The sequence below is a fragment of the Triturus cristatus genome, chromosome 9 (genome assembly GCF_964204655.1).
Source record: "Triturus cristatus chromosome 9, aTriCri1.1, whole genome shotgun sequence".
NCBI classification, from domain to species: Eukaryota; Metazoa; Chordata; class Amphibia; order Caudata; family Salamandridae; genus Triturus; species Triturus cristatus.
The window spans coordinates 959088019-959232197 of record NC_140592.1 but is presented as its reverse complement, the minus strand read 5'-3'; positions in this window follow the sequence as shown (position 1 = coordinate 959232197).

Here is a 144179-nt window from a genome sequence, read left to right as displayed (position 1 = left end):
TTTCCTACCTTTCTTTTTCAATGTATATCTTTTTATTTTTGTTACACTATACATATAGGGGCAGATTTATAATAACTGGCGCATCCCTGCATATCAGCAGGGATGCGCCAGTTATTTTGCGCCCCAGCTCCGCCATCATGAATGCGCCGCATTTATAATGCGGCGCACCATGGGGCAAAAACGGCACAGATGCGTCACGCATCTGTGCCGTAAAAGTGGCGCATTGCTGGAGTTGCGTCGCAAGCGCGACGCAGCTTCAGCAATGCTCTGGGGTGCCCTATCTGTACAATGCTGCGTCAATCCTTACGCCTGCTTCAAGCAGGCGCAGGGTTTTGACGCAGCATGGGCCTAAAAGTGACTGAGTGAAATCTTGTAGATTTCACTCAGCCACTTTTAGGAGGCGTTCCTGCGCCGGAACGCCCCCACTTGCCCTGGAACGCCTACATGTGGCGCAGGGCTTTACAACGTGATGCATCTCCCAGATGCGTCACGTTGTAAATACCCCGCACCATGGCGCAGGATTTGCGCCGCTGCTGCGTCACAAAAGTGACGCAACGGCGGCGCAAAAGTGGCGCAAGTGTAACATAAATCTGCCCCTTTATGTCTGCGTGTAATTACGGCAACTACAAGAGACAAGCACTCACCAGTGGGAGTACAGCTACTAAACATGGACTCGCTAGAAGTGAAGTCAGGGTCAATGGGTCAATGAAGGTGACTCTGACACTGTCTCTCTAACATCTAATAGTGAATCCGACGATGGTCAACCCAGCACGTCGGGGGCCTCAGTATTAGGGCCGAATAACTTCACACCAGGAGAGGAACTACATTTTCTCAGCGAGGACCAGCGGTATAACTTGCACCCCCGCAAACCTCAGCAGTTGCAAGGGGAACTGTTAATCAGTGCAGGAGGGAGAGGTGGACAAAGCACCGCAAAAACTATCTCGAGAGGGAATACACGAAGGAATTAGAAAAAATAAAAAGTGATAATTACAACACAGTCATCAACCTTACGGACATTGTTTTATCTAAGGCTGAAACCCAACTTTTAGCGCTGGGTCTCTCTTATTGTGCAAAAAATCGTTTTTCATACAACCTGACTAGGATTGATGTTTTTACATTTATTAGGAAAATAAAACTAAAAAAACATTTCCAACTCAATAAATTCCCCGGAGTAGCAACAGTAGACTCTCCCAATACAAGTAACACAGATGGGGCTCTTCAAGTTAAAGATATACCTAACTTGCAAATACTATACGACCTACCAAAGGAGGCAAACTGAGATGACTCTTCTTCATTAGATGTGGATATTGGTTCTAATAAGTCAGCTCCTAGTCCCTTTAGTCCTGTTTCCACCTTCCTTCCTTTAATGCCAAAAGATGCGGTTGACGTGTTTAGCGACAGAGTAATAGCCAAACTAAAGGTTTTGAACAGAACTGTGACAACCATCCAATGTTATAGACACTATAAAAAAATACAATATCACGCTCTGATTACAAAACTTCAAAAGAATCAAGACCTTCTCATTAAAAAGTCAGATAAGGGAGGCAATACTGTTTTGTGGTCTCGAACAAAATATTTGGCAGAAGCTGATCGCCACTTGTCAGACACAACATGTTATAAAAAATAATCTGAATTTGAAATGCGATCAGCTCAAGAAAAGACACGCAAACGTATCCACCATTGGAAAAGAAATGGTTTAGTGACTAGAGAAGATATGAATTTCATAAATGTGGAACATCCGGTCAATCCAATGCTTTACTTTCTGCCGAAAGTTCACAAAAAGACCACGCCTATACCAGGATGTCCAATCATTTCTGCCCAGAGAAGCATGAATGAAAATCTTTCTAAATACGTGGACTATTTTTTGCAACCACATGTAGTCTCTTTACCATCATATATAAGAGATACGACTGATTTTCTAAATAAGATCAAAGACGTGATATGGCATCCCAGTTGTTAGTGGTCATGGACATTGAATCTCTTTACACAAGTATCAATCATGTGAATGGTTAAACGCAACCAAACATTTTTTAGAGAATAGAGACATCAATATGAAAGAACATAATTGTATGCTATTGGAAATGATTGAATTATGCTTATTGAACAACTATTTTTAATTTCAAAATGAAGTGTACCAACAGGTGAGAGGAGTGGCGATGGGGGCATGTTTACATGTTGGCTGGTGGGAGAAGCATGTCCTCAAGACTGAGCACCAACATTGGTATAAGCATGTAGTTCATTATTGGTGTTATATTGACGATATCTGTCTGATTTGGAATGGTATAAGAGAGGCGGCTATAGATTTTGTAGGACCTATTAACTCCAACAAATTGAATTTGAAGTTCACTGCCACTATTCATAATTCCAGTGTAGAGTTTCTAGATGTTTTACTGTATATCAATGAAGGGAAATTACACACTAGCCTTCATAGAAAAACCATGGCTTCAATCTCTATATTACATGCAGACAGTTTGCATCCACTCAATTTGATCAATAGCATACCATATGGCGAATGTATCCAGATTCGCAGAATCTGTAGTTCAGAGGCAGTCTCTATTGAATGTCAACAGGAGGCACTATGCCGGTTCTTGGACCTTGGTCATAAAAAATCACATCTGATCCAAGCTTTAACTAAAGCGAATAGTCTGTCCAGAGAAACCCTATTAATGCCCAAAGTAAACACCGTTAGGGACACAGGATGTAGGTCTAACAATGAAGTGCATACAATTGGACTGATTACGACTTTCAGTCAACAGGAAGAAAAAATACGCAGGATTATATACTCAGAATGGCCAATTGTACTTACCGATATCACTTTAGGTCCCATTTTACCTACTTTGCCGGCAATCACCTTCAGAAGAGCACCCTCGATGAGGGATGCCCTAGTTAAGCATATGCCGGAGGTTAGATCTAAAAGCACATGGCTTACGAAAACAGGCTTTTTTTGGTGCAATTCTTGTCACGCTTGTACGTTTGCCAAGAATGCGACCCACTACAAAACAGCTTTTAGTGAGAGGGAGATAGATATTGAAGAATATCTCACATGCCATACTGAGTATGCTATATATAAACTAAGATGCACCTGTGGCCTAGAGTTAATTGGCAGCACCAAACTCCCAGTACACAAACATATCCTTCAACATGTAAGGGCCATTGTAAACTCCGACCCAAACTATCCGGTTGCCAGGCATTTTAAATCAGTGCATAACAACAAGCTGAAAGACCTGGAATATACAGTTTTAGGGGCAGTTCCCATACCCGGACTGGGAGGGAACCGTGAGAGGCTATTACGTCAAAGTGAATCCCATTTTATTTTAGCCCTCGACACTAGAATCCCCAATGGTCTTAACATTTGCGAGGACTTGCATAATTTTCTCTGATTTTGTTTTGTCTGACCTGCTCATGATGTACGTACCTAATGAGTCAGCCATGATTAGTTTCCAAATATATGGTTTAGAAGGATATTATAATCATTATATGACTACAGTGGTACAGTTGTTTATATAGATATAGGTTTTTTTAAACACTAAATATCTGTGCTCTTGTATGATATTTTGAACAATTTTGGATTTTATATTTTTCTGTGAACTATACATTGACATCTGCACTTGCACTTTATGATCATTTAGGCATAAATGATATAATTTTTTCCAAGCTGCTAATGAATTTGTAAGTTGCACAGCACTATTTTGCACTTTAATGTTTACACCTTGCACTTTTTATAGTTGTTATTAGTACAAACAGACATGATGATTTTTTAAGGCATTGTTGATAATATTTATTTTTTAATTCAGAATGGACTTAAGCAGCCGGAAATGCTGACTTTTGACTTGATGAGTATAATTATTATTGCACTTGCACTTTATGTCTTTAGGAATATTCAATCAATGACTCATTCTTATGCATCTGAGGTAGTACCTCTTGTTGAATTTAATCACTTTCAGCTTTTAACAACTAATGATGACAATTTATTGTTTAAACTGATGTTTTTTGCTGCTATTATGAACTAGTGAGTTTTTAATTATGTCCATTCTGTTTTTTGATATAGTGAGTAACCTAGTATATGGTTAATATACTTTGTCTATTCTTCACATTAAGTTCATGATTTATTGTGCCTTTTTCAGAATCAGAGTATTGATGTGCTATTCTCTTTTCCAACCAGTAGAGGCACTTGCCTCTTGTGTTACGTTAGCAACAATGACTGTTATAATGTTGATTTAAACAAAATCCCATTCAAAGTCGTTTTATTGTACATTACTATTTTTAATGTTACTATTTGAACAGTATTATTTCAAATTAAATCATCAGCTCGTTTTGAAATTTGCACATGATTTATAGAGAAACTACAACCTACTGGAGTACAATGTAGTCTGTTGTTTATGCACATGAACTGGGTGAGCTTGTTTTTACAGGCAGTTGTGCACATTTGTGATTTTTAAATGAGTTCCCGGAAAGGAGACGCATCATGTGACCAAGCTCGCTGTGTCGAGTGAAACGCGTCATGGCAGGCGTTATGCCTGTTTAATTTTGTGGACTATTTATTAATAAATTCACAGCTCGATTTATCAACATTGCGTTGTAAATCGCAAATTCTCTGGGAGTGCCTGAGTTTTTGTGTGATATATATATATATATATATTGTTGTTTTATGCACGCAGCTGCAACCTTGTGAAAACCTTCAATAAATGGTATTGAAGCACGAAGTGTGAGGCGCCTCAATGCTGGGAGCAGCTTTTTCTTTTGGATGTATTGCGGTTAGCTCTGACCGCGAGGTGCCCCGCGGCGGAAGAGCCGATCCACAGCGTGAAAGAATAAGAGATGCTGTTGGAACTTCGTGTCCAGTTGGCGATTTGAAATTTCAAGGCGGCAAGTGTGGTGCCTAAACAACTGTCCATTGTGGATTTTATTTTGATAAGGGAAATGACGGCGTAATCACTATGAATTTACTAACGTAGAACTCTGTCTACCAGAATGCATCTGTTGCCCACGCCCATTAGGGCCGAACATAAAACCTGCGCAGCTGTACGGAGAACATTGTTGCTGCTTCCCAAATATGCCTGTACCAGTGAGAAAGGGAGGTGAACTCCCGAAACGCGTATGGTTTTGAAGGTTCAAGAGTTTGTTGTTTTATGCACGCAGCTGCAACCTTGTGAAAATCTTCAATAAACGGTATTGAAGCACGAAGTGTGAGGCGCCGCAATGCTGGGAGCAGCTTTTTCTTTTGGATATATATATATATTTATATATATATATATATATATATATTATCTACTGGCGGTCGCCAGTAGATAGTTATAGTTAGGACCGTGTTTCCATAGGAAATCCGCAACATTCTATTTGGAATAACTTTGGCGCTGATTGACGAATCCTCGCGAAATTCTCAAAATAGGTGGGGCGCTCCGTTCCGCTCCTACCCTGAAAGTCTCGGGGGAATTCGTCAAGCGGGGGCTGAGAAAAAGAGGGGTCCCAAAACACGTTTTCCCCATGCCTTTTTCCATAGGACCTTTAGTCCGAGCTACAGCCCGAACGGCTGAACAGAATTACTTGAAATTTGGCAGAGAGGTAGCCCTCAGGTCAGGGATGTGCCTTTTGAAGGTCTTGTGTAAATCTGTTCAGTATTTCCTGAGAAAATAGCATTTAAATCAATATATATATCTATAGGCGCGCTCCGAGCGCGTACCGTAAGCTTACCGTATGCGCACGCCGCCGTGCACGAGCGCGATTCTGATTGGTTGTTAGATCTCAGTAAATATTCGAATCGGTCGAAACCAGGAAGTGTCGGCCGCCATTTTGTCTCTCGCAGTCTGAGGGGGTGAAAAACAAAGGTGGAGAACGTGAAAAGGGGGCAGGGTGGACAGTTCCTGACCCCCTAGCCTTTGTCAGGGGGTCCCAGAAGGACCCCCAAGGGCAAAAATGAATTGTAATTTTTTTTAGAAAAATCGCCGAATGGGCGTAGCGTACGCGCACGGCGTAAACGGAAAAATTCCGCAAGAAAAATTCCGCGAACTTCGCTTAACTATTATGCGTACCGTACGCGCACGGCAACATTTTTTTTTCAAAAAGGAAAGCTTAAAAAAAAATAAAAAAAATTGTGAGGTAAGGTTGGCTCTTAAAAGAGCCGTTGGGTTAATACAGGGATAGAGGAAAGAAAGAATGGGAATATTATGAGCGTCTACAAACGTGCTGGTCTATCTTATTGTTAATAAGGGAAACACTGGTCTCCCCAAAAACAATAAGACCACAACACGTTGTACACCTCATTGAAACCCTCCGAAATCGAGGGTTAATGTCCAGAGGAGCAGAAGAAGGTGATGCTCCCACCTCAGAGGAAGGGCTCAGCTGAGCTGCCGATGATGTACTCGGCTGAGCTTCTGAGGTTGGGCTCTGGTGACTTACTGAAGAGTTTTCTTCAGTATGTCGAGCAAAGGTCCTGGGATGTTTATCCCTAAGGTGTCTCATCATAGAGTGATTTCCAAAGGAATACTTCTTCCTTGGATCTCCTCTAGATAAAACACAGTCACAAAGTGTGCAAGTGACCAATGGAGCATTGACCTTTTTCTGCCCCTCTGGAAAAGTAAAATACTCCCACACAAAAGAATCCTTTTGTTTCCTCCTTCTCTGTCTGATGATGGTGCTGCTAGGCTCACTCTCAGAAGAGGTCTGCTGCTCTGCCATTGTATCTCAATGTCAATTCAGCTCCTTCTCCTAGGGGATCTCAAGCAGTAATGAGGGGAATGGGTGTGGTGTGGGAAGTTTCTGGAACTGAAAGTAGTTTCAACCAATGAAAAGTGTTCTTTGTGGATCACATGACCTACCGTGCACGCTCCGTAAGCTTACGGTACGCGCTCGTAAAGAAGTACGCATGCGCGAACGTGACGCTTACGGAGCGCGTACGTAAGACGCACTCGCGCATGCGCATTACATGCCCCTGCGTAACCGCGATGTTGCTTCCGCGCAACGCGCATGCGTGTACGCGTACGACACGTACGTATCACATAAGCGCACTGTACTTATGACGTACGGAGCGTGTAGCATCAGCTTACCGTACGCGCATCGTATCACGTAAGCGCACCGTACTTATGACGTACGGAGCGCGTAGCGTCAGCTTACCGTACGCGCACGGCAAAAAATGCATTAAAAAAAAAATACAAGTTTCAAGAGTTGTAGAAGATAACTGTGATGTACAACTGTATGTAAACATTATTTTTTTTAAATTAACCATTCCATAATGCAGGATATAGTACATATATTATTTTATACATAGGTTGGATATTATTTTTTACCAAAAATCTCCCAAAAAAATTTGCATTTAAAAAACCGTACAAATTCACTGAAAAACCATAGGTTTCACACATGTTATAGTTAGGAATTAGCATTTAAAAAACCTTGCAAATTCACTGAAAAAACCATAGGTTTCACACACGTTATAGTTAGAAGGACATTTCACTCGTGAAAAACCAATGAAATTCCCCCGTTATAGTTAGTGCAGGCAACTATAACTCACGCGACCGCAATCCTCTGCTGATGACGTTAAATATTACATCACTGATGACATATGTGTCTTTCTGAAAAAAAATATTTGTAATATATGTATAGCTGAAAATTAATGGAAGAAGACATGGGTAAATAAGTGTCTAAATACAGTGATGTAATATTTGACGTCATCAGCAGAGGATTGCGGTCGCGTGAGTTATAGTTGCCTGCACTAACTATAACGGGGGAATTTCATTGGTTTTTCACGAGTGAAATGTCCTGCTAACTATAACGTGTGTGAAACCTATGGTTTTTTCAGTGAATATATATATAAATACATACATACATTTATATATATAATATATATACATACCTATATATAATGTATATATAATATATATATTTATATATATTTATATTCACTTAAAAAACCATAGGTTTCACACATGTTATAGTTAGCTGGACATTTCACTCGTAAAAAACCAATGAAATTCCCCCGTTATAGTTAGTGCAGGCAACTATAACTCACGCGACCGCAATCCTGTGCTGATGACGTCAGATAATACATCACTGTATTTAGACACTTATTTACCCATGTCTTCTTCCATTAATCTTTAGCTATACATATATTACAAATATTTATTTTTCAGAAAGACACATATGTCATCGGTGATGTAATATCTGACGTCATCAGCAGAGGATTGCGGTCGCGTGAGTTATAGTTGCCTGCACTAACTATAACGGGGGAATTTCATTGGTTTTTTACGAGTGAAATGTCCAGCTAACTATAACATGTGTGAAACCTATGGTTTTTTTAAGTGAATTTGCAAGGTTTTTTAAATGCTAATTCGTAACTATAACGTGTGTGAAACCTATGGTTTTTTTAGTGAATTTGTACGGTTTTTTAAATGCTAAGTTATGTATTTATAAATGTATTTTTTTTCAGGTTTTTCAACGTGGGCGCAGTGCATGCCGTGCGCGCACGGTGCGCGGACCCCGCGATAAAAAAAAAAAAAAGTGTTTTTTTCCCTTGGGGGTCCTTCTGTGACCCCCTGACCAAGGCTAGGGGGTCAGGAACTGTCCACCCTGCCCCCTTTTCACGTTCTCCACCTTTGTTTTTCACCCCCTCAGACTGCGAGAGACAAAATGGCGGCCGACACTTCCTGGTTTCGAACGATTCGAATGTTTACCGACATCTAACAACCAATCAGAATTGCGCTCGCGCACGGCAGGGTGCGCGCACGTTGAGCGCGTATAGATATGGATATGGTTTTAAATGCTATTTTCTCAGGAAATACTGAACAGATTTACAGGAGACCTTCAAAAGGCACTTCCTTGACCTTATGGCTACCTCTTTGCCAAATTTCATGTAATTCTGTTCAGCCGTTCGGACTGTACCTTTGACTAAAGGTCCTATGGAAAAATGCATGGGGAAAACGTGTTTTGGGACCCCCCCTTTTTCTCGGCCCCTGCTTGACGAATCACCCCGAGACTTTCAGGATAGGAGCTGAACAGAGCGCCCCATTTGTTTTGAAGATTGCGCGAGGATTCGTCAACCGGCGCCAAAGTTATTCAAAATAGAATTTTGAGATTTCCTATGGAAACTAGGTTGTAACTATAACTATCTACTGGCGACCGCCAGTAGATAATATTATATATATACATATGTGTATTTCTATATATTGTAATGTAGCAATGTTTTTTATTGTGTTGACATTGTTTACTAAATGAATAACACTTGTATTCATATATGTAATGATTTTGAAGCTAAACACTTTCCCTACTGTTGCTTAGACTGGAGTGGAGATAGTAAGGGCCAGACTCACAGTGGTGTGGTGGTCTTCCAGTGTGGGGCGACAGTCTGTGGGCCGCAATATGCTTGGTGGTGCCCTGAGACACCGGCAAGCATATTACGACTTTCCTCACCGCCAGCTGTCTCAATGATGTCCTTCCTTCATGAAACTGCTGGCGGAAAGGAAATAAAGGGGGCCAAACATGTTGTGCCCCCATGTAGTTTTATACTCCCAGCTCCTGCACGGGAAGGAATGCACGACATGGTGCATTCCTTCCGGTACAGGAACATGCACTGGCGGTCAAGCAGTGGTGCAGTTTAAGGCTCACTATGAGCCTTTAACCTGTACCACTGCTGGACAACAAAGCCACCGGCCCACCAGACCACAAAAGTACTTGTAATCCGGTGGGCGACCAGTGGCGAGTTTTGGCTGTGCGGGAGCATGGTGGTGGCATGCAGCCCACTCCAGCACTGCCAAAACTCATAATCAGGCCCTAAGTTTAACACCTCTGAAGTCCAACACATTCCGCTACTGTTGCTTGGACTGGAGCGGAAATAGTAAATTTATGCCCTCCAAATTCTTCCACTTTCCCACTGTTGCTTGGATTGGAATGGAAATAGTAAATCTCAACTCTATGAAATCCAGCGCTTTCACGACTGTTGCTTAGACTGCAAAGAGATTAGTAAATGTAACCCCTCAAAAGTCAAGCACTCTCCATACTATTGATTAGACTGGAGTAGGAATAGTAAATCTAACCCCTCGAGGTCCTACTGGTGTTTAGGTTGGAGTGGGAATAATAAATGCAACTCGTCCAATGTCAACGCTTTACCCCCTGTTGCTTATACTGGATTGGGAATAGTAAATCTAAACCCTTGGAAATCCAATACTTTCTCTACTATTGCTTTTACTGGAGTGGGAATAATAAATATAACCTCTTCGAATTCCAACACTTTCCCTACCGTTGCTTAAACTAGGATGAAGATAGTATAGTTAATGCTTTCAGAGTTGAACACTCCTCCTAATATGGGTAAAACAGAATTTATAATATTATTCTTTTAGTTGTTATAATATATATTGTATTTTTTTAATGTTTATATTATTTTTAGTAAGTGTGCTTTTTGAGCTTTTAATATTTAAGTAGTTTATATCGGTGAAATTAATTAATAAATAAATATTTTCAATATAGAATTGTTTACATTTTTTATAGTGATTTTTATTTTTTATGCATTTGGTATAACCATCTTTCTATCTATCTATCTATCTATCTATCTATCTATCTATCTATCTATCTATCTATCTATCTATCTATCTATCTATCTATCTATCTATCTATCTATCTATCTATCTATCTATCTATCTATCTATCTATCTATCTATCTATCTATCTATCTATCTATCTATCTATCTATCTATCTGTCCAGAGTAACATATATGCAGAGTAACCCAAAAGTAATGAGAGAAAACTTAACTAGTTCAGATAGCATTAAACATAATTCACATAATAATTGTCTACTGTCCAATATCCACCTATAATCCCCATGGTGGTGTTAACATGCATCTGTAACAGAAATGTACACATTATACAGCTTGTATGTTTCTTCTGTGTCCACTCCTGATTGTTTATTTGTAGAGTTGTGGTATGTGTTGTTAGGGGGTAAATTTTGCATGTTCCGCATGGGTAATGCCCTTTGACTTTTGGGAGGTCCCACAGTGTCCTTTGATTGTCCAGTTGTTTACCCTGTGGCCTTGTGTGCACGACCATGTCTTTAATATTCTGTGTACATCTGAAGGCGAATCTTGGGCGCTCCAGTTGCATCCTTCCTACGTGCAGGATGTTCTAGTGTTTTAGTAGGATTTTCTTTACTTCATTTGATTGTGGTGTGTAGGTTTTCACACATGTATTTGTCTCATGCTTTGGTTTTTCAAGAGTTTCTAGTAATGCTTCCCGGTGATTGTTGCCTTTCTGCGCATTCTTTTTGATTCTCCGCGGATAGTTCCTCTGTTTCAGGTTGTTGCCTAGTTCTGCAGCTTGTGTTTCTTAATCCGTGGTATTGCTGCAGTTTCTTCTGAGCCTCAGAAATTGTACAAATGGAAGATTCTGTCTTAAGGCTTTTGTGTGATGGCTGTCATAGGTTAGTAAACTGTTTTGGTCTGTAGGTTTTTTGTATGTTTTGGTAAAACGTTTTCCATCTTGTTGGAAGATTAATAGGTCCAGAAAGGGGATCTCTTCACTTGAGGTGGTCAGTGTAAAGTTTAGGAAAGGATCCTGTTTGTTAATCCGGGTGTGGAATTCCATGCAGCGATCTTTTGTGCCTGTACATAACATGAGTATGTCGTCTATATAACGTTTCCACTCTTTTATTTCTGGTTTGAAGGGGTTGGAAGCTGGTAGGATGTGTTCTGCCTCAAAATGGGCCATGTATCGGCATGCTAAGCACGGCGCGAAAGTGCTGCCCATACAAGTTCAGTAGATTTGTTGGTAGTGTTGATCTTGGTACTTGAAAAAGTTATTCTTTAGGGCTAGTTCTGCGCATTCCAGGATAAAATTTACTGGTTGCGGTGTAGCCAAGTCATGGTTCCTTAGACTTTCTTCAACTACTCTCAGTGTAGCTTCTTGTGGGATGTTGGTATATAATGCTTCCACGTCGAGGGTTACTAGCAGGGTGATTTCCTCCGGTCCCCTTATTTGCTCAGTTAGGTTGATGGTTTCTACTGTGTCTTTGAGGTAAGACGGTGTTGCTTGTACTAATGGTCGTAGGAAGTGGTCACAGTATTGTCTGAGTGGTTCAAGGATAGAGTTAATCCCAGACACTATTAGTCTTCCAGGTGAAGGCATGATGTTTTTGTGGATTTTTGGCAAGATATAGAAGTATGGGGCTGTAGGTTTGGAGTTCACTAGGAATTCTGCTTCATTCTTGCTAATCCATCCATTCGTTTGTGCTTCAATTACTGAGATAGTGATTCTTCTCGTGAGGGAATCTGAGTATTTTTTTTTATTATAGTATCTGTCGTGTGCCAGTTGTCTGTGGCATTCATTGTTGTAGTCGTCAGTGTTGATAATGACAATTGCTCCGCCTTTGCCTGCAGGTTTTATTGTAATCGTCTGATCACTGTTGAGGTCTCCAAGGGCTTTCCTCTCTCTTGTAGGTAGGTTGTTATAAACTTTTTTTGATTGTAAGCCGTTTATGTCTTGTAGTACCGCCTTTTCATAGGTCAGTATCTTGGTGCTAGTCATTGCTGTGGTAGGCGTGAATTTTGATGGGCTATATAGGCTTGTATCTGCTGTGGTTGTGTCCATCTTGTTCATGTCCAGCGTCTGGAAAAAGGATCTCAGACGTAATTGCCGGAAAAATGCGTGTAGTTCACCAATGAGTCTAAACGGGTCCTCTCTGGGAGTGGGGACAAAGCCTAGTCCTCTCTGTAGGACTGATTCTTCTGTTGGTGTTAGGGTCCTGTTAGACAGGTTAACCACTAATTTTTCTTGGTTTGGCTCCTTGTCCTGTGTTGTTCCTCATCCTCCGACCATTTCACTTGTTTTTGCTCGTTTTTTCGCCTGCCTCTTCCTCTGCCCCAGCCTCTGTTCCAAAAAGGAGGGCGTTGTTGTTGTTGGTAAAAAGGGTGAGGTGGTGGTGGACCATGGTAGCGTGGATACCATGGTGGTGGTGCTACTGGGTAGCCTGGCATTGGGTAATTGAACATCGGTGAAGTTAATATTAAAGGGTGAGAAACATGATGTATTTTTTAAAAAACAAGACAACAGTGTCTAGAGGTTTGCTATCAATGGTGGGGCCTACTTTGCGGTATTATCTACCTAGATAGCTATGGTTCATATACTTACCTTATGAATTTGCCTTTTTATAGAGTCACATCAACCTGGGTACTTTACCTAGCGGGACTGTATGAACAACAGAGTAAACGTATGGATATGGAGCTACACTGGCAAAATCTAATCATTGATCTTATACCTATTTATGTATATCTGTCACAAAGCTGAGAAAAATAATTGTAATTATTCACATCACTGTTATTATACATGCACTTATGCCAACCTATAGCGATAATACTTACGCTAAGGGTAATGCGCACCAGGCCCTCCAATGGATGACCCGGACAACCTATCATGACAAGATATTAGCCATACTATACTTTTGTATTACACTTTCTCTCTTTTCAGAAACGCTACTCCCTTCTACAAACTTGGTGGCACTGGTTAGTTCAGGCCGCCACTGATACTAAAATTGACCTTCCTTTGGTCCTGAAGAAGCACTTTGGATCTCCTTCTGAGGCTACATACAGAGCGAAACATGTTGACCGTTATATATGTCCATTAGGGACATATACCCAGCTACAGAGGGACATATTATCCCCTAGAGCAGCACTACACACTTTAGGGCATATTCTCAAGAACGTGTGATACCCCTCGCAAATTTAGCCTGATGCAACTTTGCATATCGCAGTCTATCGCGGGAAAACAACGTGTTAATGTAGTATTCTCAACCTGGCTGCACCATGCGATAGTCCCACGATAATGTGTCAAATGACCGTGTTACAATTAATGCGACGCCGCAAAAATGCGAAACGCAAATAAAGTTGCGATGAGGCCAACCGTGATACAAAAATCAGCAATAACCAGCGACAGGCCTGCAATTCCCACGCGTCATGCAGGAAAATGCACTATAAAAGCAGAACAAGAAAAACACACCAAAAACAAAATAAACTGCGTAGCAACATGGATTCACCCGGAACGAGTGCCCAGGTCAAGGCGAACCCCACAAGCCCCACAGACCACCTGCAAGGAACCTTGGGATCGGGGAAGGCCAAGGAGAAGAGGAAGCGAAGACGGGGTACAGTCCGCATGACAACCGGATCGTCATCACAGAGGTGACAGAACACTAACAACAACGGTCCGTCACCTCCACTGTGTCATTAGCAACACAGATGGAAAAATGGCATTCCATTGTGAATGCAGTCGGAGTGTGGAGGAGGCCAAGATGCGCTGGCACGATGTGATAAGCCAAACCAGGCAGAACCCACTGCCAACAGGAAGGCAGCAACGGCGATTGGAGGTGGGAGTCCTGTGCCACAGGAGGAGCTGGAGCAAATGGTGGTCACAGTCATCAGTGTGGAGACGGTGCAAGGAGTCGGGAGTCCGAACACTGCTTGACGTGACGTGACACAAGATCAACAGGGTGAGTAACAAACAGGGACTAGAGGGACGGGGGGTGACGGGCACAATGGCACACATGCGCAATGAAGTGTAGCACACCGCACAACGACAATGACCCTGGGTCATGTCCCTGATCCCCGTGGCACACGGCAGCACACATACAAACATCAAGTAGGCCCCCGTCCACCATGTGCCCAAAGGGGTCCCTCCCCACGCATCAACAATTCCACAACACACACATACACCCCTGCGAAACACAGCAAAGATGTGTATTGGTGAGCCACACTGACAATGCAAGTGACGCCACATGATGAGCAGCATGGCTGGAGTACAATCACCATGACATTGTGCCCGCCACGAGACTGAGGTGGCTGAGTGTGGACCACATCCAGAAAGGAGCAGGTCACACTCTGACACATCTATGTGCACAAACAACCACTAACATCAACAATTCATCTGCAGACAAACAATGCACAAGAGTACAAAAACCGTCCAAGAGCACAAATGACCCAAGTCGCCAACATCACAGCACCTTAAAAGCACAAAAGTCAAAGGCACACCGCCTCCAAGGGATAAGGGGCAGCAAAATCACAGCTGCAAGTCGACTCTCCCACAATGCACACATAGTAATGACAGCACATCCACGTGGATGACAATGTGGTACACAGTGCAACACTTACACTGCAAAACAGAGGACACAACTGGGTCCGCTTTTGAGTAGAAAATGGCCAATCACATCTGACATAGCAGGAAACTGTGAGATGAAAATGTACGTGTACAACCTCACCTACGTCATGTAGTCCAAATGTTCACTGTCCCGCATTAAATAGTCCGCTCCTCCCAAACAGGCACAATGTACATTGTCATGCCTTCTGCATGTAAACTTGAACAATGCGTCAACATACATGTCAACACAATGTCAACAAGCATCTTTCCTTCACATTGCAGAGGGACAAATAACACCTCCAGCAGAGCAGACCAGACAACTCTACAGTGATGTTGAAGAGGACCTCCACACTTCCGACACCAATGCCCTACAACAGTCCATGGACATCTTAGGCAATCGACCTCCAGGAACAGGGCAGCCCAGCTGCATCGAGGATACCCCACCCCCTGCACAGACAAAACAGCTGGCCGCACCCACCACCATGGCTGGCTCCCAGCTGCCCACTAAAGCACACATCGCATTCCAAGGCCAGGTGTCAGACTGCCAGAAGGGGGTGGCCGAACAGGTGCGGGTTTGGGTTCTACCTCATGGAAGCCGAACTAGATCACATATGTGGGTGTCTAAGTCCCATCAGGGACCACCTACACTCCCCAACAAAGACCCACACTGCGACAGAGACACATGCCGTTGCACATTTCCAGTACTGAACCACACCGTGAGCCACGGGATAATCATCCACATCCCCATGCTGGACTGGCTTACGCCGGCCCAGTTCACTCCTCTTACGTATTGAATGGGGGACGACAAAGCTACATGTGCAAGATCTCACCCGCTGCCTGCGGTGACATGGCTGCGTCCGCTGTACACGGCACAATGTAATTTGGTATGGCCCGGGGCCCTAATGCATACATTATGAGCACACAAACACACTCAGATATTTCGTTGAACTGGCTACGGGCACGTCTGCTCGACAACTTTATTGCCAGGGTCACATGTACAGTGACACATCTGCTGGATGTGTGTGGTGTCAGTTTAATTCAGCCCACATGGAGTCACTGGTGCTGGCAACAACTTGAACAGTGATCACAATTAAAGCGGAAAAAGAAAACACCAGCATAACAGAAACAACTGTGAAGCATCATGGTGGTAGCCGTTGAAAGTACAGTGTTCCCCCAATATGCAACCAGAATGGTCCATGAGATGTGGTGCACTGAGTTAGTGGCACCTGAAGAGCAGAGCAGGGTATCAAGCTGATGATGGCACCCACGACAGGTGTGGGCAACTCTGAATGTCTGGCAGTAAGGCACTTCCGACTCTGGCACATGTTGTTTGGAGTTGGTCCTGGCGGTGGTGGGGTGTGCATCCTACGGTGATGCGACGTCCGCGCAGGTCAGGACTCTATTTGATGTGTGAGCCCTGGTGGACCGCAGTTGAGGCCGGAAGCAGTGGACAGCGCAGGGCCACAGACACATGGCCTTGATGACCCCCAGTCCATCGACCCAGAGGCCATCCAATATGCTATCAGACAGGGTTCAGGACTTGAGCTGCACAGAGTTAGTGGCCCTGGATGCACTGCAGCCGGCACAGGCACACTGCCACGGGACGATGACTTGCGGTGCAGTAAGATAGGTCCACGTGAGCTGAGTGGGTGCTCGTTGATGTCAAAGGTGAATGTAGTGGAGGTTTGCGGGGGACGGTGGAAGGTGTCGTCCAGGGCATGATGCAAAGGGCAGAAGCCGGCCGGAAGCGGCAAATGGAGGAGTGGAATGATACAGCCTCTTTTTTGCCACAAAGTCAGTATCACCGACATGATGATGAATACAAACCCCAGTCCATAGACTCAGTTGCCACCAAAGTTCAACCAGAAAGTGTCCATGGATGTCGGGGAACAGACTTTGTGGCACCGGAGTGGAAAGGGGATGCAGTCTGCGATAAGGCCAGTACAATGATATTAAATCTGCCATTAATAAATCATGACTGAGTTCCCAATGTGTGACCTACTCGACAACAGTGTAGGCCAGAGGCATCGGTCAGCAGGGGCCCACAGCCACGTGTCGTTGGATCGCGATGCACAGAGTTAGTGACACCAGAGCAGTTGTTTGCAGTGTTCGATCACCTCCGTAACGATGATCCTTTTTTCCTCCGGACTGAACCACGTCTTCCTCTTACTTGTCTCCTTGCGTACAATGATATGAACTCCACCATGCAGAAATCAAGACTCAGTCCCAAATGTGGGACCTACTCAACCGCAGTGTAGGCCAAAGGCAGTAGTTATCAAGGGACCACAGACAGGTGTCGGTTGAATGCTATGCACAGAGTTGGTGGCACCACATCGAAGGGAGTACAGTGATATAAACTCAGCCATAAAGTGTGCACTCTGCCATAGCATAATCAAGACTCAGGGGCATATTTACAAAGTCTGGCGCATCTCTGCAAATCAGCAGGGATGCGTCAGAACGCTTGCGACAGGCAAAACCACCCGTGCGCCACCACTGATGTGCCGCATTTACAATGCGACATGCCATGGCGCACGGATGGGCAGATGCGTGTCACATCCCCGTCATAAAGGTGGCGCATTGCTGGAGTTGTGTCGCAAGCGCGACGCGGCTCCAGCAAGGCTCGGGGGCGCCCCATGCCTATCATGCTGCGTCACTCCTTGCGCCTGCTTCATGCAGGCGCAGGGTTTTGACGCAGCATGGCCATAAAAGTGACTCAGTGAAATCTTATAGATTTCACTGCATCATGTTTACGAGGCGTACCTGCGAGGAAACACCCACCTGCGCCGTAAAGCCCACATGAAACCTGACGCAGGTTTCATGTGGCGCAGGGCTTTACAACGTGATGCATCTCCCTAGATGCGTCATGTTGTAAATAGGGCTCAACGTGGCACAAGGTTTACTCTGCTGCTGCGTCACTGAAGTGACAAAACGGTGGCGCAAATGAGGCGCAAGGGGCTTGTAAATCTGCTCCTTAGTTCCTAATGTGTGACCTACTTGACTGTAATGTAGGCCGGAGGCAGCGGTAGAGTGCGTCAATGAGAAAGGAGTACAGCGGGCCTGTGTCGCGGAGGCCGTGATGGTCTGAGGAGGCTGCCAAGGTCGCGGGCCTCGGCATTGGAGCTTGTGCCTGCACGTGGTGGGCCCTCTTTGACACACGCCAGTGTCCGCAGGTGGACAGTGAGGCCTGGCTGCGCAGGGGTGGGCATGACACGTTCAGGGACCAGCAGCCCAGGGTGCAGCAGATGCACAGGATCGCAGGCAACACCGCTCACTGCGATGGCGTCGTCCTCGTGGCAGGGTGGGAGGCGCCGCCCTGGCAGACACGTTGGCCATTCCGGAAGAGAACCACACCCAGAGCTATGTGCTTTTTATTCACACCCCTATGCTGGCCTGGCGAACGCCGGGCCAGCCCACTCCGCACACGCTTATGGGGGGGACATCACAAGCTACATTTCCGCGATCTTCCCCACTGGCTGGGGTGATATGGTTGCGCCCACTGTCCACTATACTCCAAACACCAGCAGTGCACGTAGACATGGATATGTCTGTGGCCTGCATACACATCTCCGCCACACTTGCCATTGTGTACATTCTCATTCATGGGTCACTTGCCTCCTGCGCACATGCCTGGTTCCCACCTCTCCCCACATTCCACAATTGTGTGGCTGAGGTGCCATGCCTTTGATGGCTCATGTACATGGCTAGCCCAGGTTGCCACAGTAAGTTGTGCTGTCGTGTCTGGTGGGTGGGCATGTTGTTTGGCATGTTGTATGTGATTTTGTAACGTGCAAATTGCCAGAGTTGTGAGTTGCATGATTGTGGAGTTGAGGTGTGTGGTGTGTTCATTTGGTACTTACCAACGAGCAGTGCATTCCCATAGGTGCTATCCATGAAGCACTGGTTGATGATGGACTGTCGGAAGATGAAGGAATCATGCACACTGCCTGGGTAGTTGGCGACGACTTTGGTGAAGAGTCCCCGGTGGTCCACTATTGCCTGCACATTGATGGAATGCTTGTGCTTTCTGTTGCGGTAATGGCGTGCAGTGTCGGCAGGGGGCAAAAGTAGGAAATGTGTGCAGTCGATTGCCCCCAACACGTGCGGGAATCCAGCTATGGCGTATAGTCCTTGCTTGGTCTCCAGCTGTTCCTGCACAATGTGGGGGACGTATAGGTACTGGGGTACCAAGGTGATGATGGCATCCAGGACAGGTGTGAGGAACATGGATGGGACTGACTGTGAGACTCCTCCGACTCTGGCGGTTGTTGGTTGGGAGGTAGCAGAGACCAGCAGGTGCAGCACAGCCAGCAGCTTTGTCTGAGGTGGGATGTTGATTGTCCTCTGTGTTGGTACCATCAGCCTGTGGGCAATGATGGTCAGGATGCAGAGGATGGTTGTCCTTTTGAGCCTGTAGTGGGCATTGACATTGTCTGGTGTTAGATCTGTGAGGCTGATGTGTTTCCTGAAGGTCCTCTGCCTTTGTCTGCACTGCCTCTGTGGTGGTCCGGGGGGTTGCGGGGGAGGTCTGGGGAGTAGGTGGCAGTCCTGGGGGTGGTGGCAGTGGGTGTTGTTGCCCTCTCGGGGCTCCGGGATGAATGGTCGGTGGCTCCATTGATCTATTGTTCATCATGTGTGGCTCTGGACTTGGCTCCCTTTGATGGTGCAGGTTGTCATCCGACTTTACACCAGGTCAGAGCAGGTGTAAATTTCCTGCTACTAAAGCGCCTTATTGCCTGTTTTGTGGTCTTATCGCCGATCTGACTAGTCATTGAGAATGTTGAGGTGTGGTGTTGTCGCAGCTTTTTGCTTGGGAACGCCTACTCTGCATCTCATTAGCGATAGTTACAGGGGTCATCTGTGGCAATGTTTTTTGTGGATGCTATCGCAGGTAAACTGGTGGTATCGGCTGTTTGCACCAACTTGTGAATGGGGCGATACATTTATCGTGACTTTGGCTGCGATAAAGTGCCATTAACTCGGCGATAGATCCTTGAGAATATGCCCCTTTGTTTTAACAATGACAGAGGGATCACCCTAATAAATAGTACCCACTCTCCCTCCAGTAATTTTTTAACACACCACTTTAGACTTCACTACCACTTACACCCACACACCCAAACGGCTTCTCATCAGAAAATCTCCGATAAAGAGACTCTTCGGGGGACCCGTAGGCCATTGCAGCGCGAGCCCAACAAGGAGCAAGGCCTGAATGATGAAGCATGACATCCTTCAGGGTGTGTGAGGGCATTATGATGAGAACACACAGGCCCCCACAGATAGAGTAGCACATGAAAAAAAGTTTCTTCTTCTTTCATCCTCTACAAGGAACAGTGACTCCCTTTGTGTACTAGCCTATGCTATGGTACCGGCCTGTATGGACCTTATGCATCAGGTCAATGGGCCTGGCTGTAAAGGTGTCTGTACAGTCATGCACAAGTAGATTAACCTTCAGAAGGTCATATTGGTGTGTTGTGTTGCATAGTAGTTAACATCACAGTTCATGTAAGATGGCCCTGGGCTACATGATCGTAGTGGGCTGGCTTAGTCAGTGTAGGTCATGACCAGGGCTGATGATAGTCAGCAGATCATTACAAAAGTGTGTATTCATGTCTTTGTAGTGCTTAGCATGTGAGAATGACACATGAAATGTGTTAACTATTGTTTAATTCTTGTGCTAGGTGTCTACAAAATGTGTGTCAACTAAAAAGATATCCTAAAACTTGCAGTTATAATCTGTGTATTCATCTATTGTATCCATACATGTCAACGCCTCTCAGAAGCAGCCCATTTTGAAAGCCTGCGGCCGGAAGATGCAGATCTTTGGGGTCTTTTGCCAGTGCAGAGTCCATTGACGTAAGATGTGAGAGGACCTGAGGCGCTGGCCCCAAAGATCATGGAGGTCCAGCTGGGGATGTTTTCCCAATGTGGGCGGGGACCACACCGGACCCTGAACCCCCTAATTGCCCGCATACTGGTAGTTGCCTACCCGGAGCTTTGTGGGCCGTTGTGGGCCCAACAGCAGCGAGAAGGAGGTGAGCCCTGGCCAGAGTCATACATGGTACATTGCCAACATTGTGTGTTACACACAGGCATTTACCCATCATTTTTAGGGGTGGCCCATGTGCACACCTCTCCCCATCACATCATCCCACAGCACAGAAAACACCACAAGTGCATGAACACACCACACACCACCACATCCCCATCCAGCACAGACACCTTCACACCCACATGCACCACCACAACCACCATCACATCCATACAAACAACACAGAAATCCACACCCACAGTCATCACCTTATCAGCAGTCACAACACACACTCTGCACTTCCACTGCACCAACAGCCACAAACACATCACTCCCACTATACACACCTAAGAAACTCAGACAGAAACAATTACGCACCCAACAGACACATGAGAAAGAAGACACTCCCATACTTGCAGCATATACACCTGACACACACGCACCTGCACCTGCACCTGCAATAGTCCCAACCACATCAGCAACTGACAGTCCCTCTACCTCCAAGACTCCACTTCCTCTCAAAGTCCTTCCCAGGTGCCCCACTGAGGATCCAACCTTTCACTTGGTTCTATGCCATCCCAACCCACCTATCACCCTTTCCACAAATTTTCCTACACCTGCACCCCCAAACCCACCCCCAAATTCACACCTAGTACAGACCCATCCACCCCTTCCAAGGTCCCCCTTCAAATTGTCATTCCAATGCTTCAAACTCCCAACCTCCCCCTCCTAAACATCAGTTACCCCTTCCTCTCCCAAACACCCACGTTCCAAACCCAAGGACACCCCTCCCAAACTCAAATGTCCCCCTCCCAAGAAAACTTTTCGAGGTACTTGCCATGCCCAATAGATGCCCCTTTGTGAGGAGGTTCCCTGGCAGTGTAATTAAGGGCAAGCTTAGTGGTACAGCAGTGTGCTGTACCACACTATGTGAAAATGGACTGGCCATTGGCCTTTGGTTTACTAGTTGCAATTGTTTTTCAAAATAAAACATTTGCTTTGTTTATTACACATAAGTCTATTTCCAGTGGTTAGTATGATCTGACCTTGGAACAGGTGCTGGAGTCACACAGGACAAGGGGAATTATTCAATGGATGGATATGTGGGATGAACTCTGATTGGTGCTGACATTGCACTGGGTTGTATTTCATATGGTAAGTATTTCAGCTTGGCTTGGTCAATGTTAACGTCATTTACAGTTCTCCCTATGATATAGGTTGGATATGTGTTTGATATGTGCAAGTTAGTCCAGCCACACATGTTAAATTATCATACCTTATTAGGAATTTGAATTGACATGTGTCCATTTGTGCATGTATACCTCACATCTACTTTATAATAATGTGACAAATGCTGTTAGTGCTGTGTTTGCTTTCTTGACTTGCACTTACAAAACATCCCCATATGCATGAAGCTTGGTTATGCTATTGGTTGTCCCTGATACACTTCAAGCCACGGGTTCTTTGCACATAGAGGTATTGACTTTTGAGGCATGTGCAAAGTGGACTATGGCCCAGGGCCCCCTGCCTTCCATGGGTCCTCTGGTAGAGGAAAACCTATTCTGCAGAGAGTCTTTACATTGTGCCCTTTGAATGCTTCTCACACTGATTATTTGAAATCCCATTTACCTGACATTACCTTTTGACATAGGTGATGTGTAAGAGTCCATTACAGAGATTTATGGGAGAAGGTGTGTTTGAGTTCCATGACATATCCATACAGATGTATCTTTGAAATCACAATAGGACATAGCATGTGCGCAATGTGAGGGTGTCACAGAGATCAATAGGTGTGATCTTGAGGAGGAGGTGCTGTTGTGTGACACATTTTAATGCAGATGTCATTATCCCTGATTAGAAGATGTGAAAACATGTTGACTTTTATAGTGTGTGCCTGTACAGTGTCAGTTACCTGGTCAAAGAGGGCATCATAGAGGTGTAATTGGATCATATATTGAGAACAATTTCAACAGAGGCCCACAAAATATGTTTGGCCCAGGGATCCCAAACGCCTTGCCAGGTCCATGGCAGGGCATCTATTTGCCGAGAAATCTATGGGAACGGGTCAGAGTGTGGCTAACCATCAGTTGCATCCACAACAGTGTGGGTTTTGGACGTCATCAAGCAGGAGCAGCAGGGGCAGTACATGTATGATCACCTCCATGGCGGCGCAGGATGTGGGAAGCTGAGTACAGGTGAGTTTCAGCCTTAAATACCTCCCTTTCTGTCAGCTCAGATGTGGTGGTTGGACCGCCACAGTCACGCCGTTGGAAAGGCACATCGTAATTGGGCCGGTGGTAACGCTGGTGGTTCCCCCTCCGACAGAGACATTGGTCTTATCCCGTCAAGGCCAAGAAGTCCTGTCGGAAGGATGACTATGGAGGTCTTTCGTCTATGAAACTGCATGCATTGTAATAGGGCAGTCGGATCACCTAGTCAGCAGCGGTGAATCCTATGCGATGGCAGAGGTGGAACCGCCAAACTCATAATCAGGCCCTAAAACTTAAATACCTAAAAAAAAAACTAAAAGTTAAAAATCGGCTATCAATTAAACGCCCATAAAACTAACATAACTCATGTTTTAAATGTTAAACTAAAAACAACTTTCTCTATCTAATAAAAATAAGCCACCACCTGAGCGACAACTTGATGAAACACAGTAAGAAACCCAGCAGCAAGGTAAAAACACAGCAGTCATGCAAATATTACATGTAAATTGATAAATGCATTTAAAACTTTTATTTGTAAATTGCAAGCATTTTAAACATTAAGTAATAAATACATATTTATAACATTTGCAGATACGTCAGAAATATCAACATTCATCATTTCCCAGAAAGGCAAAATATTCTGATCATACATGGGATACCCATTCAGACAAGAGAGCACAACCACCTAAAAGTATACCTTGCATATGTACTGACTCCTATGCTAATGCTTGATAGGGCGGTGCTACAACTAGAAATTATGTCATAATTAATCCTAAATATAACAGCGATAGATAGATAAATGTAAGAAATGTTTTTCAAGACCTGAGAGTAGCAAGCACTAGCGCCCGGAGTTCCACAGCAAGAATCTTCAAAAATATACTCCCCAACATTCCTGAGCACACAGCAGGACAAATGATAGGCATTGCCAATTAAAAAGATAAATGGCATGTGCTAAAAAATGCCCAAGAGTAACCCCTGCAACCACCAGAAGATATCAGAGTATAGACATTCCTGAAAATTGAACTCATAAACATAGTGAAGGAGAATAATAATATGTTCATCAGACATAACCTCCTCAGACTTGGTCAGACCCAAACGTGCATGATGCACGTCACTTTTAAAGCGTACCCTCACTATTCACACAGATATACACAATATATGGTGAATTTCATACCAGTAACTAGGACTTGAAGGAATGTTTAATTCTGCTGATGGAATCGCAGGAATTTGGTAATTCCACATTACACTTGTATTTCAGAATTACTTATAAATTCTGCCACTCCACTGATGGAATTAACCTGCAGTAAATTTAAATTTCTAAAGATGGCTGGAAGAGGGAGCAAACCCTCTATGTTTAAAAAATAGTTTCAGATTTAACTTTAATTTGCAGTGATTTTTAAACATAGAGGGACTGTTCCCCTCCAAGCCCTGCTTAAAAATCACTGCACAGCGGTGCATACCCCTCAGCACCCTTACATACTCCTCAATGTTACTGAAGAGTATGTAAGGGTGCAGAGTGGCATGAACTGTGGAGTGATATGCAGTGGTCTCTAAGATTTGGAAGCCACTCCATACCACTCGGCGATGGCGCCCTTGCAAACTCTGTAGCAATCACTGAAGAGTATGTAAGAGTGGTAATGGGTACTTAGTTACACTACTTTCTTAGAGCAAAATGCATCCTAGCATCCATTTTTGGACACAAAAATAGCGCCAAATGCCACAATTCCACAACATCAAATTCCATCAATTTCTCCCACTCCTAACAGTAACATAACACAAATTCAAGCTCTGCTTCCCAACAAGCAAATGGCTATTTACTACACACTACATAGCCAAATTAAAACAAGGAATAACAACTACTACCCACAAAAAAATCTTAACAGACTTTGAGCAAGGAACGATAATAACAATTCTAAAAATCTACCAAACACAGCCATACAAGGCTGCTATTACTATTACAATCAAAGCATTTGGAGACACCCTAAGTATACAATATGCAACAACCAGCCTATTAGCTTTTGAAAGTTAAAGATGAGTAGCCTCAGCATATGTATCAGTCGCAGAAGTAGCTAACCCTGCAACCTCCTTATAGATGCCCCTACAACCAAACCCATTAGGAAATACTAGGCCCCCATATAAATTATTTTGAAGACACTTGTGTTGGCAGACGTCCCCACTCTGGGCACAGGTGGCAACTAAATTCTAAAGTATCAAGGCAGAATTTCTATGACAGTACCATAGCCCAAGAAGCCAAACAAAAGCAGTGAAAGAATGCGCCCTTGACTTAGCCGTAGGGATGGTTGCAGTGTTTGATTAGCCCTTCACTCGGACTAGCGATTGATGTGAGGGAGTTATTTCTTTAACGCGCATGTGCCTGACAGAGACACGAGCCATCTACACCTGCGCGACTTGCTTTATGCAGCGCGCATGCTCCGAGGCGGGTGTTTCGACTATGCGCCTGCTCTATTTGTTCGACGGTTCCCGGGCGAACACAGACATACCCGCACCTGATCCCCATTGAACCCTTTATCCTGATTAAACCGGATATATAAGGACCCCCCTCCTGTCTGCCGCTACCTCCCAGACAGCTCGTTGGCCAGTCTGAAGTACCGACGGACAGGTAAGGAAGGAGGGATCCTTTTAGGTGTCATGTAGTGGCTGTCTACTGCAAGTAACAAGAGGGTCCTGCTGGGCAGCTTAGAACTTGTAGCAATTTCAGATCATACTCCCTTGGTCTCAACTTTGTGTTTCCTATAATTTAGGTTACCTATATGTTTGGGCACCAGACAGTTGTATGTTATATTTTTTCCGAACTCCACACAAATTTGTCACGCTACAGTTCCCATTCTAATCATGTCACACTTGATGAAGACAGTTTTTATAAACACATTTCTTGACTTACCTGCAATAGCGCTGTCATGGGTTTTTAGAGGTCTTTGACGTTTTTAGGTTTACCAATATTGTTTAAAGGTTTGTGTGAAGAGTCTGAACAAGATGAGTATCAACATGCAACTTGTCTGTTTCCCTCCACTTTTAAACAGAGCGGTGCCTCTATCTCCGAGCAGTCAGCCGGGTGAGGTGAGGCGTTTCTCCCACAAAATGTTGGGTGAGTTTCCAATATGGTTCATATACTATTGTGTTGGTAATATCACTGTAGGTTTTGGTAAGAATAGCAGTGCAGAGTAGGCACTGCTGAATGGCGGCCACTAATACTGTGTTTTCTCTGTGAAAAATGTCCTTTCCTGATGGTTGACTCTTTGGATTCTCCCTCTAGGAAAGAAGACATAATTCCTACGTCCAAGCACGAGATTGCTTGTCTGGTAGGTTGGCTATTGCCACTATCATATCTGACGTTTACACTTTTATTGTATGTGTTTTTCACTTTTCACATTTCACAAGAAATTCTTTTCCTGCAGTAGCATCTTTCTTATCTTTTGGTCCTGAAGAAAGCCGGGTCAGGTGACCATCTCGGCTGAAACATGTCGACCATTTCGTAATTGAATCAGGAAATAGTCTATTTTTTCAAAGACTATAGGTTTTTAGATATGAAACTTGGGTAATTCTCAATAAACATATTTTTTGCCCTGGTATTCATTTTTAAATTCACATTCACACCTGAGCACTGCACATCACCTGAGTCCCCAGGTTTTGAGTACAAACCCTGGCAGGAGTATCTTCTTTCGGGAATTATCAGGCTGCGCATCCAGCAGAGCCTTCTTGGCCCGTGACTTTGGGCTCAGACTGTTATTCCCTAGAGTTTCAGATGACGATGCTCCGCCAGTAAGGGTGGGCTGATGAACTCTTAACTCCTGCTCGGTGTTGTCCCGATTACCTGAGGGTTTTCATGCACCCCTTCACAGCGGTTAGTGGTTCGCTATTCCTTTTCTCAATGGACTTGACACCTTCTGTTAGTTTTTCGTAGTTTCTGAAGGGATTGGAGGTGTAGTAGTCCCTAAACTTAGAGTCCCTTTTTGACCCCTTTATAAATTGAGTTTTAGGTAACCCCTGCAACCACCAGAAGATATCAGAGTATAGACATTCCTGAAAATTGAACTCATAAACATAGTGAAGGAGAATAATAATATGTTCATCAGACATAACCTCCTCAGACTTGGTCAGACCCAAAGGTGCATGATGCACGTCACTTTTAAAGCGTACCCTCACTATTCACACAGATATACACAATATATGGTGAATTTCATACCAGTAATTAGGACTTGAAGGAATGTTTAATTCTGCTGATGGAATCGCAGGAATTTGGTAATTCCACATTACACTTGTATTTCAGAATTACTTATAAATTCTGCCACTCCACTGATGGAATTAACCTGCAGTAAATTTAAATTTCTAAAGATGGCTAGAAGAGGGAGCAAACCCTCTATGTTTAAAAAATAGTTTCAGATTTAACTTTAATTTGCAGTGATTTTTAAACATAGAGGGACTGTTCCCCTCCAAGCCCTGCTTAAAAATCACTGCACAGCGGTGCATACCCCTCAGCACCCTTACATACTCCTCAATGTTACTGAAGAGTATGTAAGGGTGCAGAGTGGCATGAACTGTGGAGTGATATGCAGTGGTCTCTAAGATTTGGAAGCCACTCCATACCACTCGGCGATGGCGCCCTTGCAAACTCTGTAGCAATCACTGAAGAGTATGTAAGAGTGGTAATGGGTACTTAGTTACACTACTTTCTTAGAGCAAAATGCATCCTAGCATCCATTTTTGGACACAAAAATAGCGCCAAATGCCACAATTCCACAACATCAAATTCCATCAATTTCTCCCACTCCTAACAGTAACATAACACAAATTCAAGCTCTGCTTCCCAACAAGCAAATGGCTATTTACTACACACTACATAGCCAAATTAAAACAAAGAATAACAACTACTACCCACAAAAAAATCTTAACAGACTTTGAGCAAGGAATGATAATAACAATTCTAAAAATCTACCCAACACAGCCATACAAGGCTGCTATTACTATTACAATCAAAGCATTTGGAGACACCCTAAGTATACAATATGCAACAACCAGCCTATTAGCTTTTGAAAGTTAAAGATGAGTAGCCTCAGCATATGTATCAGTCGCAGAAGTAGCTAACCCTGCAACCTCCTTATAGATGCCCCTACAACCAAACCCATTAGGAAATACTAGGCCCCCATATAAATTATTTTGAAGACACTTGTGTTGGCAGACGTCCCCACTCTGGGCACAGGTGGCAACTAAATTCTAAAGTATCAAGGCAGAATTTCTATGACAGTACCATAGCCCAAGAAGCCAAACAAAAGCAGTGAAAGAATGGCACAACAAATTCCAAGCCACAATAGCCCAAAGACATCCTCCCTATACCAATTCATAGAAATCCTAAAAAAAGAACAAAAACACCAAGGACACAGGCCCAAATTTAACAACAGATGTTAGTAGAGATTTACAAAGCAATGCAAGGACCAATCTGAATCACCACACATGGCTTTGTAAAAAAAAAAAGTAACGCATTGCATTACAGTTCGTCGGGTAGGCATACCATGGGGAATATTGGCTTTACCAAAAAGCAGTAAACGTGGGTTTGCTGAATGTTGGGTACAACCACCCAAGAGAGGTGTAACGGGGAGAAATGTGTTCAGTTTTCCTCATTACATGTGTAAATGTAATCTAAACATGATTTGGCTTTAAATATCAAGGAATCTATTAAAATATACAATAAATAACCAGCATCAAATTATCCATATACATAATAAAATGAATTAAAAAATAATAAAGACAATTTATCGCTGTGTGTGTGTGTGTGCATAATTATATATATATTCAGCATACGGTTCAAGTTGTTTTCGGCAAAAACCACACTGCACTCCCAGGGGGATTGTTTCATTCGGCTCTTTATTGATGAGTTCACATCAACGCGTTTCGATGGCCTCTCGCCACCTTTATTTTATTTTTATTTTAGCGATTTCTAAAGCGCCTGGTGACCCAAGGGCATCCCCGCGCTATGTAACTTGAAATCCTAGTGAGGGGGAGAGAGGGGGGAAGGCGACCGAAGGGTGTTATTTAGGAAACAGATGGGTCTTTAGTTTTTTGCGAAAAGCAAGGTAGTTGGATTCTAGTCTGAGGGCGCGAGGGAGTGCGTTCCAGCCCTTAGCCGCTTGAACGGAGAATTGTCGACCTCCTGTGCGGGTTCTTTTGAATCTGGGGGTGCTGACTAAATTCTCATTTTGAGATCGTAGGGATCTGGTTGCTGTGTAAGGTGTGATCATTTTACTAAGGATCGCTGGACCAGATCCGTTGTAAAGCTTGTGTGTAGTACACATTGCTTTAAAGTGCACCCTTTGGCGCACGGGGAGCCAGTGCAGGGCTTTGAGGGCTGGCTTGACGGACATTCTGGAGGGAGTGTTAGTAATCATGCGTGCTGCCGCGTTCTGTGTCCGCTGGAGTTTCGTGATAGTAGACTCGGGGGCTCCCAAGTAAACCAGGTTGCTGTAGTCCAGGCGGGACAGCACTAGTCCCTGGATGAGGAGCTTCCTGGACATAGGTGGGAGTAAGGGCAGGATTTTACGGGTCGTGCGCATGAGCCCGAAGCATGTGCCCGAGGTTTTGGTTGCTTGGGTTTTCATCGTGAGCTGTGGCTCAAGCCACACCCCGAGTGTCTTGATTTCGCGTTTTGGGGGGGGAATTTCTCCGAACACATCGGGCCATAGTGTAGGAGGGATAGTTGTCCATTGCTTGCCAAGTAGCATTACTTCTGTCTTTGTCCCATTCAATTTTAGTGATGAGTCATTCATCCAGTTGTGGATACCTATGAGGCAGTTAGTCAGATTTTCAGGATGGTCGATCAACTGGGACAAGGAGACGACTAGTTGGGTGTCGTCAGCGTAACTCACCATTTTTATGTTAAATGGTGTTACCACGTCCTCGAGGGGGGCCATATAGACATTAAAAAGCGTCGGGCTCAGGGAAGAGCCCTGGGGGACGCCGCTGGTGAGTGGGAGGGTGGATGAGTGATGGTTATCGTCCCACACTTGAAAAGTGCGTCCTGTAAGAAAGGATTCGATCCATTTGATTGCTGTCCCGGTAAGTCCTGCATTCGCCAGTCTATGCAGAAGGACACGGTGGTTGACCGTGTCAAAGGCTGCACTTAGATCCAGGAGGATCACTGCCACTGATCCTCCTGAATCCAGTAAGCCCCTTGCCTCTTCAATGACTGCGAGGAGTGCGGTGTCCGTTCCATGGCCCGGGAGAAATCCGGTTTGGGATTGTCGGAGCAGGTTATTAGTTTCAAGGAACTGGGATAGTTGGATGTTTACCAGTTTCTCAGTGACTTTGCTGATGCCAGGGAGTAGGGATATTGGTCTGTAGTTGGACAGGTCCGATGGATCTAGCTGAGGTTTTTTTAAGAGTGCTTTGACCACAGCACTCTTCCAGCTGTCGGGAACAGTTCCGTGGGCGAACGAGCAGTTGATGAGATCCGTGATGGTAGGTACAATTACTGAGGCTACGGTCTTGAGGAACCTGATAGGGGCTGGGTCCAAGGGTGATCCACTTTTCATTTTTGTTAGGGTTCGCTCAACCTCTAGGGGGGTGACAGGTCGGAATGTCTGTAGCGTGGGGCGACAGATGCTTTCAATCTGTTCGAGGGGAGTACGGCTTTCCGTGAGGCTGGGGGAGCTGGGGGGTGGGAGGGAGGCCAGGATGCGGGTGATTTTATCGTTGAAGAAGTTCGCTAGCTCATTACTTCTGTCAACTTTGGGGGTGTTGGAGGGGGAGGTGGTGGGGACCTTGATCAGCTCTTTGACGATTAAAAAGGATTCTCGGGCTGAATTAGATGCTTCTTGTATTCGCGTATCATAGTATGAAGCTTTAGCTGATTTAATGGCCTCTTTGTAGAGTTTGACCATAGACTGGTAGGCTTCTTTGTTGGCATGTTGCCAATAATTTCTCCAGAGTCGTTCAGCTTTTTTGCAGTTTTTACGAAGTATTCTTAGATCTGCGGAATACCATGGTGCTGAGCCATGTTTGCCGTTTTTGTCTTCCCTATTTCTGAGTGGGAGTACTAGGTCTAGGGAGGCGGTAATCCAGTCCCTGAATCTTCTGTCTGCCGTAGTTGGATCTCCAGCGTGAGCAGGGATGTTTTTTTCAAGGGTCTTAGCCCATTCATCCGTGGGGAGTCTGGACCAGGTTCACGATGTTCACGATAATGAAAAAAACATTTGTTCCTCTTTTTAAACAGACATGTGACATACCAAACATAAAAGAGGGGCTATCAGATTCTTTTATCAACCATGGTAAACGGTAGGTCAAAAGCTCCCGCCATTTTGGAACGTCTTTCCATTTCAATGCCTTGTACTCAATCAATACAATGACATTATGAATAGTTATTCCAACATAACATTTTCATTGGCTTAAATTATTTGCAATTATTTCTACATGCAATTTCTTAATCCTTTATGGATTTATATATACAAAAATCAAAACCCTGAAATGTTCCGATTTCTCAACCTTTTTTTTAAAAAGACTAATCGCAAGTACTGACGATTATCTTCATTTGTTTATAAAGTGCTAGTGCTTGTTGATGTAAACATTTACACTTGATTTCAAATAAAGTGCCAGTGCATATGTATTCTCTGTTTACAAAGTGCTAGTGCTTTCCATGTAAACAAATTATCTTTATTAATCTATTTTAATAAAGTGCTAGTGCTTCAAGTAAATCAGTATAAACTTTTTTTAAAAGGTTAAAAAAGCAACGGTTTTTAATGTATATACAATTGCCTACCTGACTACCTTAAAATTTGTATAGCATCCTCTAAAAAACGAATAATTCATTGAATAAACGGCATCTCTTATTTTGATGTTAATTCAAGTGGGAGTTTCATTGAACTTTTACAGTTACTTTGACTATACATTTTTATTAGCAACTATTTCATTTCTTAATACAGACACGTGTGTAGATCTTCGTCCACATTCAAACCCTGTGGTTCCCTGCAATCGAACTCCAAAATATAATAAGTTTCTAATTTACGGAGTTCCTTCTCTCGATCCCCTCCTCGTTTTTTCTTTGGGATTTCTGCAATACAACTGTATTGTAGGCCTATTGGATCACTCTGATGGCACTTTTCAAAATGTCTTGCGATTGGATATGTTCTATCCTTATTTACAATCGCTCTTCTGTGTTGCAGTACTCGTTGGAACACTGGTAAGGTGGTAGTCCCTATGTACATCTTTTGGCAGGGGCACTGTAAGGCATAAACCACAAAACTGGATCTACACGTTAAAAAGCCTCTGATTTTAATAGTTTTATTAAAAGATGTTTTAAAATGCGTCCGATTCACTCCATGCTGGCACGCCTTACATTTAAAACATTTCCTAAAACCCATTTTCCGTGTCAACCAAGTAGGCGGTCCCAATTTCTTACTTTCAATGTATTCACTGTTTACAATTCGATCCTTCAATGATTTAGATTTGCGAAAGGTAATCTCAGGATGCTTTTTCATATTAGGACCTAGTATTGGATCGTTCTTCACAAGATGCCAGTGTTTGTTTAAAATCATTCTGACATCTTTGTGATTCCTATTGAATGTAGTGATGAATCTACAATCACTTTGTCCTTGTCCCAGATTCCTCTTTTTCTTTTTCTGTTCAGTTTTCGAGGGTTCAAATAAAACCTTTTTCCTATCTAGTTTTCTTGCTTTTGAGGCCGCCCCTTCTATTATATCCTGTGGGTAGCCTCTCTGTAGGAATCTTTCGCTCATTTCCTCTTCAATTCTTATGTATTCTTCAAGGCTGCTACATGTTCTCCTGGCTCTATAAAACTCACCAAAGGGAATACTTCTAATTAACGGGGCTGGATGAGCGCTCTCCGCATGTAAAATTGTATTCCCTGAGGTGGGCTTCCTAAAAACAGTAGTTTCTAGTTTACCCTCAGCAGCCTTTACTCTTATATCCAAAAAATCTATACAGGATTTACTGTATTGTCCAGTGAATTTCAAATTGAGGGTGTTACAATTTATCTCATTAATAAATACCTCAATTGATGCTTCCGTGCCCTCCCACAGCACAAAAACATCATCGATAAATCGCACCCACAAGAGTATGTTATCATTCCAATGTTCTAAGTGTGGGCCTCTGAGCACCTGCTCCTCCCACCAGCCCAGATGTAGACTGGCATAGCTGGGAGCGAAGCAGGTGCCCATCGCCGTTCCTTGTTCCTGTTGGAACATTTCTTCCCCAAACAAGAACATATTTTTGGTTAAACACCATTGCATCATTTCCAAAATCATTTCATTTTGTTTAAAAAACCTCAGAGGCCTCCTGTTTAAATAAAATTCAGTTGCTTTCAAACCCTCAGTATGCCGTATACTCGTATACAGAGTAGCAATATCAAGCGTTAATAAAACCATACTGTTCTCATTCCATCTTATATCATAAATACATTTTAAAAAATCAGTAGAATCCTTAATATAAGAGGTCAAGGTCTTAACTATAGGGTTTAAAAAGTAATCTATATATTTTGAGGTATTTTCAAAGAGGCTTCCACAAGAGGAAATGATGGGTCTTCCCGGTGGAGAAGCCACATTCTTGTGGACTTTGGGGAGCATATAAAAAACTGGGAGAATTGGATTATTTTGTTTTATAAATTTGTACTCATCCCAGTTCAATAAATCCTCTGCCTTCCAAACATCTAGTCTAGCATGGTATTTTTCTTTCACCAAAGTAAACTCTCGCATGTCAATCCTTTTATAACATTCAGTATTATTTAATTGAGTAAGGGCTTCCTTCTTATATAATTCTCGTCCCCATAATACAACATTTCCTCCTTTATCGGAGGGTTTCACCAACACACCATCATCTTTAATTAATTTCTCCACCGTTTGTTGTATGATTTCTTTTTGAGGATCTCTTTTCTTTTTCTGATCCGCTAAGTTACTATACAGTAATTTCAGATCCCTTGTCACGTTTTCAGAGAAAATGTCCAAATTATCTCGCGCTGTTTTTGGCAAGAATTTAGACCGTGGTCGAAACGGTGTGTGGTCACTAATCAATAGTCCAAATGTGTCTCCTTCATTTAAAGTTTCCATCTGCGAAGAGTCTATGGAAGGACAGTCATTTTCATTACACAGTTCCATTAAATCGCCAAGAATTGCAGCATCCAAGGTATTTAAGCCACTTGAATTCGTAGTTTGAATAGTTTGTGACTGATCTGTAGGGGTTCTGTCAGGTCGTTTATTCGAAAACATTTTGGCAAGTTTTAATTTTCGCACGTACTGGTACAAGTCCATTCTACTATGGGGATAATTGAATTCATTATCGTCACAGTATGATAACCCCAATTCTAACACAGATTGCTCTTCTGTTGTCAGATTAATGGTGCTCAGATTTATAATGGTCTTGTTTAAGGTTACTTTGTTGATTTTTTCATGTTCGAGCGCATTGAGCGTTTTGCTTGCCAATCGGGTGCTCCTCCTGTATCCTTCTCCTCCCCTTCTCTGTTTCCTCTTCCTGTACCTCTTCCCCTTCCGCGGCCCCTCGAAGGTCGGTGGTCTGTCTGCAGTTCCATTTGTAAAAAACGGAATTCATCTGTCACCGCCAGACGAATATCACTTTGCCCCTTCCTTCTATCAGGTTCCTGCTCCTGTTCCGAGCCTGTATCGGAGCTCAATTCACTGCACGAGGCCTCTTGTAGTGTTGCCGTCCCACTTTGAATTTGTTTACGTCTAGTGGAATCAAATTTTTTGGCAAAAGTGTATATTCTTCCTGCCTCATAATCGAGTCGGTCACGCGTGAATTTTGTGGCTTTTCTATCCTTGATGCGCTTCTCATATTTTTCTAGCCGTATTTTCAGATCTGTTTTGAATTTCTCTATTTTTACTTTCTCAACATGCTTCCCAAAGATATCATTTAATTCCTTGATCTTCTCCACCACTTCCCCATGCTCTTTGTCAGCATACTTCAACAGTATGCGCATCATGTTGGTCGAGCTGTTCGCACTGTTCTCTGCCCATTCGCTCAACATATCCACATGGGGATTCTCATACGTTGGCGTAATCATTATTCGTAGTCCTCTTGGGACTCTTCCTACTTGTAAGTACTGCCTTAGGGAGGCCACCTCCCACCACCGAGATATTTCTCTTTTTTTTAATTTCTCAAAGTCATGTAACTGTTTCGTCAAATCATTAACTCCTCCCACATTTGGGACATTACTGTTTTTCTCTTGCGTTCTTGGCATGTTTTCAAAAAGCTTTTTAGCTTCTTCTTCGCGTGCCGCATATTCCTCATCACACATTTTATCGCCGATGTATCCCTCTAGTTTCTTCACACTGCTCTTATAGCCACGGAAAGCCTTCTCGTGACAGTTCAGTGTGTATATATATATTCATAACGAAATCCAAGAGTTAAAACCATCCACAGGAACGGGGCAATACAGGATACAGACTCCAAAGGCAAATTCAATCAAGAGTGTAGTTTATTCACACATCAGGGGTCCAGATGACGCGTTTCGGCCGCTAGACATGCGGCCTTGTTCACATGGCGTTCTGAAGGCAAATGGTGCATTTAAATACAAGTGGCATCGATAGTATTTTTTCCTTGCTAGTCAACATGACTAGGCATTTTACATTATGTACTGACGGTTGGTAAATCCTTACTTTACTGCTGACAGGCAACATGACATCACAGATGCTGAAATACATTAACATGGTGAACAGACTATGTTCAACACTCGTGTGCTCCAAAATTAGTTGCTGTGTGTGCTGTGTCAGCATGTCCAATAAAACAGTAAGTGTACGTAACAACTGGTGTACAGGTTGTTATACAGCAGATTGCGCATTGAAAACAAGGACAATCCGATAAATTGAACTCAATTCAATTCATAAAGCTTTATTCGGAGCTTGACAAAAGTCCATAAAAGCAGATCGTACATAATAAAACATCAATAATATACATAGACAGATAGCAGGAATAAGTCATAAAAAGCTTCATCTAAATGGTTAAAACAAACAAGTGATAAAAACAGCAGTAACAATTTAAAAAATAATACTAGGCCTTGCCTTGATAGCTTTTAGAAGAAATGTGGCAGTAAAAAAGCAAACATCGGGTTGGGGGTTAAATATCAATTTCATGACATCTTTAACAGTTCTAACACCAAATTTCTTGTACATAGGTTTTAAAAGATCAATACGGTAATTACCATATAATGGGCAGAACAATAAAAAGTGCATAGTGCTTTGAGCTGTAGTGCCATCACAGGGGCAAGGACCGATTGGGTATTTTTTGATATTGGGAAACGCCACTAAATGGTGAGCAATTCCAAAGCGCAGTCTAGTTAAAACGAACCTGTGAGAGGGTCTAGTAACAAAGCTCAAATATGGTTGGTAACCTGACAACTCACAGCAGCTGTCATAGAGCGTACAGGTGGATAGATTGCTACTGGCCTTCAAGTGTTGCTCGTACTTTAGAGACAACCAAACAGATTTCAGTTCGCTTTTGGTCAAACTGTTGGCAGCATAACAGTCCTCATATAAGTTTAGACCATATATGTCCTTGAAACTGCTCATAACAAAATTCACCCAAGGGATCTTTAAATAATTATCTAGAGACAGACAGTCCTTAATAATGGCTCTATTCATGGAAGTCTCCTCCTTAGCCCAAATAGCACACCACAGCATTAGAGGTCTGTGGGCAATGGAATCCGAAAGATGGTGTATTCCAAGTTCCCTATGCACAAAATGCGTGGATGCTGAAATAGGCAAACAAAGTAGCCTTTTTAAAAACAGGTTTTCCTCCACTTGTAGACTCCCGGCCGAAACATGCCCCCAGACACCTGCTCCGTAGAGGGCAATTGAGAGGCACCTCATCTGGTAGATTTTCAGCATATCCCCAATCCGCCTATCCCCGATCTTAGAGGCGAACGTAAAAACCCCGTGAGCACATTTCGCCATTCTTGCTCTAACGTGGGTGACTTCGCTGGACCAGCTACCTGTCTTGGAAAAGGTGATACCCAGATAGTTAAAAGTATCGACCGTCTGAACCCTATGCCCTTCGATAAAGAAGGGATGGGGTTTTTTACGGCCCTTGCCGCATTCCATGACAAATGTCTTTGATTTGTTAATGACCAGCTTCCTTTCCCCAATAAACAGGGAAAACCTGTCCATGAGGCTTTGGAGGCCGACGGGGGTCCTAGAGAGAAGAACCGCGTCGTCCGCATATAGTAGGACTGGGATGTGGGAGTCAAGTATAATTGGGGCATCTGCCCCCACAGTCCTTAAAACAGAGTCAACCTCATTAATAAAAAGTGTGAAAAGCAGGGGAGCTAGCACACACCCCTGCCTAATACCACGCTTAACAGAAAACTTTGGTGTACACTCCCCACCTGGTCCATATCGAACACTAGAACTAAGATTAGCGTAGAGTCTGGCCAAGAAGTAAACAATGCCCTCCGGTGCCCCCATTTCAAGTAGTGTCTCCCAAAGAATCTTATGGTTAACCATATCGAAGGCACTACTAAGGTCGGCAAAACAGAGGAAGAGGGAACCTTTCTTGGCCAAAGTATATTTCCCTATAAGTAGTTCTAGGTTGAGACACTGTTCTACTGTGCCTCTGCCCTTCTTAAATCCGTATTGGGAATTAACCAGGATGTTATTTGTTTCTGCCCATTCTTCTAATCTAACAAGAAGCACCCGGCTCATAATTTTCACGGAGGAATCTAAGAGGGAGATAGGGCGATAGTTCTTAGCATCCCCCTTCTCCCCCTTCTTATAAATAGGAATAATAATAGATTCCTTCCATGTAGGCGGGGCACCATGTCTTACAGCAGCATTAAATACTTTTGTCAATAGCGGGCCCCAGATCTCCGGTTCTTTTTTATAAACGTCAACCGGCACCCCATCAGGCCCCTGAGCCTTCCCACCTTTGCTTGCAATGATACATTTCTTGACCTTGGTTGGGGAGATATCTAGGGGAATAATTGGCCAGACCCCACCTCCAATGTCCATATGTTTATCTGAATCGAAAATCAAAGAAAAGTGAGAGACCCAGCTTCCCGCACTAACGTTAGCCGACAAAACAGGTGTAACCTCGTCCCTTAAAAAAGGGCTGTTGACAGTAGCCCAACATAGAGAGGAATCAGAGGTTTCGGCGGCCTGGTCTAACTTGTCCCAGGCCTCTCGCTTAAGTTCTGCCTTTCTTTCTAATACTGCTGCCCGGTAAATAGCCCTAAGATGCCTGATAAGGTTTGTATCCCTCTGTTTAACTGCCAAAGCCACTTTGAGGCTCTTAAGGGCAACTGTACTGGCATGATCAAACCACCCCCTTTGCCGGTTTGAATTGCCCTTGAAATGCTTAGTGAATTTTGCTTCTATGCAGTGATTAATATCAACAAATTTGTACAAAATTACATCTGTCAGCTCTTCACTCGCTAAAATAGTATCGATTTCCTTTGAACAGTTAACAATAATAGAATTAGACAAAAGGTCTGCCTTCTCCCCCTTCCACCTGATTCTAGTTCCATTGGGTCTATGTGGTTCAATGTTATCAACAATACATGGTTTAGGACCTAAATAGGCCTTCCAAAAAACCGTCTCCATGGTCAGGCAGTTGTGGTCACTGATTAAATTGTCTACTACCAAGGGGGCTGAACACCATGGATTAAGGCTGGAAGAGGTACAAATAAAGTCAATAACAGAGTTAGCGTTTCTACCCTTGAAGGTGGGGAGAATTTCACCAAGAGCACCCCTCACATTCCCCATGATCTCCATATCGTATGTCGTCAGGATTTTATTTAATGAGTCCCCGTATGGGTTATGGGGAAAATGGGCGACTCCCTCACCTCGACAGTTGAAGAAACCACAGACCCTATGGGCAGAGGATGAACAAGCAGAAGTATTAAAGTCCCCCATCCAAATAAAATCAAAAGCAATGTCATTACCTGTTACAATTTTAGCCAAAGCTGCCTCCAAGGCAAATGCTATCTGTTGCCTAGTGTTATCAAAAACATTGTTATAAAAATTAATTAAAATGATATTCCTATCCTGCTCCTTGCAAAGCCATAGGATCTGGGAATGGGCCCCCACCAGGACATGTTTCTTTACAGTAAGTGGAACATCAACAGAAATCAATGTCAGAAGGCCACCCTTGGCTCTTCCTGAGTTCGAAGCCACAGCTGGTAATTGATATGAAACAAAGCCGTTATAATTAATGGGGTCCAGACTCCAGGTTTCCTGAAAACATAAAATATTAAAAAGATTGATAAAATCAAACCAACCTAAACATTCATCCTTATGGGAAAGTCCCGCAACATTCCAACAGGCTATAAAACACGAACCAGAGTTAGCTGGACGGACGAGAGAATTCAATGAAGACCTATCCCTTCTTGCATTAACTGGACTATCGTGGTCACAGGCCACAATAGAGTCTAGATGGCTTACACCAATATCAGTAGTAATGTTTGTTAATATCCTAGGGGCCGTACTAGAGCTCTCTTTACTCAAGGCCAGGTCCTCCAACCTTACACCATCTATAGCGGGCTCCAGTCAATCATTGTTATCAAGCCCACTTAAAGGTTGGAATCTATTAAACGTAGGGATAGTAGGGGCAGCACACAAGTTCTGAACTCTAGGCCTACGTCAGTGGTGCTCATCAGCAGGTTGGATAACAGGTTGAGTAGCAAAGTCTCTATAAAAATACCCAAGTGGCCGCAAAGAAATGCCATGGTCACTCGCAGGGAGAGATGCGGCTTTAATTAAAACTGTAGAGGTAAGTTGGGGGTTGCGAAAGTTAATGACTATACAGTCACCTTCGCAGGTCTTACGGGATTTACCAACCCAATTGGTTCTCCTGGTGCTTAGTATATCCCTAGATAGGGCTACAGGGAAATCACACTGTCGGTGGAGCCAGTCCACAGTCTTATTCTTTAGTGACGAGTGGGATTCTCCGTTTACAGGATTGCTATCATGCCTCTTAACAGGGGGGACATTCATCAGGACTGCTACAAAGGGAGCGCACGTAGGTGGCAGGTCCGGTTGGGGGTTTCTATGGCTGAGGGTATTTACGTTATGGCCCATCGATTCCCCTGGTACTAAACAAGAGGGTGATTTAGTGGAGTCCTGCCGTTGAGATGATATATTAGGAACTCCAGGAGGCTTTCCAGGGACATTCTCAGTTCTGCAATCAGGACTTCTGCACACGGCCGTCGGTGAGGCTGTATTAGATGAAATTAAAGATATCTCATCGGGCACCTGGATACTAGCGATAGTGTTTGTAGCTGGTCTAACCTTGAGAAGAGAATCCAGGATGCCTCCCAATCTGACTACTTCGTCGGTAATTGTGGTAAGTTTGGTCAATAGGGGTTTAACCAATATGTCAAACTTGGCATCTATAGCATGAATTATAAAATCCAGCTGCTCTTTATCAAGGATGACCTTAGCTCCATCCGTTGACACAGATTGAACTGGGAGATTTTTCTGCGGGGGGGATCGTTTTTGTTAACATGGCGATTCCCTCCTCGCTTAGACTGGATGGATTTGCTAGTGTTCCTACAAGTGCGTGTTAATTTTTGGCGTCTGGATACAGGCTGACTGGGGGTTGGTGCATCAAGAATAGTTGCTTGGCCTGGTTCGGGGTCGTTTGTGGACTCAGAGGTACCACTTTCCAAACTTATAGTGTCCGTTAAAGCTCCCTCAGTTATACTTTCTGTGGGTAATAAGGATGTATTAAGATCCTGATCAGAAGAAGGCTCGGAGGCCAGGCAGTTAGGCGGGGGGGACAACGAACTCTGTAACCCCGGGCGGCCTAAAGATTTCCTACGTTCTTGATTAATTTTATCGACCATCTTAACCAAGTAGTTATCCATGGTTGTGGTCGAGGCTGCTGTCTTGGCTTTAGGCATAATAGGTAAGACCGGGACCCACACCCCACTACAGTTTCTACTAGTACGAACAAGAAACTATATACCAATCTTTCCCAGGTAGATTAACACATATGGTCTCCGAACACCTTGGAAGATTAGATGATACACAACAATAGCTAGCCAGACCACCCACAAAGGAGAAAATTAATAAATCAAATAACACGGATTTCAATAACCCGGTCTGCTGCCCCCTCCTACCCCTCCTGTCTCAGACTGTCCGCCCTTTGTCCGGGCTTAGTCCTGGGCGTCCCGCGTCGCGTCCCGCTCAGCGGGAACTGATGTTATTTGGGCGGGACAAGAGCCAATAGGTGATTAGGGCGGGCCGCTACACAGCTGCGGACCTCACCGGCTCACGGGCTCCTGGGACCTGCAGTCCCGTCCGGCGGCTCCTCTCCAAGCACAGCAACACAGCAAATCGTCAGCGCTGCCCCTCCAGGGACAACAAGCTCAGCAGGTAAAAAGCCTCCACCAGCGATGCGGGACCCGCGCCAGCGGGTTCCGCGAGGTATTTTATATGGTTTGTGGGCGGGAGGGCGGGCCGCTACACAGCTGCGGACCTCACCGGCTCACGGGCTCCTGGGACCTGCAGTCCCGTCCGGCGGCTCCTCTCCAAGCACAGCAACACAGCAAATCGTCAGCGCTGCCCCTCCAGGGACAACAAGCTCAGCAGGTAAAAAGCCTCCACCAGCGATGCGGGACCCGCGCCAGCGGGTTCCGCGAGGTATTTTATATGGTTTGTGGGCGGGAGGGCGGGCCGCTACACAGCTGCGGACCTCTCCGGCTCACGGGCTCCTGGGACCTGCAGTCCCGTCCGGCGGCTCCTCTCCAAGCACAGCAACACAGCAAATCGTCAGCGCTGCCCCTCCAGGGACAACAAGCTCAGCAGGTAGAAAGCCTCCACCAGCGATGCGGGACCCGCGCCAGCGGGTTCCGCGAGGTATTTTATATGGTTTGTGGGCGGGAGGGTGGGCCGCTACACAGCTGCGGACCTCACCGGCTCACGGGCTCCTGGGACCTGCAGTCCCGTCCGGCGGCTCCTCTCCAAGCACAGCAACACAGCAAATCGTCAGCGCTGCCCCTCCAGGGACAACAAGCTCAGCAGGTAAAAAGCCTCCACCAGCGATGCGGGACCCGCGCCAGCGGGTTCCGCGAGGTATTTTATATGGTTTGTGGGCGGGAGGGCGGGCCGCTACACAGCTGCGGACCTCACCGGCTCACGGGCTCCTGGGACCTGCAGTCCCGTCCGGCGGCTCCTCTCCAAGCACAGCAACACAGCAAATCGTCAGCGCTGCCCCTCCAGGGACAACAAGCTCAGCAGGTAAAAAGCCTCCACCAGCGATGCGGGACCCGCGCCAGCGGGTTCCGCGAGGTATTTTATATGGTTTGTGGGCGGGAGGGCGGGCCGCTACACAGCTGCGGACCTCACCGGCTCACGGGCTCCTGGGACCTGCAGTCCCGTCCGGCGGCTCCTCTCCAAGCACAGCAACACAGCAAATCGTCAGCGCTGCCCCTCCAGGGACAACAAGCTCAGCAGGTAGAAAGCCTCCACCAGCGAAGCGCGAAAATATCACCATAGCTTCTGAGACCGCAGTACATGCTCTAACGCATAGCGGCGCCGAAATGTGCATGTATTGTGAAAAATATATTGACCATGTGTGTGTGATGGGCATAGATCAAATAAATGTTGATCAGCGGTGAACCCCGGATAGATACGGTTGCGCAGGCTGTAATAGGTATGACATTGTCACGCGGAACTGTATGAGGACTATTAAGATGCAGACATGATAACCGAAGGAAATTAAAATGCTTAAATGCAAGTTAGCTCGCCACTAGGAAAATAAGAGTGAGTGAGGGTAAGGCTTAAAGTACGGGGTGTATATGTACAACTTGAGGCAGACATGTGTGTATGGTGCATAAATATACAGTGTTCGATCGTGTAGTGATAGTGTACCCTCAAGAACAAGAAAAAATGACATATGTTGTTAAATGACATATATGCGGACATAATGCATAAATGTTAATGTACCTAAACAAAAATAACATGCAATTGCAAACAAACTAAATGAGTTCAATTGTGCTCATAGTTAGTTATCGGAAGGATCAATCGTGTAGGGGAAACAAAAATAAACGCGGAGTAGCTACATTTCGCAAACTAAAATTACGCTTTGATACAAATGTCACAAAACAAGAAACCACATAGTCAGTGAATAGCTAAAATACAAGAATGTTACAAAGCATGGTGCTGGAGCACACCAAAGATGTGAATATAACCAAAGTCTATACTGAAGAGCTCTACACCTAAAACAAAATATGATTAAGATAGAGCCAACTCAAACTACGTGTAGTGGCGAGATGTATCAGAGATACCTATGTGAGACTAAATACACAGGAATTACAGAGTTTGGCAGACATATCATTCTCCTAAGAAATGGTGTAAATCTTCACTGGTATTAAGGCCGACCGGCGCCTTTGTGTTAAATTGTAGGATGTATTTGCTCTCCAACTGCCTCAGAAGCCTTACTCTATTACCACCCCACCTCAGTACTGGGACACAGTCAATGACTGAGTATTGGACGTGCTCTAAGTTGTTATTGTGCACCTCCTTGAAATGCCTGGCTACGGGGTACGTCGGATCGCTGTTCACGATCGCCTTTAGATACTGGAGGATCTGTAGGTGTACCTGTAATTTCATACTCCCGATGTAACGTAACTAGGCCTGGGCGAAGCACTACGCTACGCTCGCGTAGTTTGCGAAGTTCGCGCTACTTCGCGCTACGCGAACTGCACGTAGCACAGTGCGAACACGCGTAGCGTAGTGTTGCGTAGTGCTGCGGTCATTTTTTGCTTGCTCGCGGTCCTCAACGTCAAGTTGGCGACCGCGAGCAAGCAAAATGACATCCTGGCGAGACTTTTTCCTTGTTCGCGATCGCGAGCATGGAAAATAAACCTCCTGGCGAGATTCCCAACGCGAGAAGGTCAGGTTTCTCATTGCGAGGGGTCGCGTATGCTCGCGACCGCTCGCGATGAGAAACTACCAGTTCGCGTTGAGAAAGCTGCAGCTCGAGGAAAAATCTACTCGAGCAGCAGAAAACTACAGCTCGCACTGTGCAAGATGCCATTTTCAATGATTGCACAGTGCCGGTTGCTTGTCCGCACTGTGCAATCATTGAAAACAACAACTTGCACAGTGCGAACATGTTACTTCGCAGTTCGCGAAGTGCTACGCGTAGCTCGCGTAGTGCGAACTTCACTTTGCGTAGCTTCGCGAAGTGCTACTTCGCGAACTACGCCCACCCTTAAACGTAACCCACATTTGCATTCAAGAATGTACACAGCAAACTCAGTTCTGCAAGTTAACCTGTACTTGATTAGAAGTGGAGCATGCCTGAAGGCGGAGTCTAGCTGCGTGATATTTTTGCCAAATTTGCACGCCCTACAACTGTGACATTTGACAAAACCTTTTATATCCGCCAACCAATTCTGGGTGGTAGAGATTTCAGGACTGTTCCCGACAAGGTTGTTTAGCCGCTAATGGTCCCAGCGTTGGGTCTGATTTTATGATGCCCCAGTGTTGGTTTATGGCAGCCCTGATTGCTTTTTCTTCAGTGTTGTGGCTTATAATGAGTCTAGTGGTGACTGTGTTGTTGGGCTCAGCTAGAATGTTGGTTGCACTCATAGTGATCTCAGGAATGGGTTTGACCACCAGCAGGTCCTCTCTGGGGAGGGCATTAGCTCTGTCCATGGCTTTACGTATGGCAGCTGCAGAGGAACCCCGTGCACTAAATCTTTCGGCCGCCTCACTTTGGCAATCATGAAGGTCATCTTGACTGCTACAAATCCTACTAGCCGCAGCATTTCCCAATACGGAATGCTGGCAATGAGGTGCCTTTAGGTGAAAGCTTGAGGCGTGCAGTGTTGTGTTGCCCGCAGTGGGATATCTATGGAGTTTAGAATGCAAAGTACCATTGGCGCTATACAATTGGACGTTGAGAAATTCGACAGAGATGGCACTGATGTTGGCATTGAATTCTAAGTTGAGATAGTTGGTGTTGATCTCATCAATGAATGCTTTTGCACTATTCACATCACCTCGCCAAATTAAAAAAACGTCATCAATGTAACGCAGCCAGGACACTATGTTGTTGTTGAATGTCCTTGAGTGTTTGACCATGAGGACCCGCTCCTCCCACCAGCCAACATGTAAACATGCATAGCTAGGCGAGAAGCAGGCCTCCATGGCTACACCCCTGAGTTGCTGGTAGACTTTCTTGTCAAACATGAGGAAATTGTGCCTAAGACACCAGTCAATTAGAAAAAGAATGAGATCATAGTGTCTATGGTGATTAATCGGTCTTTTCCCCAGGAAATACTTGCATGCAGACAAACCATCCTGGTGACAAATACTTGTGTACAACGATGTGATGTCAAGGGAAATTAGCAGGTAGTTCTATGCCATGGAATGTCCTTCACTTTGAGCAAGAAGTCACTGGGGTCTCTCAGGTAGGATTTTTAACTGGAGACCAAGTCTTGGAGAAAATAATCGATGTATTTGGAAATGTTCTTCCTGGCCGAGATGATGGGTTGACCAGGGATCGGGGTTACATTTTTATGCACCTTGGGCAGAAAATACAGGATGGGCAGCACTGGTGACTCATTATTGAGAAATGCAACTGCATATTTGTTCAGCAAGCCCTGCGACCTGAAAGTGTTAAGGTGTTTTCTGAGGTCTTTATTACTAGTGGCCACTTCCTTATGGCTGGAAAGTTTGTAGCAACTGGTGTTGTTCAGATGCCTATTGGCTTCTCGAGATACAAGTTCCTAGGGCACAGCACAATGTTCCCACCCTTGTCAGCTTTGTTGATAATCACATTGTTACTTTTAAGCTTCTTCATGAGGTCGTTATAATTGTGATTACGCTGCCACCTGTTGGTCGATTGTTTGACAGTTTTTAGCTGAAGCGATTTAAGTTCGTCAGTGATAACATCGCTGTAGATGTCTATTGCATCCCTAGGCATGATGGGTGTGAAAGTGGAGTGAGGCTTAAAGGGGCTAGGTATTCTACACAAACTTTCGATACCTTCATCCTGTGATAGCAACTGTGTTGGTTTGGTGAGCCCGGTGCAGCTAATTCTCCCATGGTGCGAAGTAATGGAATATCAGCCACAGTCAGGATTTGTTCATCAGGTGGCAACGGTGTCGGTGTGCTAGAGAGATTGGCATTGTTCTGTCTTAATTTGAAGAATTTGATTAACTTCAGATTCCTTATGAATTTGTAAACATCGATCCTTGTGTTGCTGTACTCAAAGGTGCTCTCAGGGCAGAACGTGAGCCCTAGCGCGAGGAGCTTTTTTTCGCCTCAGAAAGGCCGACAGTGCTGAGATTAATAATTGTTTTAGTGTCAGATTTTACTTTTTCCTCCAATTTCCTCTTTTTCTGTTCCTTTGGTTTTGCCTTTCGGCGTTTCCTTCTCTCCCACCTCCTTCTGTTACGCCAGCATTTTGTGTCCGGGTCGGTCGCGGCCTCAGGGCTTGGCGCCTGGCGTAGACTAAAAAATCCATCTCTTCACCAGGGCTGGGATTCACAATCCCGGGCATGTTTCTGTTGCGTCATCTGCCTCCGTCGTCCGAATCGGTTCCACTTTCAGCTATGGAGCTGATGTCAGATATAGCTGTGGAGTCGGCATTATTAGTGGGCGGCTTGGCTTGTGATGTTTGACCTTCTTTGCTCATCCGTTGCGATCTTATGGTATCATATTTTCTAGCGAATGTGAAAATCTGTCCACATTCGTAGTCCGTTTTGTCACGTGCAAACTTAAAAACTTTTCTCGCCTTGATGGTATCCTCATGTTTTTTTAGACGCATTTGAATTTTATCTCTGCCTTTGGCGATGGCATCTTTTTGGTCAAGGGCGTCTAATTCCTCATTAAGACGATCAATGTCATTTTGAATTTTAGCTCTGTCAATCTCTGCATATTTGATGAGTATAATGACCAAACGCATTGAGGCCTCCAGATTACTCATGGCCCATTCTTTCAACATATCAGGGTTAGGCTGTTCAAAACTTGGTGCCGGCATTATTCTCAGGCCACGTGGGACGCTGTCTGCCTCCCGATATTTTTGTAAAGATTTAGCTTCCCACCACTTTGTGATTTCTGTGCGCATGAGTTTTTCAAGGGTTTTAACTTAGTTTTGTAATTGTCATTGCTAATGCTTGCATGCATATCCACACTTCTTGCTTGACTTGGTACATTAGGAAGATTGCCAAATAATGCCTCCGCGGATGCTTCCAGCTCTTGCAGCACTTCGTTGGACATGATGTGGTGCAATCAGTACAATTGAAATCCACCCAGAACTACAGCAGTCTGGTCTAACTGGAGGATTTTAAAATGCTCCTCTTCTAACCCTGACATCCGCTAAATGCTGCTTGTACTCACCTGCGGGTGATTGGAGATGCTCAGACGGATCCTCCGACATGACCTGCTCCTCCAACGTGATGGGTATTGTAAGGCTGCCCGGGGGGGGGTTGCGCAGCGGCCCGCCCCTTTGAGGGCGGCCGCCTTAGTGCCACAGGAAGGCACAGGGGTGGGAGGTCGTGTCCCTGGGATGGCCCAAGGGAGACCCCAGCAGATAGCTGCTTCCGGCGGGGAGGAGCCAGGGGGGTACATATTCTGTCTCCGCCCCCTCCTCGCCCTCTTGTCCGCTCGTTCGCCTTGCCGGTCGCCCGAGCCCCTCGCCGCCGTCTGCGTTGGGGACAGCGAGGTTACTGTGAATTGTATCGCGCCAAGCGCCTGGATGACGTACTCCGGCGCTGCGCTGTGGCATCGGGCTGCACTAGTGGATGCGGGAGCCAGTGTTGGTGCCTCGGGGGCGCGTCCTCATCGGTGAGTCTGTTCGCGACTTGTGTAGCACCCCCTACAAATGTATTTGTCTCGCGCTGCTCGGTGGTCATATGCGAAGGGGTGTAGCTCAGTTGGTAGAGCTCTTCGATTGCGTGTGGGAGGCCCCGGCAGGGCCGGATTGAAGGTCATCGCACCGAGTGCTGGCTTCTTGGGGGCTCCGAGTTTGTAAGTTATTATGCCTTTTGAAGCACCGGATGCTGCGTTTCTTTCCTTCCGCGGCAATTAGCCAATTGTCAAGATATCTGGTGTGAGTAATTATCTTCCTGGAGAACGAGCAGGAATTTTGTATAGTGCATTGTGCTCTGGTCGTGGGCTCGATTCCCACCTTCGTTGGTGTCTTTTCGATTGGTGCAGTGTTGGGGAGGGGGGGGGGCGAGATGATTGCCCGGCGGGGTTTCTCCCCTCCCCCAGTCTCGTGGTGTGATAGGCCTTGCGTCTTTAAGGCAGATTGCGTGAGGCGGCTTGTACTGCATGCATGGGACAGTGCTGCTCTTCAGGGATGGGGCGCTAGCTTCAAAGGTGTCTTCAACTGCCGCTTGTCTCGCCCTGGTTGTCTGGCGTCGGATTCATCGCCGTGTATCAGACATCGTCGCGTTGGTGGGTGCCGGCTTGGTTTTCGCGGTGAGTCCCCCCGCAATATTTTGCCTCTCTGCCAGTTTGCGCAAGTTCAATTGACCCCCTTTCGGCCCCTTGGGGCACGCCATCCAGCAAGCTGAAGCCGCGTGTCGTTTTCATGGCGGTGGGTGCACAGTAGGCGTGAGGGTGCAGGTCGAAGACAGTGGGGGGAGTCTTCCTGGAATGTCGGTGCCATTACCGATCATAGGTGCGGGGTGTCGCTTTCATTGGGAGCTTCGGAGAGAAAGGGGACGCGTTGTGGGAGCATAGCGTGATGCCTATGGCGTTGTATGGGGTGTAGCACTGCAATCTATGGCGATTTTAGTGCAGACAAGAAGGGTGTCGAAACAAAACAACTTTTGATGCTTGCATTTAGTGACCATGATGTGTGGGTGCGATCGGCGCTTGTGTGCCGCAGGAGGTAGTGTACAGCAAATCTTTAGTAATAGAGGCATTACCTCATTCGTTGAAACTGATTTTTCTTGCAACTTCGTTCATATAACGAATTACTCCAATGGTTTAGCGCACGGCACGGAAGTCTCGCCGCTGGGGTATGGTATTCAGTCCCCCATTGGGTCAGGCACGCTTAACGTCACGGGGTAGCACCAGCCCTGTAGGCGGGGGTAGCGGTATTGGCGGCACGGATTGCTGGCATGTTGCGATCAATGAGGTGTGTGGGTGTGCTATCCGCGCGGAAGTACCCTGAGAGGATTTATTTCAACGGCTTCGCGCCCAGCTAATTGAGGCCGCTCCAGCAGGCGTGTGCAGCGATTTAGATTGTAGGCATTCTGAGGACGCCCCCCTAGATGGGGGTCCGCGGCAATGGCAGTTAGTTTTGGTTTTCAGGCAGTTATACGGTCATAGGGCCACGCTGAAATGAATCCGCTTTAGTATGAGGGGGGAGTATGCAATTAGAACTTCCGGCATTAGGAGGCCGCTCCCATAGGTGGGTACGACAGGCATGGGGCACGGTCGGGGTTAATGTTGGCTCCACCGTCGGCCTAGCAACTGAGTGCTTATGATAAAGCAGGAATGTTTGGTTAATGTAGTACACGCCGAGATGGGGTAGCACGATCCGGTGAAGTCAGCCGGCGTTTCCGGAGTGGGGAGCTGGCCAGACCGTAGCGGGAGGCATGGCGACGTCTTCAAGACACCAACCCCAGTAGCAGCAGACCTGGTGCAAGGCCCCTGTGTTACCTCTGGTGTAGGTTGGGTCTGAGCCAGCACGTGCACATTGTGTTACATGCTTCCTTTCTATCTCCTATTTATAGGTCAGGGTGATACTGCAGACCTCGCTCGGTAAGAGAACGAGTACAGCGGGAGATTGAAGAATGGATAGGGCATTAGGGAATACCCACGATTATACAAAGCGCTCCGTTGTCATCCCTGCTTAGTGATACGGTTATTACGGCTAGCCGGTACGGGGATCGATCTGTGTGTTTTGCACATCTCATGGGTTGGCAGCGCCTAAGCTAGGGTTTTAGGGCTAGTACGTGACAAGGGTGCCACATTATGCGTGCTTCAATTTATACTTGCTCCGCCTTACTAAGCCAAAGATAATGGAGTAATTGCCCAACTATATCTAGGAGTGTAGTGCTGCTGGGCGGTGCTGGAGTTTCCTCTTGGGTGGCACACTGTTTGGGGGGAAATTCGCCAGTTGCCACAGCATATGAGGCAATCTTTCTATAGACCCTGGACTCTGAAGGCTCTTGTCTTTAATAGGTTTGCCCTTGATACAAATTAGGTAGGCCGCCAGGGAAAGGGTGTGGCATAACGGCCCGGCTGCTAATTTCATGGCTAGGGGTATCATGTTTGGCCGTGCGTGCATCCGGTGAGCTGCCCACCATTCCCCACCCCACACGCCACGTTGTTTACTTCGTGGTGCAGGGCGTGGCCCTGAGGGAGGCATGCTGGTGGCGGCCGCGGCTCGCTGTCCACCACGCGGGCGGGGGCCTCCCGCGACCAGGAGCGGCGGCCCGGGGGTCAGAGTCAGGCCAGCACCTGAATCAACCCCGGGCCTGCATTATATTTTTTAAAAAAAAGAAAAAAAAAAAAAAAAGATAGCGTGTGCCAAGCAGTAGAAAGCCCTGCAAAGCTGCACTGGTCTCCTTTCTATAGATTATTGCGCTTTTTAGGTATTATGATGGTACTATTGAAGTGCAACCGATGCCCAGAAAGTATACCAAGTTTTTTAATAATATGTGGAAATAATGAAGTATACCATTACTAGATGGCCGTATTGTGCCACATTGTTTGCCTTTTCTTGGTGCGGTTTTACTCGACCCAGCTGCATTATTGTCCCTCACAGCCACATCCTCCAGGGGTAGCAGAGGGCCTGAAGCAAACAAATAATTATGTAAGCACATGCTAGCACCGGGCGACTAGGACTGGGGATTGAACGTGCGAAGATGTGGGGCGGGCAGCGAGGTTGCGCCGCTCTCCTCTCGTGCAAAGGTGAGGAGGTATGTTCGATAGACCTTACATCTTCAGTTTCCGAATACATTGGTCCGAGTCCCCTGTTGTCACTTAGTTTCAGCTAGGAATTCTTTTGCAGCTGCTCATGTTTAAACGAGGCTCTACGCACTTGGGGTAACACAATCGTGCAGTGGCAAGTGTTGTTCCCATACCCCCCTGGGTGATGGCAGTGGGGGGTCGGCGTGCCACTGTAATTACAGAATGGTTACTGCTTGAAAAGTGCTGCGAGGGGAATACCAGGCGTGCAGTGAAGGACTGGTGATTTGGTTCTTAGGCCCCTCTGTTATGTTTTCGTAAGCAGGGAGGTAGCATCGGTTCTAATATCGGTGTAATTTTCAGGCACAGCACTGGTTCAGGTGCAGTGCTTTCAGGCTCCTCCTGTGTCTTGGTAGTTAATTGGTCTTCTGACGGCCCGCCCGGCAACTCTGGGTAGCTGTATTGCTGTGGCCGCACATCCAGTTTGGGCCGGGTCCCATTGAAGAGAGAGAGAGAGAGAGACTCAGAGGAGTCCACTAACACTCCGAGCATTAGTAAGTAATGTAAGTTTGCCTATGTAAGCGCGGCGCTCGGACGTGGTAAGCCCGCTAGAGCTATTATGGTTTAATTACATGGCGTGTCGAGCTCTAGCTCGCGGAGTCGCCCTCCCTCGCCATGATCCTTCAGCACATGAACAGCACTATTTCTGTCTCCTTTCCCGTGGGTCGAGCATAGGACTGGTGCCATAGGTTGTAGGTCACCGAGAGGTAGCGCTGCTCTATCTGGCTGTTATTAACTGCAGGTTGTGGAGCACTGGCAACATTATTTATGATTGGCCTTCGAGTGCTCCTCTGGGTAGTGTCCTTTGGTAGTACGTAGCTTGAGGCAGTGAGAGGCAGCATTTGGCCGCACATAGGCATTATTATAGGAGTAGGATGTACGGCAAGGGACAGCTAGGGTGGTTTGTGTGTGCTTCAGCGATCATGGAGAAAGTATGCATCACAGGCCCTGGCTTACACGGAAGTGGGCAAAGATCACAGACACCACGGGGGCCGAGGCCTGCACTGATGCCTGGCATTGGGGTCCCAGTTTACTTCTGAAATGGCTAGCCCTTCAGATGCTGAAAGAATGTCCGTTGTTAGTTACGCGATTGTTAACCGATTGGTTACTTCCTGGGTCATCCGCGGGTGTAGAGCGTTAGGCTCTTGTTGTCGTTCCAGCGGGTCGGTTTGATGCAGGATGGTGTTTTTGGGCACAGCAGACACGTGGTGGGTCTTTCTGTGTCTGTCTGGGCTTAGCCTTCCTTAATCTCCCTGCTGTTCGAAGTCGGGGGGCAACTTGAGTTGTTACTACTTTATTAGTACTAAACGCGTCAGGTACTAGTGGTACTCTCATTTCACCCTAACAATAGGTACTCCAGGACGCATGTCCTCCTTTACTCACATCTCCAGTCAGGACTGCCCGTCCTCCCCCTCCAATCCTTGGAGCTTAGGGGTCCATATACGGCTCCCACATCATTCGGTAGGAGGATTTCGTAGAGTTGTGGGGCAGGTCACAGGCTGCTTCCTCTCGCTGTGTTTGTTCTTCTAGGTGTGGTCGGGTCAGTGACGGAGGAGAGCAATCATCGCATGGTATATCTGGGCATGAAGGAACGCCAGGCAAGTTTGTAGCGTAGGCAGATAGTGGTACTTAGCGGGGACTGGATGTTGGTCTCAATGGCATGCCGCCATGCAAGGGGACCATGTTCCTAGGTCACGTACATCAGGCAGTGACAGGTGAACAGGGAACATTGTACTAGAATATACAGGAGTGGTTCCCACCACGGTCGGTCAGATGGGAAGCTGTCATCTTGATTCTCACTGGATACCGTTACTCCATCACGCCTATTGTAAGCTGAGGATGCCTGTTGACGTTGTTAGACCTGCTATTAGTTAGTACACTCACTGTTGTGCCTGGCTCAGTTTGTCTCGCCTCAGGGACAGTTTGGGGTTACTGGCGAATTGTTTTCTCTACGGCGAAAGCGGGTGCTTCTAGAACAGGGCAAGTTTGGTTAGGCCAGGCAGCATGACAAAGGTCTTCTCGGCACTGGCAGAATGGTGCAGGCTGCGAAGTAGAGCCTTTGCAGAACTTAGATTTGTCTACATTCGGCTAGGGAATGTTTAGCAGCAGGAAGGTATTGAACCATGGTGAGCAATTGGTTTTGGGTTCGTGCGCAACAGGAGCAAGGGAATTGCGTTCTGTTCCATCAGGGTACGCGGACAGACTATACCACCAGATACTGTAGAGCTGCCATTTTCGCTCTGGGCTGGGGTGTCAATATCTTCCAACTTTACAGCCAGACTCTGAGCAGGCAAAGGCATACTTGTGATGGTGCAACGGGCACTCAGCAGTAGAGTTAGATGTGTCATCATACCCCGATATAACGTCAGTGATGAAACATAGGTTGTGGCTACACACGACCAGGCACTCTAGGGCAGCTGGGGCGGGGGTGTGCCAGTGCCAAGAGGGTGCGGGTTGCCTGGGTAGGGCTGCTGGCTTGAAGGGAGCACTACTCGGATCGCCACAAGGGCACGTTTTGTGTCATAGAAGGCTGAATTGATACTTTTATGGCATGGTGCCAGTTGCTCTAGTTATGCGCATGCTGCTTGGCAGTGTCAGAAACATTCAGAACGCAATGCTGGTGGTTAGCCTGTTGTCATGCTGGTCAGAGGTATTTTAGCTCAGGCATGGCCATGCATGGGTTATAGGCCGGTGGCCTGCCCTGGGATTCGTGTTAACAGGCAGGTGAAGCAGCAGAACTTGGAGGGGCTTGGGTTTGACCTCTGGATACTAGGGCGGAGCCTGGTTGCTCACTTGGTAGCCCTCCCTTGAGTTCGACGAAACAGGTACCTTTGATGCAAGCATCAGTACCGGGTAACTTCTCCCGCCCTCCAGCACTGGCTGGCAGCTATGCAGGTTGTGGAAGTGGCTTTGGTCCATACGATTAAGGGAAACAACGGGGCAACACTTTGGGCTCAAATCTGCAGGAGAACAATTGGGTTGTTCTCCTCTGCGGTCACCCTGATCTGTCTCTCCCTGGTATACTAGCAGAATTTTGGGAGGGCAAGGCTTTACATTTGGTGGTGACTGATGGAATACGATGGGCGTACTCCACTGGAGTGAAGGAGGAAGGAAGGCAGGCTTCTCAACTCTTACCTCCTCCCGCATGGGCACTGCCAGGCAGAAGTGTCTTGGCAAAGAGATTGTTATTTAGCCATGCAAAGGCAACCTTGGACCATCGCCTAATTTTAGGTTTAAGGTCATTCCAGTTAAATCCACGGGGGAGTTAGAAAGGATGGGGGAACCTGTCCTGATTGTGCCCGCCGGCTCGGTTGGGCGTAGACTTGTTTTGGCTGGACCTGGGAGAAGCCCGATATCAGTTGCTGTAGGTAAAAAGGTCTACCTGGAGCCATGCGCAGTTGCGCAGAGCAAAGAGGTTTTGGGCTTCATCAGGCATGGTCTTATACACGCCAAGTCCACAGGGTGCCGGGAGGGAGATGGGGTGCACCTCTCTAGTTTAGGCACGGTTCTTTTCCTACTGGACCTAGGGGAAGCTTTGGCTGCAGCAGGTTGTAAGGAAATAGGTCTACCTTGGTGGGGGGGCCCTGGTAGTGACGGTGGCCACTCCCAAGGCTGTGGAGGAGTTACAGGGCGATCCAGGGTCTGCACATACCAAGGGGTATAGCATGCAGCAGCACCGTGTGGTGCTAAGCCAGGATACCCAGGGATGTTTAGCGTGTCCACTGGAAGACCGACGGCGCCCCGCTATCCGACAAGCGGTTGTGGGTCTGAGCAACCGGGGGCTGCCATGTATGCTCCGCCCACCCATCACGGGGGGGCGTGTGTAGCAAGTGGACTGGTGGTCCACAGGTGGGAGGGGGGGACCCTCCCAACATTAGGTATACACCAATTGGCGTTGCCATGGTGACTCTAGGCTTATCAGACGGGCAGGCGGCATAGGGGCTGGCCTGCCCTGGGATCGCCCGTAAGATAACCCACCATGTTTGCATATTGCTTATGCTAATAAACCTGCAGCAATATTTCTCCACTTACATTCAGTGTCGTGTGTTTTTATTTATGTACTTATGTGTGTTGTGATAACTGTTGCCGATATTGGCACTATTAAAGCCTGCAATACTTCAGCTGTCAGGGGGCCGTGGTTAAGTGATTCTCCTCCCGGAGCTCATGTCAAAGTTCGGCTAGTTGCAAAAACCACGTTGGCCCAGCAATGAAAAGACGAAGAGGGGGTCTGTTCAGTAGAGACAGCCGTTCTCTGCTTAATATTCACAATGAAATCCAAGAGTTAAAACCATCCACAGGAACGGCGCAACACAGGGTACAGACTCCATAGACAAATTCAATCAAGAGTGTAGTTTATTCACACATCAGGGGTCCAGATGACGCGTTTTGGCTGCTAGACATGCTCACTGTTCACATGGCGCGCTGAAGGCAAATGGTGCATTTAAATACAAGTGGAAGCGATAGTATTTTTTCCTTTTTAGTCATCATGACTAGGCATTTTACAACATGTATATAAAATATTTACATTTTTAATATTTAAAGAGTCAAATACAATACAATACAATACAGAATATAGACACAAAAATACAATTACAAAATATAAATATTTTTTAAAGTAGTTATGAATTTAAATTTTGTTAACAAATATATAAATTATACATAATATAAAGTTTAAAATATATTTTGTTAAATGTGATTAAGTAAAAATAAACATGAATATGTATACCATTAAAATATCTCCACACTTTTCCCCACTACTAAACATTAGTAACAAAATGACTGGGGTTCAGAGAAGTTGAACATAAACCGCAGGCCTAAGGATCTGGAAGATCATAGTTGAAGGGATAATATCCACATATGGGATTCTCTGAAAAGGAAGAGGAACTGTATGGCCAGTGCTTCCTCTCAGACTGGTTGCCCGCTCTCCTTAAAATCACTTTTGGCCCACTACTAGTGTTTCAAAGGGCACACAGGCTCCGCATTCAACGAGAGACTACACCAGATTCCCCCAGACCGATAATAGCATGCCTCCTTTGACATGGAAAAGCATGCACCCTTCTATAACTTTTCCAACAACATGGCCTGTACCTCTGAAATAGCCATGGAATCATAGTGGTAGCAGACTACTGGCCAGAAACCAGCCCCATCCTCATGCAGTTTCTACCTTTGAGCCCAATATTAAAAAACAGGGCCTACGTTATGACCTCTTTTTTACATCTGTTATGGCATCACCAAAGAATACACAGACTCAACAGTGCTAGAAAACTATTTGGATACTATTCTTGACTAACCACTACACACAGCAGCAGCACTGCCATCCTTACCCTTCACTTGGACAGAAACACACTGGCACTGCAACGTCTTGAACACCTTTACCAGCAAAAGCAAGGAGTTCATTACTTACCTCACAAAACCACAGCCGCTTATTACTGCAAAAACCATGAACAATTCACAACAAGCAGAGACAAATCTAGATCTCTTTTAAAATCCAACAGAGGGGATTCTGGACTCCAAATCTGAATCTGCATTTGAACCTAATCTGACCAACTACTGGCTACATGCTGGATATATACTGGAACTTGACTAATATCCACTTCCCATGACAAGGCAGTTACAGGTTTGAGACAAGCCATACATCCCTGGATAAAGCTTTTTGTTCTTGTATGGTTGATCACACACCCTAGCTTGCCATCCACTTATCAGAGTCAGCACTAAATGCAGCTACTGAAGAGATCCGCATCCAGGTAGAAGGGGACGGGAAGGCAATACTAATTTTGCTAGACCTCTCAGCTGTGTTCGATATTGTAAACCATCGAGTTCTCATTCAGCTATTAGCCGAAAGGGGGATTGCGGGTGGGGCACTGAATATTATAAGATTGTTTTTATCAAACAGAGAGCAAACTGTACTTCTCTGGGGATACAAATCCCACTCCTTTGCTCTGCCCTGTTGGGTGCCTCAGAGATCATCGTTATCCCCAACCCTGTTTAATGTCTATCTTACCCCGCTGGCTAAACTCATTCGCTCTGAAGGATTTACTGCCATCTGTTATGCGGATGACACACATATAGTGGTGTCATTATCATCCTAGCTAGAAGAAGTGGCGAAAAAATTTAACAACTGTACGGCCTATATCATTAGATGGATGCAGGAAAACTGTTTAAAGTTAAATCCCCAAAAAATGGGGTTTTATTATTTGGAAATAACATCTCAATTTGGAACAACTCCTGGTGGCCAAATGTCGCGGGACCAAGTCAATCCCCTGTGGGAAAAGTAAAAAGTCTAGGAGTTGCAATACATGATAAGTTGTCCTTCTTCAACCAGGTTAATCTCACTACGTCTTCTTGTTTTCATACTTAGAGGATTTTTAGAAAGATCTTCCCTTTCATTCCTTTGGATCTACAGAAAACAGTGATCATAACATTGGTTTTATCAAAGATAGATTACTGTAATGCTCTCTATTTGGGAGCAAAATAGTAGATGCAACGGAAGCTGCAGTCACTTCAAAATACAGCTGCACGTTTATTGCTCAAAATCTGCAAATTCAGTCCTGTGTCATAAAATATTAATGATCTGCATTGGCTGTCTGTCAGGGTGAGGGTTAAATGTAAGTCTTTGTGCATTGTTTACAAGGCCTTTTATGGCATCTGCCCTGTTCACTTAAAACAATTCCTTAAGTGGTATGTTCCACAACGCAGCCTTAGATCATCCACCACTTATCTGTTGGACATCCCTAGGGTCAAGACAGTAAAGAGTAAAGTGAGGGGTAGAAGCTTCTTCCACCTGGCCTGTAAACTATGGACCACCTTGCCTCTTACATTGAGGACTCAAACTAACAGGCAGGTGTTCAGAAAATCTTCAAAAACATGGCTATAGTGTAATAAAGGAGTGGAGACACAGGAAGCCGGATAAGTGTACTTTATTAATTATACACTCAGAGAAACACTCTAGCCACCAGGCACCTGGAAGGTCCGTAATTGCTGTCCAACCGTCCTCTGTCGAATCAACCCTTAGCAAGGACTCCAGTGACTCCACAGAGGAATGCATGACACCCATGACAATGAGCCCAATTAATCAATCAATCAGGGAATTTTAAAGCACGGTACTAACACGTGAGGGTCTCAAGACGCTGGGGGGGTGCAGTTCCGAGTCAGCCAAAGATCTAGGTCTTGAGTAGGGGTGGGCGGAATTTGCGAAATCCACTTTCGCAAATTATCGCGAAAATGTTTAAAATTATCGCAAACAAGCGGAAATATCGCGAAGATGCGGAATTTTTTTTCCCGCATGTTCGCGAGATTTTCTGCATGGTTGCGGGTCGCCAACTTACCCATGTGGTTGCTCGCGGGCGTGGTCATCTTGTTTTGAGTTGTCTCGTGGTGCATGATCGCGAGAAGAAAGACGTGATCGCGCGACGCATGACGTCACTGCGGGCGCGAACTGTCGCGAGACAGTGCAAATGGCTAAAAACAATCCAACATCTCATGGAGAACGCGACCGGATCAAGAAAACTTTTCGGCGAACGCAGGGATTCAGGTAAGGCGATCGCGCGCGGGCGTGAATGTATTATTTTACAGCGCGAGCAAGAAACAAATTATCGCCAAGCTGCGGAAAGCGGAAATTTGGACATTTTCGCGCTCTCCGCGGAACGCGAAAATGTCAAATTATCGCAATTTCCGCGAACGGAACGAAATTTTCGCCCAGGCCTAGTCTTGAGGCTTTTCCTGAAGGTGTGCAGGGTAGGGGAGCGTCTGATGTTGACCAGGAGCTCGTTCCAGGCCTTAGCCGCGATGAAGGAGAAGGTTCTTCCCCCCCGCTCTGGTTCTGGGAATGCGCAGGATTTCTGTAAGGGCAAGGTCGGCGGTGCAGAGGTTTCTTTTGGGTACGTGGAAGGAGACTCTTTCTTTGAGGTTTTTGGGTCCAGTGTTGTGGAGAGATTTGTAGGTGTGGGTGAGTAGCCTGAAGGTTACTTTCTTCTCGACTGGGAGCCAGTGGAGTTCTCGCAGGTGTTGGGTGATGTGCTCATGTCGTGGGATGCCGAGAATGAGTCTGGCCATGGTGTTCTGGATGGTTTGGAGTTTGCATAGCAGGGATTTGTTGATTCCAGCGCAGAGAGCGTTTCTGTAGCCCAGTCTGCTTGTTATGAGTGCGTGGGTGACGGTCCTTCTGGCTTCGGGGGATCCACTTGAAGGTTTTGCAAAGAATGAGAAGGGTGTTGAAGCAGGTGGAGGTGATGGTGTTGATCTGGCGGGTCATGCTGAAGGAGAAGTTGAGTATGATGCCGAGGTGCCGGGAGTGGTCCGTGGGGTGCTCACGGAGGAACCCTGTTGCCAGGGCAACCCAGATACCAGACACCTCCCCCCTTTATAATGAAAAAAAAAACCATCATGAACAAAACAAAAACAGAAAACAAATGAAATATCATGAACACATGCCAGAGACTGAATGTACAAAATCTTTAGTAATTGGGGGGGACCACCGTCTTATCACTCTTCCTCAACCTGGGGAACCCATGGATTTGCTGCATGCATCCGTGGTCATGTCCGTTACAATTCCCTTGCAGCCCCCAGCAGAACCAACCCCCGTCAGACTTCCAGTAGCACCACCACTCCAACAACCACTCGATTGAGATTCCATACTCTGATGTCTGACGTTTTCACGGCATTCTTGAGTAATTTCACCACCTGAATGGGTTAAGAAAACTCACCTCATCCACCAGGCAACCTGATTCGTACCCAATCACCAACATTCACCACAGTACACTTGACGCGATTCCTATCATCAAAAAGTTTCTTCCTGGTACACATGCTTTTCTTTTTATTGTCTCGAACTGAGGTGTTGCTAATGCTGTCACCACAATTACTTAAAAGCGTTAACAGGGAATTCGCCTTCCTCTTCCTAAAAAGTTTAAAGGGAGACCTGCCAGTTACCGAGTGAGGTGTTAAATGATACGTACACACTTTCTTGAGAACCTCCTCCCTCCAGTCCAAGCCACCCTCTTTGGCAATTATGATAGTTTCTTTCAAAACTCGGTTGAAGTGCTCAACAACACAGTTCATCTCTGGATGATAGAACGCACACTTAGCATGCACCACACCACTTCCAGATACAAATTCTTCCATCTCACTTGACACTAACTGCACCCCATTGTCGGTCAACAACTTCCCAGGAATACCCTCTTTTCCAAACAAATCTCGTCAAAAAGAAATGACACGATGAGTCTCAATGCCCTCAGTGACAAGAATCTCTGGCCAACGTGAAAACAAATCCACCAGGGCCAACACATTGTAAGACCCACACTGATCATGAACAGGGCTCACAATGTCCAAAGCCACCTCTTCCCAGGGGCCCTTCAGCAACCGCCTCATCACCATGGGTTGAACTCTAGGTTTTAGAATCTTATCACTCATCAAACAACTTACACATTCATAAACCAGCCTCTCTGAGTCCAAATCCATATCAGTCCACCAATACATACATCTCAACCACTCCTTGGTTTTAGAAATTCCCAAGTGACTCTCATGAGCTGACTCAAGCACAACCTTACACCACACACTCAGGGGAACTAGTCTGGACCTACAAAATAACAATCCATCCTTCTCAGATAATTCATCCCTGACAGACCAGAATTTCTGGGACTCACCAACAACACAATCCTTCTTAACCCACCCCAATCTCAACCCTGCAATAATTTCTTGAAACTCTGCATTATCCTTCACAGCCTTCCACCATTCCTCCTCAGAAATAGCAGAACCCTCCACAACACAAATACAAACCTCTATTTCCTCCTCATCAAGTTTTCCTTCAGCATCATGCTCAGGGACCAACCTCTACAAAACATCAGCAATCACATTTCTATATTCTGGGATGTACTCAACCACAAAACTGAATTTCTTTAATGCCACAACCCAGCAGGTAATCCTCCCAGAAACTACATCAATGCCCTTGTTCGTAAATATCTCCTTCAGCGGCTTATTATCCGTCATTACACAAAACTCTGCCCCCCCCCCCCCCCCCCCAAAATGGCTTAATCTTTTTTACCACATAATGAATAGGCAAAGCCTCCCTCTAAATGACAGAGTATCTCATTTCAGGACCATGCAGGCTTCTGTACGCAAACATAATGGTCCTGGTATCTAGCCCTTCAGTTTGAAATAGCACAGCACCAAGGCCCTTAACGCTGGCATCAGTGATAATCGTATACCTCAACTTGGGATTGAACGCTCCTAAATTGGGCGCCTTTGACAAGTCTTCCTTCAATTGCAAAAATTCTTCCTCACACTCTGCATCCCACCGAAATGCAACACCCTTTTTTAACAAAAGTCTCATCCCAGTGCACTTGGATGAAAAGTTAGCGATGAATTTGCTGTACTCCGCCATGCCCAAATATTTCAACAATTCATCCTTGCTAGCTGGAGAAACCAAACCTTCTATATTTTTGACCAAACTTGATTTTGGCTTAACCACATCTTTGGACACATCATGTCCCAAATACTCAATAAACGACTGCCTGAACTTACACTTCTCTCTTAATAGTCAAGTTCACCCGTTCTAGCCTCTCAAGCACCATCCTCAATCTCTCTTCGTGGATAGCAGTATCAGGACCAAAAATCAAGATATGGTTTGGTCAATTTTAATACCATCCACATCTTTCAAAACCTTCTCCATGACTCTTTGGAAAACAGAGGCCATAGACACCAGCTCAAACAACATTCTCTTAAACCAGTATGTACCAAACGGAGTAACGGAGGCCTTTAAATCCAGAGACTCCTCCTCCAATTCGATCTGAAGATAGGCAGATTTTAAATCGATCGTCGAGAACACTTTCGTATACCCCAGCAATGCCAACATCTCAGTAATGTCTGGTATGTGATACTTGTCAACCATCACCTCCTTATGAAGTTCACGCAAATCCACACACATGCAGATCACCATTACTCCTTTTAGCAATCACAACCGGAGCCAACCAATTTGTTGCTTCAACCTCCTTTATCACACCCTGACTCAACAATTTCTCCAGTTCCAACTTCATACCATCTCTGACGGAAAAAGGTACATTAGGCACCTTGCTGCACTTGGGTTGCAAACCACTCCTCAATTTAATTGTGTGCTTGTAATCCTTGAGACATCCAACTCAGTCCTGAAAACAGAGGAAACCCAAACTCTGAACAAACTCTAACGAGTCAGCCCAACCTTCCACCTGAGGAACAGACCACACCACGCTCTTTACAATAATGGGAGGATCACTGTTGGTGTCAAGCATCACACCAAGATCTCCTTGATGAAACCAACTCAGTATGCTATCACCACGCATAGACATGTACACTTTCCCAGAAATCCCTCTGCCACTGAACTCAATGGTGCCTATAAAATACCCCCTCAGTTCAATGGGTCCGCCACCGTATGCTAGTGGCCTAATGTCAGGTTCGCACAGATTCTCCTCATTTACCAAGTGCTTTTCATAAAACATATACAACACCAATGTAATTTTCGCACCAGAATTAAACAGCACTTTAGTGGGTTTACTGTTGACTAATATGTCATCAATGGGGCCCTTGCATGTCACTGCATCCACCTACAAAACTATTTGACCACACTCAAAATCCACATCCTCGCCCGGACACACATCCACTTCCTTAACTTTTATGTTACCTTTGACACTTTTACACCTGTATTCACTGAAAAAAATATACACTTTTTTGCAGCCCCTACACACCACCTGAAGGGCAGGGCACTCTTTATAGAAAGTCAAATGGGTGTAACTACCACATCTGAAACATTTCCTTCCATCTGTAAATTTTACAATGTTGTCAGAACTCCTGTCCATCTTTTTCCCAGTTGATGTCACAAATTTCTTCTTCGACGAATCCGCTATGTCTTTAACAAGCTGAACGTCCACTTTGGAGACCTTCTTGATAACCTCAACACATTTCAAAGAGTGTTCAATTTTCTTTGCGATTTCCAACACATCCTCCACAGATAGGTCATCCTTTAACCAAAGTTCATCCCTGACTTTTTAAATATTGCATCCAAGCATGAATTGGCCTCTAATTCTTTCTGAAGAGGTACCTGCAAACTTGCAGGAAGAAGCCAATTTGAGCACATCTTTCACACAATTTTCCAAACTCTCCCCATCTCTCTGCACACGCGTACCAAAATAATACCTCTCTAAGATGGTACTGACCTTGGGTAAGTAATGGCTGTCCAACTTTTTACTAGAAATCTCATATTCATTCATGTCACACGCAAGCTCATCTGAAAGGGGAGGCAAATGATTCAAGACCTCTTGTCCCTCAGACCCCAAACAGGGTAACAGCAACACTGTTTTGCATTCAAAACTCAACGATGCACCACACACCCCGGCATAGCATTCAAAAACGTTCTTCCACTTGTTCCACTTAATCATGGGTTCACCAGGAAGAGGTAAGAAAAATGGAGGTGCAGGTACGTTTTGCATTTTAAAGTCAGAGCAAGTGTGACATAAACAAGATAAAGTTGAGAAAGCAAAGATCACCCCTTCAAAATAGCAGTAAAAGAAATAAATACTCTCACTAACTTAAATGTCGCCAGCTAAAGGGTGTGGATATCGCCGATAATGACAAACACCGAAGACGAATATAGTGTGCGTATCGCTGAAAAGCTCAGTGCAGCATATGTGGAAAGACTTGCGTACAGCAAGTTACAGAAATTAACAAAACAGGCGTGCTCATTGCGGAACACGACAAGCACTGATGAGTACACTCAAAGCATGCGCATCGCTGAGGAGCTAGAAGACACAACACACAGGTAGAGACAAAAACACACAGGTTTAAGTGTGCCTATCCCTGAGGGCGAATCTGTGAACTGAAATAACTCTGTGAAATAACTTTTCCAATATGGCGGCCAATAACATAATGAAGCGTAATTTCCCTTGGATCAATTGCTGCCAGAGGAAGTTATCCCAAACTCCTAAGATGGCCGCCAACGTGAAACCTGAACGTGGGTTTCCACAGGGAATAGGCACAATTTGCTTGTGCGAGAGTGCACGTAGAGTGAGGGCGCACATTGCTTGAATTGCGCTGGGTCTGCAAACATTCCAGTCAAGCGGGTGGAGAACTCCGCAATTTAAAATGAAACAAAGTACGTAACTGTTGGGCTCAAGTATGCGCAAAGCACAAAGAGTTTTACTTTGGATAGAAGACTAAATAAATAGCTGTGGAGCTCAAAGATGCGCAGAGTACATGAAAACATGCAGCATATTCACTGAACACCAAAAGCTTCCCAGTAAAGTGGTCAAGGTGCGATGAGAATGGCCATTGCACACCAGCTAAGCATAGTGCATGCAGGGTACTCACAGTTCACTTGGAAATAGGTATATCAACAAGCTTGCCTCGTAAAACTATCACAGTGCGATGAGGACGGAGACTCCACTCCAGATTTGCACAGTGCAGAGACTTCGCCTTTTGGTGTTGAGGTGTTCTCTCCCTCACAGACACGGGAGTGATCCAGATCATCGCAAGTGTAATAAAGTAGAGGAGACACAGGGAGCACCCTAGCCATTAGGCCCATGGAAGGTCCGTCCTTGCTGCACAACCGTCCTCTGTGGAATCTACCCATAGCAAGGAATCCAGTGATTTCACAGAGGAATGCATGACACCCGTGACAATGAGCTCATGGAGAAACCCTGTTGCCAAGAGCAACACCGATACCACATATTTGTATCCAAGGGCTAAGCCTGCTCTCTTCTCTTTTCCTGTGTGATCAGTAAAGGCAATTCTGGTGCTAAGACGCCTTGGCGTTTAATGCAAAAATAACAATTGATGGACAGAATGCAGAACAATGTCATACATTCACCCCAGTACAGAGATCTGGGCCTAAATCCATCGTTTTTTTTGCTCACCATGCCATTCCAGTTTGAACCCAGCCATATGCAAATCAGTCTTGACCCTGTGCCCCATGGGAACAGTCCAGCCCGAACTGCCAAGCCAGGTCCTCCCTGGACTGGAAACAAGCATCCTAGGACCGGTTTCGGGCTTTCAGCCCTCATCAGCCAGGATAGCCTGATTCCAGTGGCATGGAGAGCAAGGGACTCACGTCTGAGCATACCCTTCCCACTCGGGGTGACAAATGCAAAAATAACAATAGATGGACAGAATGCAGAACAATGTCATACATTCACCCCAGTACAGAGATCTGGGCCTAAATCCATCGTTTTTTTTGCTCACCATGCCATTCCAGTTTGAACCCAGCCATATGCAAATCAGTCTTGACCCTGTGCCCCATGGGAACAGTCCATCCCGAACTGCCAAGCCAGGTCCTCCCTGGACTGGAAACAAGCATCCTAGGACCGGTTTCGGGCTTTCAGCCCTCATCAGCCAGGATAGCCTGATTCCAGTGGCATGGAGAGCAAGGGACTCACGTCTGAGCATACCCTTCCCACTCGGGGTGACAAATGCAAAAATAACAATTGATGGACAGAATGCAGAACAATGTCATACATTCACCCCAGTACAGAGATCTGGGCCTAAATCCATCGTTTTTTTTTTGCTCACCATGCCATTCCAGTTTGAACCCAGCCATATGCAAATCAGTCTTGACCCTGTGCCCCATGGGAACAGTCCAGCCCGAACTGCCAAGCCAGGTCCTCCCTGGACTGGAAACAAGCATCCTAGGACCGGTTTCGGGCTTTCAGCCCTCATCAGCCAGGATAGCCTGATTCCAGTGGCATGGAGAGCAAGGGACTCACGTCTGAGCATACCCTTCCCACTCGGGGTGACAAATGCAAAAATAACAATTGATGGACAGAATGCAGAACAATGTCATACATTCACCCCAGTACAGAGATCTGGGCCTAAATCCATCGTTTTTTTTTTGCTCACCATGCCATTCCAGTTTGAACCCAGCCATATGCAAATCAGTCTTGACCCTGTGCCCCATGGGAACAGTCCAGCCCGAACTGCCAAGCCAGGCGTTTATGCGCTTCACAAAATGTTTACTTACTTACTTACACAAGATACTGTTCTAGACTGCACTTCCCTCCCCATATGTGACTTGCAATAGATACAGAATAGTACTTTATGATCTGATGAAGGACCAGTTTCTATTAGATCCATAGTTTCTCCTCCACCCAAGGGACCAAAAGTTTATGTTCTGCTCTCACCCTCACACCACAGACGGTCTCTGTTTATTGTAACTAAGGGTATATTTAAAGTTTGGCAGGTGTGTGGGGTATCATGTCAACTGTATAACAGGTGCATTATTGTCCATAGCACTTGTAATGTGGCGGACATCATTTCGACCACCACCCCTAATAAAAATAAATAATTTTTAAAACGCCGGCCCTTGGCAAGCTGCCATAGGCCCTGCCCCCTTTCTCAACCACTCTGCAATGGGGCCTCCTGGTGCACATCTTGTTGGGGGAAGAAGTCCCCTTGGCTGCTAAGGTTCCTTGGGGGCCGACAACCCCTCCTATTACCTCCAGTAAGTCCCACACAGTGGGATTGGTGAGAGATTGTTGAGGGCCCACCCCCTTTCACCACCACTCTGCAAATGCACCTCCTGGTGCACTACAAGTTGGGTAATAAAGTCCCATTGCCTCCTGAGGGTCCTTGGGGTTCAACAACCCCTCCTGTTACCTCCAGTAAGTCACACACAGCAGGATTTCTGGAAGGTCTTCTTAGGGCTTGCCCCCTTTCACCACCAATCTGCAAATGTACCTCCTGGCACACTACTAGTTGGGAGGTGGAGTCCTCTTGGATGTTGAGAGTCATTGGGGGCCAAGAACCCCTTCTGTTACTACCAAAAAGTCCCACACAACAGGATTGCTGGGAGCTGGACAGTGGCTCCACCAGTTTGCAAATGCGGCAACCAGTTAAAAAATCATAGAAATTAACTTAAAAAAACAAAGGTTACAGGCATGTTATAGTTAGGTAGTAGAATAAAAAAACAGACATTTAATGAAAAAAACAAAGGTTACGCAGGCATTTTAGTTGGGCTCAGATTTCACTCGTACAAAACCAGTGAAATTCAGCAGTTATAGTTACCTGAGCTAACTATAACTTATGCCCCCGTAATGCACTGCTTATGACCTCACATATTACATCCCTCATGACATGGTCAGTGACATCACTCATGACATCACTCATGACATCTCATATGACATCACTGATGACATCATCCATAGAACCACTGACACACATACTCACACCCCCATACAACCTCTGGTACGCATATGATGGGTCCAAAATCGGGTGGCATAGTGAGCAAAAAGAACAATGGATTTAACCCAGATCTCTTGACTGTGGGTGAGGGGTTGAAAAGTTTCAGCACTCCATCCATCATCTTGCTGTGTTTGCTATGTTTCTCCTAAGTGGCCAAGGGTATGCCCAGACGTGGGTCCCTTGCTCGCTATGCCACTGGATTCAAGTTTGCCTGGCTGATGAGGGTGATACCCTAAAACCGGTCCCAGGATGCTTCTTTTTGGTCCACGGAGGACCTGGCCTGGCAGTTTGGGGCAGAACTGTTCCCTTGAGGAGCAGGTTCAATACTTATTTGCATATGGCTGGGTCCAAACTGGGTGACAAAGTGAGCAAAAGAACGATGGATTAAACCCAGATCTCTTGACTGGGAGTGAGTGGTTGAAAAGTGTCAGCACTACATCCATCATCTTATTGTGTTTGCTATGTTTGCCCTAAGTGGCCAAGGGTATGCCCAGACGTGGGTCCCTTGCTCACTGTGCCCCTGGATTCAAACTACTCTGGCTGATGAGGGCTGTACCCCGAAACCGGTCCCATGATGCTTGTTTCTGGCCCAGGAAGGAACTGGCCTGGCAGTTCAGGCTGGACTGATCCCCTTGAGAAGCAGGGTCAAGACTGATTTGCATATGGCTTGGTCCAAACTGTGGTGGCATAGTGAGCAAAAGAACGATCGATTAAACCCTGATCTCTTGACTTGGGGTGAGTGGTTGAAAAGTTTAATCATCCCATTCATCATCTTGTTGTGTTTGCTATGTTTCTCCTAAGTGGCCAAGGGTATGCCCAGACGTGGGTCCCTTGCTCGCTATGCCACTGGATTCAAGCTAGCCTGGCTAATGAGGGTGATACCCGGAAACCGGTACCAGGATGCTTCTTTTTAGTCCATGGAGGACCTGGCCTGGCAGTTTGGGTGGAACTGTTCCCTTGAGGAGCAGGGTAAATACTTATTTGCATGTGGCTGGGTCCAATCTGGGGTGGCATAGTCAGCAAAAGAATGATGGGTTAAATTCAGATCTTTTGACTGGGGGTGAGTGGTTGAAAGGTTTCAGCAATCTGCCCATCATCTTGTTGTGTTTGCTATGTTTGCCCTAAGTGGCTAAGGGTATGCTTGGACGTGGGTTCCTTGCTCGCTGTGCCACTTGATTCAAGCTAGCCTGGTTGATGAGGGGTGATACACCAAAACCGGTCCCAGGATGCGTGTTTCTGGTCCATGTAGGACCTGGCCTTGCAGTTCGGTCTTGACGGTTCCCTAGAGGAGCAGAGTCAAGACTGATTTGCATATGTCTGGCTCCAAACTGGGGGGCATAGTGAGCAAAGAATGATTCATTAAACCGAGATCTCTTAACTGGGGGTGAGTGGTTGGGAAGTTTCAGCACTCTTTCCATCATTTTGTTGTGTTTGCCCTAAGTGGCTAAGGGTAATCTCAGACGTGGGTCCCTTGATCACTGTGCCACTGCATTCATGCCAGCCTGGCTGATTAGGGGTGATACCTGGAAACCAGTCCCATGATATTAGTTTCTGGTCCAGGGAGGACCTGGCCTGACATTTTGTGCTAGACTGTTCCTTAGAGGAGCAGGGTCAAGACTGATTTGCATATGGCTGGGTCCAAACTGGTGCAGCATAGTGAGCAACAAAGGAAAGATAGATTAAACACAGATCTCCTGACTGGGGGTAAGTGGTTAAAATGTTTTACCACTTTGTCCATCATCTTCTTGTGTTTGCGTTGTTTGCATCATTTGAAAAATCTTCATGAAATTTCTAAAATGAGTACAACGCTCAGTTCAGCTGCTGTGTGGAAAGTTTCTGGGTGATCTGTTAAATGAGGGCTGGAGGGGTCTCAAGACGCCTTTTCTCCATGCAATTTCCCATAGGAATTTTGAACATGACTACAGCGCGAACAGCTGAATGGAATTTCACCAAATTTGGCAAGCTCTTGATCCAGAAAGCATGCTTTTTGAAATGTGATGTAAATTCGTTCCGAGGTTATAAAGATATGAACTGAAAACTTAATTTATAAATCTAGGGACAAGGACTGTCCGCAGATCTATCCGCTGTGAACTCGGGCCCTTAGGACAATTTTTCCTTTGTAAGTAGAGACTCTTTGGGTTCAAATCCTGTGAGAAAAAAATATGATTTGAAATTGAGGTATGTAAAATATGAACCATGTGGTCAATTTGGTTAGAGTAGAGGGATGATGATGAGTAAATTCCCTTCCTTTTAAAAAAAAACAACAACATTTTGTTAAAATAATCTTGTAGTGCCTTATGGCCATTAGTTTTTATCTGATATATGTTTTGTTTTCTATGCAGAAGAATACTGTATATTTCTTAGGAGGGAAACATTATTTATTACTGTCCTGAAGAAGGTAATTCTACTTTATCAAGCCACCGAAACGCATCAGCGCCCATCTTGTATAAATATGAGGAACAATGTGTTATACATGGAAAAAGACTTAGGTAACTCAATCATCTCATTGAGTCCGTCAAATTAACAAATTTCAAATGACAAATTTGGATGTCATATGTGTTGTCTCCCTTGTTACAGTGTATCCGTGATATATTGAACTATATTGTTTTATGATTATTGATTTTATCTTGGTTTTTAAATTTGATGAATTGTATGTAATAGTACAATTTTTATGTGGTGTTCAATTTTATATATCAATTGTTAAGAACTGTCTTGTCGGTCCCTCTTAAAACGGGTGTAAACGGATGTATTGATTATACGAAGCACAGTTTGCAAGAGGTGAAAGAATATACTTCTGCAAGAGATTTTATTGTTGATACTACGTCATTCATGGAGCCCTGCCTCTTGGAGTAGCGGGCCTCTCTCTTTTGTATTGAGATATTAGGTTGTTGTACATAAAGGTATATTCAGAAAACTAAATGTGAGTGTATGAAAGGTGAAAGAAAATGTGTAGCTTCTAGACAGTATACTAGAAGGGAAAATAAAAGGTTGCTTAGGTGAGAATATTAACTAAAAATAAGGTGAGCAAGAAAGGAGAATTGCTATACTGAATGTATATACATTTTATTATGCTACTATGAATGAATGTGTTTAAAATTAGAGGTGGGTGTTTGCTTATAATATGTAATTTAATAGTATGTAATTTGCACACAATCACACAGTCAGTGAGGCACCTCATACCTAGTTACACTCTCACAAAAGCAGTATGTACCTATCACTCATATAGCCAGACAGTGACTGCCACACTCACTCACACACCCATATGACCATTCACATACCCATTTACTCAAGAGCACATCCACGATTGTGTACTAGTTTGCCCTTAGAGCCTCAGGGAACATCCACAGAATGCAACCTGCACCACAAGAAGAGTTTGAAGAGGACTACTTCAGCACTCTTGAAAAGGGAGAACCCTGTTTGCAGTTGACCTCAGAATCAGGTCCAAAGGGTAGTGGGTTTCAGAAAGAGGGATAGGTCTAGAGAAATGAGTGGGTAAAGTCTCCAGAGAAGAGAGGGGATCCCCCAGAAACAGGCTTCACTACTAGATACGATGCAGGAAGTGCTGTCTCCTCCAAAACCCAGTCTCCTGAGAACCTTAAGGGCCTGAAGGACAGACAGGCTGAGTGGACCATAGGCTGCAGCTGTCACATCTGGCCGCAGCAGAGAAAAACATCTTAGGCCAAGAGAGCCTAGGAACAGAAAAAGGTCTTGCTGACTGGGGTGTCAAGGAGGTACACTACAAGGTCAAGCAAAAGAGTCTAGCAAAAATGGGGTGAGCACCACTACTGTGTCCAGTGCAGAAGAAAGAGGTCATATATTTAGAGACCTGGGGGCATATTTACATGGGAATTGTGCCACAGGAACGTCAATTTTAATGACGTCCCTGTGGCGTAATGTCCTGCTCTCTATTTACAAGGTGGCATTAAGCCACTTACTGTGTCTTAATATGCCCCTTACTGCAGCAGTCCGTTGTGGCAAAGGGGCAGGCAATGGGTGTTGCTGTGGGCATTCCACCGCTACACCCACTGCTCTGTGACGCCCTGTCCTATTTACAAGTGTGGTGTAAATATGGGGCAGCACCAAAAATAAGACCTAGGAAAACCTGGTATTAAAAAGGCACAAAAAGAGGAAATGAATATCTTCCCCTCGTTTTTGCAGTTTCGATGTGTGCTACACATATAGAACCAGCAAATCGACTTTAGTGATTGTTCAGATGCTGGAAGGTTTCCCTTCATGCACATAAACAATCTTTAAAAAATGACGCTTTGCAACTTCTATATGTGCTGCAGAATGCTGCACCCAAAGAAGTTACAAATCACCATTTATGATTGTTTATGTGCAGGAAGGGACACCTTCCTGCACATGAACAATCATTACCTGCACCGCAGACACACTTGCTCTATGTTGCAAGGGTGTCTGTATTTGCGCTAGACAGCTAAATTTAGCACCAGCGCTAGGGAAAATGCAGGGGTGCACCCCATTGTTGTAAATAGAGCGCATCCCTGTGTTTTGAATCTGTCAGAGCATGGTGTTAGCAAATTTGGTTTAACACCATGCTTCAACAGTTTCCTTGTAAATATGCCCCTTGGTGCCTGAATTTAAAGAGGGGTTTGATATAGACAGGTTATTTATAGCATAAGTAGTAGTTGTAGAGGTACAGAGGATGTCTGAGGCGTATTGTAGAGGTGACTTTGGAGTCATATTCGTGGTGATGGGAGGGACAACATACTAGCTTTAGGGATGGGGAAGAGGTTAAGTAATCCTACAGTAAAGGAGGTCCTTGTCAGTGCTTTCCTTGCACCGCGCTGGCCTAATGGGGAGTTCATATTGGTCTTCTGCTTAATTAGCCACTAGATTTAGATAATTAAAGTTGGTTATCGTATAAAGATCCCTAAAGATGGGTAACCATTACACAACGTTATGGCCATTAATAGTTAAGTATGCATGAAATGACTAGTACCGCCATGGAAATTGTGGACTTGGTAGTTCAACTGTTACAATTGTTATATTTTGCCTCTTAATCATTTCTAGTATAGCAAGTTACAGAAATATAAGAATGAATCTAGTGTAGCAATACTTTGCCCTCTGGCCAGGTTGGCCTTAAGTTTCAGGAATGATGTTGAATTACTATTAATTTCACTTTGTAATTACATATAACTAGAATTGTTAATACTTGCCTTCCTGGTTCTTCCTACTTTCACCATGCCTGTTCTTTCCTTGGGGAGCTGGGTGGACGGGGGATAGGAGAGGGCTAGAGTTCTTTTTGTCCTGCTTTTTCTGCTTAATTTCTTGTTTATTTTACTGTTAGAATCTCGTTAGTCATTTATACATTTTCCATATACTTAGTATGCCTTACTATGGTAAAATTGTTCAGCACTTACATGACTATGATAGCCCAGGTAGTACTTACCATTAGTACAACTACTTCTGCTTCTATATCACCAGTAGTTAATGTGCAACTTGATAATAATATCAATAACATGCTTCCATTAAGGAAACCACGCTGTAGCCAATGCACCAGTAGATCTCTAATTATTCATATGACTATCTGCAGTGTCCTGCTTCTCTGATGTAATGCAGCTCCCTGTTCCTAGGTGACCATCCCTGGAATGTGGAACCTCGGGTTTGCTTAATGATGTTGGAGACTTGTCAGTTGACAGTTGCGAGGCTTGGAGGCTGGATGGGGTCTTTGTTGGCTGAAAACTAATAAAGCCTACTTCAAGCCTACCCTGGACTCCTGACCTCTTCTTCATGGTGTCACCCTGATCCTACATTTGGCGACAATTGGAAGTTAGAAGAAACCCACGCGTCCAGTGGAGACCCCAATACATCAAGATTACTTGCTCTACCCAACCGTGCCAGCGGGAGGTTGTGGCACTGAGGCGATGGCTGGTGAGCCATGCCCTGGAAAGCCTTGGCTGCCCCCCCCCCCCCCTTGATCAGTGTCCAAATTGGGGTGGCCACTCGCTCAACACCATGGACCACCTGGTGTTAATCCACATGCAGCCTTGCACATGAAGACAGCGTTCGTGAGGAACAGTCGGCGGTGCCTGGCGACAGAAGGCTTTGTACGTCACAAGCCATGGTGATGCGTGTAAGCAGTCGGTGGTGCCTGGAAATGTCACAAGCCGTGGTGACATGTGTATCTCCCTCTATGTGAGTACTGTCCCAGAGAGTAGCATACGCTGGCATGTGATGCTGCTCTACGTCTATGTCAGGCATACTGCCAGCCATCTTGGATCAGGTCGTGAGTTAATCCTGTGGTGCGCTGATGTGCACAGCCTTGCCTGTTTTTTTGGGGCTGTCTCGCTGCTGCAAGCAGCGGCGTAACTCTCCTGTTCCATGACCCATCCTGCACTGCACTCCAGCTGGGCCTGTTGTAGGTCAACTGTGCGAGCTGATGTGCACTGCTTTTACAATATTTATTTTGTGCTGTTTGCATCTCTGAGGCCATTTATTAACACGCTGACCCGCACAGCTTTTGCGATATTTGAGCTAACTGTGTACTGGTGGCGCGAGCGGTGCAGAGATCTCTTGGAAGCACGCTAATGCGCACAACTTATTCACTAACTGTTTTAGCACGCTGATGCGCACAGCATCTTTTGGTAACTTCTAAAAAAAACTAATAGGTGTTGGCAGCAGTGTTTTAGAAGGTACAAGACCAGAAGTTGCAACAATGCAAAATGTTCCTGCTCCACTTTTTTTCTGTCCTCGCCTGGAAAACTGGTTCTTCCCTGTGTGCATTGGAAAAAGGTGTTTACCCATTATGCTCAGGCATGCGGTACATCTCCTAGTGCTGAGAGAAAAACATCCTTATTAATGCACTGCTTAGATTTGGAGAGACAAGAGGTGTTTGAACATCTTCCCGAACTTTCAGATAGTGATTCTTTAAGTCTCAATGAATTTGCGATCTGTATAAAGAAATTGGACCTACACTATTTTCCAAAGGTGAGCTCAGTTCTTGAAAGGTGTCACTTGTGCAGAAGGATGCAAAGGCAAGAGGAGTCGGTAGAACAGTACATGACCGAGTTGCGTAAATTAGCCTCAACTTGCAACTTTGAGGCATCATTAGAGGAGCGACTCCGAGACCAACTAATGTTGGGTTCTAGTTTTGATGAAGCCAAGGACAGTTTATGACAGAAGGAGAATCCCTCTGTGCATGAGGTGCTCACTATTGCAAAGACTCATGAACATTCAAAGGCCTGTTTGGAAACTATTCGTAAGAAGGATCCCCTACAAAAAAGTGAGGGTAGTGTTATGAAGGTAGAAAAGGATAAGGTGTTCAGAAACAAAATCTTCACAAAGGCAGAAAACAAACCTATTGTCTCAAAGAACTCTGCCCATATGGCGAGCTTTAAGGATTATCCGGACTGGAAGGTTACTTGCAGCGCATGTGGGCGCAAGGGTCACTTTGCAAAATGCTGCAGGTCCAGTAGAGATTAAAAAAAAAGTCAGAGAAGTGGACCTCTATGACGAAGAAGTAGAAGAGGTCAACATCTGTCAGATCAAGGGGTCTGGTGGTGAGGGTCCCATAGAAGTGGTATTGGTGGAAGTGCTGCTGTGCTGTCTGAAAGCGTGTCCATTGCTGGTGTGAAGAAACAACGCTCTGGAAAAAACTCTAAGCGCCTGTACCGTGCAAGTGCTATCTGGCAGCGCATAGGGATTTACTGCTCGCGTTTCCCGCTCCGCGGGAAACACTCGCTGGGTGAGGCAGTCGGCGGCACGAGTGTGAGGAAAACCACATTGCCCACAAGTCAGCGGGGCCAGCTACATCTCGCCGCCACGCCCCCCTCACCTGCCTTCATTATCGCTGGAAGACCGCGCATCGCGGGACGCGCGCGGGCGACGCCGGGCTAAGCCCGGGCAAAGGGCGGGCCCTCTGTGGCCCTCAGTGACCGAGGTAGGCTGGGCTGGGCCCGGTCATTTACATTTTCTTACTGCCTCATGGAACTTGTGTCCACTTTCGTAGGTTTGTGAATGATTTGTGTACTGTTATAGCTATACTGTATCTCGGACTTGGCCGGTCAGGGAGTGACGTCACTTCAGATTTTTACCAGTTTTACTTATTTATATTTTTGATTAAGTCTATTACTGTGGAAAATAGTGTGGAAAATGTCTAAAACACTACGCTCAGGAAGGGTAGTGGGAGTAAAACCTGGCCGAAAATTAACTACCACCCGCACAAGAAACAAATCAGTGAATAACCCACCGTTGAAAGGTCAATGCCAACTATCTGAACTTTGGGATCTAGCTGGTCTAAAAAAATCCAAACTTGTTACGCCAGAAAGATCAGATACTAAAGCTCTGGAATTTCATTCACCAGCCATCATAGACCCCCAACCGCCTCTGGTACAGCATGGGGCCCCACAATCAATGGTAGGGGGGTCTCTCTCACGGGACTCCACAGAGGGGAAAATGATGACCGTAGGTGATCCAGTGCATATACCACCGATCCCTCAGTCACCTATGAATGATAGGCCGGGGGGTGACTTGTCTGCACTATCTAATGACCTGGAACTTTGGGGATGCTACGTAAGCCCAGCTAAAGTGGAGTCTTTGGAGCAGTTTAAAGCCTCAGGGGGTGCCACCCCATCTGGGTTACTGTTGTATAGTAGCACCCCTTCGTTAAATGGCCATGAAATATCCGACTTGTTAAATATTTCCAGGAGCCCCGACCTTAATCTCTTGGATAATTGCGGCACTGCGGAAGTACGAGAAAAGCCGATCTCTGAGTTCATGATCGCTCTGGAACAACTCCTTGCTTCAATCTTACTGCTTTTGGGGAAATTTGTAGGCAGCTCGGACTGTATTCTTGAATCAGTCACTCAAATTTTAAAGACATTGCTGCAGAAATCGCCTGATATGAGGAAGGCCTCTCCTCCCAAGTCTGAGCATTACTTGTCTGAGGGGAAAACCGGAGATACTAGAGGGGAACTGGATAGGAAGGTTGAATCACCTACTCTGGAACCTCACAAGGATATGCCTCTTACTGCAGCTCCCAACTGTATCAAAAACACAGTTCTGGAGATAGAGGAGGAGGATAAACCTTTGCCTGGCCCTAAAGCGATCCAGGAGTTGTTTCCTATTTTTGTGCCTGAGTGCGGAAAAGAATCCCTGGACGATAAACCGGAGGTAAAAGAAGAAAGGGGAAAAAATGGTAAACAAAAAATTAATAAAGGTAACAAGAGGAAACCAATTCGAAAATACAGAAAGAAAAAGCAGCGGAGGATTATTTTCCAAAATATTTCAGCGGCAAGGGAGAATGATGAATTCAATGTGGAGCCCTCTTCTACTTCCTTAAAGGTGGACATTGATTTGAACTTAACTACTTTAACCTCTGTAGAGGGGGAAAACGAACAACGTAGTTTGTTTACTCAGGAAGCTACACCGCAAGTAGGGGGCCCTCCCCCATGCTCTCCTTCACGGAGCGCATTAGGAGTGCCAATTTCTTATCCATCTGGGGCTCTTAACCCTTTGGCCCCCCCCCCCTTTGCTGTAACACTAGAGTCGGAAAATTACTGTCCTCCGGCCCGATCTGTAAATATCACTAAGGCCCCGGTGGACGTACGTGTATTAGATTTTGTACCTTTATTTGATACTGACCTTTTGTTAAATAGAGCTTGGCTTCTCAAACGTTTTAGTAAGGTTGAAAGTCTCTACCTTATTCAATCTAGAGACATAGAACTGGTGTCTCTGTTGGGTGGAAGTAGGGTATTGAGTATACGGGTGAAATTTTATTCGCCTATTATAACAAACTTGATACTAGAACAAGCCGAAAATGTTCAGCGCCTAGGCATTGACATTCTCCCTATCTCCAACCCAGGCAAGCCAAATCTTTTATGTAACCAGGGGTTTGGGGGTGGTGAGCAAAACGGGGTAACCTCTCCCCTTAGAGACCTAAAAATTTGGGTTTCTAGGGGAAAACGCTCAGTTTCGCACGTGAAGCCACTTCCACAAACTGAGAACTTTTCACTCATAGATGATAATAACCGGTGGAATTGGCTCCATAGTGCATTATCAACAAAAACAAAGGATAACCCCAAATTGTTTCACCATCTTTAACACCGCATTAAAAATAATTTCCTGGAATGCGTCTGGATTCCACAGTTGCCCAGAGAAACTTGCTTTTTTATCTTCTCTGGGTGCGGATGTATTGTGCATTCAGGAAACATGGTGCATTGATATGCTAACTCCATCAAAAGATTTTTATGTCCTGGAAGTACCAGCTGCGCCCTCTAAGAAAGGGCATGCCAGGGGGGGGATTGCCTGCTTATTGTCAAATAAATTGCAATGGAGATTCTCCCATTATATTGATCCTAGTAGACTTTTCCACACAATAACTCTAGAAAATCTGTTCCATAATGGTGAAAAATATCCTATGGTAATTTTTAATGTGTATATACCCCCTGAGGAGCGTTTTAATGATGGTTTGCAGCAGGTTCTCCGATATATTGAACAGATAAAAAATTCCCCATCTTCCCCTGTAATTTTGCTTGTAGGTGATCTAAATTGCAAAATTTCAAATGCTAGTCTGAAACTCTTCAGGAATAAAGTTAAGGAAGAGGTTCATTTTATTCCCCAGACGCTTTTCCCTGAGAACTTGGTGACAAATAAAAGAGGGAAGATTTTGTTAAAAGAATTAGCGATTGGGGATGGTATTATTTTAAATGGAAGATTTCCATCTGACGTCCCCGCTAATTATACTCATAAATCTCCCTTTGGGTCGTCAATTTTGGACTATGCTATTGCAGACTATGGCCTGTTTCCCCATATTCTGGACCTAAAGATTATACCTACGTCACTCAGCGATCATAGTATATTGTTTTTAACAATGTCTTTAATTTCTTTGAATACGGCGTCTTGGTCGCTTAATGGCAACGAGGCTACCTTCCATGCCTCTTCTGGAAGGTGCTTCTGGAACTTTGCCGCCATTAATGGGGTGCAGGACCTATTGGCCGATACCCTAATGGTAATAAACGAGTGGAATGGTAGCGAATTTGTTTTTTTTGAAGAATTTATGCGAAAGATTTTATTGTACGCAAACAAAACTGTTCCCCCTAGGAAAGGAGAGGTAGTCCCCAATACATTGCGTACCCTGAATAGGGAAATAAATAAACTAGTTCGCGAACAGTATTTAGAAAGGGTTCTGGAACGTGGGAAAGAAATTGCCAGGTTAAAAAGAAAGAGAAGCAGACTCAAGCAAAAAATTAAAAAGGAAAGGGAGGATGAAGTTTGGATTAAACTAAGGGAATCTGCTGTACATGGTAATATTAAAGACTTTTGGGCAATAATTGGGAAGGGATGTGGTACGCGCCATACCCCCACCCCCATTCCTATACCAGAAGAGGTATGGTCCTCTCATATCCGAGAGCTCTATGCAGGGAACGGGACCACAGGTATTGATAATTCCATATATGCTGCCCCTGAAGACCTGGTTTTCCATCCCTCAGAGAAAGAAATCGAGACGGCTATAAAAAATATGCGGCCCTCCGGGGCCATGGGACCGGATGAGCTTCCTATGACGGTCCTCAAACAAGATCCCTTAAGTTGGAGCAAAATTTTGTACCCCTTGTTTAAGGCGTGCCATCTCTCCAAATTTGTTCCTGCGTCTTGGAGAGGAAGTATTTTGGTCCCTATCTTTAAAAAGGGTATAAGGGATAGCCCTAGTAATTACCGCCTGATTGCACTCCTCGACTCCATCGGAAAGGTCTTTGCGAAATGTCTCCTTAGATCTCTTTCTGATTGGGTCGAGGACGGCAATATTTTGCCGTTTGAACAGACTGGTTTCCGAAGGGAGCATGGCACGCTAGATAACCTGACCGCCCTTCAGGTGATCACAGATAAATATGTCCAGGTGAGAGGAGGAGTGGTATATGCCGCCTTTATTGATTTCTCCACAGCGTTCGATAAAGTAGATCGTGGAACGCTGTGGAGAAAACTGGCGACGCTTGGTGTCCCTACCCCCCTGTTGGAACTGGTGCGGGCTCTGCACACTGAGACCTGGTGCAGGGTCTTAATGGGGGGCGAAAGGGGGCTTTCGGCCAAAATACCATCTCGGAATGGCCTTAAACAAGGCTGCTTATTGGCACCCCTTTTGTTCTCCTTATATACGGCTGACCTCCCTGCTGCCGTGTCTGCCAGTGAGGGGATTGCCCCGATGATTGGAGGGACTCCAATATCCTGCCTGATGTATGCCGATGATGTTTTGATTCTTGACTTGACTCCAATTGGTCTTGCAAATCGGCTACAGGCTCTACAGGCCTTTGCTGGTGAGCATTACATGAAGATTAATATTACCAAAAGTAAAGTGATGTGTATAGTTGGTAAGAAGAAGTGCCGCTCGACAAATTACGGTTGGGCTATTGGAGGGCATAGATTGGAGGTCGTAACTTCCTATACTTTTTTGGGAAAAATATTTTCGGCCAATATGAGTGAGAAACTCCATATAGAGCACTGCTCCCGCAAAGCTCTTGCCCATGGCAATGGGTTAAAGTCCTTATACCAGGCAACGGGGAAAAGACATTTTTCCAGTCTTCTAGAAGTTTTTAGAGTAAAAATCCCCGCAACTATCTTGTATGGTATTGAATTAATAGAGGTGAAAAACTGGGACTTCTGCCATAAGATTGAGGGGAAACTCTTAAGATCCCTCTCGACTCTAAACAATGCTTGCCCACTAGCCGCCTGTAGGCTTGACTTTGGACTCAGGAGTTCCTGGGTTCAGGGTCTATGCGCCCTAATAAGATGGGTGGCCAGTTTGGCTAGAGCGGGAGATGGCACCCTGCGAGTTCTCCTCAAAAATGAACTTTTGGGCAATTTTAAAGAGTTCTCTAAACTCGTAAGCAACTTTAGAAGGGCTGTAAAGATACTGAAACTTGATGAAAGTGTTCTATTCTCCTACTCCTCCACGCAGTTAAAACGTGTCCTCAAGGAGGCTTCGTGGGAGTTTTGTTTCCTCTCCGATAAAAAATCAGTCGGTGATAAAAGGAATGTGGAACCTCTCATCTCCTCCTATAGGTTGAAACAGCCACAACCCTATGCCCTATGGAATCTACCGCATGGGATACGTAGGTTTTGGTTTTTGTTACGCTATGATTTAATTCCACTTAATCTACTGTTATCTAAATGGCATGGCACTTCTGCTTTGTGCAATTTATGTAAACTGAACACCCAGGACTGTATGCATGTATTATTGATTTGTCCTATGTTACGTAATTTGCGCAATCGATGGCTAAAAGTAATTTGTATCCGCCTTAGCATTGTCACTTTAAAGGATTTCCTTCATGCACTTTATTGTCCTCCGAACGAAATGTTCTGTTCTTATATTTTTAACTTTTTTAAAGGATTTTTAGCTATTTATTAATATCCCTGGTTGATATTTTGTCTGTCCGGCCTTGTTAGATTGATTTTCTGATGTATAGCTATTGCGGATTGAATTTTGTTTTAAATTTTTGTATTTTCTGTGTATTTGTTGCTGTGTATTGTATATGTTTATGTGGCCCTCTTGAGAGCCAAAACATAATAAATAAATTTGAATTTGATTTGATTTGGTATTGGTTAATGATGCGCCAGTAAAAATGCTTTTTGACTCTGGTGATAAGGTAACATTAATTCCCAAGTTTTTCTTTGATCAGTATCTCATAAAGAAAGTCAAGTTATTGAAGCCAGATATAAAGCCAAGGAGGTATGGAGAAGAAATGATTGACCTCCTAGGTTACTTTTGGGGCACAATCGACTTAAAGGGGGGTTATCCCGGGGAAAGTGTATGTTTCCATGAAGGGAGACTCTCTGATAATCTGTTTCCATCAACGTGATTTGCATGTATTTTTGGATCACAATGAGAACCCCTCAGTGTGTTTAAAGGAGATGCCTCCCGTCAGCCAGATGGGTGAAGAGTGGAAAGCCTGGGACAAGGAATTTCCAGAAGTGTTCAATAGAAAGTTGGGGTGTCTCAAAAATTACATGCATTGAATCAAAATTAAACCTGGCTCAGTGCCGAAGGTAGCTAAAGTTCGGGGCGTTCCGCTATGGTAAATGAAAGTATGAAGGTTGAGTTGGACAAATTGATCACCAATGTCATAATACAGGAAGGTGAGGCCATTGAATGGCTTTCTCTGATTTTTATGGCTAGCAAGGTCAATGGGGAGACCAGGCTGTGTGTGGATTTTAGAGAACTCAACAAGGCGGTGGTGGTGAATCACTACGCCCTACCCAATTTCAGTGAAATGTTATGTTCCCTTGGGGGAGAATCATCTTTCATCCCTCGACTTGACGTCGGCCTATCATCAGGTCAAATTGCACTCCATCTCTCAAGAACTCACTACAACTGTTACACCGTTTGGCACCTTCAAGTACTTGAGGGTGCCATTCGGTCTAATCTCTGCTCCTTCGGTGTTTCAGAGGGTCATGGAACGCATCTGGAAGGGATGGTGTCAAAGTATACCAGAATGATGTTCTGGTGTTTGGGGTTGATTCTGAAGAGCACAATGGGAGGTTGAGAAGGGTTTTGAGAAAACTGTGTGATGCTGACCTAACCCTGCGTGTTTACAAATGTAAGTTTGATGTCACAGAGTTCGAGTACTTGGGACACTTGGTGTCAGCGAGTGGTATTAGGACCACGGCTTCTTTGGTGAGCACCATTTGCAAGCTTAGGGTCCCTCAGAACAAGGATAAGCTGGTGAAGTTCTTGGGGATGACAACATTTTATCACAAGTTTGTACCCAACTCTGTTGGAGAGACTGGTCGTTTAAGAGAACTTCTGAAGAAGGGCTGTGAGTTTGTGTGGTCAAAAGCTTGTGATGGTGAGTTTCAGAACCTGAAAAGATGTTTGAGCAAGGAACAGGATCTGGGCAGATTTTACCCAAAGACGGAATCTTATGTGTTGACAGATCGCAGCTCTAAGGGATTAGGTGTGGTGCTGCTTCAGTCCAAGGGTGAATAGAAGGCTATTTTGTTTATGTCTAGACCCTTGCGAGTGCGGAGTGTGATTATTCCGTTGTGGAGAGGGAAGCACTTGCCATCTTTTGGTCCATCCGTAAGTTGCGGAAGCTTTTTAAAATTTATTTTAGAGTTTTATATAGCACAAACTCGACCAGAAGATATCAGGAATGAGAGCGCTTTACATGAGCACCATATTTGTTACAGATGGGCACATTAATTTTTGTTAGGCGCAGGGAGATGAAGTGATTTAACCAGAATCACAGGAAGTTGAGCGTCCCTACCGAGACTCAAACCCGGTTGCTCAGCTTCGAGGTCAACCACTCTAGCTGTAAGGCTACATCTTCTCCCTAAAGAAAGAAGTTCCTTTGGAGTAGGAAGTTTGAGGTGTTAACGGATCATAAAACGTTGAAGGAGGTGTTTACTAAAAAAGGGATTGATTTTGTTTCCTACCTCATATGGAAGTGAGTGGTGGCTCTACAGGAATTTGATTTTGTCATCTCTTATTTGCCTTGGGCCAGTAACACTCTGGCTTACTGTTTGTCTGTGTTGGGTGATGTGCATGATGATGTGTTGGAAGAGGGTGAGTGGTTTGGTGGAGAAGAGTTTGAGGAGAATGTCGACATCTGCCTGATTAGTGATGGTATTGTTTCCGAAGCTGAATGGATAGTTATTAGCAAAGGATGATATTTTACAAAGGGTGGTGGCGATGATTTTGGAAGTGTGGTTTGAGAAGAAGGATTGTAGTCAGGACTTGAAGGGCTGTTGGCAAGTTGAAGGTGAACTATTGGGTGTTGATGGTCTCCTCTTGAGGGGCAGCAAATTGGTTCCCCCCACGCTTTATGGGAAGAGAGGATTAGAGAAGCATATTGGTGGCCAGCCATGGATGTTTGGGTCGAGAGGGAGATTAGGAATTGTGCAGAGTGTATGTGCAGTGATAAAATTCTAAAATGTAGAACGCTACCCATGGTACTGAGTTTACAGTCTAAGGAGCCTTGGTCGTGTATTGCCATTTATATTTTAGGTCCTGTGAAACTAGAAAATTGAGATTGGTATGTCCTGATCTGCCTGTATATGTACTCACGGTGGCCAGAATTTAAGGTGGTGAGCTCTGTTGAGTTTACGGTAATCATTGAGTTTTTGGATGATCTCTTTGAGAGGGAGGATTTTCCGTTGTCCTTACTCTCGGACAATGGTGTACAATTTACCTCAGGGGTGGTTAAGGAGTTGTGTAACCGAGGGATCAAACACAAGATGGCAGCTTTTTACCACCCAGCTTTCAATGGTGTGGCTTAGAGGTTTGTAAAGGTGTTGAAGGAGACCCTGCAACAGGCCCTTGCAACTGGAGCAGACTTGGAGTGGGCCATGAGAAAGAAAGTGAGGGAATACAGGTTTACCCTGCATTCTTCTACAGGGTTATCTCCATTTCGCCTGTTCAAGAAAAGGGTGGCGAACACGGAAGTCTGTCCTTCATGGGTCTCTGCCAAGAGATTATTGGAAGACTGTGATGTTGGTCGTGCGGAAGGTTGGAGAGAAAGAGAGAGAGTGGTCATGGAGAAGAGGAAGAGATGGTTTGATTAGGGAAGAGCTGTCAAAAACATGGTGGTGTCTGTGGGTGATTGGGTAAAGATCAGATCTCCTCGTATGGGTAAAGGGAACTATAAGTTCAGCAAGCCATTCATGGTGATAAAGGTTTTACAGAATGCAATCAAAACAAGTGACCACAGGTGTGGAACTTGAACAGAGTAGCCAGATGTCAACCTATTGGTGTGGTTGAGCATACTGATGCTGTTCCACAAGAGGAGGTCTCTAGACCTCGCAGGGTTGGCCAGGCTAGATTGTATGATTATATCTAATAAGCTATGTCTTTCTTGCAGTGCTGCTGATGGTAGCTGTACATTTTGTTTTGTTTATTATCTTATTTTTTCCTTGTTTTCTGGTTCTTTGTTATTATTTAGGGGGAGGTGATGTAGTGTCCTGCTTCTCTGCTCCCTGTTCCTAGGTGACCGTCCCTGGAACGTGGAACCCGGGGTTGCTTAGTGATGTTGGAGACTTGTCAGTTGACAGTTGACAGTTTTGGATGCTGGATGGGGTCTCTGTTGGGTGTAACCTAATAAAGCCTACTTCAAGCCTGGACTCCTGACCTCTTCTTCGTGGTGTCACCCTGATCCTACACTATCCCCAAAAGATATGTAGATAGACACCCACAAAGAATGTACACATACTGTTAAATCTTAATTTACCACAAATAATCATCCCTGATGGCTTCGACCCAACAAAATATTAAAATAATATTCCTGAATGTAAAAGGCATCAATCATCCAGTCAAGAAAAGGAAAATACTTTATTACATAGATAAACAGAAAAGTGATATTATTCTCCTGCAAGAAACTAAGATTGATTCCAAACAATTCAACTCACTTAGAAATAATTTCTACTCGGAGGTTACAGGTTCTGCTGCCATAGGCAAGAAAAAAGGAGTATTAACACTCATTGCAAAGAAACCGAACATTAACCTAGTTACAAGCACAGCAGAGTTACAAGGTAGATGGATCATTTTGAAACTGATTAAATACAACACAGAATTTTACATCACAAACATATATGCACCCACCAAAGATGACCCCGATTTCTCGGAAGATCTCACAAAGACAATCCCTGACTCAGCCATGCACATACTAGCGGGAGACTTCAATCTACCTCTAGATCCGGCTCTGGATAGAAACTCACACTGTCCTTTCTGAGCCAATAAATCACACAAAATTCTTAGAAACATGTGTAAGCAATTTAACCTATTTGACACCTGGAGAACACAGAGTCCCACAGATATTATACCTTCCACTCGTTCCCTCATAACTCATACTCATACATTGATTACCTTCTCATAACTGGTAACGCCATAAATAGGATAGATCAAACCGCCATTGAGCCAAGAGCAATATTGGACAATTCATGCATTACCCTATCTATCACTGACCTGACTCCTTTTAAAAAACAGGCCCTTTGGAGATTCAATGATGAAGTTATCTCATCGGAAGCAAATAGGCAAAGCATTGAATACACAAATAACAATTTTCTTAATGAAAATAAATCAGGCGACACTTCTGACCTCACGCAATGGGAGGCACTAAAAACTACACTGGGAGAAGAAATCCGCAAAATAAGATCCGCCATGAATAAAGAAATTAACAGCAACCTCATGAGACTAGAATAAGAAATTGCAGAGCTGGAGAAAAAAACATATCACTTCCAGAGATGATCAACTCCTAAATGAAATAGTGAGAAAGAAATAAGAGTATAATAAAATTAAAAACTCTAGAGCAGCGGTATGGGTTAATAAACAAAACAGTATAAGACTCTGTGAATCCAACAAAGCAGGTCACTAGCCTCATACTTTAAATTAATTGTTTTATTAATTTAATTAATTTACTTATTAAATTAATTAATTTTAATTAATTAATGTAAACTCCAGAAAAACACAATAACCGCATTATTAGATTCTAACGGCGCTGCACACACCAACCCAAACAAAATTGCGGAAATAGTAAAAGAATTTTATAAAAACTTTTATTTAAAAAAAAAAAACAGATCTAAATGCCTGTAAATGCCAAAGCTATTTGAATAATTGTAAATTGCCCACTCTTTCGGACAAGATAGAATTTCAATCAATGGCCCAATTACCTCAGAAGAAATTGTTGACACAATTCAAAAATTCAAAACCGGGAAAGCTCCTGGGCCAGACGGCTACATTGCCAAATTCTTTTGCTACTTTTCTAATTCCTCCTCTTCTGAACCTGTTCAACCATTTTGTCGACACAGGCCATGTAAAGGGGACTCCAGCAGAAGCAATCATCATGGTAATGCCCAAGGAAGGAAAAGACCCTTTACAGCCTAAATATTATAGACCAATTTCGCTAATAAATTTAGACTGTAAGATATACGCAATGATCCTTGCTAACCGACTACAGAAACATATTTCTAAACTCATACACCCATCAAAAGTAGGCTTTTTAAGACATAGACCCCCCAGCGACAATACCCATATTCTATTTCATGCTTTAGAAAAAGCCCGATTAGCAGAATCTCCCACAGTAGCTATCATGTTTGACGCTGAGAAAGCGTTTGACAAAGTTGATTCGACATACCTAAGAGCAACACTTGAAAAATTCAATCTTGGCGAAGATCTAATCTGCATGAAATGGCCCTATATAACAAACCGACTGCTAGAGCAAGAGCTGGCGGGACAATTTCTTCACCTTTCAACCTAAGACAAGGCACCAGACATGTCTGCCCACTCTCTCCCTCCCTATTCCTATTAACTATAGAACTGTTTTTATTCCGACTAAGGGAAAATAAAGATATCGCAGGTCTCCGGTTCAATAATTGCACAATCAAGAATACTGCATACGCAGATGGCATCTTGGTTGTCTCTGCACATGCTGACACCGCTATCCCGGCCTTATTGTCCTCAATACAAGAATTCTCCAATGCCTCTGGACATACGCTCAACAAAGATAAAACAGTGATCAAACTACTAAACAACAAAAGTAGCAAAGAAATCATTGGAAACTCGGTCCTGACATGGCAACCAAAATTCATCAAATACCTAGTATTAGAATGTGCAAAAGATCTTATCGCCACCCTACAAATTAACGAAAATACCTATGTCAAAAAAATCTTCTCACTTCTAGAGGGTTGGTCACTTAAATTTTTATCATGGTGTGGTAGGATTGAAACATTAAAATGATGATCACTCCACTAGTCAACTACCTAACCTGCATGCTACCTATCACCCTGTTTAACGAATTTATTATGAAATTAGACAAACTCTTCAACTCTTTCCTTTGGCAAGGGAAGAAACCCAGAATCCCCCTTAAAAATCTCCAGCTAACTAAAGAGAAAGGGGGAGTAGGCCTCCCCAATTTGAGAAATTACCAAACGGCATAGCTCTGCAAACAAGGTTTCAATTGGTTCCTCAATGACTCAGATTACCTTCCAGAGTGGGTGAATATAGAGAAATCACTCATAACAATATCCCACGGCCCACATTATTAACAATGAACATCTTACGAGTCCTTCTACACCTAGATTAACAAACTGACAAAAAAATCAGTGGGTGAAATCTGTCCTCACTATGGTTCAATCCGAGCCTACAAATCGATGGTAAAATGATATACTGGCAAAAGTGGTCGGATAACAGTATAAACCTTCTCAAAGACCTCTATATGGACAAAATCCCACGACCCTTCTCCAACATTCAAACATGCTTTAATCTCGATGCCATGGACTTTTACAAGTTGTTGAAACTTAAAGCCCAACTATCGTTACACTCAACGATGCCTATAAATCCAGCGATTCTTATACTATTGGGTCACCTACTGTAATAGGGACAAAATCTACAAATTGCTACAACCAAAGCAGCGCAAATCTCATTCTCGTAACAAACTAAAATGGGAATCAGAACCAAATACCAGGAATATTTCTTTTGACTGGACCAAGATACATAAAACCCCCTTCTCAAACAAGATCTCACCTCTACTTTCTCAAACAAAATTCATCATAATCAATAGAACATATTGGACTACATCGAGCATTTTTAAACTCAATCTAACTCAAAGCCCAACTTGCTGGAATTGCAAACTACACGAAGGGGACCTAGCCCATATGTTATTCCACTGCCCTACTTTACAAACCTACTGGGACAAAATATTTAGCTTCATAAAAAACACTTATAAAATCGAGCCTTCCAGAGAATTCTCCTATATACTCTTAGGCTTCTTAGACCCACAAATGCAAAAAGAAAATGACCGCTTCCTTCTGGAGTTAATGCTTACACTTGCAGATAAACGAATTCTTAATAATTGGAAGAACTCCAAAGCTGTGTCCTTCAGGATTTGGCAAGAATGGCTTTCCTTCATTACAGGTACTGATAATATTGCCCTACAATTCACACCCTGGCGATTCTCCCATGGGAGACTATGGTTCTATCTTGATGCCTTCCCCTTTAAATATGATATGAATACACGGAATAAAGACACAGCTGAGGAGCATAATATAAGTCTCGCTAGATGAAAATATATCAATGCTACTTAGTTAATGCTGTCAACTTTCCCTTAAGGAACACACTGGGGCTCAAGATCTCTTTCTCTGTTCCACCACTTGGAGTTTAAATCAAACTGGACATGCTATACACTCCCTATTAGAGGGCTTCAAAATAAGGTTTTAAGATGGAAATAACAATGCAATAGGAATGGAATATGTAACATTTGCAAACTGTGTTATCACATAGAAAGTAATCATGTATATAATATCTTTTATTTGTTTATTATTGTGTTAGACATAATGCTCTGACGTCTTCTCCTTCAGCTGTACTCCTAGGTCGAGCACATATCAAAAATCATCATAACCTCCTTTTTGTACTTTAGGTTTCTCCCTCATAGCATGTCTGAATAATGGAAACTTCCTTTCCTCCTTGTATTTTGTGTTCATTATTTGTTATTTACTAACGTCTTTTCTTTCGCCCTTTTCACTTCTATTCATTTTTGAAAATGTCGATAAAACTGCTTGAACAAAAAAAAAGAGGAAAAAAATATCAAGTATGAATTAACCCCAGAGAAGTGCAGGTTGAAATTCAGGGTAAGTCAGAAAATGTGTCACTACTGCTAGAAGGATTTTGTGGGGTAGTTTTGAAATGTTTGTGAAAAGTACTGTTTTTCTTTCTAAGAAGGTGTTTCTAACAGTGTTATACTTTTTCTTTTTTTAAATAGAACTGCAAAAAAGCAACTTGAAGAAACTTTTCTCCAGACACTCTTTGAAGTTCTTTTAGCTTGTCTTATCTGATACAGTTCAGTGTCATCCTCCATAATCTCTTTGGAATGTAGTGGGTGGATACTGTAATTCGTATATATTTCTTCGGGATCTACTTCTATCAACTTGTTCAAACTGTCTACTTGAAGGCAAAATTTCTTCCTCCACTCAACATTCATGTTAGACATCACTTACATCTTTATACTACACATTCTTGTCTTTAAGATATAATGTAGCTTTCTTCACCCTATTTACATACACTAGTTCCTGCAGATTGTTTTGTTTTTCATGAGCAGACCATTCACTAGAATAGCAAGTGGTTTTTCCAAATCTCTCTCGACACCCACAGTTTCAATATTGTGTTTGACATCTAAAGGAAAATACACAACTGTACCTTTAAGCCCTTTCTGTATCTCTGTGGATGATACCTTTAATGTTAGAGTTTGCTTCTCTCAGCAAGTAAAGTAAGTGATCCCATCAATATTCTGTACAACTCAGGGTTAGAAACAAAGTGTTCCTAGATTTCACAACATGCACTTAAGCTCGACATGATGATACCGTACTCATTCGTCACAATATTTGCAGAGATAAGGTAAATAGACAGCAGCACTGCAAGTACATGGGTGGGATCCTACTTTGTCAATTTATTCCTGGCAAAAAAAACAAATAGTACTGTACTCGCATTTATACTCAGGATCACATCTACACATTTCTTGTACCTCTCACCTATCTCTTTCTCTAAACTTCTAAGAATAATCTCTTCTTTTGTAATTGTGCTATTGTTTTTAACTTCATAACATCGGTCAGTTGTTTACCCTGCATACACTAGTTCATTCTCTGGTAAGTAGCTTTCTTCATTAAAGTAAGGGTAAGTCATAGAAATATGCTTCCAATCTCCTTTGAAAATTTTGCAAACGTTGCTTTTATTAATAAGCCTTTTTTTTTTTTTTCTTCCTAGACAACACTGTTTTATCCCGTGTTTTCATTCTGTTTATTATCAAAATGGTTTGTGCTTCAGAGGATATACTTAATCAACCACATTCTTAATATATTATTTTTATTTGAGTGCTCCTCTTCTCATCTTAGTATCCCACATTTTTCTAAACATTCTTATTCGTATTTCTTTAAATTGTTTCTGCCTCGTTGTCAAATTAAATATTTTTATAAACAATGTTTACTTTTAATCAGACTTACTCCTGCTCCGTTACAAATTTGGAGAGGTAAAGTAAATAGACAGCAGCAGTGTCAGTATATTGGTGAGTTCCTGCAGTAGTTAATCAAAAATTCAAATTTCAGTGAGTTTCGGTATTTGTAAATAGTTAAATATGTTATGTTATGTTTGTTTGTTAATTGTTTGGTTTAGATTGTATTCTAATATGTCAATAAAATGTATTTGTAAAGTTATACATATATTTATTATTAATTTAAGTTAAGGGTCACAAACACACCCATACAGGTACTCATACATCTAGTCACACACCTCTACAGTCATTCACACAGGTACTGACGAACGCACACACTGTCACACACCCACTCAAAAACCCATACAGTCAATCATGTGACATTTTGCACAGTGAGTAACCATCTCACTAAAATCTTCACAGGCTGCTGGTATTAGGATGAATGCAGCTGATGAACGTTCTCCCAATACTGCTGTAGAGATGGAATATTCTGCTGCACCTAGTATCTCCTGCATCATTCAGTTGTAGACCCTATCAGGAATTGTTTTTAAGTGGTTTCATGAGAAATGTGTTCCACATGACTACTTATTGGCACTGCTGCTGGATAATTGTATGCTGCATATTACACTGCAAATATTTATGTGTAACCTTCTTTTCCTCTGAAGGTATTGCAAAGTACCTGCAGACATCACTTTCTTTTCTGCTTGCTGGTGTAAAGATATAGCTGCATATGTTTAAAGTTGTTGTGCACAAAACTGTATTTGTAAATAGTTAAATAAGTTGTAATATGCGTACTTGTTTATTTGTAATGAGTGCTAAGCACAGTGTTCTTTAATTGCAATGAGATAATGTGAAGTTTATTCCCTACAATCTTTATGATTGCTTTTTCCAATTGTTCAATAATGACTGCTTAAAAAGTACATTGTTTACGTGTGTGAGTAAAGAAGCTGAGAACTGTAAATAAAAAGGAAAATGAAATGCTTAGTTATATTAATACATACCTTTACAGTATTAGAAATGTCTAGTTATTTCTAAGAATTATGTCACAATGCATTGTTGAAATTGTAGGTTACTGTTGTAATTCTATTAATTGTAAAACTAATAAATATAGTTTTTGTCTTTTTATGCAGATCAATGGAACCATCTATTGGGGTAATGAAATTTGCTAATTAGTTCTTGCAGTTTTGTACCATAGTTTAGATTTTGAGGATGCACACACAAGGACAGGTTGCTACTGTTCATGGGTGCCAAGGTTTCAGATTGGTTATGTGTGAAATTTTCATAATTTCAGTGCACTTATGAGTGACATTCAACGACTCTGGGTGACACTTTCTTGCTAGCAAAATCAAGCAATGAAGATGAGGGAAACTTATAAATATAAAAAAATGACATCTATTTGAGCAACGAGAAACTCTAAGAAGATCTTAAAACTGCTTCAAACACCAGAAATGGAAGGGCACTAACTACGCAAGAGGACCTCGTAGTGATAAATAAATATCAAATTGCTGGTAAGATTGTACCAGCTTATTGAAGCAAAAGAGATTGTCAAGAAGTGCACCACAGCTGCAGACCTCGGACTCCAACTAACAAACAACCAAAGTTCTATACTGCTGAGCACAAACTAGTACATAACTATGAGCAGAGCTGTAACAGGCTCAGAATGATGATGTGGCTCTGACTACATTTTTTTAAAATTGTAGAAAAATACCTTGGCACTAGTATGAGGGACAGAGTGAGCTCCACCATGGTATGAGCCAGCTAAGCCATGGCGACTCCAGCAGCAGATGCAGCCTGGACATACTATGCACTTTACATGCAGCTGATTTCTTTGATAACAGTTTTTAGGTCACTGTGTAGATTAGGATTGAAATTTATGAATTTCAAGTAACAAATGGTTCTCTGTGACAAACGCAGGACCCCCTGAGCTACCCACATAAAATACTGTTCAGTAATATGCAGAATACAAGCTCTTTACAGCAGGCAAGTTAAACCTCTGTGCTACTGGTGAGTTAAAACGTGCACTAGACAAAACTCTGATCTCTCTCCAGCAGGAACTTTAACCACCACATTATTCTTCACTTACCTAATTCCTGCAGCTCTGCCTGGTCACTGTAGGAGGAGTCTGTGGGGTCACTCACTGCAGACTGGTGCTATGACAGTGTTGTGATGTGCTGTAGGCAGGAGGCAGGAGTCACTTACCAGTCTGGAGAGGGCAGGCTGGCTCAGTGACACAAATTATGCTAACCCCCCCTCAGCTGTAGATTGAAGTCAGGGTGAAAGGGTATGGCCTAGCATGCTGTATTTGAAGATGTGCCCTATCCTTTAGACACACGGCACCCGCTCTCACCATGACTGGCACAGCCACCGGCAAACCCCCACGATCAGGGGAGAGGGGCACTGTCGAAGAGGTCATGGAGGTCGATTAATTATTCATTCTTCCGGTGGCAGAAACAATTCCTGGCTGTGGCAGGACTTTGAAATTAAAACATCTTGCTACAACTCAGCATGCACTGACCAAAAGCCTTTCAGTGACAGTGTCTGCACGTGAAGCGGCTGTTGATGTTCTGTGAGGACAGGAGTGTCTGTTCTGTAGAGTGCAGTTCTGTCTCACCCAAGCTGTCAGCTGACAAGAGCCACATGCATCAGCCCGTGGCAGCAACAGCACGGGCCTATTCGGCTGGTGAAGCTATGATGTCTGGGGGTTGGTGCCTTGATTAAGATGGCAGAGACTAAATCTGCTCTGCACGTGCTGTGCCCAGCGCACGTGTTTTAGAGGCTGAGGCTAGTCCTAGACACAGCAGATAACTAGTTAGTGACATTTACTGTTATTAAGCCAAGCACAGCTGCAGTCCCAATCTGACATCAGGCCAGTCCCGCCCACTACAATGACACCTCCCTGCACGGGCTCAGCGATGGCTGCGTTCCTCCAGTAGTCGAGTAGACAACTCCTTACTGGTCGCTTCATTACATACATTCTCATATCTTGCTGTAGCTCAGTGCTGCTGAACTGCACTGCAGCGGTCTGCCTGTGAGGCACCACCACTCCAGCTGCAGTCCGGACTGGGACCACAGTGTGCCAACAGACTTGAGTGTCTGACATATTATGGCGCAGTCTGACTGAGTCAGTCAACAAATGCGCTTTGGCTGAAGCTGCTGCTGGATGCGCTTCTAATGCTGACAAAGTTGAGTCTGCTGTGCTGCCCGCTCATGCCGGTCCAGCCCGCAAATGTGTAAAGAGAGTGAGTCTATGCTCCCCTGACTGTCTCTCTTCAGTAGCCATTGCCCATTTTCAAGACTGACTCACTGTGACACGTGATGTCATGTCACAGACAGTGAACCTGAAAGCATTGTGTACCAGAGAATGAACTTTCTTGATAGATTGTAACCTCTCAGCCTGCCTAAGCCAGCACAGTCACGAGCTGGGCCAGCCGCCCCCAAGAGTGCCGTAAGCAGCGTGTACCACGTGCTGCAATCTGGCTTTCTGACAGTGCATGTAACAGCACTCCGGCTTGACAGCTGAGGTGCTATAAATGTGTGAGTTTGCATTTCAGTGGGGTGATGCGGACTAACGCCTGATGTATGGTACTTGGCATGGCTGACAGTTACCAACACACCTCGGCACACATCAGTACAGCAACTCACACACCAAGCTACACACAGATAGAGGTACTTACACACACCAGTTCACACTGATACAGCCACTGGCTTACCTAAACACCCATAGATAAGTCACTGACACACTTAACTACACACCAATAAAGTCACTGACACATCCATCCAAACACAAATGCATCCAATAACACACCCAGTCACCCAGGGACTTACCAATGATGACACTCACACACCCAAGCATACAGCAGTGCAGACACTGACACATCCAGCCAAGCACTAATGTACCCAACAACACATGCAGGCACACACTGATGCACACACTGAGACACCCAGACATACAACAATGCAACCACAGACACATACAGCCAAACAGTAATCCATACAATGAGACACCCAGGCAAACACTGATGCATACAATGACATACCCAGGCTCACAATAATGCATATGCTAACACACCCAGGCACATTCTGATGCACACACTAACACACCCAGGTACACATTGGTGCAAACACTGACATGACCAGGCACACACTGATGCATACACTGACACACCCAGAGACTTACATTGTATACACTGATACATCTAGGCATACAGCAATGCAGACACTGGCATACCCAGCCAAACACTTATGCATTCAATAACACACCCAGGCACACACTGATGCACACACTGAAACACCCAGGGACTTACCAATACAGAGACTGGCACAGCCAGGCATACACCAAAGCAGACACTGACACATCCAGCCAAACACTAATGCATCCATTAACTCAATCAGGCACACACCGATGCACACACTGACACACCCAGGCATACACCAATGTGCAGACTGAGACACCTAGGCACACAGCAATGCAGACACTGGCACATCCAGCCAAACACTAATGCATTTAATAACACACACCAGGCACGCACTGATGCATACACTGAAACACCTAGGGACTTACCAATGCATTCACTGATACACCCAGGCATACAGTAATGCAGATACTGGCACACCCAGTGAAACACGAATGCATCCAAGAACACACCCAGACACACACTGATGCACACACTGAGACACTCAAATACTTACAAATGCAGTCTCTGACACACCCATACATACAGCAGTGCGGACACTGATACACCTATTGACACACCCAGGCACACACTTATGCACACAGGGAAACACCTAGGGACTTACCAATGCAGACACTGACACACCCAGGCATAAAGCCATCCAAACACTGACACACCCATTCAAACATTAATGCATCTAATACGAGACCCAGGCATACAGTTACACAGACACTGACACACCCAGACATACACCAAAGGAGACTTTGATTTACCTAGGCATACACCAATACCGACACTGACAGATGTAACCTAAATCTAATGCATTCATTCATACACCCAGACACATACTGACACATACAGTGACAGACCCAGGGTGATACTAATGCAAACACTGACACACCGGGGCATACATTAATTCAGACACTGACATGGCCAGGCATATACCAAAGCAGGCACTGACACTCCCAGTCAATCACTCCATTAACACACCCAGGCATACACTCATGCACACACTGACACACCCACTCTCCCACCGATGCAGTCACTGACACAGTAGACTGAGTAGATCATGGATCTAACAGGAACTGTTTAAAAAAAAAAGAAAAGTGAACAGGGTAGTAAAAAGGATAACGATGTGTAAATGGAAAGAAACAACTGGCTTCAGTTTTAAAAAAAACAATATGTAGACACTGAAAGCAAACCAGAAAAAACCTAGCAGTGATGCTTCTTCACTGTATCCAAGAATGCACTCACGGAAGACATTTTTACAGCGACAAGCACGTAGCATTTCGCTTAGTCAATAACCATGCCATTCATTTCCTTACATCAGGCCAGTCCCGCCCACTACAATGACACCTCCCTGCACGGGCTCAGCGACGGCTGCGTTCCTCCAGTAGTCGAGTAGACAATTCCTCACTGGTCGCTTCATTACATGCATTCTCATATCTTGCTGTAGCTCAGTGCTGCTGAACTGCACTGCAGCGGTCTGCCTGTGAGGCACCACCACTCCAGCTGCAGTCTGGACTGGGACCACAGTGTGCCAACAGACTTGAGTGACTGACACATTATGGCGCAGTCTGACTGAGTCAGTCAACAAATGCGCTTTGGCTGAAGCTGCTGCTGGATGCGCTTCTAATGCTGACAGAGTTGAGTCTGCTGTGCTGCCCGCTCATGCCGGTCCAGCCCGCAAATGTGTAAAGAGAGTGAGTCTATGCTCTCCTGACTGTCTCTCTTCAGTAGCCATTGCCCATTTTCAAGACTGACTCACTGTGACACGTGATGTCATGTCACAGACAGTGAACCTGAAAGCATTGTGTGCCAGAGAATGAACTTCCTTGATAGATTGTAACCTCTCAGCCTGCCTAAGCCAGCACAGTCGCGAGCTGGGCCAGCCGCCCCCAAGAGTGCCGTAAGCAGCGTGAACCACGTGCTGCAATTTGGCTTTCTGACAGTGCATGTAACAGCACTCCGGCTTGACAGCTGAGGTGCTATAAATGTGTGAGTTTGCATTTCAGTGGGGTGATGCGGACTAACGCCTGATGTATGGTACTTGGCATGGCTGACAGTTACCAACACACCTCGGCACACATCAGTACAGCAACTCACACACCAAGCTACACACAGATAGAGGTACTTACACACACCAGTTCACACTGATACAGCCACTGACACACCTAGACACCCATAGATAAGTTACTGACACACCTAACTAAACACCAATAAAGTCACTGACACATCTATCCAAACACAAATGCATCCAATAACACACCCAGTCACCCAGGGACTTACCAATGATGACACTCACACACCCAAGCATACAGCAGTGCAGACACTGACACATCCAGCCAAGCACTAATGTACCCAACAACACATGCTGGCACACACTGATGCACACACTGAGACACCCAGACATACAACAATGCAACCACAGACACATACAGCCAAACAGTAATCCATACAATAAGACACCCAGGCAAACACTGATGCATACACTGACATACCCAGGCTCACAATAATGCATATGCTAACACACCCAGGCACATTCTGATGCACACACTAACACACCCAGGTGCACATTGGTGCAAACACTGACATGACCAGGCACACACTGATGCACACACTGACACACCCAGATACTTACATTGTATACACTGATACATCTAGGCATACAGCAATGCAGACACTGGCATACCCAGCAAAACATTTATGCATTCAATAACACACCCAGACACACACTGATGCACACACTGAAACACCCAGAGACTTACCAATACAGAGACTGGCACAGCCAGGCATACACCAAAGCAGACACTGACACATCCAGCCAAACACTAATGCATCCATTAACTCAATCAGGCACACACCGATGCACACACTGACACACCCAGGCATATACCAATGTGCAGACTGAGACACCCAGGTACACAGCAATGCAGACACTGGCACATCCAGCCAAACACTAATGCATTTAATAACACACACCAGGCACGCACTGATGCATACACTGAAACACCTAGGGACATGCCAATGCATTCACTGATACACCCAGGCATACAGTAATGCTGATACTGGCACACCCAGTGAAACACGAATGCATCCAAGAACACACCCAGACACACACTGATGCACACACTGAGACACTCAAATACTTACAAATGCAGTCTCTGACACACCCATACATACAGCAGTGCGGACACTGATACACCTATTGACACACCCAGGCACACACTTATGCACACAGGGAAACACCTAGGGACCTGCCAATGCAGACACTGACACACCAAGGCATAAAGCCATCCAAACACTGACACACCCATTCAAATAGTAATGCATCTAATACGAGACCCAGGCATACAGTGACACAGACACTGACACACCCAGACATACACCAAAGGAGACTTTGATATACCTAGGCATACACCAATACAGACACTGACAGATGTAACCTAAATCTAATGCATTCATTCAGACACCCAGACACATACTGACACATACAGTGACAGACCCAGGGTGATACTAATGCAAACACTGACACACCGGGGCATAGATTAATTCAGACACTGACATGGCCAGGCATATACCAAAGCAGGCACTGACACTCCCAGCAAATCACTCCATTAACACACCCAGGCATACACTCATGCACACACTGACACACCCACTCTCACACCGATGCAGTCACTGACACAGTAGACTGAGTAGATGATGGATCTAACAGGAACTGTTTAAAAAAAAAAGAAAAGTGAACAGGGTAGTAAAAAGGATAACGATGTGTAAATGCAAAGAAACAACTGGCTTCAGTTTAAAAAAAAACCAATATGTAGACACTGAAAGCAAACCAGAAAAAACCTAGCAGTGATGCTTCTTCACTGTATCCAAGAATGCACTCACGGAAGACATTTTTACAGCGACAAGCACGTAGCATTTCGCACAGTCAATAACCATGCCATTCATTTCCTTACAGCCAGCTGGTATTGTAATGACTGCAGCTGATGATCGTTGTCCAAAGGCTCCTGTGGGGGTCAACTATCCTGCTGCACTTCTTTCTCTTGCATTTTCAGGTTATAGACCCTTTCATGAATTGTTTTTAGGTGCTTCTACATGGAACTTGTCCTATGTGAATACTTCAATACCGTTTCTCTGGATAACTGCTTGCCACAAATATTGCACAGCACATATTCTGCTGCTACCTTCTTTTCCCTACAAGATATAGTGAAATGCTTCCATACATCACTTTCTTTTCTGCAAGGTGGTGTGTCTTCCTCCTCATCCTCAACAGGTTACAGATGTTCATCTAGGCACGGACGAAGTAGCTTCAGCCACTGTGTAAAAGCAGATCATTAATGGTACTCAGTCCTCCTTCTAGAGACTTGACTGGAGAAGTAACTGCTTTTGGGTGTGGTTTTCCATGTTGAAGGGTGAGATCTTAATGTATCCAATTAGAAGGCAAGGTTTGGGTGTGCTTGCAAGCGAATTCGCAAATCCAGCCCGTAAATTTGCGGATTTGCAAAACTGGTAAAATGGGTAACTTTTTCTAAAAACAGATATAAGGTGGTTTACATATACTTGTAAATATGATCACACTAATTTTATTAATGACAATGGAGGGCGTATATATGCACAGTAATTTATAACATGTTCAGCGAATCCACAAATTTAGCGTCGCGGATTCATTCTGATCAGAAATCGGGAGTTAAAAAACATAGAATAGTAGCCCGTCTATGTTTGTGAACCCGCAAATGTATTGCAGTACCCAAAAATATTTTTTTTAAATCCAATTTGTCCAATTACATCAAAAAACTTCATTTACTTTACATTAACTACATATGTGACTTTTATGCTTTTAAACCTATAAAAAGTTTATTTATAAAAGAAGAATATTTCAAGTACAAATAAAATTACATTACAAATACAAATACATTGTAATACACTTAAAATAAGCCCCACCAAATAGCTTTAAAAAACTAATCATTAGAGGGGCATAATATTTTAGAAATGGAATTTGAAAAACCTTTGAAATTCACTGAAAAAAAGTAAAGGTTACAGGGACATTATAAGTAGAAAATAACATTAAAAAAACCTTAGAAATTCACAGAAAACAACAAAGGTTACAGGGACGTTAAAGTTACCGATACAAAACCATTGAAATTTAGCAGTTATAGTTATGTGAGCAAACTATAACTTACGTGCCAGCAATGCACTGCTTATGACCTCACATATAACATCACTCCTAACAGGGTCGGTGACATCGCTGATGACATCTCAAATGACCTCACGGATGATATCATCCACAGCCACTGGCTCAAACAGAGATCCACTCACACACCCACTCACTCACTCACCTATACAGGCACTCACACAGTCACACACTCACCCATACAGCTACTCACACACCCACTTCTCCAACTATACAACCACTCACACAGCAATTCACTCAGTCTTGCAACATCTGAACACAGCCATACACTCACCCACACAACTACGTATACACCCTCTCACATAACCACACAGCTACTTACCCATTGACACATCTGTTAGACCTGGAATCTTTTGGTATGGTTTCCCCTGTCTTTTTGCTTCTGACCTCATGTTTTTGACTGTGTGCTGAACTTCGTTTTTGCTGGTTTTAGGACTCTGGACACTTTACCACTGCTGACCAGTCCTAAAGGACATGTGCTTTGTGTCTAAAATGTAATGGCATTTGGTTTCCCATGATTTCCATTTTTGGTTTACAAATAAATCCCTAAAACAAGGCATTACCTGTGCCCAGGAGCTGTAAATCAAATGCTACTAGTGGGCCTGCAGCACTGATTGTGCCACCCACATGAGTAGCCCTTCACACCTGTCTCAGGCCTGCCACTGCACATGTGTGTGCAGTTTAAAACTACCATGCCAGCCTGGCAAGTTCACCTACTTTCCAGGCCCAAATCTTCCCTTTTATTACATGTAAGGCACCTCTAAGGTTGGCCCTAGGTAGCCCCGTGGGCAGGGTGCAATGTATTTAAAAGGTAGGGCATGTACTTTTAAGTTGTACGTGTCCTGGTAGTGAAACACTGCTAAATTTGTTTTAACTACAGCAAGACCCATCTCTCCCATAGGTTAGCATTCAAGCTGCCTTGTAACACTTTACAAGTGCATCTTCCAATTGGGAGCAGATAGAAAATTGGAGTTTGGTGTCTCTGGACTCAAAATATAAAAACACATGTTTTAGTGCAGTTGGTTTTTAATTTTCAGGTCTGAAAATGCCTGTCCCTAAACATAAGCCTAAACATACGCCTGGGTTGGATGACAGTTGGTCTTCTAGACAGCCACACACAAAGAGAGCTAAGGTGTGCCCTGCATATCATAATGGTCCATTACAGGCTGATGGGTCTTCCTGAGCTAGAGTGGTGAAAGGAGCTGACACCTACACCTGAAGAGGGCTGTGCCTGTTCCTACACAAAGAGCTGCAAACCTCCCCTGTAGTGTGTCTGGAGCCAGGAAGGACAAGGTCTTGTGCACTACAAAGGTCTTTCAATGACGTTTGCCTACTTCAAAGGCGATGATGGGTATAAGTACTGGACCTGTGGCACAATATACTCAGAACACTTCTGGACTGAGGACATTATGCCAGGAAGAAGAGCTGTTGTTCTGCAAGGAGGGACAGCCACTTTGTTGCTTGCTTTTCTGTGTTGGACTGCTGCCTGCTGCTTCTTGCCTGGGAATGAGAGGACTTGACATTTCTCTCTGCATCCTGCAGTCTAAAGTTTCCTCAAGGCTTGAGTTGACATTGCCTCCTGTTGGACTGATTAGGGCCATCAAAGACTTCCCCTGCAACACCTAGGCTCCTCTGCTGAGAGCACTACTCTGCCAAGAGATGCCAAATCCACTTCCTGGGCCAATGCAAGTGAGTTTGCTGCAATAAAAAGAAGAAACCAACACATCAACTTCGAGCATCACCTCGACACCGCACTGCTGCCGCACCAGAGGTTTTGTCCCCACTGAACGCAAGGGCCGTGACTTACAATGCAGACCCCACCACAACAGGTGTCTCGAGTCATGCGTCATTGACGTCCGTGTTGGTGTTGCCCGACGCCGACTCCGACTCTGCTGCAACACCTGTGGCCCCATGGTGACATCAAAACCGCAAAGTCAACACCACACACTTGACCCTCAGAGCTCCATCGACACTGCACTGCCATGGGAACTGTCTCATCACCTCACATGCTGCATCACCTCCCCCGCAACATCCTGGGATGTCCACAGTTCAACAACTCTGCACCACCTCCAGGAACCAATGCCTCACCCGCTTCGGTGACAACTCACCTCCGTTGTGCAATGCACTTTTCTGAGCACCAACGCACCAACAGCCTGCATAGCAGTAAGAAACCAACATTGCAACTGCCTACTTGACGCCAAACCTCCTTGGTGCCCAAATGTTCCCAAGGTACTGTACTGGGGTGTAGGAGAGTAGGATCTGCTTCACATGGGTACCCCCACTTGTTGCTGGTGTTTCACTGTTTTTCGACCTTAGTCTGGCTGTGGCCCTGTTAATCAGGACCCCAGCCTAGCTGCTTCCTCTCTAAAATGGTTTCCATGTACATTAGGTACATTTCTAATTGGATTCTGGAGTGCCTTATAAGCCCCTAGTGTATGGTATACTATGTACCTAGGGCACCTCAGAGGCCTACCAGGGTCTGAAGCATGTATTATGCCACCCCTGGGAAGCACTCCAAAATGACACCACAGGTCAGCTACTGCAGCCTGGGTAAGGTGGTGCTTGCACCCTTTACTGTGGTATAGGCTACCTATATCACTACCATTGCACACACATATAAAACCTATAAGTCACTCCTATGGCAGGCCTTAACAATCCTGAAGGCAGAGTGCTTTGTTTTTATGTGAGAGGGCGCCCCTGCATGAGCAGAGCCCCTCTGCAGCATTCAGAGTACCTCCTTTGATGCGGTTTGTGGTGCAGCCTGACCATATACTCTTAAGTGCATTATAACCTCGCGGTAAATGCTAACTTTGGACTGGCTGCACGGAAACATGCCATGTTTGGTGTCAAGACGCTTCGGCATTCGCTGCGCTATACAAATACGTATCCTATCCTATCCTATCCTAAACGCTTTGGAATACTACCCCCCCGCCAGTTCTGGCGGGGGGTTAGCATTCCACCCTTCTAGAGGGAGAGACATGTTCACACTGGTTTACCCGGTAAAGACTTTCTAAAGCCCGGGCATCACAAAATCGATGGCACTTCAGCAGGGGAGGCCTGGACAATAGGTTTCCTGTGCCAGGGAGGTGTAACCACCTCCCCAGACAGGCAGATGTATATTGGGGCTGGGTGGGAGCACTCTCTGGTGCTTTGAAGTCCTGCACTTGGGGCACACTTGGTGTCCCTGCGCATAGTCCAGTCCAAACCGGATGCAGGGGCTACCTGCCCCTGCTCTGGTGCGAAACTGGACAAAGGAAATGGGTGTAACCACCCCTCTTTCCAAACACTCCCATAGGTGGGTCCCTAGAGTATGTCCAACCCCCAAACTTTGTATAAGTATGGAAACCCAGTCCTTGCAACTTTAGATTACCCTGGACGAAACTCTGCAACATATATCCTGGACCTTCGACGTTCTACTTTAACTAGAAGACTGAAGAAATCTCCCTTGGGGTCAAGGAGTGACTCCCCTGCTTGGCAGGCACCAAAGAAGCAACTGTCTGGTCTGCAATTCTGAAGCTCCCACCAGACGCCAAAGTCTCTGCATCCCCAGAGGTGGATTTTCAGACTTTCCCGAGGCTACCCTGAGTCCACAGCAAAGCTGAGGCCCGTGGCTATTATGGGTGACGTGGAACCGTGACCCCTGGACACCGTGATCTTTTGCTGATCCATCATCTTCCTGGTCTTCCTTGAAAGTTGTGCATTGTGCTCCGAGTAGTCCCAGCCCTAAGCACATCCTGCACCAAGGAATTCTGGCCTCCACTCTACGAGTGACCCGTGGGTCAGTTTCCAGTGTGACCGCTTGAGGCTCCTTCGCGATCACTAGCCTGTTTGCTAGTGGGTCTCCACGAAGGCAACTCCTCTTCTGTCTGATTGCGCTTTCCTGGTTGCTCCAGATGTGCCCCGACTTACGCTCGCTGGGTGAGTCCCCCAGACCTTGCTGGTATGCACCGACGTCCTTTTTCTATTTCCAAGTGACTTGCCGTTGCCAAGGCTTGTTGGGTCCAATCTGGTCACCGACACTGCAGCACTTGACAGACTTTGTGGGACAGCTCGAATCCAGCTCCTGGTTGTTGTCAAAATCTCCTGGACCTCGTGGCTGAAGAATAAAGACAATCGTCAACTCACCTGAAGCACCCGACATCTGTGGGCATTGGACTATTGTGCCCTTGGTCACTGGTAAGTGACCCAGACTCTGTCCACTCTGCTTTCAGTTTCCTTCCTGCCTAGATCCAGGCTTGGATCTCTCCGGATACTTCTCCTCTTCACGGCAGCAGCACTACCTGAGCAGCTTCCATTGAAAACTGCAACGCGACCCGACACCATTTGACACCTATGCACCCGGCTTCCCCGGGTGAGGTAACTTGAGTACTCCGGTGCTCCCATGGTTGTTGGCCCTAGACACCTCTATGTCCAAAAGGGTTCGCTCGTAGTCATCCTCTAAGTGTCCTTAAACTCTTAATTTCCAACTGCGACTTTCGCCATAGAAGTTAACGGCGATTCGCGGCTGTGTTCTCCCACTGCACGCGTCCCCCGTGGGTACCCTGTGTTGCTACCTTGGGTGGTTCCTTGTGGTCCAAGCACTTCTACAGGCTCTAGGCCTTGTATCTACTTCAGTCATGGTTCTTTCACCACTTTATTGGTATATGGTTTTGAACGCCCCTAGGGCCCAAACGTGTATTTGTGCTTTTACTGTTGAATACTGACTTGTAACTTAAGTACTTCGAACTCCAGCCTCATAAAGAGGCTAGAGGGGTGTGTTTTATCTTAAATACATATATTTTAAATATATACCTGGTGTGGTTGTCCTTTCATTTGATCATTCAAGAGATTATAGACTGGTAAAACAAGCTGCTTTACATTCCTTCAAGACTTAGATTGAAGGCTGCTCTCCATAGCTACCACTAGGATAGCTTTCAATAAAGGTTGTCTTTAACCTATCACCATAAGGGGTTGTTTGGACTGATGCAAGGTGCCCACTATAACTAGTGGACAGCATATATCAGGACAACTTCTCACATGGGGTCAGTCCAAACTTGTGGATTCATCTTCGTCGAGCACATCGAGAATAGTTCCTGCCAGAGCTATTGTGTTTCTAAGTGCTAGAACTGCATTTAATCTATAAAAATTCATATCTTGACTTGAGTATGTTGGATTTTTGTCATTTTGGTAATGTTTTACTCAGATAAATATGGGCTATGTTTTTAAATTGGGGTGGAGTACTTTTGTGGGGTTTTCACTGTGTTACTCTGTGTGTGTACATATTCTTTACACATTGCATGTGGGGATAAGCCTGACTGCTCCCTGCTAAGCTACCAAGGGGGTGAGTGTTAGAATAGACCCGTTTATGCTTATGCAGTGCCCTATGTAAGTTAGCATTTGCGGCACCATTTTCTTTTCAGGCACCATTTTAGTCTATTAAAACCTGATCTCGTCCGATTCTGAGAAATGCCCTCTTCTAAGTTTTATTTCTGAAATGTTAGGTTTTGTTTCAGTAATGAGTAAACTGTTTATGTCAGCGCATAGTTTTCTAAATAGATAGAGGGCCTCTCCCACCTATCTGGTGGCGGGCCCAGGGTGAATCGACCTTATACTGTGTTAGTTTGTGCAAGATACAAGAGCTGAAACCTTTTTTCTTGTATTTCACGTTTTTAGTTGCATCTGCCTGGAAAATTCCACTCTGGGGGTGTCTTTGCCCGGATATGAAACGTATATAATGTATCTCTATGCTTGCTGACTTCAGTTCCCTCTGTATCACTCCTAGCGACTGTACAGATGGGGCTCCACTCTGAGTGTATATGAATAAACAGTTATTGGTTTGTATTCTCTACTGTCTGACAGACTCTTCATTTGGTACGGAAGGCTGAGAGGTGGTCATTAGTGACCCGGGTGGCCCTAAACAGGTTACTTCCTTCGTGAGCACAGGTCATCTTTATGGTGTAACTTACTTACCCTGACTAGGATTGTGTTTCCCTACTTTCACAGGGTGCATACCTCTGCCAACTAGAGATCCCATTTCTAACAACATCCATACAGCCACTTACACACCCACACACTCACCCACACAGACACTCACACAGAAAACTGACTCTCAATATAGGTACTCACACACCAACTTACTTAACCAAACACCCTCTCAAACAGCCAAACACACACCTATATAGCCTATTATGTTGCCACTCACTCACCCATATAGGTACTCCAACACCCATTCACCCACCCATAGAGCCACTTACACAGCCACTCACTCACCCATAAAGCCACTCATTCACCAATACAACCACTCACACACCGACTTACTCACTCATACAGCAACTTACACACCCACTTATTCACCCATACACACACTCACAAACCTAGTCACACAGCCATACAGCCACTCAGACAGCCACTCACACACAGGTTCAGACTGTCTCACAGTCGCTCACATAATAAATGTTAGAAATAGTATCACTCATTAGTAGTAAAGAAAAAATAGTAATTTAACTTAAGTGTCAGAAACATTTATGAAACACAATCACCGTCTGGGTGATGTAATGAGTGATGTCATCAGTGATGTCATTGAGATGTTATAAGTGATGTCACTGACCCTTTCATGAGTGATATAATATGTAAGGTCATAAGCAGGGCAATGCGGGGGCATAAGTCACAACTCCAGTTAACCATCCGTTTCTAGATACCGACACTCATACCCGGGTTGTAGTTTAACCCCTTCAGTGCCACGCCCTTTCCCCCTCCTGTGCCGGGCGTTGCACTAGTGGGTGGGGTTCATGACGAGATAGTCTTGTCATGGGCACAGCGCAACCGTGCTCCATGACGAGACTATCTCGTCATGGACACTGAAGAGGTTAAAAAGCTCTTGAGTTTATTTTCTTTCTTTCTGGAATTTCTAAGTTTAAAAAAAAAATTCTATTTCTTAACTATAACGTCCGTCCCTGTAACCTAAGGTATTTTTCATCATGTATATATGTGACTCGGAGTCCGAGTTTGAAAGATCCTCCCCTCTAGCCAGTAAAAAGTGCCTCTACCAATCCTCTGTGAGGCGCTTTGTATTTTAAATGGACTGCGAATAGAAAGATTGACTAATGCATTTGACAAAGGCGATTGGATGCCGAAACGCGTCATGCAATTTAACTTGCAATATTAAAAGGATTGCATCCCAGGCTTCCTGTGCGGGCCCTGTTCTTCCGGAGAGGGAAGGGACTGGTTGTCTATACATATGTATATAGATATATATATATATATATATATATATATATATATATATATATATATATATATATATATATATATATATATATATATATTACCTACTGGCAGTCGCCAGTAGGTAGTTATAGTTAGGACCACGTTTCCATAGGAAATCCGCACCATTCTATTTTGAATAACTTTGGCGCCGGTCGACGAATCCTCGCAAATTTTTCAAAATAGGTGGGGCGCTACGCTCCGCTCCTACCCTGAAAGTCTCGGGGGGATTCGTCAAGCGGGGGCTGAGATAAAAGGGGGGTCCCAAAACGCGTTTTTCCCATGCATTTTTCCATAGGACCTTTAGACAGGGCCACAGCCCGAACGGCTGAACAGAATTTAATGAAATTTGGCAGAGAGGTAGTCCCCAGGTCAAGGAAGTGCCTTTTGTAGGTTTGGTGTAAATCTGTTCAGTAGATTCTGAGAAAATAGCCTTTAAATCAATATATATATCTGAGCCAGCTTACGGTGCGCTTACGGTGCGCTTACCGTACGCGTACGGTGACGTGCGCGAGCGCGATTCTGATTGGCCGTTAGATCTTAGTAAACATTCGAATCGGTCTAAACCAGGAAGCGGCGGCCGCCATTTTCTCTTTCGCACTCTGACAGGGTGTTGAATAACAAAGTCAAAAAACATGTAAAGGGGCTGTTTAGACAGCTCCCAAGCACCTAGCCATGTCGAGGGAGTCCCCAACGATCCCCCAAGTAAAAAAAAACAATTTTAATTTTTTCGAAAATTTCGCCGATTACGCTTACCGTACGCGTACGGTAGCCAATATTAAAAAAAAAAAATAAATATCCACATTCTCCCCACCCCGTGTGCATGGCTTATGAATACATTACAAAACATATATTTTACCTGTCACAACGATACTCATCATATGTTTCCTCCATGTGCGCACGGTGCGCGAAGCGCATCGTGCGTTCAGGGCCCATCTAGCGTAACATGGACACGCGGTGCGCGAAGCGCACCGCGTGCTCACTGTGCGCGCACGGTGCGCGAAGCGCACCGTGCGCGCACGGAACGAACTGCGTTAAGTGGGCGCGCACGCCACAAATGGCGTAAAGTAACTTAGCATTTAAAAAAACGTACAAATTCACTGAAAAAACCATAGGTTTCACACACGTTATAGTTAGGAATTAGCATTTAAAAAACCTTGCAAATTCACTGAAAAAACCATAGGTTTCACACATGTTATAGTTAGCTGGACATTTTACTGATAAAAAACCAATGAAATTCCCCCGTTATAGTTACTGTAGGCAACTATAACTCACGCGACCGTAATCCTCTGCTGATGACATATGTGTCTTTATGAAAAAAAAATATTTGTAATATATGTATAGCTAAAATTTAATGGAAGAAGACATGGCCAAATAAGTGTCTAAATACAGTGTTAGCATCAGCAGAGGATTACGGTCGCGTGAGTTATAGTTGCCTACAGTAACTATAATGGGGGAATTTCATTGGTTTTTTATCAGTAAAATGTCCAGCTAACTATAACATGTGTGAAACCTATGGTTTTTTCAGTGAATATATATATATATATATATATATATATATATATATATATATATATTACCTACTGGCGGTCGCCAGTAGGTAGTTATAGTTAGGACCACGTTTCCATAGGAAAACCTCAACATTCTATTTTGAATAACTTTGGCGCCGGTCGACGAATCCTCGCGAATTTCTCAAAATAGGTGGGGCGCTACGCTCCGCTCCTACCCTGAAAGTCTCGGGGGGATCCGTCAAGCGGGGGCTGAGATAAAAGGGGGGTCCAAAACGCGTTTTTCCCATGCATTTTTCCATAGGACCTTTAGAACGAGCTACAGCCCGAACGGCTGAACAGAATTACTCAAAATTTGGCAGAGAGGTAGTCCCTAGGTCAAGGAAGTGCCTTTTGTAGGTCTGGTGTAAATCTGTTCAGTATTTCCGGAGAAAATAGCATTTAAAAGCATATATATATATATATGCGCGCAGGGTGCGCGCACCGTGCGAGCACCGTGCGAGCACCCTAACGTGCGCGAGCGTAATTCTGATTGGTGGTTACATGTTAGTCAACGTTCGAATCGGTCGAAATCAGGAAGTGTCGGCCGCCATTTTGTTTGTTTTCAGTGCGAGAGTGAAAAAGGAAGGTGGCGAACGTGAAAAGGGGGCAGGGTAGAGAGTTCCTGACCCCCTAGCCTTTGTCAGGGGGTCCCTGAAGGACCCCGAAGGCAAAAAAAAAAATTGTTTTTTTAAAAAAATCGCGGGGGTGCGCGCACAGTGCGCGCACCCTGAAAAACACAAAAAAAAATTTTTTTTTTTGCAAAAAAAAAAATAATAATTCGCAGGGTGAAAACCAAAAAAAAAAATAATAATAATTTTTAATACGTAGTTTATTGTAAAATAAATATATAAAAAATAATACATAAATAAATTAGCATTTAAAAAACCGTACAAATTCACTGAAAAAACCATAGGTTTCACACACGTTATAGTTAGGAATTAGCATTTAAAAAACCTTGCTAATTCACTGAAAAAACCATAGGTTTCACACATGTTATAGTTAGCTGGACATTTTACTGATAAAAAACCAATGAAATTCCCCCGTTATAGTTACTGTAGGCAACTATAACTCACGCGACCGTAATCCTCTGCTGATGACATATGTGTCTTTATGAAAAAAAAATATTTGTAATATATGTATAGCTAAAATTTAATGGAAGAAGACATGGGCAAATAAGTGTCTAAATACAGTATTAGCATCAGCAGAGGATTGCGGTCGCGTGAGTTATAGTTGCCTACAGTAACTATAACGGGGGAATTTCATTGGTTTTTTATCAGTAAAATGTCCAGCTAACTATAACATGTGTGAAACCTATGGTTTTTTCAGTGAATATATATATATATATGTATGTATATATTACCAACTGGCGGTCGCCAGTAGGTAGTTATAGTTAGGACCTATTTTCCATAGGAAATCCGCAACATTCTATTCCCAATAAGTCTGGCGCCGGTTCATGAATCTTCATGGAATTTTCCAAACTTTTGGCCAGCTCCAATCCGCTCCTATCCTGAAAGTTTTGTGGTGATTCATCAAGCGGGGGTTGAGAAAAAAGGGGGGTCCCAAAATGCGTTTTCCCATGCAATTTCCCATAGGACCTGTTGACGCAGCTACAGCCCGAACTGCTGAACGGAATTACACCAAATTTGGCAAAGAGGTAGTCCTCAGTTCAGACTTGTGACTTTTGCATAAATGGTGTAAATCCGTTCAGTATTTCCTGAGAAAATTAGAGTAAAAAAGATAGATATCTATCGCCTCGGAGGATCCGGGCACCCTATGCGCACCCTGAGCGCACCCTCTGCGAACCGAGCGCGCACCCTCCCGATCATGCGCTGAATTCTAATTGGCTGTCAAGTGTCTGTCAACATTCGAAAGCAGGAACTGTTGGCAGCCATTTTGTGCCTCGGTAGAAGCAAGGCTGATTAAGTAAGGGAAATAAGTTTGTGAAAGATGTAAAGGGGGCTGGGTAGAAATACTCTGACCCTCTAGTGTTGCTTAGGGGTCCCGTAAGGACCCCCTGGGGCCCCCTTTTTGATTTTTATTTTAAATGGCGAAATGCGCGCAGGGTGCGTGGATCCGTCCGGAAACAAAAAAAACGAAGCGCTGGCTTCCGCGCTTTGTTAATAAATAGCCCCCGGTGGGGGCCAAATCCCGGGGGCAAAATATTTAAAAATGAATGGGGAGGGGGGCTGCATGGCCCCCCTCCTGGAGCCCTTGAGGGCCCTGGGGACCGCCACCCCCCCAGGGCCGGCTCCTACAGTGTCCTGGGGTGCCCACCCCCAGGACACTGTTGTTTGCTATGAGAGAGTGGGAGTCTCCCGCCCTCTCATAGCAAACTTTGTTAGGATTTTGAAAGAGAGAGCAGGGAAACCTGCTCTCTCTTTCAAAATCCAAACGATATTGCTTTTCCACACGGGGAGCTGCATGTTAGCAGCTCCCCATGTGGAAAAGCAATGCCGGCTCCCGAAGGACGCGGGGAGCCGGCTGGGACCGTGGGGGCGTTGGGGCTCCCCCCACGGTCCCCAACATTTTTTAATAAACCCCGGGGGATGGGGTCCCCTGGGATAATAAAAACATTTATGGTAATATTAGGAGTCGCGCATCCTAACGCGTTGGGTGCGCGATTTCTCTCACGTTGGGTGCGCGGTTCCGAACGCGTTGGGTGCGCGGATCCAAGGAAAAAAAACTGAAATGTTTTGGAGATAAACATCAAGCTTAAGTGTTTCGTTCTTGAGTGGCTCTAAAAAGAGCCGTTGTGTTCATTGAAAATTTTGGGTACTTATAAGTAAGTACCTATACAGAGTCTAAAGTTGTTGAGGAAGACTCTGTTTCCTTCATCAGTAAAGTGTACTCCATCTGTCCTATACATCTCTTGCATATGAAAGCGTAGATTTTTATTGTAAATGGACCCCATTCTATAGTTTCGGAGAAAAGCAGAAACAGATTTATTCACATGTTTCCTAGCTTTCTCAATCTGTGGACAAAAATGATTGGACCAGTTCCATTTCTGCCTTCGGCATATGTTAGAATACACAAAGGCAGTTTTGGGAAAAAGTGAAATCAATTCTGCAAAGGTGTCCTTCATAAGCATTTCCAGACCTACCCCAATCAAAGTGCCTAGGTCATTGCCACCACAGTGCACTATTATGAGGTCAGGGTGTTGGATATGCATAAAGGATTTTACCAATGGCATCAATTGGTGCCACTTTAACCCTCTCTGTCCAATCCATTTAATGTCTACATTTGGCAAACCTAGGTCTTTGTGAATGCCTTTGTTTTCTGCATACCTTTGGCTCCAGAAAATATAGCCGTGTCCCACAATCCACACTCTAAGCATCTTGAAGGGAGGTCTGGATGCACTCAGATGGTCTCTGTAAATGAAATGGCAGTTTGAAAAGTAAGATTTTTCTAAAATGGTGGCTAAGATGCAGTTTTGAAAAAAGACAAGAAATCATTGGTTGTTTGACAACCTTCTACACTGAAAGGTAGGTTGCATGTTTCTGTTTTTTAAACGCATGATTCTTATTGGTAAACAACAACTGATTGAAAGGAACATTATATATGATAAGCTGATATGTTGAAAAGTCAAGCACACTTGCTGTTTTGATTAGCAACATTGTGTGCTGAACTTGTGACCTGTGTGCTCAGTTCAGTGTTCCATGACCTGTTTCTATGGTAACAGGCAGAAGGGAGATTGGGGTAGGGTTCAAAAGTATGTCATTTGGAAAGAGTAGAAATGTTTAACCAATAGAAATGTGTGTAAGCTTTTGAATTAATGTGGGAAGGAATGTGATTTGATGTTTACATGTATATGTGAGGAAAATGAGAGGGAAACTTTGCCAGTCTTTGGTTTTGCTGACAGGTGCACAGTGCAGAGATTCTGTATAAGAAAATCTGGTGTGTGACTGATATACTTCTTAATCTACAAAACAACTTGAAAGATGAGTTATTTAATTGTGAGGGGATGTATGTGGTCTCTTGATTTTAATCAGACTAATGTATTTCTCCTGCTAAAGTGCAGGGAGTACTTTTTTTGTCTACAATCTTATTGACAGTGTGTGTGCATGTAGAAACCATTCTGTGATAAGCATTTGTGTTTTTCATGTGTTTGCAGACAGATAAGTGTGCTGTTTTTATGTTTTGGTAGAAATAGAAACCAGTTATTGTTTATGAATTTGCAAAGTGAGTCATGTTTCTATACTAAAATGAAGTACTCGTAGATTAACCCCTTCGCCGCGGCGGGAATTCCGCCGCGGCGCTGGGGGGTGCGGGGGGCAGCGCGGTGGCGCTGTGCTCATGACGGAGCCGCTCCGTCATGAGCCACGGTTGAGCTGTGCTCATGACGGAAAGGTTCCGTCATGACTCCGCCCAGTTGTGTTGTCCCCCCGCACAGGCGGGGAAACAGCGCCGCGTGGGCGGAGCGGCCGCCAACGGTCGTGGCATGACGGAACCGTTCCGTCATGAGCACACGGCAACCGTGGCTCATGACGGAGCGGTTCCGTGATGAGCAGGGAAGGGGTTAAGAAATGTGTTTTGGTATAGTGCAAGGGATAGTGTTGTTTGTCTAGAATCACACAGTGTGCATTTAGGAATCATTTTGAGAGAAGCATTTTGGTACTAATGTGTATTAGAAAGTTTTCTGTAATGTGTGCAGTCACCTTAGATCTCATAGACTAGTAAATGTATTTTGTACAAGGGATAGATGGCTGTCTACAATCACACTGTGAGTCTGTGTGTATTTAAGTAAGCATTGTGAGAGAAGCATTTGGTAAAATTGTGTATTTGCTTGCAGATAACTGTTTTAAAACCTGTCATGTTGTCAAGTTTTAGTAGCATTAGAAGTCAGTCTTTGCTTATGCATTGATAAAATGAGTCAGGCTTTGACACTAAAGTGCAGTACTGAAATATGTAGATTGTGTGCAGTCCCCTTACCCCTTCCAGAGTAGTGAATGAGTTTTGGTAAACTCCTAGGATAGTGTTGCTTGTCTAAAATCACACTGTGAGTCTGTGTGCATTTGGGTAAGGATTGTGAGAGAAGCATTTGGTAACATCGTGTATTTGCTGACAGATAACTCTTTTAAAACCGGTCATGTTGTCAAGTTTTAGTAGCATTAGAAGCCAGTCTTTGCTTATGCATGGATAAAATGAGTCAGGCTTTGACACTAAAGTGCAGTTCTGAAATATGTAGATTGGGTGCAGTCCCCTTACCCCCTTCCACAGTAGTGAATGAGTTTTGGTAAACTCCTAGGGATAGTGTTGCTTGTGTAGAATCACACTGTAAATCTGTGTGCATTTGGGAACCACTGTGAGAGAAGCATTTGGTAACATCATGTATTTGCTGACAGATAACTGTTTTAAAAGCTGTCATGTTGTCAAGTTTTAGTTACATTAGAAGCCAGTCATTGCTTATGTATTGATAAAATGAGTCAGATTTTGACACTAAAGTGCAGTACTGAAATATGTAGATTGTATGCAGTACCCTTACCCCTTCCAGAGTAGTGAATGAGTTTTGGTAAACTCCTAGGATAGTGTTGCTTGTCTAAAATCACACTGTGAGTCTGTGTGCATTTGGGTAAGGATTGTGAGAGAAGCATTTGGTAACATCGTGTATTTGCTGACAGAGAACTGTTTTAAAACCGGTCATGTTGTCAAGTTTTAGTAGCATTAGAAGCCAGTCTTTGCTTATGCATTGATAAAATGAGTCAGGCTTTGACACTAAAGTGCAGTACTGAAATATATAGATTGTGTGCAGTCCCCTTACCCCTTCCACAGTAGTGAATGAGTTTTGGTCAACTCCTAGGGATAGTGTTGCTTGTCTAGAATCACACTGTGAGTCTGTGTGCATTTGGGCAACCATTGTGAGAGAAGCATTTGATAGCTTCATGTATTTGCTGACAGATAACTGTTTTAAAACCTGTCATGTTGTCAGGTTTTAGTAGCATTACAAGCCAGTCTTTGCTTATGCATTGATAAAGTGAGTCAGGCTTTGACACTAAAGCGCAGTACTGAAATATGTAGATTGTGTGCAGTCCCCTTACCCCTTCCACAGTAGTGAATGAGTTTTGGTAAACTCCTAGGGATAGTGTTGCTTGTCTAGAATCACACTGTGAGTCTGTGTGCATTTGGGTAACGATTATGAGACAAGCATTTGGTAACATCGTGTATTTGCTGACAAATAACTGTTTTAAATCCTGTCATGTTGTGATGTTTTAGTAGCATTAGAAGCCAGTCATTGCTTATGCATTCATAAAATGAGTTAGGCTTTGACACTAAAGTGCAGTACTGAAATATGTAGATTGTGTGCAGTCTCCTTACCCCTTCCAGAGTAGTGAATGAGTTTTGGTAAACTTCTAGGGATAGTGTTGCTTGTCTAGAATCACACTGTGAGTCTGTGTGCATTTGTGAACCACTGTGAGAGAAGCATTTGGGTACTTCTTATCTTTGCATACACATAACTGCTTAAAAACCTTCCCTGTTCTCAAGTTTTGGTAGGATTAGAAGGCAGTCATTGCTTATGTATTCACCCAGGAACTGTCCTTGCAATACTGTAAACATTCAGTTAATATCCAAGTAGTAACTGAGTGAGTCAGGCCTTAGCACATGCATTGATTGAAACGCTTATCCACTATGCATGCAGTCCTCTAACCATCTACACAGTTCTCTTTCACACCTTTAATTCCACAGTCAGTATCTATACACTTCCAGCAAACACCCTGTCACTCCCCTTGTACTCCTCTAGTGACCCATTCAGCACCATCTACTAATTCATAAACTGCGCCAAAACCCAACCACCTATAAATTCACCCAGGCACTCTCCTTGCAGTACTCTAATCATTCAGTCAGTATCCAAGTACTCATGCAGCGAGCCAGGCCTTAGCACATGGACTGCTTCAAACACCTATCCACTAGGCATGCAGTCCTCTAACCACCTACACACTTGTCTTTCACACCTTCAATCCCCCAGTCAATATCCATACACCTCCAGAAAACACCCTGTCACTGCCTTTGTACAACTGTACTGATCCATTCAACACCATGTTCTAACCCTTTCAGTGCGCCAAAACCCAAACACTTATAAATTCACCCAGGCAGTGTCCTTGCAGTACTCTAATCATTCAGTCAGTACCCAAGTGCTCATTCAGTGACCAGGCCTTAGCACATGGACTGCTTCAAACCCCTATCCACTATGCACGTAGTCCTCTAACCATTTACACGCTTGTCTTTCATACTTGCGATTCACCAGTCATTATCCATACACTTCCAGCAAACATCCTGTCACTCCCCTTGCACTCCTCTAGTGACTCATTCAGCACCATGTACTAATCCATTGACTGCACCAAAACCCAACCATTTATAAATTCACTGAGGCACTCTCCTTGTAGTACACTAATGATTCAGTTAGTACCCAGGTACTTATGTAGTGAACCCGGACTTAGCACATGGACTACTTCAAACGTCTATCCACTATGCATGCTTGCCTCTAATCACCTATACAATTGCCTTTCACACCTTCAATTGCCCAGTCAATATCTATATACTCTAATAACCATCCTGTCACTCCCCTTGCACACCTCCAGTGATTCATCCAGCACCATGTACTAATCTATTCACTGCGCCAAAACCCAAAAACTTAAAAGATTCATGCAGGCACTCTCCTTGCAGTACTCTAATGATTCAGTCATTACTCAGGTACTCATGCAGTGACCCAGGCCTTAGATAATGGACTGCTTCAAATGTCTGTCTAGTATGCATGCAGGCCTCTAACCACCTACACACTTGTCTTTCACACCTTCAATATCCCAGTCAGTATTTATACAGTTTCCGCAAACACCCTGTCACTCCACTTACACTTCTCCAGTGACCCATTCAGCACCATGTACTAATCCATTTACTACGCCAAAAGCCGAACACTGATAAATTCACTGAGGCCCTCTCCTTGTACTTCTCTAATGATTCAGTCAGTACCCAGGTACTTATGTAGTCAACCCGGTTTTAGCACATGGACTACTTCAAATGACGATCCACTATGCATGCAGGCCTCTAACCACCTACACAATTGTCTTTCACACCTTCATTTGCCCAGTCAGTATCTATATACTCCAATAAACACCCTGTCACTCCCCTTGCACACCTCCAGTGACTCATTCAGCAGCATGTACTAATCTATTCACTGCGCCAAAACCCAAAAACTTAAAAGATTTATCCAGGCACTCTCCTTGCAGTACTCTAATGATTCAGTCAGTACACAGGTACTCATGCAGTGACCCACGCCTTAGCCCATGGAGTTCTTCAAACGTCTGTCCAGTATGCATGCAGGCCTCTAGTCACCTACACATTTGTCTTTCACTTTTTCAATTAACTAGTCAGTATCAAAAAATCCAGTAAACACTCTTTCAGTCCACTTCCACACCTCTACTGACTCATCTGGCACTATGTAGTAATCTATTCACTTCACCAAAACACAAAAACTTAAAAAGATTAACCCAGGAACTCTCCTTGCAGTAGTGTAATGATTCAGTCAGTACCCAGGTATCATGCAGTGTCTAAGGTCTTAGCTCATGGACTGTTTAAACGTCTATCCACTTTGCATGCAGGCCTCTAGTCACCTACACACTTGTCTTTGACTTCTTTAATTAACTAGTCAGTATCTATATACTTCAATTAAAACACTGTCACTCATCTTGCACTCCTCCAGTGACTGATCCAGTACCATGTACTGATCTATTCACTGCACCAAAACCGAAAAACTTAAAAGTTTCATCCTGGCAGTCTCCTAGCAGTAGTTTAATGATTCAGTCAGTACGCAGGTACTCATGCAGTGAACTGTGCATTACCACATGGATTGCTTCAAAGGTCTATCCAGTATGCATGCAGGCTTCTAACCTACTATACACTTGTCTTTAACAGCTTGAATTCCCCAGTCAGTATGCATGTTCTTCCAGCAAACACCCTGTCACTCCTCTAGCACTCTTCCAGTGACTTATTCAGCACCATGTAGTAATGCATTCACTGCGCCAAAACTGAAACACTTATAAATTCACCAAGGCACTCTTCTTGCAATAGTCTAATCATTCAGTCAATACCTAAGTGCTAATGGAGAGAGGCAGGCCTTAGCACATGGATTGATTCAAACTTCTGTCTAGTATGCATGCAGGCCTCTAGTCACCTACACACTTATCTTTCATTTGTTCAATTAACTAGTCAGTATCTATAAAGTACAGTAAACACTCTTTCAGTCCACTTGCACACCTCTACTGACTCATCTGGCACTATGTAGTAATCTATTCACTACACCAAAACACAAAAGCTTAAAAATATTAACCCAGGCACTCTCCTTGCAGTAGTGTAATGATTCAGTCAGTACCCAAGTAATCATGCAGTGTCTGAGGTCTTAGCTCATGGACTGTTTAAACGTCTATCCAGTATGCATGCAGGCCTCTAGTCACCTACACACTTGTCTTTCACTTCTTTAATTAACTAGTCAGTATCTATATACTTCAATAAACACCCTGTCACTCATCTTGCACTCATCCAGTGACTGATCCAGTACCATGTACTAATCTATTCACTGCGCCAAAACTGAAAAACTTAAAAGTTACCCAGGCACTCTCCTAGAAGTAGTCTAAGGAATCAGTCAGTCTCCAGGTACTCATGTAGTGAACCATGCATTACCACATGGCCTGCTTCAAATGTCTATGCAGTATGTATGCAGTCTTCTAACATACTATACACTTGTCTTTAACAGCTTGAATTCCCCAGTCAGTATCCATGTACTTCCAGCAAACACCCTGTCACTCCCCTTGCACTCTTCCAGTGACTTATTCAGCACCATGTAGTAATGCATTCACTGCTCCAAAACTGAAACACTTATAAATTCAACCAGGCACGCTTCTTGCAATAGTCTAATCATTCAGTCAGTACCTAAGTACTAATGGAGTGAGGCAGGCTTTAACACATGGATTGATTCAAACGTGTTTCCACTACAATTGTCTTTCAGCCCTTCAATTTCCCAGTCAGTATCTATAAACTCCAATAAACACACTGCCACTTCAATTGCACACCTCCACTGACTCATTTGGCACTAAGTACTAATCTATTCACTGCACCAAAACCCAAAATCTTAAAAAGATTCACCCAGTCACTCTGTTTGTAGTACTCTAATGATTCAGTCAGTACTCAGGTAGTTTTGCAGTCATCCAAGTGTTACTCTATGGACTGTTTTAAACGTCTATCCACTATGCATGTAGGTCTGCAGCCACCTACACACTTGTCTTTCACACCTTCAATATCCCAGACAGTATTCATACAGTTCCCGCAAACACCCTGTCCCTCCCCTTATACTTCTCCAGTGACTTATTCAGCACCATGTACTAATGTATTTACTGCACCAAAATACAAATACTTATAAATTCATCCTGGCACTCTCCTTGCAATACTCAAAACATTCAGTCAGTATCCAAGTACTATTGGACTGAGACAGGCCTTAACATATGGATGGATTCAAACACATATCCACTATGCATGTAGGTTTCTAATCACCTACACACTTGTCTTTCACACCATAAATATCCCAGTCAGTATATATACACTTCTAGCAAACACCCTGTCACTCACCCAGTGTCTCTCCTTATAGTACTGTAATCATTCAGTCAGTTAGCATGTAGTCTTTTAGTGAGGCAGGCTTTGGGGCATGAACTGCTTCAAAGTAGTATGCACTATGCATGTAGTGTTTTAACCATCGTCACACTTGTGCTTCAGGGCTATAGTTTCTTAGTCAGTATTTATATAAAATGTGTTTGTACAGTAATAGAATAGTATCAATTTGAAAGTTATTAATATACATTTATTTGTGATTCTTTTTTACAGATACTGTTTTTCACCGTTAAAATAAAGAAATCATGCCAGAAAAAAAAAGAAAAAGAAAAGAACAGAGACAGGAGAATTCCTTGAAGAAACATCAACCACAAGTATTGAATGAACAAGATAATGTGGCTAAAAAGAAAAAATCTTCTGGTAAGATCACAAAGCAGTTTGTTAAAAATGTTTGTAGGGCCAAACAGAATGTACAGAATGCTGAAACCTCTGAGAATGCTTCAACTAGAAAAAAAATTCAAAATAAGAGAAAAAGCAAAAAAGCAAATGGACAGTCAAAGGAGACAAAGTAAGGTAAAAGAAGGCAAAATCACTATAGGGAATTACGCAAAAAAATATTTTACAAGAGAGTAGTACATAATTTGCTGAAAGATGTGAAGAAATATAAAAAGAGAGTTCTATTTTATAAAAAGAAGAAGCATATTGAAACCATTGTTGAAAAGGCTTTTGAAGTAAAAAGGAAACTAATCATTTTAGTATTAAACAGAATTCGATCACTAGATAAACCAATCCATTTAATGAAGGCCAAAAGTAGGAGGAAAAGAGTAATTAATAGAAAAAAAAATGGTGATTTTTTTGGGGAGAATGGAAACACAGTTCCAGTTCAGAGCCTTTCTTTAATGAAGAGAGTTATTTACAGAGCAAAAAATTATTGTATGCAGTTGACACCAGTGGTCGAGGTTATGAGGTTAGAGATGGTTGTCCAATTGACAAAGAGAAAATGGTTGAAAGAAATGCAGAAGAAGTGATAGCTGATGAAGTTCTAGGAAGAAGTCCTAAACACCCTGTGTACACTTGGGATTACAGTAGTATTTGTAGTGTTCGACAAGAATGTATTGATAAATTATGTAGTTTTTTACGAGCATATAGTAAAAAAAGTGTTAAACAAAAGATGAAGGTGTTGCAAGGACTAGACCCTTGCAGAGTGAGAAAAAATACTTGTTTGCAAGGTCATTCTCTGGCGTGTCTTTCTAGGAAAGTTTGTCAAACTGTTTTTCACCATTTCAGGATGTTGACATTACATCATACTCAAATGCGGAAGTTAGTGAGAAGATTGTATTATGCAAAAAGTCCAGCACTAAAGTTAAAGGAGTTGAACAGTGCTCTTTTGCGTGGGTCAGTGTCAGATGTGAAGAAGATTTGTGATGATATTGAGTTTTGTTACTTTGGTCCTCAGCAAGAGAGTGCAGAAACTGACACATTAGAAGAACAAAATGTTGAAGACAATGTAGAACCTGTGATTACAAAAATTTTTGAGGATGAAATCACAAAGTTTAAGGTAATTTCAGGTGAAAGACCAAATGTTTCTTGTATTTGTTGTCGGCGAAGTCACTATCAAAATCAGACTAGGGGTGTCAATCTGTATTTAAAAAGTGAAATAGAAGATAATGATAAGTGGAAGGAATTTGCAACTTATTTGTTGGTAGAGGATTGTTTTGATTTGGGATCTGAGCAGTGTATTTGCAAATATTGTTATAACAAATTAGATGAGAATAAAAGGCATGCTAGAGCTGTTCATAATAATCTAGAGTTGGTTGCTATTCCTCCAGAGCTGATAGATTTAAATACGTATGAGTCTATTCTCATTCAATGTGTGCACCCGTTTCAGGCTATTGTTCGTATGGAGCCTAAAACAGGTAAATTACCTCCATCAGAGTTACAAAGAGGATTGAAAGGAAGAGTTGTGTATTTACCGTTAGATTTAAAGAAAAATATTGAAACTATTGGTGTAGACCATGCAGAAAATGAACCACTAGTCATTCTAGTTAATGGTGTTCCTACTAAGAATAAGAAAATCTGGCAAGAGTTAGTGGATGTTAGAAAAGTGCAAAAGGTATCATTGTATCTGATAAAAAATAATGAGTACTAGAGAAATGTGTTTGTAGGAGAAGAAGAAATAGATTTAGCAGAAGATACTGAAACATTAAGTGGACAAATTGAAAAAGTGGACATGTCCAGATGTGAAGAAATCTATGAACATTACAGTGTACATCCACTTCATTCCAAAGAGGTGATGGGGAATACGATTGAGTTGTTCCAAATGAAAAAAGCAAGAGGAAGTCCCATGAGTGTATGGGAAGAGAGCTTGGAAGCTCGTTTTTTCCCGCAGATGTTTCCAACAGGAAAAGGTGGACGATATGATGAACGTCCTGTGCAGATTCCTGCATCTGAATATCGGACAACAAGATTATATGCAGAAGATCCAAGATTTCGACAATGTATCCCTTATATGTTTCATCTTCTGTTTGAAAGTGACTTGTCTGGACTTTCATATGCAGTAAATCACATTTTAAAAACTGGAATGCATCTGCAAAATGTAACTACAAAGGATTTTATGGATAAAGTGCATCAGAGAGATGATCATATAGAATCTCAGTTGATTAATCTGATGACATGTCAGCGTGGGACTAATGAATATTGGTACCGTAGTCATGGAGAACTGAAATGTATGCTACGGAACTTGGGAACTCCTACATGGTTTGTTACACTAAGCTGTGCTGAGTATGCTTGGGATGATTTACTTGAATTTGTTTGAGAGGCAAATTCCAACATAAAAAATATTGAATACAAGACACCTGGAGAATTGTGCTCTTTGGATCTTGTTAATGTATGCAGATATTTCAATCATAGATTTGAAGCTATGATGCCTTTCATCTGCAATAAAAAGAATCCTCCTCTTGGAGAAGTTGTGGATTTCTTTAGGAGAAAGGAGTATCAAGCAAGAGGTGCTCCTCATATACATATGTTGTTATGGATCAAGGACGCCCCCAAATTTGGAACAGATTCAGATGAAACTGTTTTGTCTTTAATTGAAGATTATGCCACATGTGCTGTACCCAGTAGCAGAGAAGATAAAAACTTAAAACAACAAGTCTTACGATTCCAAAACCATAGGTGTGGAAAATACTGTAGACGAAAGTACAAGTCAAAGGATAAGTTCTATACCAAATGTTGTTTTGGATTTCCACGTCCTGTATTATCCAAAGGAAGAGTGAACAGTTTTATGTCAGCTATGCGACATACCATCACAAGAAAGTCTCCAAAAAATACCTACAACTTAAGAAGAAGTGAAGAATCAAAATACATAAATGACTACAATCCAGTTATTTTATCCATGTAGAACACTAACATGGATATTCAGTATGTTGCGGACAATTCCATTGCTATTGCTTGATATGTAATGTCCTACATTACTAAATCAGAAAAGACGGAATGGAAAGAAATGTGAGAAGAGATTTCTCAAGAGAAGACTCTAAGTAAGAAATTATACAGTTTCAGTTTGAAGACGTTATCGCATCGTGAAATTGGAGCATATGAATGCTCAGATCGATTATCATCTGCAAGTCTATATTCCAAAAGTAGAAGAATCATTTAGGTGAGTCTAGGTCTTGCAGCAATGCAGAATCGGGTACTGAAATCTGTTCAAGAAATTGAATATTTAGCAGAAAAAGAACCAGAAAGTACAGATATTTTGAAAACCAATATGTTGGACACATATTACCCAAACATAAGTCATCATCTTGAGAACATCTGTCTCTATGAAGTTCTGCAAAATTACACTTTTAAACGGAATACTACAGAGAACATCAATGATGGAAAATATGCAGTAATTGGTTCCGAGGGATGTCTGGTGAAACAAAGGAAAGGAAATTTAATTAATCACAGGAAACTGAGTTGCAACACTGCTGCCAAAAGGGAATTTTACTATTTAGCCCTTTTGCAAATGTTCAAACCGTGGCGTTCAGAACTGGAATTACTTGGAGATTTTTAGAGCTATGAAGATTCATGTAATACTTGTAAAGATACCATACAATGCAGTGCTTTTGCAAATTATGTGAAAATGTTGAATGATGAAATTGATCAAGAAGCTACAGTTGCAGCTGAGATTGCCAGAGACAGTTCTCAAGACAGTCAAAGTTCTGTTGCACTGAGTCAAGATCCAGAAGGACAACCAATTGTTGAAAATGAAGCAGCGACTGCCATAAATGAGGTGGAAACAGCAATGTATCAAGCTCAAGAAGATATACTACAGTTAGGAAACTTGGAAGAACAACTAAATGTTGAACAGAAACAAATATATCAACAAGTGAAAGAGCAGATTGACCATGGATTACTTCATGAAAAGAAAGGGTGCTCATGTACATCATTTCAACCTATCCGAATGTATGTGAGTGGTCAAGCTAGAACAGGAAAAAGTTTCTTAATTAAAGTAATTACAAGTTATCTGCAGAAAACAACTGAGTCGTATTTGTCGTGTGTTGTCACTGCTCCAACTGGGTTGGCAGCACATAACATTAATGGAATTACTTTACATCGTTTACTAATGCTACCAGTAGAGCATGAGAACAAATTGGAATACCACAAGCTATCTGGAGAAGCTTGTTGTGAAGTTTCAAGAGTCCTGAAGAAAATGAAACTTCTCATTATTGATGAGGTAAGCATGGTCTCAAACTTGATGCTTGCCTTTGTGCATTTAAGAATGCAGCAAATTCTTAAAACAGAGTATGACGTGTTATTTGGAGGAAAACACGTTATAGTTTTTGGTGATCTACTGAAACTGACTCCGGTAAAAGGACAACCGGTATTTAAAACACTTGCACATGAAGATACCAGAAAGTCTCTTGGTAGTGTTGGTAACATGAACATTTGGACTTATTTTGAATACAAAGAACTGACAATCAAAGGGAATGGATCACTTGTAGCTGTCACCAGGGTTCAGGTGCTTGTTTCCTATCATTGGTAAAGAACCCTCATTCACGTAAGATGGTTAAGGGGCGGTATATCTTGATTCTCCGCCTTGATTTTAAATACGTGATAGCATCATCATGGGGTTCTTTCCATGCTTCCTCTGTCCTAGAGGTAACCACTGGGTGTGTTTCAGCAGTGATCACGGAAAAAAATTAAAAAAATTGGGTGAGATGTGCTCAAGTGAGGTGAATAAATAAAAAATTCATCTTGCTGCCTGGACTTGACTTGACTTTATTCCGTTCGGTGCAAGCGAGGAGATATTAAAAAACAACTATTTGCAGATGGGATGTATGATGAATCCGCTGCAGTCTTAGTCTGAATGGTTGGTCGACATGTTTCAGCCTTTTTATTGCCCAAAAGGGTCAGGGGGCTTTCTTCAGGACCTTAAGTGAATCCTGATGAGTGAAGGAAGTGGATAGTATCCAAATCCAAATTAAGAGTAAAAGTTTGAGTATTGCTCGTATGAACTTGAAAAGGAATAATGCCTCGGAGGTTCGAAATGCGAACTTCGTAAATCAGGGATGCGTATTTATGCGGGTTAGGAGCGGGCACGACTTGTGCTGACGCTGACTTCCTGAGCCCGACTCTTTTTAATGCCTATGTCTCGACATTGGCACCAGTGATCAGATCCTTCGGATTTAATCTCACATCCTACCCGGACGACACTCAGATTGTGGTGTCACTGCGTCAGGGAGAATTGGATAGCACAGCAGACAGGTTCAGATGCTGCATGCGGGAGGTGAGCAAATGGATGTCAGGAAACTGCCTGAAGCTTAATTCGGCTAAAACAGAGGTGCTACTGTTTGGTTCATGTGAGAACTTCTGGTCCCTTCGCTGGTGGCCAGAAGAAATGGGGGCTCCCCCTGCTCCGGTCTCGAAGGTAAAAAATGTAGGGGTCCTGATGGATGACTCTCTCTCCTTCAGGCCACATATCAACGCACTGGCCTCGACCACCCATTATGCTCTCAAAACCATACGGAAAGTCCTGCCCTTTCTCCCAGTAGAACACAAGAAGACAGTAGTGACCAGTCTGGTGCTGTCCCGGCTGGATTATTGTAATGGTCTGCTGCTGAATGCTCAGCAGGGACTCTTGAACAAACTTCAAATCCTGCAGCATGCAGCAGCACACCTGATTACAGGCACCCCCAAGTTCTCCTCAGTAGCCCAGGACCTTGTAAAATTACACTGGCTGCCTGTTAGGAAAAGAATCACCTTTAAGTCACTCTGCGTGATTTTTAAGGCTCTGCACGGCCTAGGCCCCCAGTGTATGACCCCTCTTTTCCAATGGTACAAACCTGCCCGAGCTCTAAGATCTGCCGAACAGGGCCTGGCAGTAGTCCCCAGAGTTAGGAAAGCTCATTGGGGAGGCAGAAGTCTCTCCCTGGGAGCCGCTAAGGCATGGAACTCGCTGCCTTCCAACCTTAGACAGATCCCCGACTTGCTCACATTCAGAAGGGCCCTTAAAACCTGGCTTTTCTCACACTAACTCTCTTTCCCACGCCTCCTAGTGATCATTCAGCGCCAGGACACCTCCGGGTAACAGTGCGCTTTAAAAATGCCCAAAATAAATAAATAAATAAACACACCCAGTGGTTACCTCTAGGACGGAGGAAGCATGGAAAGAACCCCATGATGATGCTATCATGTATTTAAAATCAAGGCGGAGAATCAAGATATACCGCCCCTTAACCATCTTACGTGAATGAGGGTTCTTTATCAATGATAGGAAACAAGCACCTGAACCCTGGTGACAGCTACAAGTGATCCATTCCCTTTGATTATGAATAACTAGCCGGAAGCTGAATGGATCACAGCTCCTTCTATCTCCCCCCACAATTATTAAAATATACAAAGAACTGACAACAAATATGCGACAGGCAAATTATGCTGAATATAGAAGTATTCTTCAAGATCTAAGAATTAGAATTCTGACTGAACATGGCAATCAAGCTTTAGAGAGTCGATTACTTTGCAATTTGTTTCCCAATGAAAATGTAGTTCCTGAGAAAGTGTACATGAAAATTGCAGAAAATAAATCAGTGATCTGCTTAATACCAACACTGCGCGAGTGTTCCATATTCAACGAAGAACTATTGAAACTGGAAAATGAAGAAATTATAAAAATGGAAGCCATCGATAAAATAGAGCATGAAGGAATCACTATTGTTTTGATGGGAAAGTTGAAAACAAAACTGGATTCTTTAGAAAAAAAAATATCTAAAACAGCTGGTTTAGAAAAGACACTATATGCATTTGTAAACTGTCGGGTAATTTTAAGGCGTAATTTTGATGTAGAAAAAGGTTTAGTTAATGGAGCAATGGGTAACGTGGTGGATTTTGTTAATTATCAGAAAAAAGAAGGAATTCAATTTTTTAAAATTAAATTTGATCAGATTGAAGAAGTTAAAGAAATTGGTCGTTGTTCAGTTCGTTTTTTGCTTGTTAAAGATTTATATGTCCGTAGGAAACAATTTCCATTTTCTCTGGCATATGCAGTGACTATTCATAAATCTCAAGGATTAAGTGTAGACAGTGCATTGGTGAACATTGGATCTTCCGTATTTAAAGAGGGTATAGCATATGTTGCTTTGTCGGGAGTCCGAACATTATCTGGTTTGTTTTTGATTGATTTTGATGAGACAAAGGTTACTGCAGATGCAAACTGTGTAAAAGAGTATAATATGTTAAGAAGGGTGTATGCTCCCAATTTAGGTCAATATCCTGTATTTGAAATGCGTGTGGTTGGTCGAAAAAGAAGGTTTGAGAATATCTGTACTGAAGGTGTAGAGAAGGGAAAAGAACAAGATAATGTTGTGATTGCAAGTAAAAAGAAAAAAGGACACTATTGAAGAGATTGTTGGTTATCAGTTTGAAAATAGTTCAGGTGTCAACTGCTATGCTAATGTATGCAAATTTCTCTTACTTGCACGTTTTAAGAATTAACTTTTCCTTTTTTATAATTGTATAACACTCTCTGATCTTAAGAAAAGCATTTCTTTTAATTTAAATGTATAGAAGTTTTATTACCAAGAAATTGCGCTTCTTTTTTGTATGATTACCATATGCAATGATTTTAATTAATTATGCATAATAAAAAAAATTACTAACTGCTATGCTAATGTAGTGGTCAATGTTGTTTTTTATCTTGAAGGTTTGCAAGACCAAATTATGCAGAATCGGCAAAAAAGATTTTGTTGCATTCTGTTTATGAAAAATTGACAACAGATACAAGTAAAATACAATCTGTTTCAGATGTTCGTAATCTTTTGGATGTGTGTTCTGGTTCTACACAATTTACACAAAATATCCAACAAGATGCTCAGGAATTTTTAATGTATATGCTTACCATTTTTGAAAATGAAGGTGTAGAAATAGAAAAAAAAATTGGCCTTTCTTACAAATGGAAACATCATTGTGAAAATTGCATATAGACATGTTCCACTAATGTAGACACTGAAATATTTCTGTATTTAACATTACCAGACTGTAAATCAGTGTCTTTCAATAAATTAGTTAAAGGTACAAATCAAAACATGGAGTGTAGGCTATGTAAATCAGAAATGTTATCCACATTATTTTTAACAAAATATGGACAATACATAATTTTAATGATGCAACGTTGTACAGCTGATGGAAGACAATTGGATACTTTAATAAAGCAATTGGTAGCAACACAACTATCAATATCAGGAAGAACTTTTGTAGCAATTGCAATAATATTCCATGATGGTCCTTCCACAACATCTGGACATTACACTGCCTTTCTAAAATGTGACAAAGGCTGGACACTTTGTAATGATTCCCAGTTGGTTTTCAAACAACGTTTGCCTAGGGAATTACCAAATTCCTACCTAATATTTTTAAAGTAAAAGTTTTAGGAAGATAATTTACTATCTGAGGAATTTATTATTATAATTTAATAGGATTACCATTGGACAATTTACATAAAAAGGAGTGCAAAATTACCATTAGGACTCAAGGAAAGGTATATGTTTGAATTATGGACTTTTTCGTGCTCGGTGATTATTTTAAAGCGACAATATTTACAGTTTTTATAAGTTAAAGTTTTAAAATTTTGTTAGCTATAAGCATTTCATATATGTGTGATTTGTATTTTCTGGTATTTTACTGAGAATAGCATGTTGGGTTTTTTTAAACAATCTTTTTGATTGTTTTTTTTTTGCCCGCCGTTAAGTGATGAGTACGATTGAAATCACTATTTCTAGTGAAATTCAATATATTCTGAGAACAGAAAAAAAAGCAAACAAATTACTTTGTTTAAATTATGCTGTGTTGTAAAAAATGTATTATTACATGTTATAACTATTTTTTCTTTTCTTTCACAGATCCTAATTCTAAAATAAGCAATTTACCTCCATTTACATTACAAAACAAATCTGAAAAAAATGTGTACCATTTTTAATTTCTATTACTGTGAAGGTAAGTTTAACTAAGTATTAATATGCAGAATAGGCAGATCTGCAAGAACCTACAAAGTTTGAACACGTTTTAAAAACGTGGCCCACTCTGAGGCCACGCCCCCTCCCCGCCCTATTTAAGGGCTGATACCACGATCGTTCGCTTGGCTCCGTTCTCCTGAGGCGAAAAGCCGGGAGGTGACATTGCTATTGTAATTTACTGTGTTTCTTAACTGGTGTGTTATTTTTAAAATTGCAACCTTGCACTCAGGCACTTCAGGGCGACGTGCAGCGGACCCAGCGCTGTCACGGGAACACCCTCCACCTGCCTTCATCGCCGCTAGCCACGCCCACTCTGAGGCCACGCCCCCTCCCCGCCCTATTTAAGGGCTGATACCACGATCGTTCGCTTGGCTCCGTTCTCCTGAGGCGAAAAGCCGGGAGGTGACATTGCTATTGTAATTTACTGTGTTTCTTAACTGGTGTGTTATTTTTAAAATTGCAACCTTGCACTCAGGCACTTCAGGGCGACGTGCAGCGGACCCAGCGCTGTCACGGGAACACCCTCCACCTGCCTTCATCGCCGCTAGCCACGCCCACTCTGAGGCCACGCCCCCTCCCCGCCCTATTTAAGGGCTGATACCACGATCGTTCGCTTGGCTCCGTTCTCCTGAGGCGAAAAGCCGGGAGGTGACATTGCTATTGTAATCTACTGTGTTTCTTAACTGGTGTGTTATTTTTAAAATTGCAACCTTGCACTCAGGCACTTCAGGGCGACATGCAGCGGACCCAGCGCTGTCACGGGAACACCCTCCACCTGCCTTCATCGCCGCTAGCCACGCCCACTCTGAGGCCACGCCCCCTCCCCGCCCTATTTAAGGGCTGATACCACGATCGTTCGCTTGGCTCCGTTCTCCTGAGGCGAAAAGCCGGGAGGTGACATTGCTATTGTAATTTACTGTGTTTCTTAACTGGTGTGTTATTTTTAAAATTGCAACCTTGCACTCAGGCACTTCAGGGTGACGTGCAGCGGACCCAGCGCTGTCACGGGAACACCCTCCACCTGCCTTCATCGCCGCTAGCCACGCCCACTCTGAGGCCACGCCCCCTCCCCACCCTATTTAAGGGCTGATACCACGATCGTTCGCTTGGCTCCGTTCTCCTGAGGCGAAAAGCCGGGAGGTGACATTGCTATTGTAATTTACTGTGTTTCTTAACTGGTGTGTTATTTTTAAAATTGCAACCTTGCACTCAGGCACTTCAGGGCGACGTGCAGCGGACCCAGCGCTGTCACGGGAACACCCTCCACCTGCTTTCATCGCCGCTAGCCACGCCCACTCTGAGGCCACGCCCCCTCCCCGCCCTAACGGCCCACTACTTAAATGTGCATCCCCAGAACGCGCAGCGGGCAAGCGCAGCGGGCGCGACGAATGCGTGCCGAAGTTGCGCCTAAGTTAAGCCCGTCTGCGCCCGTCCGCGACTGGCCGGGACTAGGGGCGCCCCACTCTGCCCCACGCAGCACCTATTCCCCGGACCTACTTCGTAGCTACCGGGGCCAATGGCCCATCTCGCCCACAACAATTTCCCGGATATCTGCTCTTGGCTTAACTCCCCCCACCCCCCTGTCTTGCCCTGGGCCCACTGGTGAAACCTCTCCTACGAGTTATGAGTTAGTCCCTTTGCCTTTGCCTAAAAACCTCACTGCTTTCTATCTTAATACTCGGTCTGCTGTTGCTCATGCGCACGAACTCTCGGTCCTGTTGGACCTTCATGCTCCCGATCTTCTCTTTTTGACCGAGACCTGGTTCGGCGATGACTCCCTCCCTGCCCTCCTTTCCACCTTACCGGCTTCCTACTACGCCCTTAGGGCGGATCGTTCTTCAGGTAGAGCCGGGGGCGGCGTGGCGGTCATCGCACGTACAGATCTCTCTTTCCAAGTTCTACCCTTACCTACCATTGCCACCACCGAATTTCTGGTGATTCGCACAGTTTCTACCTCTCCCCCTCTAACCTGCTTCCTCACCTGCCGTCCTCCTCAGTCCCCCCTACAGTTTCTCCCCGACTTTCTGGAGGTCCTGGCTACCGTTACAGTCAATAATTCCTCCATCTTGCTCCTTGGCGATTTTAATTTCTGGCCCTCTGATCCCGCCGAATGTCCCTCATCAAAGGAATTCTCCGAAACCCTTCACTCTTTAAACTTTATATCTCACGTTCACTCCCCCACCCACATTAAAGGTCATCGGCTTGACCAGATCTGGTCCCTGAACTGCCCTGTGGAATCACTTGCTATTTCCCCTTGTTCTTGGTCTGATCACCACCTGATCTCCTTTCTCCTTCCTATTCTCCCTCCAGCTAAGCCCCCCCGGCCCAAAAACACCTGGGTCCGTTCATGGGGCAGGGTCAATCTCGAGAATCTCTCCTCTCTTCTTACCCGCTCTCTCCCCTCTTTTCAGGGCCTTACCACCGCCTCCCAGGTTGATACTATAGATCAGTGGCTCTCTCATAGCCGCGACTCCGTTGCCCCGCTCAAGCGCATTTCCTCTAAACGCGACAAAGACGCTAATCGGTGGTTTAATAAAGAGCTCAAAACCACCAAATTAGCAGTCCATCGCGCGGAGCGGGCCTGGAGGAGAAACTATTGCCCCACCTTGAAACTGGAATACTCTAACATTCTGAGCCAGTACAAGAAAGCCATCGTGGAGGCTAAAACATCTTATTTCTCCTCCAAGATTTTAGCAGCAGAGAATCAGTCTAAGGAAATTTTTACCATCGTTCACAGCCTGGCGTTCTCTGACCGAACTACTCTTAGACCAGTCCCGTCTGAAGATCTTTGTTTCTCTCTCAATGATTATTTCATCCAAAAAATTTTAACCATTAAGGCCAACATTCCTCCCCCTTCCCCCTCTTTTGATGTTCCTCGATGTCCTCCCCCCAAGGGCGCACTGACCACCTTTCCGCCCATCACTAAGGAAAACTTTACCTCTTTGATCCCTTTGATCAAATCTGGTTCCCCGCACGATCCCTGTCCTGCCCATATCCTCCGCCACATCTTTGTCTCTTGCCCAGACCCTCCCCTTCATCTCCTAAATAGCTCCCTCTCTCAAGGCATAGTTCCCAGCTCCCTGAAATCTGCGGTTATTGTGCCCATTTTGAAAAAACCAGGGGCAGACCCCTCTGACCCAGCCAATTTCCGCCCCATCTCCCTTTTGCCATTTTTGGCTAAAGTGCTCGAGCGCCACGTCACTCGCGCTCTGAGTTCCTTTGTGGAGAAGCACGGAGCCCTTGCCTCTCGCCAAGCTGGCTTCCGCCCCGCACACTCAACGGAGTCCGTTGTTATGTCGGTTCTAGACACCCTCAGGGAGGGCATGGACACTAATCAGTACCAGGCCCTTGTGCTCCTCGATCTCTCAGCCGCCTTTGATACAGTGGACCATAACATTCTACTTTCCCGTATCGGGGCGGCGGGGATCGGGGGGACTGCCCTGGTCTGGTTATCCTCCTTCCTGAGTAACCGCACCCAGGCTGTCCGCCTGGGTGAATTCACAGCGGACGCCCGGAAAGTTCAGTGCGGGGTCCCCCAAGGTTCCTCTCTCTCTCCCCTGCTGTTTAATTTGTATATTGCCCCTTTAATTTTTTCTCTTCAACAGATGGAGGTCACCGTTTTCAATTATGCGGATGACCTCCAGCTGGTCTTTAATCTTTCTTCTCCTTCTGCTGTTCTTAACTTCCAAACTGTCATGCTTCATATCAGGGACTGGATGAACCACAACCACCTGAAACTCAACCCTGATAAAACCGAGTTGGTGCTGACGGGCGGTTCATCCAGCCCCTGGTCCCCTTTCTTTTGGCCCCCCGCCCTCGGTCCCTCTCCTGTTCCCTCTTCCTCAGTCAAAACCTTAGGCATAAAACTTAATTCTCAACTCACCCTTCACTCCCAGGTCAGCTCTGTGGTTTCCTCTTCTTTCCTCTCACTGCGTACTATACGCAGGGTGTCCCGCTTCTTCACTTTTTCTGCCCTCAAACTCATTATCCTGGCCATGGTGATGTCCCGCCTGGACTATGGGAACGCCCTGTATGCCGGTATCCCCGCATACAGTCTGCGCCGCCTACAACAAATACAAAACCAGGCGGCTCGCCTGGTCTTCAATCTCCCTAAATTTCACCACTCCACCCCACTTTTGTATTCACTTCATTGGCTCCCTGTGCGAGCTAGAATTCAATTCAAGCTCGCATCCATTACCTTTTTGGCCCGATCGGGCTTGGCACCTGCTTTCATTTCTTCTGAAATTGCCTCATATATCCCCACCAGGTCTTTGCGTTCCTCCTCCCAGTTCCTCCTCACCATCCCACGCTTTCGGAGAAAGAAGTGGGGAGGATCTAAATTTGCTATCCTTGCCCCTACCCTCTGGAATTCCCTTCCCCTCGAACTTCGTTCCATCACCCTCTATTCACAGTTCCGCAAATGCCTTAAAACCCACTTATTCACAAAATCCCTTGTATAAACGCTTCCCCTTCCCTCCCTGTTTCTAACCTCAGTTTCCGTCAGCCACAGCGCCAAGAAACCGCTGGTATACGTGCGCTCTATAAATACTTTCAAATTCAAATTCAAATTCAATTCAAAAAACACTCTGTTTATACCTATGTAGTTTTGAAATCTCTCTGTTATCGGATATCATGTGACCTCCAAAAAAACAGAATTGAGTGGTTCATAATATTTCCCATTGTACCTATTGAAGGACCGCAATCATTTCAATCATTCTTCTTTGAGCATCTTTGCAGACAAAACTCTGTGCTTACTTTCTATCATTCGCAAGCAATTTTAAAAACAGAAATATGTCACTTTTTGTAACATAGTTATTGCGCAAGACACTCTTTCATATTTACAAAGAGAGGAAAAGTACACAGAGTGTAAATACAACCTCATCATACACACCACTTTGCGTTGAAAGGGTGTTCTATAAGTGTTGTTGTGCGTGATTGCACTGAATACTCATAGACCAAGACACATCTCCAGATTTATCATAAATCATAAATCTCGATATGTGTGTGAATGCTGCACCATTCTCCAATTGGTGTAGGAAAGCACAACAAGGAGAATTGTTTTCATTTCTCCTCATTTTTTAATCTTCAATGCATGCTAAAATGTTCAGCATACATTGAAGGAGAAAAATGCGTTTTCTGATTGTTTTTGTGCAGGTAGGTGTGTCTTCCTGCACAAAAACAAACAGCACATGACACAGATATCCTTGCACCATGCAGTTTAAGCAGCCGTGCAGAGAGAAGCATAGATTTGCAACATATTTATGTACATATGTTGCATCCCTGTGCTTCGGAAGTACTACAGCACACTGCAGTTAAAGAGGTTACTGTGTGATGCTGCAGCACTTCCTCATAGTTCTGCACTTATACATTCACCATATGCTACTAATGCATTCTTTCAGTCAATCACATACTACACATACATTCATCTAAACTTTCACACACTAACAAACAAATATAGGTCTTTTTTTAAACCAGGAAAGTTAGTCCTTAGAAGAATTTCTTTTTTCCTTCTTTTTTCTTTTTTTTGTGTTTGTTTGAACAATTTTTAATTTTTGGGGGTTTTTCTTGAAAAAAAAAGGAAAAAACAGAACTGGAGGAACAAAACAATGAACTTCAGGAAAAAAAAAAAACTAGCAATGATGACTCTCTTGCTTTCGGCAGATAAGATTGATTGACTGCTCTCCATAGCATAAAACAGCATTGCATTTTATGTAGAGCACTTTCAGGTTTTGAAACTGTGGACTGATGTCCAAATTTGGCACAGAAGGATCCGCCCTTGAAGTGCTTGGCTGGGATGGATCTGATGGAGCAGGAACAACTCTCATTCTGCGGCATTCCTCCCGAGCAAGGTTCACCGGATGGAGAGTCCTCAGATGCTTCATCATACTTGCTGTTCTGCAGGAATATTTTTTGTTCGGATCCCCACGGGCCAGCACTCTCTGGCAGATCTTGCAGGTTACTAAGGTGGCATTGGTTTTCGTTTGCCCCTCAGGAAAGGGGAAAAATGTCCGCATCACAGATAAATATCTTGGTGGGCATGGTGGTTCTTCCAAAAAATCATCCTCAGATGAATGAGGAGATCCTGGAGATGCCTGCTGCTCGGAAGCCATTGTTTGAAAAAAAATTTTTTGAGCTAAGTGTAAACTTAGTCCAAAAAAGCTTCTTCTCTGCAAAGAGATGCTCCTCCAAAGAAGGTCAAAGAAGAATGATTGAAATGGGTGGGGTCTTTCAATAGTTAGAATAGGAAGTGTAATGAACCAATCAAATCTCTTTTTTTCAGGTCACATGGGATCCGCGCACCGTGCGCATAGGCAGCACGCACCCAGCGTGCATCCGCGAATTTGAATTTAAAAGGAATATAGGATTAGAAGTAAAAATATATTACTTTTATGAGTAGTTTAGAATTTGTCTTCAATTAACATTCACGTGAAATACATATATTTATGTTTATTAAAATGTAAAATATTTTGCGTGATTCGCCCACCCACCGCGTCATACACGCACATGACGTATCGCAGAAGCATGCAAGCGTCGCGTAACGTGCATTGTACGTGTCACGTATAGGCTTGGAGTTGCGTACCGGTCGCATTGCAATCGCGCACCAAACACGTACCCAACGCATACCGTACGTGGATGCTTTCGCGAAGGGATCGAGAAAGGTGCGCTTAGGGTGCGCGAATTCCCCAAAAAAGATGAAAGTATTGAAAATATAGTTTACAAAATATTTTAAAGAATATAAAAAAATATTTTTAAAAAAATTACAATTTAAAAAAAAAACATTAAAAACAAATATTTTTTACATTTTAAAAGAATTAATTGAAAAAATAAGTTAAAATATTGGTGATAAAAATTATTTAAAAAAAAAACATAATTAAAGGAATTGACACACTGAAATAGAAAAATGTAGAAATCCAATGAAAATCATTAAACATCATAGCTTTAGAGATAAGTTATAGATAGTTATTGGCATTTAAAAACCTTGGAAATTCACCGAAAAAAACATAGGTTTCATGCACGTTACAGTTAGGAATTGGCATTTAAAAAACCTTAGAAATTCACTGAAAAAACCATAGGTTTCAGGGGCGTTATAGTTAGCAGGACATTTCCCTCGTACAAAACCCTAGAAATTCCCCCGTTATAGTTCGTTCAGCTAACTATAACTCGCGCCCCCGCAATGCACTGCTGATGACGTCACATATTACATCACTCAGGACATGGTCAGTGACATCACTGATGACATAACTGATGACACCTCAAATGACATCTATTGGGAATAGAATGTTGCGGATTTCCTATGGAAAATAGATCCTAACTATGACTATCTACTGGCAACCGCCAGTTGTAGGGAATATGGCATGACGCGTTTCGACAGAAATTGTCTTTATCAAATGCCTTCATATCAGTTTTAGCTCCAAATGTTGCTTTTAATATATATTCCAGCTCCCCACAACAAGTAGAATGGACCAGCACTCATGTTAGTTAGATCTTCTTATAGATTTATTAGTGAAAAACTTAGAAAAAAATGTGTTTCGGCAATCCTGCCTTTGTCAATGTCGGCGGCTGCCATTGTCATGGCAATATTTAAACGTGATTCATCATGACTTTTGAAAACAGACAAAAAGGTGATTGTGCTACTGCGGGTGCCATATTGATATTAAAAAAATAAAGTGCCTCTAATAAAAAATTTGTATTATTATAAAGCTGTCTCCCTGCTACAAAGCCGCATTGATCTGTCCCAATAAGGGATCCTACCATTTTGTTTAGCCTATTGGCAAGAAGTTTAGTAAACATTTTGTAACCAGTATTTAAAAGGCTTATTGGCCTATAAGAGTTCACATTTTCGCTGTCTTTATCTTATTTTAAAATACTGACCACTACTGCCGTGCGAAAAGATGCAGGTGGGTCACCCCCTTGTAATAAATAATTAGCAAGTTTTAAAAATTCAGGGCAGAGTACAGTAGAAAATGCTTTTAAAAATTCTGCGGGGATGCCATCCTCTCCAGTAGCTTTGCAATTGGGCAAAGATCTGATAACCGCATCCAATTCTTCCTTCGTAAATTCGGCTAACAACAGCTCTTTGAAATTATTTTCCAAAGATGGGATTGGCAGTTCCCACAAGAATTCGTTAATTATCTCTGAAGGGACTTGGTGAGATGTCTGATAGATATCCTTATAATGTTTAAGAAACACCTCACCTATTAGTGGCGTAGTTTTTACGCGAGTTTTAGTTGCTTTATCCTGGATATATTCAATTCTGTTTCGAACTTGTTTTTCCTTTGCTTGCCAAGCTAGCAATCTTCCCGTGTACTCGCTGTCTTCATAGTTTGTTTGAAGATATAATCTACTTGCCCTATCCCCTAAGTCATAATAAAAGTCCCTCATTCTTATTTTTGCATTCAGGACTTCTTGCATATTATTCGGGGTCCTATTTCTCGAGTATTCTTGATTTGCATAGGCTAAACTACTTTCTATTGCCATTCTTTCCTCCTTCATGGCTTTTTGTTTTGGTATCTCTTTTGAAGTGATTATGCCCCTCAGTGTAGCCTTAAAAGCATCCCATATTATGTTGATTGGAGCGGAATCTTTATTTATACAAAAGAAGGAGCTGATCTCCTTCTCTAAATCTACACACCCTTGCGTATCTGCTAAATTAAATTTGTTAAAGTACCACCTTCTTGATGCTTGTTCATCTTTCTTCCCTAAAGGGATTTCCATCTTAATGAGGACATGATCTGAGAAGGCATTCGCTATATGCTCATATTTACTAACTTCCAGATTATAGGAGGTTAAAAAAAAATCTAGCCTTGATGACGAATCATATTTTGCTGAATAGCAAGAATACTCACGTCTAGTCGGATTGTTGTGCCGCAAGTAGTCTAAAATATCTAAATCTGTCTTGCAACTCAGCAGTGCAGTGCATACTTGTGGTTTGTTTTGCCTTCGATCTTTTTTTGTAGAATCAACCACAAGGTTTTGCAAGAAATTAAAGTCCCCTACCCCTATAATCTGACCAGGTATACCTGTCAGTGCTTGTTTTAACTGCAAAATGGGGAGCGGATCGTCCACGACTGGTGCATAGATTGTAGCAAGTATCACGCTTACGTGGTTTATTTTTCCATATAAGAATGTCCATCTGCCCCACATATCTGAATGAGATGCTTCAACATGGAATTGGACATGCTTGCCTATATAAATACTCACACCCCTCTGAGCTGTCCCCGACACAGCCGAGCAATAAAAACCCGCCCAATTTTTAAACATCTTACTAGCATCTGCTAGAGCTCGGAAATGCATCTCTTGTAAAAAGATCACATCTGGACGGTGACTTTTTAACCAGCTTTCTATTGCACCAGTTTTACATCTATTATTTAAACCATTAACATTCAAAGACAAAATTGAAAGTTTATACTTATTCATAATACACTTGAAGAGAAAATATAATCTATTTTATCCATACGTCCCAAGAAGTCTCGTCTAAAGTACGATATATGCTATATGTGCAAAAATGCATTTCTAAGTACAGTTTGTGCAAACACGCCATATACATAAAAGTACATAAATTAATATCTCCTCCCAGTAGCGCAATAATAGGCTCGGTTATATGCTGAAATACAGGCGATTGAATTGTGCGAATTGCGCATGTCTACCATACCTGATATAACAATTGTGCAAAACATACAATAGAGTGCAAATCACGCATCTAGTCCATCATACTACAGTACAGATTGTAACAATTGTGCAAAAAACTATCTAGAGTGCAACTCAGATACCTATTAGACCACTCAATGCAATTGCGTAGGTCTACCATAACTGGTATAACCATTGTGCAAATCATACAATAGAGTGCAAATCACGCATGTAGGCCAACATACCACCATACAGTTTGTATCAATTGTGCAAAAAGCTATTTAAAGTGCAGATCAAGTAACTATTAGACCACTCAGAACAATACACTAAAGTACAAATTGTATCAGTTATGAAAGGTAGACGTTTCTGAATGCATTTCTAAGTGCAATTTGTGCAGATATGCAAAATACATAAATAAGTAACCACTTGGGTTGTTAGATCTTCTTTTTCCCAATAAGACCATAGCGGGCTAGGTTATATACTGAAATACAGGTCATTAAATTGTGCAAATTGAGCAGGTCTGCCATACCTAATATAGCAATTGTACAAAACATACAATAGAGTGCAAATATCGCATCTAAACCATCATACTACAGTACAGTTTGTAGCAATTGTGCAAAAAACTATTTAAAGTGCAAATCAGGTAGCTATTAGACCACTCAGTGCAATATACTACAGTACAGATTGTATCAATTATAGAAGGTAAATAAAAAATGCATTAAAGTGCAATCTTCAATGTGCAATATGCGCAATATGTGAAATATGACAGCCATACAAGACAGCATCTTTCCTTAACCACATTATATATCCTTATCCTTAACTTAGTCAAACGAAAAATCTTTCCGTCTATGAACTCTCTTTTTTTAGCTGCTCCACCCCCACCACCGCCCCCCCACCCTACCCTCCCCATGAGAAAGGAGACCCCAACCTGTCCCACTATCCTTTCCTCTTCCCCCCTCATCCTATTGGATGCCATCTTATTGCATCCTGTTGCGTCGCCCGATTTACCTCACACCCGCCCTTCAAGGAAAAAATATAACAGCAATTCAGTCTTGTGATCTACAACCATATAGACTCTTTTTCTTATACAGCTGCAAGAGCATCCAGAAGATTTTGGGCCTCCAATATCTCTGTGAAAATAACAATTTTTCCTTGGGCTATGACTTTCAATTTGGATTGCTGCACAATCATCGCCTGTGCTCCTTTAGCTTTAAAAGAATCAATCATTTTGACAAAATCCTTGCGTCTGTGGACAGAGGCTGCTGACATGTCGGAAAAGATTTTAAAGTTTTTGATTTCGCTGGTATTAAATGATCTCCTTAATATTGCCACATTTAGGATTTTCTCTTTAATTATATAATCAGAAAAGTTTATTAATATAGTTTGTGGGTATTTAGGATTTACGGGTTTATGTGCAGGTACCCTATGGGCTCTCGTAATTGTGAGGTCTCCTTGTAATTCAGGTATTACCTTTTTCAACAGAGATTCAGTACATTTCACCATTTCCGCTCCTTCCAAACCCTCCGCTATTCCCACAAGGCGCAGATTGGATCTTCTGTTGTAATTCTCTAAATCCTGTAACTTCAATTCCATCTGGCTCTTGCTCTTATTCAACACTTGGAGATCTTTTTGCATACTAACAATGTTATCTTCCAGGGCTGAAACACGAACCTCTACCTCAGCAACCCTTATCGGTAGACTGCCTAGACTTTCCTCCATCTTTGTTAATCTATTATGCAGTTGTGATATCTCAATTGCTTGCGACATCTTCAAGTCCCGTATTTCCTGCAAAATAGTTATAAGCATTTCTTGTGTCTTGGTCGGATCTTTTATCCAGGGATTCGTTGACTCTTGAAGCGAGGGGTGTCTCCTTTTCTTTTTCCCTTTCTAACTCTGACTCTGATTCTGGTTCTAATTCAGGCGTAGATTCCAACTCATCTGACAGTGTCTCTTTACCAACTTCCCTTTGCGATATCTTTTGCGATGTCCGTAGCAGTTTTTCAGCTACTTTAAACAATGGCTGACTAATCAAAGGTAATTTTTCATAAGTAGCTGTACTCGCTTCCACAGGCTCTAGCCCTAGCCCTAAGTGCAATCTCGGTATGGGCTTTGGGTTTGTGACTTGCGTTGGGAGGGCATGGGCATTGGCAAGGACGGGGGCAGGGGTAGATATTTTCTGCCTGCCAAAGAGAAGATACTGTTTAGAGTTTGCCAGGATGTCGTTCTGTCTACTGAGTGCATCCTCTACTCCATCTCCTTCCCCTCCTTCTCCTCCTCCCCCTCCTCTCCACCCACAGCCAACATACTTAGCTCAGCTGAGACTTCAGATAGAGTTTCCTCTTCCTCATCTTCTTCCTCCAAGGTTTTTTCAAGGTTACTCTGTCCAGGCAATTTATTTTTCTCACCCAAAGCCAACACTGAGAGCTGCTTTTACGTTCTACTGGGCACCGGTAATAGTAATAGCGGGAGCAAGAGGAAAGCGGTAAGCGCAAACCTTTGAATCTGGACTATATTGTTTGCGCTGATACCGATATTGAGAGGCAAGATTCAATGGCGCTGAGAAGTACAACTTATTATCACAGCCATTGTGGTTGAGAGGGAGTCTGTAGAGGGGCAAGCAGTGCTTAATTTGGACCTCCCCCCCAAAAAAATAAAAAGTTGGACTGAGGGACTTTGAATGGTGAGGAACATCCAATTGTTACCACTGCCCTAAATACATCATAATTGCTGGCAAGAATTTTGGAACATCCTGGAGTGCGGGGTCTCTTTTTACGGAGAGAGCAGTGCGAATATGGGGGCGGTAGCGTCTATCCCTGTACCCCCTGCGATCAGGTGCAGGCTGGCACACCGCAAAGGAGAGTGGCATTATATATATATATATATATATATATATATATATATATATATATATATATATATATTCACTGAAAAAACCATAGGTTTCAGGCACGTTGTAGTTAGAAATTAGCATTTAATAAACCATAGAAATTAACTGAAAAAACCATAGGTTTCAGGAACGTTAGTTGGTTGGACATTTCACTCGTACAAAACCATAGAAATTCCGGCGTTATAGTTAGCTCGCTAACTATAACTCGCGCCCCCGCAATGCACTGCTGATGACATCACATATTACATCATTCATGACATGGTCAGTGACATCACTGATGACATCTCAAATGACATCACTGATGACATCACTGATGACATCATCCATTGACTGTGTGTTTCTGTAAAGTTTAATTTTGTTTTATATATATGCCAAGCTGTATTGAGGAATGAGTGGGTGTATAAGTGTCTGTATGGAGGATTTAGTAGGTACGTGACTGACTGTATAAGTGAGTGATTAAATGTGTCTTACTGAATGCATGGGTTAGTGTCTAAACTGTGTGAAAGTCTGTATCAGTCTGTCTGTTGTTGTGTAAGCTGCTGCATGGGTTGGTGAGTAGCTGCATGAGTGTCTATATGGGTTATTGATTGCTTGCCTGAGTATTTGTATGGCTGCCTGAGTGTGTGTGTGGGTGGGTGGGAGGTGTGTGACTGTGCATAGATGTGTGAGTGGTTGATTCACTGGGTGTATGGGTTCAAGAGTGCATGTGGATACAGCTGTATGGGTGTGTTGGTGAGTGAATGGGTTTCTCAGTGGTACATGTGCAAGTAACTACATATGTAAAAGGCAGTATATGTGAGTGATGGTGTATATAAATAACCATATGTGAGGGTCAGTAATTGTGAGATTGGCTGCATGGATGAGTGTGTATTTGTATCAGTGATTCTATAAGAGAGTTATTATGTGTTAGTATCTGTATGAATACGTGAGGTTGTGTCTGTATAACTGCATAGGTGAGTAAATGGAAGTATGATTGATTCTTTGCATGACTGACTAAGTGTGTGAGTAACTCTAGATATGTAGCAGTGTGTGAGTGTCTGTATAGGTGTATGAGTGCATATGATAGTGTTGTATTGATGAGTGACTGCATGTATGAGTGACTGTATGGGTGAATGAGTGGATGTGTGTGTAGACCTAGGAATCAGTCAGTGCATATTTAGTAACTGGTATTGATGTGTTTCTCTTTTTTCGAAAATAGTAGTCTGTATTTTAGAGTGGGTGTATCAAAGGTTATATTCTGGTGTGAGGAGGTGCATCAGATGTTCACGTGGATGAAATCATCAGTGATGTCATTTGAGATGTCATCAGTGATGTCATCAGTTATATCACTGACCATGTCATGAATGACGTAATATGTGACATCATCAGCAGTGCATTGCGGGGCGCGATTTATAGTTAGCTGAACTAACTATAACACCGGAATTTCTATGGTTTTCTACGAGTGAAATATCCAACTAACTATAATGGTGCTGAAACCTACGGTTTTTTCAGTTAATTTCTATGGTTTTTTAAATGCTAATTTCTAACTTTAACGCGCCTGAAACCTATGGTTTTTTTCAGTGAATTTCTATGATTTTTTAAATGCTAATTTCTAACTATAACGTGCCTGAAACCTATGGTTTTTCCAGTGAATTTCAAAGGTTTTTTAAATGAAAATGTGTAAGTCTAATGTACCTCAATCCTATTTTTTTTATTTTATATATATATATATATATATATATGCATATATTTTAAAAAACTTGTGAATAATTTTTAGTAAGGAAAACTATATTAATTCTTTTTTAAAAAAAATATTATACAGAAGTCGCGCACCCTTCACGCACCCTACACGATGGCTGCGTGCATTCCGTTAGCCATTTTGAAAAGTCGCGCTGGGGTCGCGACTTCGGCGTAGTTAGTAAAGTATAAAATATCTTTAAATTAATTATAAATAAAAGTTTTCCTTTAAGTGTTTGTCAAAATTTATTAATAAAAGGATTTTTAAAGTATTATTTTCAATATAATTTCGACTACAAATTATTCGATTATTATTGGATTTGGAGGTTAGGAGGGATGGCCATTTTGCTCGATCTGTTTTGCAAGATTTTTTGGTCTAGTCAGGTAAACACCCTCCTCCGGGTGAGGTACGGCTTGAGGGTTCTATTCAAAAGGTGTGGAATCAACAGGCAGAAGTATCCATCAGAAGAGCAAGTTACTTACCTTCGGTAATGCTTTTTCTGGTGGATACAGTATCAGTCTGTGGATTCCTCACTGTCCCACCCGCCTCCCCATTGTCCACCTGTTTCTATCAAAAAGATGCTTTTACTGTTTGGCATGGATGTTTTTAATATGTCTTAATCATGCTTATGTTTTAATAGTGAGAAATGCTTGATCTTTTGCTATTTCTTATTGCCTTTATTGGTTATGCATTTGTATAAATATATATATATTTAGTATACTATGTATACATGTGAAAATGTGTTGGTCCACCTGTTTACCTCAGTGGCACGGAAAAAATGGGTGGAACTGATGTCAGCACGTCGACGAGGTCCTCTTATGGCTCCTATGACGTCATACGGTGTCGCGAGCAGAGCCGTGCTATTATGACATCGTCGTCGACGTGGGAGAGCTAGGAAAGAATTTCCACGGAATGCTGGCGCAGGGGATATTCACCTAAGTGTTCAGGCTAGGCCTTTGGGAGCAACTGTTTATGTTACCACTCCAGAAACTGAAACTAGTGATCCGAGGGCAGAGGCCCTGCAGATGGCACACGAGGTGGGGAGCCCAGTCGTGTGCACTGGCGGGGCAGCGAAGTGACAAGCACCACTACCCACAGAAAAGGTAACGAGGGCACTGAATAACACAGGATCTTCTCTTTGTATCTGGCAGGAACAACAAGGTTAAAATGCCCTAGTTTCAAAATGTAGAATTAGTGCTACAACGGTCTTCAAGAGGACATGCGATGGATGCCGCTTCTGCCTTCCGTATACTGGAAGCGGCACATGGGTCACGGTACGGTCATAACATACTGCGGTGGGACGAACACTCGTTGACCTCTCATGGCACTGCTCCACACT